We start from the raw sequence: 144,179 nt of genomic DNA on the forward strand, positions 1-144,179 counted from the left end.
TGTGCTACAAGCCTGAGTATAAAAATATTTAATCAGTTGAAGTACGTTTTCTAATTTTCTTTTCAAAAAGGGTACTCAATTGAATATTTCCTTAATTTCTCCGTCTGAAAAATACTATTCTAAAATCTTAAGTTTTAAAAATGTTTCAGGTTAATTTAAGTGAGATTTTGATATTTCTAAATATTTCTAGAAAATCAATGCAAAGAACTTCCATAATCTAATGGCATTTGGAAAAATTGTTCCAGGGGAAAAAGGAAAAAAAAGATGCCAAATTATAACTTTGGCCTATTAAAGATACTTTTATGATTAGTTAAAAAAAAAAAAAGAAAGAAAGAAAGATAGAAAATTATGAGTACAGCATGCTATTTATCCCAAATAATTGTTTTTTAGTAGGTTATCCCCAAAATTAAAATGTGCATATTTAATTTTTCAAAGACATATGTTAATAAAGAATATTACCCTTCTCGATATTACAAGAACCATTAGATATTTTAACCTCTTTTTTCTTACTGTAGTATATGTGTAATTGTCCTATTCATATTAATTTAGCTCTTGTTCCTCATATTGCTACATCACGTTTCAACTGCCGGCTCCTCAAAGTCTGCTTGAGGATTTTCTCTGGGCTCCTGCTGGGTAGTCAGTCCATAAGTGTTCAGGAATGGATGCACTCCAGGACCATCCCTCAAACATCAACTAATAGAAGCTGGAAATGTTCCCAGCTCATTTACCTCTCTGAAATTCTGAGACATGTGCTGCTTTCCAGACTTCCTCAACAGTTTTGAGCTGCAGATACCCAGAGTGATAACTTGATCACACAACTTCATTGGTTCCCACATCTTCCCTCACTCCTCTACTCCCCTACCATTGTTTTCTGACCTCGCCTTCCAAATAAACTACTTATATTCAACTATTCAACTCAAAGACTGTTTCTTGGGGAACACAAATGAAAAGAGCTGGTACCAGAAGTAGTCCTAGTAAATAGACTCCTCAGGATGGAATTTTAGAATTAATTTACTTAAATGCCAGAGGGCAACATGGGCCCTATTACTAGGAGTGAATAAAAATGGTAACGATATCTAACTGCACAACAATCTTAGGTGAATTGGGGTAGGGATTAGTGAAAAAAATGGATTGACTTATACAACAAATCAATCACGTGAAAAACATGTGTAAACTGAAAAATATATAAGAATTATGGAATTAGCTTACCGTTTGTTGTTAACTGCCACTGAAACCATTACAGAAGAAAAAGGCAAGCTCGTATTAGTCAATTATTAACTCAAGGAATGGTGTAAAAGCCAGAGGCCTATATGTCAGTACCTAAAAGGCATTTCATTTTCAGCAGTAAGGAATAGATAATGCTGAAAACAGAGTTCAGGGAAGGACTGTAAGTGAAAATTCCAAAGAAAGCCAAATTGGTAGATTTAACAAGGCTCCAATGATAAAGTAAGGGTAATAAAAAATGCCCTAAATCTTCTGGGCCAGCAAAAATGGCCCCATCCCCTTTCCTAGAGGAATGGCTTCCTTAGAGACCACAAAAATAGCTCACCTTAGGCTGATGGTCTTGATGCTTGTCTTCCTCCTGGTCCTGATGCATCTTCCCTCATTGTTTCTAACTGAGGAGTAAGACCAAGATTCAGGAATGGCCTGACTGGAAAGTGCTTCTCCTGCTGTAGAAGGACAAAGATCATTCACCAAAGATCTGCAGGTCTCAGTTAATATACACAAGTGGGAGAACAACAAGAGTATGGATCTTGAGTGTTTGTTATCTTTAGTGCAATGGAAAAGGATTATTATAGTGGGAATACTATTTATATAGTTAGTGCAGGACGTCAATAACATAAATTATGTACAGAATTGATAAGTTCCCAGCCATGGTTTCACATTCCTCAATTAGCATACTGCAATCTAAAATAATATTTCTACTTCTCTTTCAGGCTCTCCAAAACCAGCAAGGTTTTGTTTTTGTTTTTTGTTTGTTTGATTGTTTGCTTGTTTTCTCATTCTATTCTGCATTACTTTATTGTGTCCAATATTTAGAAATTGGTTAATCTCTATGGGAGATTATATATTATCTGGGTCATAAAATAATTAATTCAATTTTATAGCTAATTTTAGTTTAATTTTGGTCACCAAACTCTAACTCAGTGCAATCACCTTTACTCTGCCCCAAGAAATTTAATGTTTTCTACTCTTAACTGATTTCCAACTTTTCAGTAGTTAACGATAAACTTGATTGAAAATTTCTTTGGTTAATTTGAGTAACACTGGGGGATTTTCCAATTAGTGTGATTTTTCTAATAGATATACTGTGAGGGGGGAAATCCTTATTCCTTTTAAATTGATTTCAACATGAGAAGAAAAATGACATGTAGTATTTTCATATTTGCTAATTGAAATTAAATGATCACTCATCAGTACACTTCCTAAACATTAAAACAACTATACTAAAATTTCAAAAGACATATTTAGTTCAATACTACTTTTGTTTCAGTTCCAATATTACCTAGAATAAATAAGGGGGGGAAATCACATTTAAAATATTGTTTTGTTTTGATAATCACATTAAATGTTCTGGCAACACACCTCGATCAACATGTAAATGTTCCAGAAAAGTGAACTGTGTGACATAATCAACAGATCAAATCTCAGAATGCAATCCCTCTCAAAATCCCAATGGAATTTTTCTCAGAAATAGAACTAACAATTCTAATTTGTTTGGAACCAAAAAAGTCCTTGAATAACTAATGTAGTCTTGAGAAAAAAGAACAAAACTAGAGGCATCACACTTCCTAATATGAAACCATATAACAAAGCTATTGTAACTGAAACAGTATGTTATTGGCATAAAAACAAACACATAGATCAGTGGTACAGAATAGACAGCCCAGAAAAAAATCCTCACATATATGAGTACAGTCAATTAATATATGACAAAGAAGACAAGGATATACAATGGGGAAAGGACAGTGCCTTTAACAAATGGTGTTGGGAAAACTGGACAGCTACATGCAAAAGAATGAAATGGGACCACTATCTTATATCATAAACAAATCATTAACTCGAAATGGATTAAAATCCTGATACCATAAAACCAGAAGAAAATATCAGTGGCCAGCTCCTTGACATTGGTCATGGCAATAATTTTTTGAATCTGACACCAAAAGCCATGGCAACAGAAGAAAAAATAAAAAAGTGAGGCTACATTAAACTAAAAAGCTTCTGAACAGCAAAGGAAACCAACAAAATAAAAAGGCAACCTACTGAATGGAAGAAAATATTTGCAAATTATATATCTGATAAGGGGTTAATATCTAAAATAGATTAAGGACTCATACAACTCAAAAAAAAATCCAATTACAAAATGGGAAAATCTGAATAGACATTTTTCAAAAAAAGACATACAGATGTCCAATAGTTTGGTCAACATCACTAATTATCAATAAAATGCAAGTCAAAATCACAATGAGATATCTAATACCTGCTAGCATAGCTATTATCAAAAAGACAAGAAATAAAAAGTGTTGGCAAGGATATGGGAATAAAAAGGAACCCTTATGCACAGTTGGTGGGAATGAAAATTTGTATGGTCATTATGGAAAACGGTATAGAGCAGGGGTGTCCAAACTTTTTTCAACGTTTTTACCAAGGGCCATATGCGGTAAAATACACAAACAGCCGGGCCACTCACTCGAGATGAAGTACGTATTGCCTCACCTGGTTTAGTTAAGTAAACTAAATATATTTTTGGAATTTGCTGCAGGCCAATTAACAATGGACTGTGGACTGCAGTTGTCCTGCGGGCCGCAGTTTTGACACCCCTGGATAGAAGTTCCTCAAAAAATTCAAAACAGAACTACTGTAGGATCCAGTAATTCCGTTTCTGGGTATTTACCCTGTCACAAATTTCAGTTGATTCAATCTCCTATTGGCTTTTCATTATTTTGATCACAAGATCAGAAATTTTCCTTAAGTAGGGTTTGGTGTCTGAGCATTGGTGTTATTCGAATACACCATTTACTCTTTACAGCCAAGCCCCAGTTTTAGGAATCACAAGATATTTTGGCTACACAGACACTCTTCCAGCTTTTTGAGTAAAAGGGAGTTCTCTATTTTCTAGTCCTGTTCTTGACCTTCTCTTGGCTCTGGCCTTTTGCCCTGCTTCAAGTTTTGAAATACAGATGCTTTACACTTTGTGAAGGCTGAGAATAGTTCGGAGAAATTTCTCTCAGATTCCCTGCCTATAATTTTCCTGAATTAAAAGCAAAGCATGTCTTAGAAAATTTCTCTCAGTTCTTCTGTATTAATCCCCACCTTCAGTTGCTGAAACTCCTGGGAGGATTTATCATGCCTTGACCTCAGTCTTTTGTTAAATACCCCCATGCAAGAAGTGAGAGAAATAATTGGTAGCTAGGCACAGACTCACACGATGACGGTGACTCCTCAGCATCCTAATCTATAATAGTCCAAGTGAAGCCATAAATACTCATTATTAAGTTATGATAGGTTTTCTTTTACCTTTTCTATGGTGGGTCTCATCACCTCATCTCTTACCACTACTCCACCAGAGATGAGGTGATGAGACCCACCACAACTCTCTTATTTCCTATAAAGTGCATGTCATTATCTGAAATTTAGTTGATTAACTTCAGGTCTCAATGTAAAGCAAACAAACAAAAACACCAACAATTATTTTGTAGATTATTTGCCTAGTTCTGGATGTTAGGGTATGAGTGATGTCCTTTTATGACTTTTACATTATTTATGGAAGCAAATGTGCAATTGATATTAAGTCACATTTCTAAGATTTTTTTAAAAAGAGGACTTTTAATTTTAAAAAGGACTGGAAAATCATTAGGAATAAGCAATCATATGTGATCTATGTTATTTATATCTGTGTTCTATGTGCTAACAATCTAAATATTCTCCACTTAATAAAAAAAAATCTGGGGCATACTATTTTTCTATATTCCAACTTTTTTTCTGATAATCTTAGAAAAACATTTTCCACAAAACATTTTTATATGAAGAAGGCAATATTTTTAATTATTTTCCCCTATGCAGGGGATGAAGAATTACAATCTAGTAGACAGCTTGCTAGATGCCATTCCATTGTGGGATAACATCTATTTGCTGAACAGAATACACAACATGTCTATTCTCATGAGATTACTTGTAAGAATTTTGCCCATGTGTATCCAGTCTGGGGTCATTAAATATTAAGTCATTGCCTACTGAAGTTACTTACACAGATGAGTTTCTGTTTTGTTTTGTTTTGTTTTTTTTGTTTGTTTATTTTACCACTGAGGAAATATTAAGAAAAAGACAACAAAATCAAAGATAGTTTCAGAATTGAATTGCTTCGATGTGGCAATGTGCAAAATACTTCAATCTGAAAATGTGCAAAAATGATGACATGTAGTGTTTAGCAATATTTGAACTTGTGAATTATTTGAAATATCCAGTTTCTAATAGGAGTTGAATATTTCACAAAAAGCATGAGTAAGTATACATATCAATGTATATTTATATTTATCTATATGGTATTTTTTTTTCATTTTACAGTAAAATAATGCTGTCATTTTATTTTATGCTTTAAATGTGAAATTTTCTACAGAATGAAGAGAGCTGAGAAAAGCAGTCTTTCGACTCAGCAAATTTCTGTTCCCAAGAATCTTATTTAATTATAAGAATTTTGCTGCAATCGTCCTTTTTAGTGTTGCAAAGGCTGCAAAATAGTTTTTTACTCTCCCTACCAATCAGAAAACAAACTCATTTTTGTTAAGGCTGAAACAAAAATTTGTTTACTTCAAGTCTGTTTAATTTTACAGGTAATTTTTGGTTTATTAGATTTTTTTTTTTTTTTTTCCAGTTTGCAACTCAGAGAATGAAGGCTGAGAATATAAGTCTTTAAAATTTTCCTGCATGAGACTAGGATCTCCAACTAATCTGTAGGTAATGAAACTTTTGTTTTATATTTAGTTATGCAAACCTCATCAAAATGTTTAATAGAAAGTGTGTAGACATCTTAACTACATATTTTGTGTTAACAGTACAACAGCATGCCTTTGAATAACAATTGGTGAAATTTTCATGAAAGGTTTGCTATCTGTAACAGCATGCTGACGATAGGCAGAAAAACTGAGGTGAGGAGGGAGTTGAGGGGAAGTGAGGTGGGAACTTCTAAAGGGCCTGGTATGTGATGCCATGAAACACTCTGAGGAACATAGCTCTGGTGCTTCAGGTAAGAGTCATGGTGAAATTGGTTATTCAGAACTTCTAGGCTTAGTTGAAACTGGATAATTAATGTCTTAGCCAAGGTACAGGGCATTTCCACTTCAGAATATTCTGATGAATGATTCCTCTGAAACTCAGCAAATTCACTCTGAATTATATTACAGAGTGATCTATAATTGTAATTTAAATAGCAATTAAGGCTAGAAACCTAGATAGCTTCACCAAGTTTCTGAGTAAAACAGAGATGAAAATAAAAATAAATATGCATTATAGAGCTGATGAGAATATTGTTGTGATGTCCTACTCGTATAGAAAAGAAAATAATGCTGGATTTAAATCCTTATATGCCTCTTACTACTTCTGTGATTTACACATATCATATAAACTGAGCTCATCTCTTCTATCTGGCTCGTGTTCATTCAAGATTAGAGGCACAATACATAAAATACTATAATGCCTGGCACATAGTAGAAACGAAGGAGTAGAGATTAGTATATCTTTCCCTGGCTAACAGAGGCCTGACATTTTGGATAAGGATCCTGAACTAAGAGGGCATTATTAAAAAGTCTAATTGATCCATAATTGTATATTGTCAATGGGATTAAATGTACAATATCAAGGAATTAGATTTTGTTAATATAATTGCTTTCTTCATTAAACTAATATATGTTAATTACTACTCTAGATGTTTAAACATAATTACACCATAGCCTCATTGTCTCTACATTTTAACTTAATTCTATGCTTTGTCTCTTTTTCAGACAGGTACTATAAAATCAAAATCATATAATTCACTTTTAAATCATTAAAAGTAGATTAGAGAATACATATCTACAAATTTAGCTCTGACATTTAAAGTTGCTTATTAAAAGTCATTTTGTAAAATATTTTATACAACGTAATAAAAGCAAATGACTTGTGAAGAAATAAATGAATTCAAACATTTTTTACAAGCACTAAAATGTTGATAATTTCTAAACATAATAAGACTTTTTCTATCAGTTGGAGATTATAGAACAGAAGGCAAATAAACATTTAAAGTTATAATGAAATGAAGAATTTTCTACATTTAATAAGAATGACTGCATTTTAGAACTATACTGTAAGGTAAAAGATGAAATGACATATGTCTGATCTAATGCCAAATAATTATTTAATATTTAACAGTTTTCTGGTTCCTAACATTTACCAGATATTACATAACATTATATATACATATATAATGTATATATAGCCAATAAATTCTCACATCAAACATATGAAATAGTATCTCTATTTTACAGATGTGAGGTTCAACACTTCTAGAATTCTATAGATTTAGACTTGGGTCAATTTATTTTTTTATTGTAGTAAAATGTACATAAAATTGTATTTACCATTTTAACCATTTTTTAAGTTTATAATTCAGTGGCATTAAGCACATCCACATTGTTGTATAACCATCACCACTATCCATCCCCAGAATTTTTCAAACTTTTGTAGCTCTGTACTCTGTAAATGATAGCTTCTCATTCTCCCTTTCCATGAGCCTTTGATAACCACTATTCTACTTTCTGTTTTAAAGAATTTGACTGTTCTAGGTACTTCGTATAAGTAGAATAATACAATGTTTGTCTTTTTCTATATGGATTATTTCACTGAGTGTAATTTTCTCAAGGTTTATCCAAGTTATAATGTATTAATTTCTGTATGACTTCTACTCTGCCTGATTACTTGAGGGATTCTTTATCTAGCATATCAATAATAAACCAGATGTGTCTTAATGTCAAATTTTACTATAGTGTCCTGTGTATATTGTTCCTCCAGGACAATTTATTTTCTCATTCTGTAGAGAAAGTTGTTTAATTTGAAGAGTTTTTGTCTCACTAATATGTGTGACAATATTTTTGTTCCATTTGTTAGATTCTTGACTTTAAGGATAAAAATTTAATTTTTATGGCAAATACATTCTTTCTGCCCTCCATATCTAACAGTTCCTCTATAATTATTTAATTATACGTCTTCAGCTTCCATATATCTCAAGCATTTTCATCATGCTTATAGTTCACTTTTCAGTGATGACAAATCTATGCCATTTCATTCTAAGTTATTCATTTGATCAATAATGATGTGAATTGTGGTCTATGTGTTCCTTAGCAAAAAAATTTCCTTCCCATAATTATCTCTGGTTTATAAGGTTACTTATCAATTCCTGTTTACATGAATTTGTATGTTTATGAAGGCCTTCTCTAATATGAAGTTCTTATGAGGGAATGGTAGTCTTTTGTTATAGAGTTACAATCTTCTGAACTAGCCACATTGTATTTTATGTGTTCTCCTTGCCCCCATCATTTTTGGTATTATTTATTATTATTTTACTCATGGTAGCAGCTCTAACAAGATCTATTATTTTCTCTATTGTTTCCTTCTGGAACTTCTATAAAAAATGCATTGGAGTATATATATTCAAACCTATTACTTCTTAAATATCTTTCACATTCACCATCTCTTTATCTTCCATTATGCTATATCAAGGAACATCTACTACCTAGTTTGTTTTTTTCTTAACCTAATACCAGCCTGCTATTTAGGTCATCTTAATAATTTAAGAACTTAATATTTTTTATATTCCTAAATTTTAAATATTTTCTCATTAATTTCTACTCTTGGTTGCACTAAAACATGTCCTCTTTATATAATGGAAGTGATTCACCTGACCTTCACTAGGGTATTAAATATCCCTGCTTCGATGTCCACTGTTATCTGTTTTTTCAGTGAGGGTCTTTCCTGGTTTTTCTGAGTCTATTTATAGGCTCTGGTGATGCTGGCCTTTACCAGATAGCTTGTAATTCTTGGTTGTGAATTGAAGAGAAAGTTCTCCTGTGTGTTTTAGGGTTATGAAAGCCCCTTGGCTGGCAACCTTGCTGTCCCATTCACTCCAATCTTAGGGTGAGCTCCTTTGCAGCAATCAATGATTAGAACTTTGTCTTCTCATCTACTGCTTCTTCTAAGAGTCACTATTCTTTAATTTTATTTTTGCAGGTTATCTTTTTGCTCTTTTCTTTTATATTTCTATTTAGCTTTTCTTGTTTAGCTTTTTTTTTTGGTCTTATTTTTTATGTAAACTTCAATTTCTTGAGTAGTTTGTTTTTATTGTATCAAGTACTTTTGGTATACATACACACACACACACACACACACACACACAAGCATATATACATGAAAGAAGGAAGAATATTAATTAACTCATTTCTCTCATTTAACTACTTCTCAAAATACATTAATAGAATCTAGAAACTGCAGAACTATTTATTTATTTATTTATTTTTCAATCACAGGAGGACTATTTTTAAAATCATATTTATCTGTTTAAATATCAATTGTTAACGTTTGCATTTAACTTTTGCAACTAGATTAACAATAATAGTACAAATATCTACATTATGATTACTTGATTTGGGTACTTATAGTCAGATATTACATACATATTTTTGTATTCTTGCATTCTTAATTACATTAAATTTTTTCAGTTTGCTAGTCGTGAAATTTAAATACTTTTAAAAGAAAACTAATGCATATTTTCAAGTCCCTGTATGAATACATATATCTCTCTATTGTCTTACCCAAGAAAGACAGCTTGGATTAGTAGAAAATTATTTTTTTATCATTTATTATTTTTAAAAACTTTTCAATTATAGTTAACATACAAAATTAGTCTTAGGCGTAGAACATAGTGATTAGATATTTATATAACTTATGAAGTAATCATCCTGATAAGTCTAGTATACCAGTTGACACCATAGAAAGTTATTACAATTTTGTTGAGTATATTCCTTATGTTATACTTTACATCCTGTGACTATTTTATAACTACCAATTTGTATTTCTTGATCCCTTCACATTACCCATCCCATTCAATCCCCCTTCCATCTGGCAACCATAAATTAGTTCTCTGTATCCACATATGAGTTTGTTTTTGCTTCGTTTGTTCATTTATTTTAGATTTGTTTGTTCAGTTTGTTTAGATTTCACACATATGTAAAATTATATGGTATTCTTCTTTCTTTGTCCGATTTATTTCACTTAGTATAATACCCTCTAGGTTCAACCATGTGGTCTCAAATGGCAGGATTTCATTATTTTTATGGCCAAGTAATATTCCATTGTATATATGTATCACATCTTCTTTATCCAATGGACACTTAGGATGCTTTCATATCTTGGCTATTGTAAATAATGCTGCAATGAACATAGGGACACATATGTCTTTCAAATTAGTGTTCTGAATTTCTTCAGATAAATACCCAGTAATTTCTGAGTCATATGGGTAGTTCTAGGGTTTTTTTTTGGGGGGGGGACGGGAATGGGAGGAATTCCCGCCAGTTCTAATGAATTTTTTTCGCTTTCCTGTTCCCAAATCCTGAGAAAAGTTGGTTGGGAAATTGGGGAAAATCAGCTCTTTGAACCCAGGTGGTTGGTAGTATTGGCCATCACTTTGCAGAAACGATTCATCTTGGAGAACAGAAAACAGTTCATATCTCGGGATTTGGGAATGGGAAAGCAAAAAATTTCCTGAGAACAGGCAGGAATTCCAGCCCAGAAACCCTAGGTAGTTCTATTTTTTAATTTTTTGAGGAACAGAATTCTTTACAACGTGTTTCTTTTAAAACTTTGCACATATTTCTCCATTGCCTTCTAACATTTAGAATTGCTGAGAAGTCTGTAGCCAGCTTAATTTTGTCTCGTTTGTAAATAAGTCCTTTTATCTTCTTGCCTGGATACTTATAGATTATTTATTTGCCCTTCTTTCTAGTATTCTTTTGCCTAAGTAAAGTTCTATAGTTTTTCCTGCTTGACTATTGTTTCTGTTACATTTTCTCTGTATTCTTCATCACAATTATATTGAATCTCAATTTTCTATCATAATTATTTAAAATTAACTTCTTAAATCTGTATTTTTCATGTTGCACCATTGAAAAATTTATCAAAACTCATTTCCATAATTATCAACTCAGTTGTCTAAAACACCAGTTAAGCTCTTTTTTGGAAACAAATATTAAATAATAGAATTAGAATTTCTAAATACAATTTAACTGGAAGATCATATTTACGCAAAAAGTTCTAGCGGTCTGCTCAAATGAAAGAACGGTGAAATATAGTGATTACTGCCAGATTGGAATACTAAATAAGGTTTTGTTTTTTTAATAAAAAATAAAAATTAAAAATAGCAAAGTAAAATTTAAATTCTGGAATATGTATTTTCATTTGAATACCAATTCAGAAAGACGTATCATTTTTAAAAGTAAGCAATAGAATAACTTATAGAAGAATGAAGAGCATGTGGAATGCGTATAGTCAGTCATCCTATCATCTCATAACTGTGGTATTTACAAATTAAATCTTCTTGGAATAAATGTTAAATATCGTTCTTCACCTTCTGGGAATGAAATTGTGAACTTGAAAGAAGTCTTCAGGAGAAGAATGGGATGTATAACAAAAAGAAAAGGAGAGACTAGAAGGGAGGAAAGAAGGAAATGTATAATAAGGAAGACCCAATGAAATAAAAAATAATTACTTTTATAAATCTTTTAGAACACTGGAGTTAAAGTAAATATTAAAAATTTAGTCAATTAACTGATCTGTCAATGTGGGAGTGGATAGGAGGAGATACATCATCATATGGACTTCTAATTGAAGATTCTGGAGTTCAGTAACACTTCATCTGATTTGGCTTATGTAGGTTGGGAGCTAACAGGGGCCATCAATGTGAGTAGTGTAAATGCAGAGCTTAAATGTGGACTGAAATAATCTTATAAAAGATCTTGAATCCAAGATGACATTTTACTTAATTTTGTTTGCTCTGAGGTGCATAAAGTTTTTAAAGCAGGGATATGATTCAAACACAGCTGCATGTCTGGAAAATTAAACTGTTTTGATTTTGAGTAGGAAATGTAAGGAAACCAGATAGAAATCTATGTCAATAGCCCAAACAGGTATTTCTAACTTGATTGGGGGGAAAAAATGTGTAATATTTCAGGAACTGTTATAAAACTAATTTAACTGAAACTAATAGGAAAAGATCAATACTAAGCAGGCATCATATATTTGCCGTATGTAGCTGTGATTGACCAGATTTACTCTGTTTTTAGAGACAACATGACAGAGAAAATGATAGGCGACAAAAGGGTTACATTTTTGTACTCTCTTGAAAACTCTTCATTGAAGGTTGTTGATTCCTAAGTTAAAAGATATCTATGTTCACTAAAAATCACTTCACTTGTCATTAGAAAACAAGTTGTCTTTTTCCAGTCTCTTATTTTAGCACAATTCAGAATGATTCTGCTGACAAAACTGAAAGTTTACTATTTCTCTCTTCAATTTTTAAAAGGCGTTATGTACACTCTAGGTGGAAACCTCAACAGATAAAATAAATTTGGACTTTGTGAGCCCAAGATGTTGTCGTGCTTATGGAAAATTTGAAGACAGTGTTAGGAATAGGGGAACAGCTCCAAGATGTGTCTATCATATTTTCTCTAGCTATAGCAAAGACAAATGTGAAGTACTTGTTAACATAAGGTTATTCTCAAGACAACATGTAGGTTCCCATGGAAATAAGACTACATACATGTCCTCATTCTCACACACACACACACAAACACACAGTTTTTCACATTAAAAAATAGATTGCGATGACAGTATCATTTGTAGAATTTAGTAATTTTGACTAGGAATACCCGCATGTCACAGTCTCTAATTCAAATTACAACAGAGGTGAAGCAATGTTCAGTTACATGGTGTTTCAAGAAGATTAATAAGGGAAGTGAAAGCAAAAATATAAGCTTAAATTTTTTTATTGTTATGCAATGACTAAAACTTCAATTTTTTTTCATAGATTGTGTGGATCCATATTACTGGTGCACAGTTAGCAAAAGCATGGTTAAAGGCACGTCTCAAAATTATTATGAATTTTTCCTTCTAGTGCACACTGTGATGTGCTCCTCAGATTCCCCAGCAAAGAAGAATTTGTTGCCCCATTTGTTGGGCAGGCTGTGGGCATATAGCTTTCAACTGTCAGCTCCTTCAGGGATCACCTCAGCTGGGAAGGCTATCTCCCCAAGGCTGCGTCTTTTCTCCTGATGGCTCCCATCCAATGACTAATCTCTGAGAATTTATTATGTCTTGGCCAGCTCAGCACACCTAGGGACATCACTGTTTTACCACAAAAACTTTCCTTAGGATTAACCAAGACTGTCTTGGGTCTGCATCACAAGTTCAGCTGCTTCCTCTGCCCAATCCTGACTTCTCTCCCATCTTTTTTGAGTGCTGATCCCAATGGAATTCCTTAATAAACATACTGTATGGTAAATGCTATCGTAGAATCTGCTTCCCTTTTATGGGAAACTCAGAAGACATTGATTAAAAAATAAATCTTCCTTATTCATTGCTCAATAAAAGCTGTGTGCTAAGTTCACTGCAGTGTAAAGGTCAATTTTCTATTTTGAAATTCCCACTATGGAAGTGCCCTGCTTAGTGATCCTGTGCTAGTGCTTAAAAACCACATCTGAGCAACTGCTAATAGAGATTAGTACTATGCTTCACTGGCAAAGAAAGGACAAAGATCATTTTCACAAGCAACTGAACATTTGGTACGTCAAACTTGCTATTCTTTTTCCTTGGAATCTCCACAGTCATCCAAAACTATAGCTGGAATAACATGGTAGACACCCAAAGTGACAGGAAAACATTATTTTGTGAAAGTATTTGAACCACAATATAATGTGGAAAACAGAAATTTATGTTAAGTAAAATTCTTAGGCAAATGTAACTTATTTGCCTTCCTTTAAAAAGGGATTTACATAAAACAACTATTATAATTTAATTCTATTAAGTCATTATAATTCTATTTTGCTTCAAAACTTATGTATATAACAAAGCTAAGTATAATAAATACTTTTAGCTATGACCAAAGGGAATTCCAATGATTCACAAAAAGCACAAATGTTATATCAATGAAACTTGATAATACTTTTTCTTACCAAAAGGTAAAATACATAGGCCTTTGGGAATTTTCAAAAAATAAATAAATAAATTAATTAAAAAAAAAAAAAAAAAAAAAAAAAATATATATATATATATATATATATATATATATATATATATATATATATATTTATATTTATTTATAACCTGGTTTTGTATAAATGGTATTTCTCATAAAAAAGATATGTTGAAGTCTTCCTTCTCGGTAACTCAGATTATGATCTTATTTGGGAATAACATGTTTACAAAGACAATGAAGTTAAAATTAGGGCATTAGAGTGGATCCTAATGCAGTATGACTACTGTTCTTGTAAGAAGCAGAAATTTGAATACAGAGACAGACATGAATGGAGGGAAGACTATGAGTATGTGAAGAGACATACGGAGAATGCCATGTGAAGGCTAGAGTTATGCTGCCACAGCCAAGGACCAGCAGGGGCTGGCAATGGCTGGAAGACATAAGGAAGGATCCTTCCCTTACAGGTTTCAGAGGGGACATAGCCCCACGGACAACTTGATTTCAGACTGCTGGCTTCCAGAACTGTGAGAATACATTTCTCTTGTCCTATGCCACTCTGTGGTAGCTTGTTATGATAGCTACAGCAAACTAATACATAACTCCACAATTTTTAAATTGATTTGGACAATATTTTCTCATTTTTGATATTTTCTTGACCAGGTGTTGTATGACTTGATACTATATTATATATATGAAAGTCTGTTTTGTATGTTTATATGGAATTGGTTTCAAAAGCCACAGTTTCCACATTATTACTATTTTATAATATTTGACATGTCTATTTTTACAAAAAGTGTTATGCTAAGTGGAAGTATCCAACTTTACATAAAAACATGCCCTTCAAGGAGGTTTGGTCACTTTAAACAACCGAAAATTTCAACCAGTGGCTAAGGAGCGTAAGTCCAATGGGGTATTTGTTCCAGTTCTTAGCAACAACTTCCTTGCAGTTACTACAGTTGGGTAATGTAGTTATAAATGTTATAAAATGCATGTATTTTGCTCAAATCCTGCTCTTATTTTTAGTTATATTGATGTCATAACTTTCTAACTAGACATGCTAATAGCCCTTGTGATTACGTTAACGGATTCTGAGTGAAGAAATTAGAGTGACTTAATTTTAAAAGAATCAAGTTGAGGAAATGTGTTCACAATTTTTAATAACAATGAATAACTTTTAAAAGACACTTCTCAGGCATTGTTTAGATCCTCAGTAATGTACTGGGATGTCACACAGTGTAAGTTATTTCACGTTTATCCTGACGACATAACATCCTGCCTTTGCCATCACATCATAATCTAAAAAAGAAAATGACTCCCAAAGGTCATAATATCAAGCTAGTAAGTAAGAAGCAAAGAAGTTATCAGTGAAGAGATACTGAGGTGTTTGTGAGCATATTTCTGATAATAAATGTTTCTGGCTGGAATTTGCTTAGTACATTAGGAACTGATTATACCTCTGCACAAAAAAAGGGCTATCACTTGTCAGTAAGAATAACCAGTCATTATAAACAACCAAAACAATGTCCTTCACAGGAAATGGTCCTGGAATAGCCTGGGAGATGGACCTACTTCATCAGATTTTTATTTTTTTCAGATTGCTCTGGATATGATCATTCACTGTTTGGATTCCACACTGACACCCAGACATGGTTTGATGTCCTAAAGATCTCAGGGTATGCACCCAACTAACCGTGTGTCAGGAAAATACAGTTCTTCAAGGATGATGTGTCACCTTCTAACTAAGTCACAAGAATGTTACTCTGGCACAAATACTTTCATTTTTATTTTAATTACCATTGTGTTATTTTATGTATTATTATAACTTAACCTGTTTAAAATTTCTTGTGTGCAATTGATCTTAGAGCCAGGGTTGCTGCGGGTGCTCACTGCTGGCCATCATTGGACCCCAATGACTCCATTTCAATTGTGATTTAAGTGACTTCCCAGTACTCTTAGGACATCTATAATCTAATTACATTTATTGGTTTATACTTCCAACCTTGACATTTTACTAATAGCTAGAGTGAGCTGCAATGGCAATGTGTTACTTAGTATGGGTTACGGGGGAAGAATATACTGAGGACAAATTTAATCTTTAACAATTTGCTTAGGAAATTATTAGTGGCCTCTGAGTGAAGGAGAAGTATAGAGAGATGAAGAGGGAGAAACAGAGAGAAAGAAAGGGGGTGGGGAGAAGTGACCATTAGAATTAGCACATTGAAAGTGAAGAAGAAAGAGTGAAGTGATATGTAAAGTGGGAAATTCTTCGTAGAGTCAGAACAATGAGCAAGTTCAGATATCAAATCTAACTGTCTGGACATTCATTGTTTCTACATTCATTTTGATGCCTGCAAACTCCTAGAAATGATTAAGGGTGTTCAACATGCTTTCATTAAGCAATACTTTGCTATTTCCATTCTGGTTGTAAATTGTATATTATCAGTCATCCTGTACTTACCAGTTCATAAAGAAGCTGCTGCTATCAAATATGCTCCCAGTTATAGACAAACCTAAAAATAAACAACTTTTTTATGTTCTCTATAGATCAGCAAAAAGATGATGCATTAGACTATGCCTAGAATAGTCAGAGAAACATTCTGATGGGTAATGACCCCCTGATCTGAGTCTTAAATGAACTGGCATTTTCCTCATGGACAGAACAGGCAAATAAGGGAGGCAGTAAAATTGAGAAGTTACATAGGTTCTTGTTAAAAGCACGCACTGTCTTAGGTAAGAATTCCAATCCATGATTTCCTATGTACCCTGTGTATTATCAAGGAAAGCAATCTAATCTTTCTTAAGCTGAATTTCCTCATATATTAAATAAGGACTATAAAAAAACTGACCTTATTAGGTTATTGAAACACATAAATGGCATAATTAATGTAGTAATAAAGCATGGAGGGCCTAACATAAGCAAACATTCAATAAATGTTATCTATTATTTTTATTAATATCATCCTCATATAAAGGGTCTTCTGATGTATGCATTCAGTTCACTGTAGATTTCTTTTATTTTTCAAGTGAAATTTGAACAACAGGAATAATAGACATTAAAATAGTAGAGTTCTGAGTTGATATAATAAAATGTGGCACATTTTTGAAATACTTATTCTTAGGTAACAATTACTTACATTAAGTAATCATATGCTACATAAATCAATCAATAATGTCAGTTAATTATTTAAATTATTTTCAGTTCTTGTGTATAAAATTTTACCAGACATTAATCCCTCATCATTGTCAGGGCTTTTAGATAAATTCAACTTCCTCAACTCAGAGGTTTTTATTTTTATTTTTGTTCTCCTTGCTACTGTGTTTCCCCGAAAATAAGACCTAGCCAGACAATCAGCTCTAATGTGTCTTTTGGAGCAAAAATTAATACAAGACCTGGTCTTATTTTACTGTAAGACCTTTTTGATAGTCCCGGTCTTATTTTACTATAAGACCTTATACTATAAAACCTATTTTACTATCTTATATTACAGTTGATTGTCCGGCTAGGTCTTATTTTTGGGGAAACACGGTATTTCAACTTAGACTTTTATATTGATTATGTTTGTAGCATGATAAAATAAAATCTATTTCTCAAAGTTAAATTTATAGTTACATACTAAAGTATAATAGCAATGTCTAAATCAGCTTTTCTAATTTTTCTCCTGTTATAGTAATGATCTAGATTTTTTTCACTTATTTATTCTATACCAGGCCAGTTTGGACTTGTCACCTTGTTGAGTTGGCTTTATTCTTGCTACATTGATAGAGGAGTTAGAAACAGAGCATGACAAACGAGCCTTAATTGCTTTTTTCTATCTGCTTTCAGTGATAACTCAATTATTCTTGATAAACAGCTCTTGAAGACCTACTATGCATAAATTTTCCAGATGACTCAATTATTCTTGACAAACAGCTCTTAAAGACCTACAATATAGAAAATTTCCATAGGTTCACAAAAGAACAATGCAGCCTTAGCTGCATTCTGTTTCGACCAATTTCCAGAACTGATTTTCTTTTTTTCAGTAATAGGATTCAAATTCTCCCAGTATTACTACATAGATATGAAAAATTTTGTTAGATTTTCTTAAGGTCAACACAGATAGTTATAACCCTCATTTTGTGCAGAGGGAAAACAAGCTTATTCAAATGATCTGTGCAGTTGTAACTGAAATGATTCCAGTAAATTATAAATTCCTTGATATAGTAATTATTTCATTTATTATGCATTTATATACCATCTATCTCTGTACTGGAGCATGGTGTCTGCTAAGTAAACAATTATTGAATTAAACAAAAATATATCCTTGATTATTCTTATTTAGAAAAAAATATGAGGCAATGAGAAAATACAAAGAATTGGTCTGCTAAACCAGACTCACAGATATAAGAGATTTTACACAGTATCACACCTTACTACTAATTTCAAGGACACAAGTAACCATGAGGAAGAGATGAAATAAATAGTACTGGGTTGCCAATACAGTTTTCAAGGCGCTGTTTTGTGCTCTATCAGGACATAGCCTAGCTAAATCTCATTTAGTAAATGAGTTCTCTTAAGGACTGTCTACACTTACGCAAAATAAGATATTTTTGATGTATGAAATATTATATTCAGTTCTATGGATTCTGTAACAAATCACCACAAACTTAGAGGCTTACAGTGGCACAACGTTATGATCTTACATAAAGGTAAGAAGTCCAATATGGGTCTCACTGAGCTAAAATTAAGGTGTCGGCAGGACTGCATCCCTTTCTGGAGTCTCTAAGGAAAAATCCACATCCTTGCTTTTTCCAGGTTCTGGAGGTCTGCAGCATTCCTTGGTTTGTGACTTTCCTCCTCCAGCTTCAAACCCAGGAAAAGTGGGTTGAGTCCTTCTCACACTGTATCACTTTCACCTCCTCTTCCACTTTTAAGGATTTTTGTGATTACACTAGGTACATATAGATAATCCAGGATAATTTATCCATTTTAAGGTCAGATGATTAGGAACTATAATGCCATCTGGAACCTTTATTCCTCATTGCCATGTGAGGTAACATATTCACAGGTTCCAGAAATTAGTACATGGATGTCTTCTTTTTTATTTGGGGGGGGGGCATTATTTAGCCTATGTCCACCTTCTCCATTTTATGCTCTGATACTAATAAAATAGATACTATATTCAATAAATCCATAGATCCCAAGCTTGTTTACCGTAATCAAATCAACACAGACCAAATACGCTCTACTAAAATCATTTCAGAGTTAGTGACTCTTCCATTAGCAAATACCACTAGCATGTTGCCAGGCAACTTGAACAGGTTGAATTTTCCTTTTTCTTTCCTGAGATAATCTCAGGGAGAGAATGGATTGTAGACCTTTTGCTAAACCTTACTATCGAAGATGACATAACATGTGATTTAAAGTCTTGGTTTAAGTGACTCTATATCAAATCAGATATACATTAACTTTTGTAATATCTAATACACTACAGCTATATCAATCAACAGTTGAATAATGAAAGCATGAACTTCATATGCAATTAAATTTTACTCTTCATATACAAGAAAAAGTCAGCAGCTGACCCTTTTAACTATAGAAATTATATATATATATATATATATATATATATATATATATATATATATAGAGAGAGAGAGAGAGAGAGAGAGAGAGAGAATATAATTTTTTAGAGTTGTGACCACATGATTCTGAATCTGAGTAAAGAATGTAATGACTCTGAGCTCTATTTCTTTTGAAGATTATGGAGTTGGTTCCTATCTAAGGGCTTATACCTTAAGGGAATCTATTGTCAAATAGTCATATGAGAGTGCATCATCATTTATAACTCCGATTCTATCCCAGGACAGGATTTAAACAATTTTAAACATGTAAATATTTCTTAACCTTAAATTTTACTATCTCAATTTATTTTTTGAAATTAGAAAAAGAAAATGAAAATTTGAGGCCAGTTTTATTTAACTTAATTCAATAAATAATGTGACACTCTGTCTTTTAACTGCATAGACTGAAATTGTATTTTCAAAGATAATGAGTAAGTAAGAGTCACAAAGGTGGTTATCGTCAATTTCAATTGGCAAAAAAAATCAGTGGTCAAAAAGAAGCTGAACTCATTTACAATGATGAATAAACTCATCACAATGATCATTTCTGAATTTCCACATTCTATTATACGATATTTGAGAAATAATAGTAATGACTGCCATATGCTTATTGTGACAGGCTTTTATAGGTATTACTTCTTATGCTTAGAGACCACTAAAATTATTCTGAACTAAGGAAATCGAAACAGAACAAAGTTAACTAACCTACTCAAATTCATGTAGATTGTAAGTGCTGATGGGAGGATCTGAATTAATATGTAATGCCAGAGCTTAAATTCTTTTTATTTTTTTTATTGAAGTATAGTTGGCATACAACATTATATTAGTTTCAGGTGTATAATACAGTGATTCAACGTTTGTATTCCTTATAATGTGATCACCATGGTAAGTCTAGTAACCATCTGTCACCATGCAAAGTTACTACAATATCATTGACTATATTTCCTGTGCTGCATATTATATTCCTGTGGCTTATTTATTTTTAAGTGCTAGTTTCCATATCTTATTTCCCTTCACCTGTGTACATATCCCCCCACCCGCTTCCCTCTGGAAACCATCATTTTATTCTCTGTATCTATGAGTCCGTTTCTGTTTTTTGTTTTTTTTTCTAGATTCTATATATAACTGAAATTATATGGTATTTATCTTTCTCTAACTGACTTATTTCACTTAACACACTCATAATACTCTCTAGACCCATCATGTTGGGCAAATCTCACAAATGACATTATTTCATTCTTTTTTATTGCTGAATAATATTATATATATCTTCTTTATCTATCCATCTATTGATGAACACTTACATTGCTTCTGTATTTCGGCTATTGTAAGTGTGGCTGCAATGAGCATAAAAGTGCCAATATCTTTTTGAATGAGTGTTTTCATTTTCTTTGAATAAATACCCCAAAGTGGAATTTCTGGATTGTATGGTAGTTCTAGTTAAAATTTTTTGAGGGAACTCCTTACTGTTTTCCACAGTGGATGCACCAATTTGCAATCTCACTACCAGTGCACAAGGGTACTTTTCTCCAATATCTTCGCCAATAGTTGTTGTTTGTTGATTTATTGATGGCAGCCTTTCTGACAGATGTGAAGTGACATATCAGTGTGATATTCATTTGCATTTCCCTGAAAATTAGTGACGTAGAGTATTTTTATTATTTGTCTGTTATCTATGGAGAAATGTCTTTTCAAGTCCTCTGCTAATTTTTTAATTGGATTGTTTGGTTTTTTTGTGATTGAGTTATATGAGTTCCATATATATTTTGGATATTAACCCCTTATCGGCTGTATCATTTGCAAACATCTTCTCTTATTCATTTTGTTGATGGTTTTCTTCACTGTGCAGAAGCTTTTTAATTTGAGGTAGTCCCATTTGTTTATTTTTCCTTTTGTTGCCCTTGCCTAAGGAAATATATCCAAAAGGGTGTTGCTTAGACTGATGTCAAAGAGTTTACTGCCTACGTCGTCTTCCAGGAGTTTTATGGTTTCAGGCCTTAAAGTTTTTAATCAATTTTTACTTTATTTTTCTATATGGTATAAGAAAATGAACTAGTTTCTTTTTTTTTTTTTTTTTTTGCATATATCTGTCCAGTTTTCCCAACATCACATATTGAAGAGACTGTCATTTTCCCAGTGTATAGTCTTGCTTCCTTTATCCTAGATTAATTGACAATATAAGCATGGACTTATTTTGGGGTTCTCTATTCTGTTCCATTGATCTATGTTTCTATTTTTTTTATGCCAGTACCATACTGTTTCATTATTATAGCTTTGTTGTACAGTTTGAAATCAGAGAATGTGAGGCTTCCAACTTTGTTTTTCTTTCTCAAGATTGCTATGGATGTTCAGGATCTTTTGTGAGTCCATATAAACTTAAGGATTATTTTTTCTAGTTCTGAGAAAATGCCATTGGTATTTTGGTAGGGATTGCATTGAATCCGTAGATTGCTTTGGGTAGTATGGGCATTTTAGTGATATCAATCCTGCCAATCCATGAGTACAGTATATTCTTCCACTTATTCATGTCCTTTTCAATTTCTTTCTTCAATGTCTTATAGTTTTTAACATGCAGAGCTTTCACCTTGGTTAAATTTATTTCACATAATTTTTTAAGCAATTGTAAATGGGATTGTTTTCTTAATTACTTCTTCTGATAGTTTATTAGTGTATAGGAAAACAGCAGATTTCTATATATTAATTTTATATCCTGCAGCTTTACTAAATTTATTTGTTTGAGTTCTATGATATTCTTCATGGATTCTAGGGTTTTCTATATGTGTATATAGCATCATGCCAGTTTGACTTCCTTCTTTCTAATAGAGCTTATATTCTTAACCACTATAGCATACTGGCTCCCATAGCTAGGAATGGAATTTTCTTATAACTAAATGTATTTTATAAGGGTCCGTAAAACTTTGGTGAGAGTCAGAGTTATGTGCTTTGGACACATTCCCACATAAGTCCCATCAGTCTCTAAAGCTCATCTGACCAACCTTCCTTCTTTTTTTTCTCACTTAACGAAAGAAAAGTAAAACATAATGGCAATAGATAACTGGTTGGATTAGAAAGGTCCAAAACTAAAGTAAACCAAACATATAAACCACCTGTTCCAATGGTAAAGGTTGAAAACATAATTAATACCACATATGAACCAGTCATTTAAATCCTATGACAGTAATATGTGGCTTAAAGTTATCCACTCAAATCACAGTGGATAATTAACCTACGGGCAAACTATGTGCCAATGTTATCTTGAACACTAGGTCTTCTTGGAAGTATAAGTGTGGTGTCTGAGTAGGGCTGAACTAACACTTCACCCTTCTAATTAGTCCATTGAATATCGGGTAATAATTTGTATTAGTTGATGAAAACCTCTGTAAAATTAGGTGGGTTCTATGTTGTATTACAGCTCCAGTTCTTATAACTTGGCAAGTTAGATTTTTAAATATTAAAAAAAATCACAATTGTTGATATTAAAAATGTAGACTACAAAAATTAGCATCTTTTTATTATATATCATGGTATAAAATTTAAATGATTAAACAATCAGATACTGAAGTACAAGTAAATAAATAGTAAATGAGCTGTGAAATCCAAAGCTGTGTGTATTTGCTTATAAAATTGAATATGTAGGTAAGTGTGTGTGTGTGTGTGTGTGTGTGTGTGTGTGTGTGAATCCTAAGGCTGTAATACTATCATTGCATATTTTTCTAATTAAATATCCAGCTATTGCCTTTTTATTTATCTTTGTTGAGATTCCTGGGCATGAAACTACAACAATATTAAATTAGATCAATACATCTTAGCAAGATTCTCTTAGCAACAGGCTTAGAAAGGAATTGTGTTTTAGTTATTGATTTCATAATTCTTCTAAGTTCTTAGTTGAAACAAACACATATTTGACAATAGCTGGGGATATATCTATATTATTTCTTAAAACAATGCAACCAAATAAAAGTATGCTTGCTATAAAATCCTCCAATTTCATTTTAATGAAAATGTGCCAGACTTTAAAGAAAAAGCAAACTTAATATATCAAGATTATGTGTACAAGGAATTTAAATGATGCAAATTTTTTTCTAATTATGAAAGTAAATCATATTTTGACAGCATTTGAAAACATAAAAATTTCAAATAAGGTTATAAAAATATTTTTTAAAAAATTTATATAGCTACGATATTTTGCACTAGAAAAGGAAAATTTGACTTACATAAATTTATTTCAATGGATTGGACCTCAGTTAAAAATGGCTTAAAAGGAGCCAGCATTGATGTTAATGACAAATCAACTAACATTATTTAAGCTGTATCAAATATTTTTATAACATTGTATAAATACAAAATAAAAATATTTTAAAAATTAAAAATAACTCATAATAAGAATAAGCATGTACATTAAAGATGACTTACATAGCTAGATACCTGCTGAAAACTCTAGTCAGTTAAGGAGCTAAGTAAACACTTATACATTTTTGAATAAAAAGTTATTTCTAGAATGTATGGGTAAATGACTATGTTTCCAAATAATTTAAAAGTTGAATGCAATCTTTAAATTTCAGAGTAAAAGTGATTCTTGATTATATAATTTGCTAAAATTAAAATCAGAGTTATGTTTAGACCAGGTGTCAGTAAGCAAAAGAGGGCGACTTTATCTTTAGTAACTGTAGATTCCTCATCACTTTCCACTTTGATCTTCTTTCCTTAGTTCTTCAGTGCTTATCGACAACATTCACCAGCATACCTTGGTGTGGCCAAGGGTAGTTTAGTGCCAGTATCCATTCAAACTGATCAAAAACCATGGCAAACTACTTGTTAAATATTTTCAATATCACTGTTTCCATTGTTCCAAGCTTCTGTGATACCCATTTACAAAAGCTGTTCACATAAAATATCATCCTGACATCTAAATGAAAGCTAAGGTTTAATCTATTATGTCTCCCCTGATGTTTCAGTTTAAATATAGGCCATGCAGCATTTAAATCAAAGGGAGCCTCAATCTCTTTGTTTCATGTTTCCAAAAGAGACTCCCAAGTGACTTCGGCCTGCTCTTGGTTTCACTCCACCCTGGACAAAGAGAACTTACTCCTTTAATTGGTGATTTAGGACAAGGAATCAGATATGCTCACTTCAGCCTTTCCTCTTCTCTATTTTATGAACCTACTATTCTGTTTGGCTCAATGGTGTTAACCTCTGTACTAGAAATTTGCCTGGATTATAGAATGGGCTCAATACACATATTTGTTAAACGAACAACAAAGACTCTGTTGTGTAAACTTCATTCCATGAGTCAAATATTAGAATGCCCATTTGGTCAAAGGTCTAAATCCACATTCTGTACAGTTTGTAATATTCAAGTAAATAATTTTATACCTATCATTTCAACTCTAATAGGCTTAGAATTAAGACAGGGATGATGATGATTATTTGCTTGGTACCCTGAAACCCATAACATAGAATTGAGAGAAAAATACAATGAGACAGAGTTCATGTCAACAGAATAGAATGTTTTTGTTGTTGTTGTTGTTTGTTTCTCTGCTTGTTTGTTTGTTTGTTTTAATAAAGGTGCTTCCGAAATAAGGTGTGTTGCCTTGCATGTATCCAACCTCAATGGGAAAATTTTAACAGAGAATAGGTACTTAAATGAGAGGATGTAGTGGAGATGATCCCAGCACCAGATGCAGAATTGGTGTAGATATATCACTCAGTGTTAAGTCAAAAAAACAGGAACCACTTCAGTTATTTCAAGTAGAGAAGGATTTAATGCCTAGAAAATTGTTGGATAGTCAAAAGAAGCAAAGCAAAGAAGGGGGAAATATTAGAAAAGTGAAAAGAAGAAAGGAATGTTACTTGGAAATCAGGGTTCTCTTTTTAACCATGGGCTGAACACAGGAACTTGTCCATCAGCTGATGCTATAGTTGGTTTGACTACTGCTGCCCAAAAATTCCAGGAAGATGAATTCCACTGACATTGCTGAAACTCCAATTGATATGTTGGTGACCCTGTCATTTCATTCTTCATTGTAATTTATAAGCAATGATTAGTCTAAAATATGTTGAGAAGTATGTTTTGGGGAATCTTCTATGTCTTGCTTGAGATGTCATTCTGAGTGTTATTTACAGAAACATTCAATGGCCTTGATTTTTTTTCTGGTTTCCTTTTCACTATATACATATTGTCCTTTTCCCAATTCCATTCCACTAGGTAACTGATAAATACTTGTATAATAGTAATATCAACTGAAGTAACATAGACCACTCTTGGAGTCTATACAGGGGAATGGATATTGAAGCCAAAACTGTGTAAGTTCAAAACACAACTCCACACTTACTACTTGTATGACCTTGCATACGTTATTTAAAATTATTTTTGCTTCCTCTGTAAAACAGAGTGATTTAGAATTTACCTTTCTAGATTGCTGTCAGGATTAAATTAGTTGGCAATATGTTAGGTACTTAAAACATTCAGTATGCAGAATTCTTTGTGTTAACTTTATTTTCTCCATTATCCCCAATATATAATTTCTAATCAGTGGGTAAGTACTTCATTTTGATACAGGTACTATTATTTTGTATGGCAGTTCGTTTCATTTTAGATAACTGAACTTGAAAAATATTTTCTGTATACTTATTCACATTGGCTACCCTGTGATATCTAGCCACCATTCCTATTTCCACCCTTGAAGCTATCTAGAATTAGTGTGCCACATTCACTTTCCTAGATTGGGAGTGAACAAGCTTCCTTCCTCCAAATGCTTCTATTTTTTGCATTGTTAATATCACAGTTATTGAATAATTCTTGTATCGTGTATTTTTTACATGAGACTAATAATTCTTGTATCATATATTTTTTACATAAGACTAATTACCTGTCTTTAGATCTATTTCCATTTGCCAATAACCGTTCTAACATTCACACAACATCTGCATTTTTATCTCCAAAGAAGTATATACTGGGGAACTCTAAAATAGTTGGGCCAATAAAATCAGACAGAGGGGCCTTCCACCACTCATTAGGCATCTGCTTAAGCAATATGTTTGTGTATGAAACTGAACCCGTCACCAGCAAAGTATTTCTTTAGAGGCAATTCTTAAAAAGATCTCCCTTACTTTGAGTAGTAAAGTGAATGGAGATAATCCCAGAAGAAAGGGAGAAAGCTATCATATCAGCTTTCGCCATTATTACCCATTGCCACTTCTTAATTCATGTTCAGCAAATTTTAAGCTATAAAATTTAAAAACTTATTCTGCTGTGAAAGAAACAATATTCTCAGAGATTAAGCACTGCATAGTAACTTCACATTAAAAATTACAATAATATGTATTAATTTAGCATAATGCCTTGACAAGGTCAGATATTTTTAATGTTCTTTACATAGTCTCTCTCTCTCTCTCTCTCTCTCTCTCTCTCTCTCTCTCTCTCTCTCTCAGAATGGTAACCTGTAATTTAATAAAACTTTGTTAAAACTTAAAATACATCAACTCTTTTCTTCTAGGCCCTTGTATTTTACAGTAGTAAGCTTTAAAAAAAAATGACTTGTAAGTCAACATTCCCAAAGACTGAAATTATATGTTCTGAAGTAAATATCACAAAAAATTAAATTACAAAATTTCTGAAAGGTAAACCTTTTCTAATAGTTGAATTATTTCACTATATTTTATAAAATTATATATTACCTAAAGAGCATTTAGAGAAAATATTAATAGTAAAACCAGTCTTCACTATGAAGAAGTCATTAGCTAATTACGTATTATTCTAAGAAAAAAGACAGTGGTAGGTACAGTCAACTTTGTATGAGAGATTTTCTTCACTTGTGATTCTTGGAGAGCTCATCCTTTCAGGCCACAAGGTAAGCTGTTATATGCACTACAAGCCAAGACTCAGGTTTAACTTAAACCTGCAGGGTCCACATAACAATGTATCCCCTTGACCAATCTTTTCTGCTGATTAAACAATGGAATTTTATGGCCCATCTCTTGAATAATATATTTGAGCTTGTTTTATTCATACCTGTCTTAAGTTCTGAACCAATAAAACTGAAAGCTGACTATATTTTCTTGTCAAATTTTTGGAGTATGCATTTTACTAATGGGATTTGTTGATTTATTGCTAACAGAGATATAACTTTGTACTTCAGCCACTTTGGGTTTTAAAATTGCTACAACCTAAAAGTAAATTATATGAGCTTGAAAAAAGTGCTTGAAGTACATTTCACCACAACATTAACTTCATAGAAATGAAACAAGCAATAGAAAAATGACAAATATTGTCCTTTTCTTAAACTCTACAATAAAATTATTCAAAGTACAGCTGTTTGAGCAGAAAACAGATCGTAGACCCTAGCAATAATTTCTAAATTTTCTCAGAGTATAGAGTCAGTTTTACAATTAATTTTCTATTAGAATATTATAATTAGTGGTAATCAATTTATCAACATTATATGAATCGTGAAGTGTAACTACAGTTTTTATATAATTAATAGTCTATAACTAATTTCCAAACAGGAAATTTAAAAAACCCTAAAGCCTACAGAAAATAATTATAAAACTCAAACTCTCATAACAGACAATTGGAAATGCTTCACTTTTTGAATCTTTATAAGGAGGAGAAGACATTTTCACAATTTTCTCCCAAAATTTTATTCTATAATTCCTAGCTAGACTGGAAAACAAAGATGGTTGACTGATTTCCCATTTTAGGCTTCTATCATGCAGTGGGCATTTTGTATACATTATTACCTTATTTAATAAAATGTTTGTTGTTTTGTTGGAACTTTTCTACTTACTAGTTTGACACACTCCTTTGAGAATGTAAATCTATTTTATCAAAAGTAAATAAAAACAAGACATTTTCATGTTTGAAAACCTCAAGTGTGTCTGTTTTAGAAAACACTTGTGATACTGTCATACCAAACTTAGCACTGTACCTGGCGAAAAGAATGGTTGTTCCCAAAAACCAATTAAACTTTCCTGTCCAGTTGATGAAAAAACCCTATAACCAGTGTTCAGTCAGAGAGAGAAACCACACTTTGAAGTTATGTAAACTAACACTATCTCTTTCACTAAAAATCATTTTAAAATTTAGTTTTTCTCTAGAACTAACATGAATTCACAGTTACACCTCCTGAATGAATTATTGAATTTCTTCCATACAAACCATGCAAAGCAACATTATTTCATTGTTGGAATGTTAGAAATAAGTATAGAGAAATAAGCATAATGTTTGTTTGTTGCTGCTATAGTAAATAGAGCAGCAAACAAACAAACATTAAGAAAAAAAAGAAAACAAAACAATGAAACAATGGAGAAAGCAGCTTGGTCAAGGCAGCATAACAGGAAACAGATTCTATGTTCCTGCCTTGACCTGTGTTTGTCTAGGAACCCATGTTGTGCACCATATTGAGATCAGATTCTATTAGCATCAAAAGAGCCAAGGAAGTTATATAAAGAATGGAGAAGTTTATTATGAAGTGCTAGTATTTACAGCTTCCAGAAGTCTTTTATTAGAGAAGACATCACTCAATAGGTACCCTAATTTCTTCACTTGAAAGGTCAAGTTCCAAAGAAAGTGGAGAATAACTTTTCAAACTTGTGGTATTCAAAGTACATCTTGAGCTCTTGTTTTCCAATTCTAATCAATATCCACAGGGAATCATTATTGTTTGGAGGAAAATAAATTGATACAGAGGGTACTTTGGCAGGGCATGAGGGGTAGAGGAAGGAAAAAAGAAACAGACAGAGAGCTACCAAGTTTCACATCTGTCTTTTCAAGCCACACTGATCCTAAATGAATTTCAGGACCAACATGTTTGGTTTAAAGAGGGAACAGATAACCTGGAGAATGCTTGTGTTGCTGAATAAGGAGATGGGTGCTTTTTTGTAAAGCCACAGGCACACACAATACTGAAGTCATTTCAGGAATAAAGAAAATCCACCTCCTGGAATTCTATACATTGTAGTTGGCATTAAAGCTTGTGATATGGTCCAAAATTTATTTTATGTAGGGATGTGAAAGTAAGATACTTAGCCCTCCTTTGCAAAAAACAACATAAATGGTTGTCCAATATAAACATCTCTGCCAGAAAGCTGACCAATGTTGCCTTTGCTTCATTTTCACAAATTTGGAATAGAATAGGATGAATTTGTCCTCAAATTACAAACCTCTTTGTTTTGGCACTATAAATGAATTGGTGAGAAGTAGAGATGCAATTGCAAAAACAACAAAGAAAGCAAAGGTTAAAACAAATGCTGATTGCAAGCAGAGAAATAAAATATGTAAACCAACCAACATTATAATTTATTATTCACATAAAAAAAATCCAAAGATAGGAAAAGTAAAAAGTAAGTCCTAAATATTGGATATATACCATGCAAGGAGTTTTGAAAACTGCATATAAAATAGTCTTCCAAAATGGTCCCCTTCTCCCTTGTCACTGCTTTACACTCAGCATGATTTCCTTTTATATTTTAGGAAAATTATTAAGTTTCAAATGTCTAGTTCTCTTGGGAATAACCACTTAACCCTTAGTCTTCTGCATTTGGCTAGGTCTTTGTGGCAGCTGTCAATTAAAGTGACCAACATGCTTCTAAGTTTTCAATTCTCTAAATTTGTAAGACTAGGAAAATTGATTATCTAATATGCTCATCAAAGTTTTTGTCCAGGTTATTTCTGATACATGGAAAAACCCTACTCTCTATAATCAAGGCCAGTGTTTGTCCTGAAAGTTTACCTGACTAACCCAGCCTTTTCTTCTATTCACAAACTTCCTCGTAACCAAACACAATTTTTAGATGATTATATATATTTCTGATCATTAACTTTTACTTTATTTCATTTACATTAATTATCTATTAGCAAAGGGGAAACGGTTTGATTTTCCTACTTGGCTCTTTCATTTTAGTACCTCCTTTCACATATCCAACGCCAGCCCAGTCGGTAGCACTCAGTTTTTGCCCTCTCGGCTCTCTATGCAAAGTTTATAGCAGAAGACTGAGCCCTGTGTGTGCAAATTAATTATTACATTGATGATACACCCGCTATATGTGCTGCTCACTTGCCAGTTTCTTTTAAAATGAGGTTGTTCATGACCATTCCAATGATGTTTGGGGAACGCTCTTTAGAAAGTGGGGCCATGCTCTTCAGAATGATTTAGTAACTTGTTTCCCCTTTGTCCTTGTTATTACTAATGGCTCATAGTCTTACTGTTTATTTTTCAGTTTCATTTGTTGCAGTTCTCATTAACTTGTTCAAATAAATATTTTTGGAGAACTTATTATGTGGCAGGCCTACAATTGTCAAAAGGGATATGTTTAGCAAAACAGTTCTAATCCCTATGGCATATTTAACCTAGTAGGGGAGACAGAGATTAGTTAGATTATTACGGATGAATACATGGTAATAGCTGTAGTGGGTAATATTAAAGGAAAAGTACAGGTGTTGAGAGAGTAGGGAGATCAGAGTTAATTGGGTGGACAGACAATGCTTTAAGTTGTTCTCTGAAGCACAGCCAGGTAGGGGTGGTGGTGCAGAGAAATAGAGGACTACAAGAAGAGGAAAATGCAAATAGAAGGGTTCTGAGTTAGAAAAAATTATCATGAAGGAACTGAAAGAACACAGGTGTGGCTCAGTGTATGGAGCAAAGGGGAAGTTAGTAGGGCTTGAAGCGGGGGGTCCCTAGTGGAGCAGATCCACACATCATGTTAGAGCTGATCTTAAAAATCACCGTCTTCTCAGAGTAGTGGGAGGGCATCGAAGGGAAATTACTCTGCCTTGATCTGTATCTTCAACATATCACTTGGCTTCAATGAAGAGAGAATACTGGAAGGGAGTAAAAGTAAAGTTGGGGGAATTACTTTGGGTGATACTTCTTTTGTCCAAGTGAGAGGTGATAGTAGTTTGGAGTAGAATGTTATAAGTGATAGGCAAAGTGGATGCATTTGAGAGATACTTAGAATGAAATTTATCGTACTTAAAAATAGTTTGTATATTGGGGAGTGAGAGAGAAGTGAAATGGCTGGTGGTAAGAGTGGTGGTTAAAAGAGTTGTCCCAGGTCTGATTGCTAATGACATAGCTATAATGTAGGTGCCCAGTGGTCTGCACTTGACCACCAGATCTTAGATTCAGAGACAGCACTTTAATTCTTATTCCTCTTTTGGGGGTTGGAAGAACCCCCAAAGTAGATATACTTTCTACTTGATTCTATTTACTGAATTCAGGCATCCCATGTACTTTCATGAACCAGGTATCGTGCACAGTTCTTGGTTGTAGCTCAGTGGCCAATCCAGAAAGAGGACAGTTAATGAGTCTGTAATTGCAGTACAGTGGGTAAGTGCTATGAGTGGTGCATGGAGAGAGATATTGACTCAGTCTGGAAGGTCCAATAAGGCTTCCTGAAGAAGCTGGCAGCAAAGCTGAATGTGCAGGATAATCAGTAGGAATCTGCCAGGAAAAAAGTGGAAAGAAAAGGCCACAAGTTGGAAAAGCACATGCAGGAAAGCCAGATACTAGATTCTGACTGAGCCTTCCAAAGCAAAGCTTCTGTGGGCTCAGAGGTGAAAAGCTGGGGCAAAAGAAGTAAGAAGTTCTCCCACATTTGTTGGATCCCACATTGTGGGATTTGCTTCTCCCACATTTGTTGGAAAGAAATTGTCCAACTGGCACAAACTGAACAGCTGATGTCACACTTTGGAGCAGTTAAATGCTGCCTTGTACTGCTTGGTACATATTTGTGTAAATTGTTTCTCCAAGCACATTCTAAGCATGTTAAGGAGAGATTCATAATGCATAAATTTGTGTGACAGAGCCTAGACTGGCTCTGAGATCATCATAAATTCTCCATAATAGTTATTAATTGGAAGGTAGAAGTAAACTTTCTTGGGAAAAAAATACCTCAGGTCATTCAAAGCAAGTATGACTCGAAATGTGATGACTTTTTTTTTGGACTAACTATAAACTTTGGATATAATACTTCTTATATTGATTATTACTGATGATCAAAATTCTTTAAATTTTCAAATGGAAGATGAAAGAAAAATTTAAATTTATAATTGTGCATATGATAGCTGTTATGTGCACTTTTGAGGAAGCATACTAGACTTCATAGGAATCAATGAATATTCACGTGTCTTATATTTCATTGGCAAGAAAGTACCTCTTTTGAAACACATCAAAGGAAATTTCAAATTTAGTTTCATATTCCATTTTCTTCTCTTTAGTTTCTAACTGCTCTGTTTAGTGACAAACTTATTCTTAGGTTATTTTTTTTTAAATTAGAGAATGTGCCTAACTTTTAAGATATTTTATAGTATAGGTATTTTGGACCTTATAAAATGGTTTGAGAACTGACTGAATTGACAGATATAAAAACTTGAATTGTGTCCCAGTGTTCAAGGAGCTAACAGTTAGCAACAAAGTCTGCCTAGAGCAGTTTGAATGTGTTTTCATTGTTAAGATTTGTCAAACTAATACATATGGGTGACATGAGGGTATTATAACTTAAAAAACTAGAGGTAGACGCAAGACTTCAAATTCAAATTTTTAAACATTGATCTAGACTTCCTTGAAGTGAATATTGGCTGGACCGCTGACTTACTGATGACTTACATTTCCTGCTATGACCTTATATAATCTATGCATTTTTGTTTCCTGTTTGCATCTGGTAATCATCTGTAATCACCTTACTTCCCAGTAGGGGAGGATTTACTTCTGTTGCTGTTTTTGCTGTTTTGCAACTTACATTGCTGTGCCTTTACGTTACTTGTAATTCTTCTATTCCTTAACCTCAAAAGCATTGCTTAACATACAGCAACAGTGGTTTTGAAAATCAAACTACATGTGAAGGTCAAAAAGGTACTGTTTAAAAGCCATCAAAAGCTGTTCTGAAATTTTGTGTATGTGTTGTGTATATCTTTATATATAGCAATGCATCCATTACAATAAATAAAAGCTGACTTCTCTATTAACAAAAAAACCACTGAATGTCTAATGTTTGAAAATAGCCTTCAAGAAATATTCCCCTTAGAACTGATGAGGAAACAGCAATCCAAGCAACAACACTAACTAAAGGAAGCACCAGGAGGTCCAGCACCATGCTGGAAAGCCAAACTGATGGCTCTCAGCAAACGATCCACAGTATGTCCTGCAATTTGTACTTCATATGTGGGCAGGGACTACGTTAGGCATGTTTACCTTTCGTATCCTGAATGCCTGACACAGAGTAAGATCTTATATTTATTTTTAAAGCTTCCACATATGTTGAATTAACTAGCAGGCAACTCCATAGTGATTTTTGATTTACTTAAATAGTGCATTTATGATCTTTATTTATAAGAAATGATGCCCTTGGTAATTCCTATTATTCATTTTTGAGGATATTGGTGAATTATTGTTTGATAATAATTTCATATGATTGGTTGGTGATAAATACTATAAAGAATTAGCAGTATATCATTTTCTAGACCTAGTAATTTTCTGTTGCAGATTACAAATTCCTGAAGAAACAAATGTCTGTCAGGCACAAGATATTTTCATGCCCTTCCTTGTTTATTTTGGGGGTAAAAAACACACAAAAAAAATAACAGTGTTTCTTCATGACTTGTAACAAAATTATAAGCCCAAATAACAGGGATCATGAGACTGAGGCCAGTTTCTCATCCAATATATTTAATACCTAATATATATATATATATATATATATATATATATATATATATATACACACACATATATATACACACATATACACACACATACACATACATACATATATATATATATATATATATACATATATATATATATATATTTTTTTTTAATGTCAAATCTACATTCAACTATAGAGGGCAATGAAGTAGGTATCCTTATGAGTAATACGTAACATGACATAAACATGATCAAATCAATGCTGGATAAAAGGAATTAATTGTAAAATTAAACAAATTTTTACTTTAAATTTGTAAGATGAAAGACAAAATCTCAAATTGTAATTTTTTTTTTCAGCAGAATTCTTTAATGATAAATATACATGCAATATCTTATATGAGAATCTGTCAGCTTCTGGCTTTCACAGAAATAAACTAATATAGGGAACTCGTAAGCAATATTTCCTTCAGTTTCTCTTTTAAGAGGAATACTGAGAACTCAAAGAGGAACCAGAAGAGTGTTAAAGGTGAAGGAAGGGCTATGAATTATGTTAAATCCCTGAATTATTTAAAGTAGAAAAGAGTGTCATGTCCAAGTAAATTAGATATCCTATTTGAGTCCATCTATTTTCATTTTAGAACAATAAGTGAACAAATAATAGAAAGGAAAATTACAACTGTTCTTGTATGTGATATTTACATATCACATTACAAAGCATTCCCAAACAGAAAATACTTGCACTACCCTGTGATGGTTAATTTATGTGTCAATTTGACTGGGCCATGGGGTGTCCAGATATTTGGTCACATATTATTCTGGGTGTGGCTGTCAGGGTGTTTTTGAGTAAGATTCACATTTAAATCAGTATTCTGAGTGAAGCAGATTGACCTCCATAATGTGGGTGAGACCCATCTTGTCAGTGAAGATTTGAACAGAACAAAAGGCTAAACCCCTTTCCCCACCAGTAGGAGAGAATTCTCGTGCCTGACACATTGCCTTCCAACTAGGATGTCAGCTCTTTCTGAATTTGGAATGGCCAGCCAAAATCTCTTAAGCCAGTTCCTTTGAATAAATTTCTGTTTCTCTGTCTCTTTCTGCCTTTCTCTTTCTGTCTCTTTCTCCATAGATTGATATAGATTAGATATAGATGATACATAGTAGATAGAGATAGAGATAATATAGAGAAATAAATGATATAGATATAGATGATATAGAGATAGAGATAGAGATAGAGGTAGAGGTAGAGGTAGAGGTAGAGGTAGAGGTAGAGGTAGAGGTAGAGATAGAGATAGAGATAGAGATAGATGTATAGATATCTGTTTCTCTGGGACACCCTGTCTAACACACATCCTAAAACTATTCTTCAATACCAACGTGCCACGCTACAGTCTGATAATACTTTGTGTCTTCCCAGTCTAGTCAGTAACTTCAACCATTTTTCATAACATTTTTCAGAAGAGGTAGGGAAAACTTAAGTATTGCCGCAGTTTTTTGCAGCAATACTTAAGTCTTCTCCTCTACCTCTTCTCTTCACTATCAGCAGCCTCCCATCACATAGAGAAAGCAAATGTCATGCAGTAAGAAATCACTCAACTTTTTAATCTTTGCATTCCTCTACGATTTCCTCATTTGCTTCTGTTATAACATAAAAAAAAAAACCTACATGCTTTCCGCCCAAAGGTGATCTGCGCACTAGTGTTCTGATGCAATTCCTTCTCCTGCATTTACCTGGTTGCTGTATTTGCTGTATTTCTCTCCTCTTTGTTTTTAATTTCTTCTTAAGTCTCACAACCTTTTAAAAATCTAAATGTGTTCAATTCTCTCCTATCACAAAAATAAAACAAATGAATAAACAAATTAAAAAACCTATCCGCTTTGCAGCTCCTTCTGCTCTGCCCAGTATGGCACCCCTCCCAACAGCCATATTTTCTGTGATCATTGTTTGCACTTGCTCTCTGGTCCTTTTCACTCTCAGCACAGAACCACATGCTTAAGGTATTCAAAGCAAGGACTCAAAGAAATCACAAAAATAAAAGATAAAAGCTCAGCTTCACTTAATTTAGCCACTATTTTACCATCAGAAAATCTAAAAAGAAGCTATTTAAATTTTAGCATTTACTTTCTGTGTTTTGAAGGTAACATTTTGCATTCACTTTTATATGCAAGTCGCGGTGGCAACTTTTATTGTTTTGAGGCGTGGGCCATCAAAATTTCCCAAAAAGGCTTACCTATGTCCCAATAGAATTCTGGGTTCTGTCCCCCAAGTTCTACTAAAATTGCTTTTACAAATAGGTACTCTTCTGTCAGTATGAAACTTAATTTCTTGTTACCATCCCCCTTGAAATATTCTCTTCCACTGGCTACTCTGAGGTGTCAATGTCCCATCTTTAGAGTTCCATTTTCAGAGTTTAGGTCTCAGGAGTTTCTCCTCTTATTGTACTCATAACCTCAGTGAACGTGATCTAATCCTATCTACTACCACAGCTTTAAGTCCTTTCATGCTGACGTTTCCCAAATTAAAAACTTTTTTTTTAACTTATTGGGGTGACAATTGTTAGTGAAATTCCATAGATTTCAGGTGTACAATTCTGTATTACATCATCTGTAAATCCCATTGTGTGTTCACCACCCAGAGTCAGTTCTCCTTTCATCACCGTATATTTGATCCCCCTTACCCTCATCTCTCACCCCCACCCCCCTTACCCTCTTGCAACCACTAAACTATTGTCTGTGTCTATGAGTTTTTGTTTCTCATTTGTTTGTCTTGTTCTTTTGTTGTTTTTGGTTTATATACCACATATCAGTGAAATCATATGGTTCTCTGCTTTTTCTGTCTGACTTATTTCGCTTAGCATTATACTCTCAAGATCCATCCACGTTGTCACAAATGTTCCTATATCATCTTTTCTTACCGCTGAATAGTATTCCATTGAGTATATATACCACAACTTCTTTATCCATTCATCTGTCGAAGGACATTTTGGCTGTTTCCATGTCTCGGCCACCGTAAACAAAGCTGTAATGAACATTGGAGCACACAAGTCTTTATGTATAAATGTTTTCAGAACTTTTGGGTATATACCCAGGAGAGGGATTGCTGGGTCATATGGTAATTCTATTTGTAATTTTTTGAGGAACCTCCACACTGCCTTCCATAACGGCTGCACCAGTCTGCATTCCCACCAACAGTGGATGAGGGTTCCTTTTTCTCCACAGCCTCTCCAACACTTGTTACTATTTGTCTTGTTGATGATAGCCATTCTGACTGGGGTGAGGTGATATCTCATTGTGGTTTTGATTTGCATTTCTCTGATGATTAGTGATGTTGAGCATTTTTTCATATGTCTATTTGCCATTTGTATGTCCTCTTTGGAGAAATGTCTCTTCAGGTCCTCTGCCCATTTTTCAATTGGGTTGTTTGTTTTTTGTTGTTGAGTTGCATGAGTTCCTTGTATATTTTGGATATTAGCCCTTATCGGAGGCACTGTTTGCAAAAATCTTCTCCCATTCAGTTGGTTGCCTCTTTATTTTGTCGATGGTTTCTTTTGCTGTGCAGAAGCTTTTAAGTTTCATCTAGTCCCATTTGTTTATTTTAACTTTTACTTCCATTGCCTTTGGAGTCAAATTCATAAAATGCTCTTTGAACCCAAGGGCCATAAGTTTAGTACCTACGTTTTCTTCTATGCAGTTTATTGTGTCAGGTCTTACGCTTAAGTCTTTGATCCATTTTGAATTAATTTTGGTACATGGTGACAGATAGCAGTCCAGTTTCATTCTTTTGCACATGGCTATCCAATTCTCCCAGCACCGTTCATTGAAGAGGCTGTCTTTCCTCCATTGTACGTTTTTAGCTTCTCTGTCAAAAAATATCTGTCCATATTTATGTGGTTTTATTTCTGGGTTCTCAATTCTTTTCCATTGGTCTATGCGTCTGTTTTTCTGCCAGTACCATGCTGTTTTGATTATTGTAGCCCTGTAGTACAAGCTAAAGTCAGGGAATGTGATACCTATAGTATTGTTTTGGCTATTCGGGGTCTTTTGTGGTTCCAAACAAATCTGATGAATTTTTGTTCCATTTCTTTAAAAAATGCCATTGGGATTTTGATGGGGATTGCATTAAATCTGTATATTGCTTTGGGTAATATGGCCATTTTAACTATGTTGAATCTTCCAATCCATGAGCACGGAATGTCCTTCCATTTCTCTGTGTCTTCTTCAATTTCTTTCAATAACGTCTTATAGTTTTCAGCATATAGGTCCTTCACATCCTTGGTTAAGTTTATTCCTAGGTATTTTATTCTTTTTGCTGCAATTGCAAAAGGAATTGTTTTTTGTATTTCTTTTTCTGAGATTTCTTTGTTAGTATATAGGAATGCAATGGACTTTTGAATGTTGATTCTGTAGCCAGCAACTTTACTGTATTCGTTGATTGTTTCTAATAGCTTTTTGGTGGAGTCTTTAAGGTTTTCTGTATATAGCATCATGTCATCTGCAAAGAGTGATAATTTAACTTCTTCATTCCCAATTTGGATGCCTTTTATTTCTTTCTCTTGCCTGATTGCTCTGGCAAGGACTTCCAACACTATGTTGAAAAGCAGAGGTGATGGGGACAGCCCTGTCATGTTCCTGAACGTAGAGCAAAGGGCTTCAGTTTTTCACCATTAATTATGAGATTAGCTGAGGGCTTGTCATATATGGCCTTTATTATGTTAAGGTATTTTCCTTCTATACCTATTTTATTAAGTGTTTTAATAATAAATGCATGTTGTATCTTGTCACATGCTTTTTCTGCATCAATTGATATAATCATATGTTTTTTGTCCTTTATTTTGTTTATGTGATATATCACATTGATGGATTTGCAGATGTTGAACCATCCTTGTGCCCCGGGGATGAACCCCACTTGGTTGTGATGAATAATCTTTTTAATGCATTGTTGCATTCGATTTGCTACAATTTTATTTAGGATTGTTGCATCGGTATTCATTAGAGATATTGGTCTGTAGTTTTCTTTTTTTGTGTTGTCCTTACCAGGTTTTGGTATCAGGGTAATGTTGGCCTCATAAAATGAGTTAGGGAGTACTGTCTCTTCTTAAATTTTTTGGAAGTTTGAGCAGGATTGGTATTAGATCGTCTTTGAAGGTTTGGTAGAATTCACTAGTGAAGCCATGTGGTCCCGGACTTTTGCTTTTGGGAAGGTTTTGGATGACTGATTGAATTTCGTTACTGGTGATCGGTCTGTTTAGATTTTCCAGTTCTTCATGGTTCAGCCTTGGAAGGCTATATGTTTCTAAGAACTTGTCTATTTCTTCTAGGTTATTGAATTTGGTGGCATATAGTCCTTCATAGTATTCTTGGATGATCCTTTGTATTTCTGTGGTGTCCGTGATAACCTCCGCTTTTTCATTTCTGATTTTGTTAATTAGTGTCTTCTCTCTTTTTATCTTAGTGAGTCTAGCCAAGGGTTTGTCAATTTTGTTAATCTTTTCAAAGAACCAGCTCTTTGTCACATTAATTTTTTCTATTGTCTTTTTGTTCTCTATTTCATTTAGTTCTGCTCTGATTTTTGTTATTTCCTTTCTTCTGCTGACCTTGGGTTTCACTTGTTCTTCTTTTTCTAGTTCTTTAAGGTGTAACATGAGGTTATTTATTTGGGATTTTTCTTGTTTCTTGAGATAAGCCTGTAATGATATAAATTGCCCTCTTAAAACTGCTTTCGCTGCATTCCCAAAATTTTGGTAGGATGTATTTTCATTGTCATTTGTTTCTATGTATCTTTTGATCTCTCCTTGAATTTCTTCTTTGACCCAGTCGTTCTTTAAAAGTATGTTGTTTAATCTCCATGTATTTGTGTTTTTCCGACCTTTATACATGCAGTTGATATCCAATTGCAAAGCCTTGTGATCAGAGAATATGCTTGGTATGATTTCAATCTTCTTAAATTTGCTGAGGCTGATTTTATGTCCCAATATATGGTCTATCCTTGAAAATGTTCAATGTACACTAGAAAAGAATGTATAGTCTGATATTTTAGGATGAAGTGCTCTATATATGTCAATTATGTCCATTTCATCTAATGTGTCATTTAGGGCTGCTTTTTCGTTATTTATTTTCTGTTTGGATGATCTATCCATAGCTGTTGATGTATTTAAGTCCCCTAGTATAATTGTGTTTTGGTCAATTTCTCCCTTTAGTTCTGTTAGTAGTTGCTTGGTATATTTCAGTGCTCCCTGATTGGGGGCATAAATATTGATGACTGTTATGTTTTCTTGTTGTATAGTCCCCTTTACCATTATGAAATGTCCATCATTGTCTCTTGTTGTCTTTTTCACCCTGAAGTCTGTTTCATCTGATATCATTACAGCTACACCTGATTTTCTCTGGGTACCATTTGCTTGGAGTGTCAATTTCCACCCTTTCACTTTGAGTCTATGCTTGTCCTTGTAGCTGAGATGTGTCTCTTGGAGACAGCATATGGTTTGGTTTAGTTTTTTGATCCAATCTGTTACTCTGTGCCTTTTTACTGGTGAGTTCAGTCCATTTACATTTAGGGTGATTATTGATATGTGAGGATTTCCTGTCATTCTATCTTTAGTTTTCTGGTAAGGCTGTGTCTCCATTGTTTCTTTGCCTTTTTGTTGTTGTCTATTATTTCTGTGTGGTGGTATTCTATGATGTTTCCCTCTGTTTCTTCTTTTATTACAGTATATATTTCAGTCCTGGATTTTTTCTTTTTTTTTGAGTGGTTACCCGAAAGTTTGATATTTAGAGTATTCCATTTTCTTCAGCACGCTTACTTTCTCCATTCCCATATTCCGATTCAGGCCTTTACTCTCCCCCTTTTTATGTTTTGGTTGCCACAAATTTTCCCTGTTGATGGTGTTCCAATAGCCTCCTTTAGTATTTCTTGTAGTGCAGGTCGTGTATTAGAAAATTCCTTCAGCTTCTGTATGTCTGGAAAGGTCTTTATTCCTCCTTCATATCTAAAGGATATCTTTGCTGGATATATTATGCTTGGCTCATAATTTCTCTCTTTCAATAGTTTGAATATTTGGTTCCACTCCCTCCTGGCTTGTAGAGTTTCTGCTGAAAAATCTGATGATAATCTAATGGGCTTTCCTTTGTAGGTTACCGTCTTCTTTTCCCTGGCTGCCTTGAGGATTCTTTCTTTGTTGTTGATTTTAGACAGCTTCAATACAATGTGCCTTGGAGAAGGCCTGTTGGGATTGAGGTAATTAGGTGTTCTATTTGCTTCTTGGATTCGAGGATCCAGTTCTGTCCACAAGTTTGGGAAGTTCTCATCAACAATTTGTTTGAATATATTCTCTGTTCCCTTCTCTTTCTTCTCCTTCTGGTATGCCCATTATTCTTATATTGTTCTTTCTGATGGAGTCAGAAAGTTCTTGTAGAGTTCTTTCATTTCTTTTAAGTCTCAAGTCTCTTTCTTCTTCCATCTGTGTAATTTCCAGGTTTCTATCTTCGATGTCACTGATTCTTTCCTCCATCTGGTCAACTCTCCTACCTAAGCTGGTTATTTCATTTTTAATTTTTTCTATTGAGTTCTTAATCTCCAGAATTCTATTTGGTTCTTTTTTAAATTTCAATCTTTTCCGTAAAATGCTCATGTTGTTCTTTGATTGTGTTTCTGAGTTCATTAAACTGCCTTTCTGTGTTTTCTTGCATCTCATTGAGTTTTTTCAGAACTGCAATCTTGAATTCTCTGTCATTTAAGTCACATATTTCCACATCTTTAAGTTCCTTGTCTGGAGACTTTTCACTTTCTTTCTGAGCTATCTTGTTGCCTTGGTTATTCATGGCAATTACTGATTTATTATTTCTCTTCCTAGACATCTACAGGGGTTGCTTCTGCAACAGGTTGAGAGGAAGAGGTCTTTCTTTTGTTTTCCAGTACTTGTTGGTAGAATGTTTTATTTTCTGCCCGACTGCAACCTTTTTTTTCTTTCTCACACGGTAGTGCTATGTTTTCTCTGCACTATTCCAGCTTCTCACACATTGGGGGCATTCTCTGGGAGATGGACTTTTCCTCTGTTAATAGTTCACCTGGGTCACAGGGCGCAGTGTCCGTGTGGGTATGTGGAGAGCTTTTGAAGTTCCAAAGCTCTTCCTGCACCAGATTCAGAGTCTGTATGTTTCAGCAGTTCTGTTTACTCCTGCAGGAATCCACCCGGATAGGTGGTGCCAGGGGCGGGGTGAGTTGTGAGAGGTGGCCCAGAGCAATGGCGGCGACCACCACCACAGCTGGTCCTGCTTCCACAGCTCCCTCCCCTTTGCCGGAACTAGTTGGGCTGCAAATCTGTGCCTGCAGTCCACAGTTCTCAGAACAGCAAATATTCTGTTCTTTTGATCTGATACTGCTACTGTTCAGCTTCTAGCACCAGGCAGGCGGGGGTGGGGCGAGCTCAGGGAGGGTAGGGATCGGGCAGCAAGTCTCATTGCCTAAGGCTTCCATTCTCTGCTCTGCAGTGAGGGCTTAAACCACCATTTTCAGCCTTCTTCCTTCAGTCTTTTCTCCGAGGTCTCTGCCATGAGTGTTGGGTTCAGCCGTTGTATATGCTGTCCCCTCAGCCCTGTGTGTCATAAATGGAGCCCTAGCAGTCTGAGTTCTTCCCTCTCCCGCAGCTGCGGTAGTTCTGGGATGCAGCGTGCTCGAAGCCCTGAGCTAGGTCTGCGTCCTGTGCCCACGCGGCTCCGGCTCCGCATTTCTCCCTTCCCTCCTCCCCCACTTGTGCGATTTGCCCACCTTTAGGTGAATTCAGTAGTGGGCCTCTTCGTCTTGCCTGTCTGTTGTGCAGGGAGTCCTTTGTGGAGTTATTGTTGTTCGATTAGTTGTAAATTCCAGGGGAGCTTTACAAAGGCTCACCTCACTCTGCCATTTTGATGACGTCTCCAATTGAAAACTTTAACCTATCTCTTTCTTCTGAACTATAGAGTCATATATTCAAATACTATATTTCTCCACTGGAATATGTCAAAGAAGGTTCAAACTCATCTTGTAGAAAAATGGCTTTCTTATCTTTACCCCGACCCCTGCTCCTGATCCCACGTTCTCTAGCTCAGTAAACGGCATTGCCATTTGCACTACAGTTCAGGATTGAATCCTTGGCATATCTATTTCCCCATGTACAATCAATACTCCAACAGTTCCTATAGATTCACAACCTATAAGACTTCTAGAATCCTACCAATTTAATCTGCCTCCATAATTTCTTTGGTCTACTTTATACCAGTGATCTCTCACCTAGGATATTAAAATAACCTTTTAAATGAGTTTCTTGTCTTCTTTTTCACTCCTTTCTAATCCATTCTTTATAATGCAAACAGAAAGATAAACTAAACGTAAATTACAGCAGCTTTTTGTTTAGCATAAACATTTCAATGGCTCTTCATGGTGTTCAGGATAATACTGTATCTTCTTAACATGGATTAGAATACCCTGTGTGAACTGAATTATTCTTGCCTCTCTGGTATCTCTTCTTACCTCTTCTACAACGCCTATATTCTGTCCTAGAACCATATCAGATTACTTTCTATTCTTCAAAAGTGCAATTTTTCTTGCATCTTTGGGCTTTTGTACATAGTTTTATTTTGTTTATTTTTCTCATTCAGCTAACTCCTGTTTCAAATCTCAACTTAGATTTTCACCTCCTACAAAAAATTTTCCCTGAACCTCTAAATGGGGTTAGGTAGCCATAAACATGCTACTTTAGACAATTATTTGACGTAAGCCACATTATATTTTTCATTTGTAAAATAAATGGTATTATTTTATCTACTTTACAGGGTTGTAAAAATTAAGAGAGATAATGCATGTAAAGTACTAGCGGATTGTATGGCTCATAATAAATAAGTTTCCAATAAATATTAGTTACTATGATTAGTTTTATATTTATCATGGTGATCATTAAGATAAACCATTTTATAGAATCTTTCCTACTATTAACAAAAAAACTCTTACATTCCTTTGAATAATTAGAATGAAAGTTTTTAAGCTGGCTCTATGATTTTTTTTTCCTCTTAGAACTGCTTGGAACTTTAGTTCCTAAAAAAAGGAAATCACAAAATGGATCCAGATAAGTTCTTGAATTCCATTGCTATCAAGTCAAATGTCTTTTCTAAACAGAATTAACATGGGCCCATGATATTTTTGTCAAAGGAGTGAGCAGATAAACTCTACTATCTAAAAGAGTACAGATCTCCTGCTGGTCTTTCAGAAGGATATTTAATACTATATCAAATCTTCTTATCTGTCACTTACATTCCATCCCTAAACGCCCACATTCATTTTCATTTAATCCCAACATACCATATTGCCTCACTGGGAGAAGCTTCTAGGTAGGGGACAAGAATAGCTAGAAGCAATGTATGAGATAGTTATTACAAATTTTCATGAGACATGGTTCTGTAAACAGTATCTTTAAGATTAGAAGATTTATTCCTCAATAGTAGCTTAGACTAGAGTATAGCTCCTAACCCTTTTCTGCAATTCCAAAATTCAAAGGCCCCTGAAAACAAGTTTTTCCCTAGGTTTGATATCAAAACACATTTAGAACTAGAACTGACTGAACTGACATCAGGACATTTATAACTATCTTTAATCCCATTTAATGTGAATAGTCATTCATATCACTGTAGAAATCTTAATGAGTTTGCCTCCAGAGTGCTGTCCTGACATCTCTGGAATTTTACATGACATATCTAAATTCTGAACCATATCTGGCCCCAAAGATTTAGATTTAAATACTGCCATAAGGAAGATGTATAACTGGTGATATTGTCAGGTTTCAAGTTATAGAGAAACAGCTCAGATTAATTTAAGTTAAAAAAAGGAGTCTTAGAAGGATACTTCAACTGCGTGAGGAAATAAAGATAGATATGCAAAATTATGTAGTTTTCAGTTTAATTTAATTTCAATCAGGGAATTTAGGCAGTCAAAGCATATTGTTGGCCATGCTCTCTTCTCATGCTTTTCTGCACGAAGGGAGACACTTTATTTCCTTTTTTATTTTTTTTTCAGGAAATGATATTCAAGTAACTTTAAGAAAAGAGAAAAAATTATGCAGAGCCAGATCAAAAACTTTCTTTTCAATTATGTAAGGAGCTATAAGTTCTGATACTCAGAGAAGAAAGAAGCCTGTCTTTGCCAGCTCCATATAGAAATATACTGGATAAAATATTGAATTACTTTGTTCTTTTCACATATTAATTCTTAGTCATGAAATGAGGACCTGGCCTTTATCATGTGCCCGACTCTCGGTAGTATGGCAGGGTATGTCAGCTGCTAACTCTAACATAACCTCATGATTGCACTGGAGGAGGAACAGGACCCCACGGAAGTTTTGTTTTTAATTAATAGGAAAAAAGACAGATGTCCACTGTAAGATGAATGACAAAAAAAAAAAAAACAAACAAACAGAAAAAACAGACATAATATTTATCAATCACCCTGGCAAAACTGGAAAACAGAAAAAGTTATTTTTTTTCACATTGCAAGATTTAATATTCTTAAAACTAATTAAACATATAATGCCATTACATTTTAGGCGAAACCAAACCGCTTTATCCTACTTTCTCCTTTTTACCATTTCAAATTAGAATTGTTAGGTATTTTATGGTAAAATAGATCCATACTTTACTTACTTTTCTTGTGATATTTCTCCACATAAACTGATAAATTAATAAATGTATCATTTACTATGCTAAAGATTCTATTTGAAAAACAAATCAGTACCTGCTATGACACTAATTTGGTATTTCATCAATTAATAGTTTCAATGGCTTTGAGATATTTCAAGGATATGCATAACTAATGGGTTTAATAAAACTAAATTTGGATATCAGTGCTTTAATGTGATGATGAATACATTTTCATTGAAAGAAAAATGAAAGGAAGTAGTCCAAAAAACAAATTACATTTTCATCATAATTATTTCTGCTCATTTTAAACTAAAGAAAATCTAGCACAAGCATTTCATTTGTTAATAAGTAATTCCATATCAACAGGCTGCAGAAATACTTAGAGCAGTCATTTAGGAAAGACGAAACAGTGATAATTAGGAAAGAAAATAAAATGACATAAAACTCTAGGAAGATTCTAAGATTCCTTTACTTCAGGAAGTTTTCTTTAACTTCCATATTCATCTCCCAGTTATTTATACTTTTTTGACACCTGCTGTCCACATATTCAATTTGGCCTTCATTATGTATAATTTGACATTATCACTTAATCTAATACAGAATGCATATTACGTCTTCTGTTTAACTTGTAAACTTATTAAGGTAAACACATTATACTTCATTAATATTTCCTCTTCACGGCTTATTAAGTGCACTCACTAGGCATTGCACAATACTTGAGAACTGAATTGTTAAATTTTGTAAGAGTTAACAGGGAATCATTGGCTAATTAATTTTAGATCTGGGGTTAACTTATTCAACAATTTATATATAAGAGTTTTGCAACTATACTGAACTATCAAATTTCTAAAATTGTTCATTAGTTTATATTTCAGTGATGATCCTGTTAGAGCAAGTAGAGAAAGTATTAACCTAAACACATATAAATGTATTTTCCAAGGCTAAATTGATCACCTTTCAAACATCATAGCAAGTTTATAGCATTATTATTAACTCATACATGTATTGGAAGTGCACTGTAATATTCTATTCTTTATCTTTAATATGAACTTGAGCAACACTTTCTGAATTTTTTTTTTCCCTCCACTATATTCCTTAGCTGCCATCAGGGCTGTAGATCTGAAACACATCTGTGCTTTTGATACTTTCTAACATAAACCTTTCAGAAGGGCCAACACAAACTGAAAAACTCACACTTCTTTGCAGGAAAGTCCCTTTTCATACTTGCCTATTACCTTCTCATCATGCTCGCTCAACTGTTATGTAACTTGTGGTAGTAATGTCATTGTACTATTTTCCCCAAATATTCTAATCATTTTTCCATTATGGTGTACTCCTCTTTAAATATTTTACCCCTTCATGTATCAATCTAAGTTCAAATACTGAATTCAAGAATTTGCATTTGAAAGTTTCCTCTAACTCTCCAATAGTAGAAGAAAAAAAATTTTAATTATCCAAAAGTCCAACTTTTAGAAATAACCGTTTTTAAGCAAAAAATGACCATCAGCCTATATACCTTTTCTGTGCAGATGTACCAGCCACTTGCATGTGTATTTTCACATCTAGTCCCTGGTCTTCCTCAGCATAGTTCAGCTACCCTTGATCACTGGCTTCTGTCTAAAGTTTTGCTATTATGAGGAATTGACATGATCCCAAAACCTGGAAAGAAGAAGCAGAGATAGTTCTACTTCTTTTTGTCTGCTTTTCTGGCACTAGTTGTATGTCTCCATAGCCCCAGTTCACCCGGGACAATCCCTTCATGGGTTGTTCTATTTACTGCCATTCGCCTTCACTTACATTCAGCAACCCTCCTCCAATCAGGCAACTGTAACTTTAGGGCTGAGGTACCTAACTGCTTGTATCTCCAGCCACATGGTGACACTGGTTTCTAGGTGTTGCTAATCTATGGATTCCCTTAATGGCCTCTCCTTGCCTCAGCTCTTCAAACACCTTTGTAGTTAGTCCCCAATATTCAAGTCCTTCCATTGTGCTACTCCAAATGACCTCTGTTTTTTAAACTAGATCCAGACTCAGACAAATACATGCAAGCAGAACTGATCAATCAGGAATAAGGCAGTTTGTAAATGTGATCACACAGTTTATGTTATTTTAATAACGACATTAATTGGATTTTTTTTAATTTAGTAAAAAAAAACTTTACTGGAAACCTCAGGAAAATACTGTTAAATATCAAATATGAATTTCTTTTTCATAGGAGATATTATTCTCTTAAAAGATCCCTCTGAGGCTAGGAATATGTAATTCTTACTTCTACTCTGACCACTCCTTATTTTTGTACACAAAGTATATAATATTTATATCTTTTCTGCCACCAGTTTCACACATTTTCTTATAGGAATTATGGATTAAAGCAGAGACACTGATAATCACCAGTGGATAAAAATTTCTGCCATTTCTGAGTTCTCTATAACAATGCATTACATAATATGTTGAATTATTTTATCAACTAAACTTCAATACACATTTTGTTTTTTTCTTAACGGAACTCAGCATATGATGCATTACATAAATTCTTTCATATTTGAGAAGGCCTAACTGTTACTTCTATCCATAAAAGAATATTTGGTTAGGTATAGTACATTCCAGTAATATTTTCTTTCCTATAAAACGTTGTAGAATTGTATCTATTGTCTTTTGGCATTGGATGTTGCTATAAAAAGACTAATAATAGTCTAAAGCTTTTATTTCACAGTTTAGATTCTCTCTGAATGAATCTCTGCATGGATATATGTCTATATTATACATATGGCCATACATGAGCGTGCACATGCATACACACACACGGTTTACTATTTTCTTCTACAGATTTCATATTTCAGAGAAAATTTTTTGAACTACATCTATGACTAAATTTTTTATTGACTGAATTCTTTGAATCAGACACCACTGATTCTTATACTGATTAGAAATATCTAATTCTTTATTGTCTTTTCACTGATTATTTCAAACCCTTTCTCTACGCCAAAAATTCAGGGTTTTTTTGTTCTATCTGTTCTGCTCTTTGTTTGTAATTTATTGATTAGTCTTGAAAAGATGCTTTAGCTATTTCCTGAGATTTGTAATATATTTTTATTTCATTTTTTAACTTTATTATTTGTATATGAGCTGTTGTGTCATTATATTCAAGTTCTTTTAAGTTGTACAGTTCAGAATGTTTGTGGGCATTCCCTTTAGTTTCCTGCAGTCTTCCATGCTGAATTATTTATTTATCATTTTTATTCTAAGTTCTTTTTCTTTTAGGAGGCATATTTTATGTTTTACATTTGGAGGTATTCCTGCAATTATTGTAATTTTTGAGATTCTGTAGTTTAGCTCCTGGGGGTATGAACAGAGTTCAACTCTTGTCATCCCAGTCCAAAATACTCTGTGGTTCTTGCCAAGCATGTCAAGCATGCTAAGCTAAGGTTCTTGTGTGTATGTGTGCGTATGTGTGTGTGTGTGTGTGTGTGTTACTGTTATTATTTTACGTTATTGTAATCATTTGCATGCTATTATTATTGTTTGTTGTCAGGTTTTAGATATTGGAATGAAACTTCTGTGTGGCAGCTTTACACTACTATCTCAACTTGGTATTCTCACTTCTAGACTTTTTAATATGGATTTTTTGTTTTTCATTTTACTACTAGCTTATCAAAACTTAAACAATTTATAATTGATTATCATAGATCCTTAATTTCTGGCATTTAATGAATTATCAATACATGCTTAATGCACTAAAATAAATGAATGAGTGAATGAATGAATGAATGAATGAGTACGTAAATATAATATATAGCCTCTATAAAATTAGGGGGTTTTCAGTTCAACCAAACAATCTTTATGGCTAAATGACACAAGCAGTCAATCTAAAACTTGAAATATCTTTCCACATAGTTGGATGAAATGAGTACCCTCTTGCTCTTTAACAGAGAAATAAAAAGAAATTTTGTACATCTCTCACATTTTTTATTGTTTTTATAATGGCTACAATGCAACAATTAAATATTAAGATTTCCCTTTTAAAATAAAATTTAAGTTCCCTTGAGAGAAATAAAATATTAGCTTAACTTTGAGTAAGATCATAACATTAATTTCTAAAATTCAGTTTTAATGATAAAACAAGGTAAAACCTGAGCAACTAAATATGTGATATGAGAAAACTAGCTACTATACCATGGAAAGATTACAATGTAAAAAGATACTTCTTTTGCTTTATAAGATGACTATTATTGTCACCATTAATATTACCCATTCCTAGACTCTACCCATTTCTCATTAGTCATTCTTATTGCAGTCTACTCATATATGAAGTTTCCAGAACACCCTCTATATAGTGAATTAATGTTTTCTATTTATTTCTCTATATTCCCAAAACTTACTTCACAATTTATTGTGAGGATTAAAAACAATCTATATAGTTTACAGCACGGATCATAATAAATGGTAATAATCCAATAAATTGTATATATTTATATAGCCAGCCTTATTATCACAATAAAATTCTCTCCATTATTCTGAGGATAAAATAAAAAATTTTCAGCTTTCTTTGAATGCCTTTCAAAATTTTATGCAGCCCTACATCTCAAGGCCCACTCAGATAACATCCTCCACCAAGTCCAGTCCTGGTGAGTTACTTTCAATTCTCTAATCGTTATATCATTTCTGGCCTCCTGAATATGTCATTATTTCACCTTGAATATATATATTTTTTCTGCTTCACTCAAAAGGAAGACAAAATAGTAGAAAAATGTTTCCCCAAATAGGAAATTTTCTTGACCCTCCAAAGCAGAGATCTTCGTGTGAAATGAGAATAAGAATAAATATTAACATGGATGAGAAAGAATTTTCATTTCTGAAAGTATGATAGACTAAATACGTTGCCAGACTATTCCACTGAAAATAATCTAACAATGCCATATAAAATATAGAAAAAGAGTAATTTAAAATGAAACTCTTTAAAGGTGGAAACTTGATGAAGTAAGCATGCATTTACAATTTAATTGTGAATATAGAAGGTGATAAACACCCTTACACAAGTGAGTTGTACCAAACATTTAAGGGACAATTTTAATTTAAAGAAATACTCATAGGTATTCTAAGAGAGAAATACTCCCCACGTCATTTTACAAGACTAGTAAATTTGACTTATATTCACAGCTCACAAAGACAGTACAGAAACAGAAAATGCATGTCAACCTCACTCATAAACAGATGCAAACACACTAAATTAAATATCAGCAAATAGACTCAGCTGTTCATAAAATATTAATAAATCTACTCCAGAAATGAGAGGTTGATTTTAACTTTAGAAAGGAGTTCACCCTTTCATCTAAGACGAAGGAAAGCACCAATTCTTAAAACAAAATCTTAACAAGCTTTGAACTGAATTAAACTTCTATACATTGACAAATCTACAACAGAGTACTTAGCAGAGAAAAGAAGATGACATTTGCTCTAATATCAGGGACACAACAAGGACACCTGTTGTAACCAATTTGATACTGTACAATCTGTTCTAGTCAGCTCTATAAAGCAAGACAAAGCAGTACAGGTTTGCAACAATTGGAAAGGAAGGAATATAGTTTTCATTATTTTTATCTCATGATCATCTATGGCAAAAGAAACAAAATGAAATCCTCCAACAAATTTTTATAATATCAAGTTTCTGGATACCAAATCAATATATAAAAATAAATTTCATTTTATTCAATAGCAATAAAATTATATAAATACTTTACAGGAAAAAAGCATTGAAACTTTGGTCATTCCCAGCTAATTAAAATTGTTATATTATCCTAAAGTTTGAAGAACTACTTTTTAAAAATTACCATAAGAGTGACATTCAATTGCATTTCTGACATCTACCTCTTCGCTTCAATCTGTTATTTATGAATGACGCAGCGATTAAAATTTACTTCTGGTGCTACCTCTGCAGAATCCCTTTTTTAAATTCTATCCAAAACAGCTATTCTGATAGTGGTTTTTGCATTCACACGTTTTCTGCCTAAAATAGTTTATTTTCATCTATTCACAAGTTATTTACTCTTGAGATCAATTTTTCTTCAAAACACCTTTACGTTAGGGGCTTGGGAAAAAAAGGATTTTTTTAGTGTATTTCATTATTGAAACAGAATCTACCAAATCATCATTAATTTAAACTTCTTAGCATGGCTGAAGTTTTGTTAAGTTGTATAGCAAACAACTTAAACTATGTGATTTGTTTTAGTACTAATTTCTTCAAATCTTTAATAATATATTTGGTGATATTAATAAAATGTTAGTTTGTCGTGATATAATCTTCTATTATTATTTTCACAGGGAGAACGTGTTTCCCAAAGTGCTGTTTTGCTTCTTTGCTCTTAAGGAAGAAACTTCAAAAGAATAGTTTACTATTTATCACTAAATTTAGTGGAATTGTGTAAAGTACTGAGTATTAAATGACTTTAAATATCAATTAAAGATTACAGAAGTTTTTTTTCTTTATATTCTGAATGCTGAGCTAATTATCATTTTAATGAAGATGATTTCATACTTTGTTAACACCTCAATGTATATTACAACTTAAGTTGATGTTCATTGTTACTTATGTTGTAAGTAAATATTTTGAATAGTCTTCATTTCAAATTTTGTAAGTTCCTCAATATTTTCAAGTTTTTTTTGTTGTTGTTTTTTTTTTTTTTGACTGACTTCTTGACAGATCAGTATTATTTTTATCTCATGTTTTGGTTGATGCAGAGCTCGAACTCCATGGATGTAAAATGAAAACTCTGCCATTTTATTTTCATCTTTATTTGTTTTTAAAAGATTAGTATTTTCTTTAATCTGTTCATTGTTTGAGCCAATATAATCTTCCATGGGAAAAGAAGTTGGAATTATGACTGAATTTCTAAAAAGAATGTTTCAAACTTAATTTCTTGCTGTTTAAAATGTGGGTTATATTCCATAATTTGATATTTCAGAATAATTAGTTCTATTTCCTTGTTTGGACGAGATGTCAAAAAAAATGTATGTTCTTTATCAATTCTTGTTTCTTTAGAATAAGTATTAACATGTAATGTACCTTCTTAATTAGGACAACTTTGAGAGTAAAAGGGAGCACTATTAGTTGTCAAGATGGATTAAAAAACGTAAACTGGAACTGTTCAGAGTAATCTGGCCTGTAATAATCCTCTTTACCAGTAACTCATATACCTATCTATACAGTGCGCTTTGTTTCTAAAATAATTGAACAGGATCGATTGGTTCTAATTTTATCCCTAACATGTCTAGCAGGAAAGTTGTTTTAACTCAGTGAAGTGCCAATGGTTTGATGAGTACCACTTATCTTTTTTATAAAATAGATCTAATTTTCCCACATCTAGAGCTGTATTTCTTCATATTTGGTGTGTATTTTTATACCTTCCTTGGGAAGTTCAACAACAAAAAATGTGACTGACAAAACTTTTAAGAAGTATTAAAACTAGTGAAATATATTTCTTCTGATGCTTCCTTTAATATCTCAAAATTATTAATTTATAATAAATGTATAATAATAATTTTAAAATATCAGTGTAGACATAGTTAAATACAGTAGCAACACCTTATTTTATTATATTAATAAATCCTCAGCAAGTTTTGAATGTATCAGACACTAAAAGCCAGAATAAACATACAGCAAATATAAAAAATAAAGATATTTCATCAAGTGAATTCAACCATTTACATGTACAAAAAGAAATTGTGATTGATGTAATCTATGATACATTACTATACCACAATGTTCTGGTTTTCCTTCTACCTATTCTTACCACTTTGCAGTCAGTCTCCTTCACTATTTTCACTTCCCTAATCTTTAAGCATTATAAGGTTTCAAAAAATCTTTTTTCTTTAATCCCCACAATAAGCCTCTGCATAATCTAATTCATTTCCATGGCTTTAAGTACCACCTAAAGACAATTAATTCCTAAACTCTAGACTCATCTATCCACCTACCTGTATAACATGTCCATTAGGAATTGACATCTTGAAATTATTAGATTCCGATGTTTTGGGTAGATACTCAGGAGAGGGATTGCTGGGTCATATGGTAATTATATTAGTTTTTTGAGGAACCTCCACACTGCCTTCCATAGTGGCTGCACCAATCTGCGTTAGTGGCTGCACCAATCTGCGTTCCCACCAACAGTGTATGAGGGTTCCTTTTTCTCTACGGCCTCTCCAACTCTTTCCTCACCTCTTAACTTTGACCTTGACTTCTGATATTTCCTCGTTTTTCCTCTAATGCAGCCAGAGGATTGACTATCTTTCTGCTCCTTAAAATGTGAGACAAACAATCATCTCAGGGCCTTGGCACTTGCCATCTCCTCTGCCTGGAATACTTTTCTCCCAGATATATTGTTCCTTCCAGAGTTTCTACCACAAGTAACCTGTTCAGTGAGACTTGCCCCGGCCACCTAATGAACACCTGCAACTCATTCCCTTTTACCATCACCACCACTTCCCTACTTCATTTCAAATCCTAGTATTTATCATTGTGTCATATATTGTCACACATTTACCTGATTGTGTGTCAGTGCTCCCCTATAATAAAACTCCAGGAAAGCACCGACATTTATCTGTTTTGGTGTCTTATGTAAACAGTCATGATTGAAAAATAAGTGGCTTTTGGAATATACTGTGATGTGGACAGAAGTATTTAAGGAGACCAGGCTGACTAATCATTAAATTTAGCAAAAATTTCTCACCCTTATATGAAAACCATAAGGCTTTTACTTTTAAGTAAGTTTTAACTCCTGGTTTTGAAAATTCTGCTCTAAATCATATCAAAACATAACCTAATGTCATTCATATCTACAGTTAATTCATTCTGTGCTTGAAATCCTGCTGCTATAGCAGTGCCAGCAGAAAGAGCTGACTGTAGTCGATTTGGTTCTAGTTCATTTCAATTTCTAACTAAATTTATTTTATTGGACTGAGTTGTAAAGCTAAAAAGAATAAGGTAAGAACAATAACATGGCCAAAACAGATTAAAAATTAGTCTTAAGAAGATCATACAAAACATAAACTGTACAGACCCTTAATATATGCATTAAGATTAGCATTAGATCAAAAACTGCTGTTGCAAGATTTTTTAAAAATTGAGGATTGATTTCATACAACTCTGAGTCGGACTATGGTGGAGATTTGTATAGGAAAACTAATTTTACTTAAGAATATAATTTGACCTAAGGTAAACAGCATGTGTTCTGGACCTTGTGAATTGGAAGACAGGGTTTTGAATCTCAGATAAGAAATGACTCACATTTTCAGCTTTTTAAACTATTACACACATTTTATAAAGGACTGGTCATAGAAATCCAAATCATGTAAGCATGACAGATGGCTGTGTCTTTGTTCACTATAAATTTTACTTAAAATGTGCAAAGAACACTACTCTGAATACCATAAACAGTGCACAGTCATCTCATATGACTTTGGGACCAAGAGACTGACTGATTAGAATGCACAAATGATCCAAAATCTCATTTGTACCATATTTGTAAACTACTATTTCATGAAACCCTATGTTGGACTAGCCAGTATAAAAAATCTGATATACTGCCTTACCTTGGGAGGTATGGTACTCATAAAAAGCTTAAAGAAAGAGAAACTGTGAGCCCAGATCATGTACAAACAACATAATTGAGAGCCCAGGCTGGCGGTATGCTTTGTCTGAGGGTGCTTGTTTTTGATTCCCTCAGCCGCATTTCAGTGACCACACTTCGGCAGTGGGAAAATAAATGTGCCACAGTATTCCCAATAAAGCTACTTATTAGCCTTCAGAGCAGCATGACAAGTACAATAGATTGTGTTTTTCAATGCAACCATAGCTAAAGGGTTATGACTTTAAAAAATGTATTGCACATATTCTCCAGTCAATATATTAAAAGCTGTAGATATAATTATGCATTCCACATTAGTTTATACTCATATAAATATAATTTTCTTTTCTCAGCAATTTAGTAGTGCCTTATAAAATTGGTAGTATAGCATGTTCCCTGTGAGGATTTGACACTCTGTTACATAATCCATATTCTGTATTTTTTCTTAAGACTTAAATATTTACTTACAGTTAAGGGACAGAAGCAGAAAAGGCAGAAAGGCAGATATAAAAATGTAGGTCTTTCTGTATCAGTGATTTGAGTCGTTTACCATTTGCAAATGAAGCAAAGCTAGAAAAACAAATCCATTCTTTCAGTCTTTTATTTATTTATTTATTTTCTTTTTCTCTTTTTCTTAGGGGCCAATACTCTCAATGTTTTGTTTAACGAAATCTCTCTCCTCCCACTTGCTCCACTTGAGGCTTCATTCTTGTCACCGTTCAAAAGCTAAACAAAGTTGGCTATCAAAATGTGAATGCAACATGCTCAAAGACTAAGGAAGTTATAAAAAACGTTTTTGGTTGCAGAGTTCCTGTGGTTGGAGTAGCTTTGACAAATGTTTAAGGCAACTGACATTGTATTCAGCACAGCAACACTCTGCTCAAAATTTACATATTTTGCCAACTTTATGGTAAAACTTAAAGTGCCCCACTGAGAAGAAAGCCTTGTTTGGGATTCCTGTAGCACATGGATGGCAAATAGGGATCATCTCTTTTATCAACTATAATCCACTGATAAGTAATGGCATGCCAATTCCTGAGATTTTTTTGAAGTTCAATGTGAACTCGGGAAGAGAAAGTGTCTTGTTCCATTGGTCACGTCTGCCAGGAACAGAGCATAGGAATAACCTTCCAGTTCTAATATGGGAAGTTTAGTAAAGACCATGGTTAACCACACTTGTGCATACTGTCCCCTATAGAAAGGGCCACAGATCAAGAAAATGAGTGTGTTTCATTTTCTTCCAATTTCTTCTACTAGGGAATGAATGAGCTGATTTCAAAGACAGATCTTGGATAGAAGGAAGTGAGATAAAAACACATTCAAACATTGTTTTAGAATAGTCATTATAATTAGTGATTTTGTTCAATCCAATTGTAACTGAATTCACTTAGAGTTCAAGCCTATGATATCATACTGCAGATATCAAGGTCATATTTTTTAGTTCATACTCCTACATGTCAATCATGATTTTAGTGAAATTTCTTATCTCCATGCAGACATTATGGGCAAAAATAAATTTTAATCAAAACTTGTTCAAACTTTCCAGTTTATTTTCTCCCTTCATTTATCTAACAGGGCTAACTTTTGAGACAAGGACAAATTGAGTTCTCCATGAGAATGTAAGTCTGTTGGACAGAGATAGTGTCTGCTTTTCTTCTCCAAACAGAGTATAATTCTTAGTGCTCAATAAATGTTAAATTATGAAAAATAATAACTGGACATAAAGCTCAAGAGAAAAAATGTTGCTGAATGCAGGTTTATTTATTGATTCAATTTTCACAGTACTTTCTTGTTAATGCTTTATAAACCTGACCTCAGATTATACCAGCAAGATAAATAAAATGATAGAAAAGTTAAAGGATTATACAAACAAAAGGAAAGACAGCCATGAAAGTCAAAAATAGAAAACTGCTTTTCATAAAATGTTATGTGTCCTAAAACTGCACAGTGAATTTGTTAGAAATTTAAAAAGGACCCCTAGAGTAAGTTTAAACTCACTTATTATAGAACAGTGATGTAAAATGCCAGGCTCAATTTGACAGAAGACTTTTGAACAAAACAAATGAAATGATTAAGACTAAGACCCTGAAGAGGATATATCAACGTAATCAGGAGAAAGTTCTCAGGAGACTTTTATGGTAGACGAAACACATGTAATGGCCATGGAAATGACAGAATCAACCAAGAACCTGTTGGGATTCAGAACCTCATGGAGGAGGAGTCACGTTGCCACACTGTGGCTAGAACAACTACCTTAAAGAGGACAGCAATTTATCGCATCATTGTTTTATATAATATAGAGCATTAGTTAAGTAATTAAGTATACCTTAATCTATAAGAAGGGTTTGGACAATCAAGTGTGTCCCTTAACACAAACAATAAAAATATCCTTCGCCCTAAGAAATGTGGTTTGAGGCATGAAGAAAAACTGATAGAGATGATGTCTGTTTATTTTCCCCCATATTTCCAAATGTTGCCTCTCAAGTGAGTATCTGGGAAAAAAAATAAAAACCACAATGACCATAAATATGTAGTCTATATTTTTCTGTTAGCATACAGCTATGGGTCTGGTCATTTGAAAATTTATTTTAATTAAAAATAATTATATAGAAAATCACTAAATTGTCCACTTAAATAGGTTAATTTATGGTATATAAATGACACCTCAAGAAAATTATTTAAATAATGAATTGCAATTACAAAAAAGTGCATAAAACCTGTACTCCAGCAATTCTACTCCTGTGAATTTATCCTGCCTAAGTTTCAACCAAAAAAAATTATGGAGTACTATGTGCTGGTCACTATTTTACATGCTTCATTAACAACTCATTTATCTTTATTTCTTTATTGAGAATATAAAAAGTCCATTAACTTATTCTTAACAAACACTTACTACAAGCCTACTACTATGCACCAAGCAGTATGTTAACTCATTATAATGCACTGTCCTTGTAGAGACATTCAATAAAATAGTCAACATACAAAGAACTTAAAATTCCAAATACTGAAAGGAAAAATTGATCAGGATAGAGGCTAACAAAAGGAAACCTAATGTAGATTAGGAGCTAAACAGGAAAGCTATATTTGAGGAAACACCATTTAATCTGAGAACTAACAAAATAGGACAAATAAGGTTTAGTCAGCCCAAAAATTAGTTGTGGGGAGGATGTTTGATTCTTTTAAATATAATGGCAGTTTTCATGCATATAAGTTATCATAAATTGCAAGGTTATTGTCTTCAGTGAAAGAACAGAGTAAACAAAAGTGGAATTAGGTTGTTAAGGATAGGGAAAGGAGATGAGACTGAGATATCATTTAAGTGACCTTGTAATAATGAAAATATTCTCAAAACAACTGTTTATTTTATTTGAAAACTGTGTCTGTATTTTACTATGGAACATTTAGAATAATTTCATCTGAATAAACAAAATAACTAATACATGCTGTACAAAAATAGTCCACAAACCAGAAAACAGTGCATTTTTGGTTCAGATTTCAGTAGCATAATCTTTTCTACTGTAGTATACACTCAGTACATTGAATTATAAACAAAGGCAACGAATCCACCTTTCACTTGTAATCTTAATGACTCAGATTTCTGCAGTTTGTTGTAGTGTATTCTGCAAAAATGAAAGCATCAGAATAGCTCTTGTTCTCCCAATAAGTCTATAATAATTTCTCAAAAAATTCAGAATGAATTACAAAAGGAATACATTAATGCCAGTATATCTAACCTAAAGCATAGTACTGATAAATTTATAGTCTATGCAAATAATATGTTCATATATCCTATTTCTATTACGTATTTGCCTACAAAATATATAATAAAGAATTGAAGTGAGAGTCTCAAGTTATTAATTTTGAAGTACATAATATGCTATCATAAATGTTTTCTTGGGTTTCCCTACAGTTTAGACTAAATTATACATATAAATTTAAAGTGTAAACACCACAATAACTTATTTAAATTTTATGTGATAAATACTACTTTATATCTGATGTTTTGTTTTTGCTTTAACTTTCTTCATATTATTTGCTTTCTTTATATTCGCTTTAACTTTCTTCATGTAACCATTAATATTGAGATTTAAAAACCCTCCGCATAACTAGATGTAAGATTATACACATAAAGCTGTGGAATTTATTCATGATGATCCTGTCTAAATTATCATTTTCAGAGCTATGTTAGGTTACCATAAAATAACCATTAAAAATAATAAGTGAAGTGAATAAAGTATTGTTCAAGGTATTCAAAAGTCCCTGATGTATTTTGAACAACTTCTGCTTATTTCATATAATTCAATACTAGATATGAAAATCGATCATTAAGGCATACTACTGTGTCAGAAATTTGATGCCACTACATCCTTCCAATCCCTACAGTCTTCCTCTTTATAAATTTGGACCATTAATTGATTTATTTTTCTTTCAAGGAATCTTTTGTAAGTGCCCGTCGTGTACAGCAGATACAATGCTGGCTACTGAACCTACTGAACCATTTGATCACAACTTCTGACTCAGCCTAAATTTCTTTCTAGGGCAAATTTTCAAACATGTCAATAAAGATGTAAGGTGTTTACACCCAAGACAATGCAGCTATGCATCAGACCAAAAAATTTATGAAATAATTTATCTGTTATCTCATTGTACCCCAATTCTACTTCTCAAAGTCTAACTCATTTTTGAGATCCAATCTATACCTTCTGTACAGTTTTAATAAATAAATCATTTAGCCTTCCCCAAGATTTCACTTTGGAAACTTTCCTACGATTTAATTGTTTTTAAGACTAAACATGACTACTTCTGCCAGTACCATTCTGGAACTTTCTATCAGAGCCAATGGTATATATCATGATTGAGGTATTGTAATTTGACACAATTCTCTATTTTGCCTATCTAGACATGTGACTGGCTCTACAATATTGACTTTGTTCCTCCTCCGTTGACATATGCTATTAACCTCTTGAGACCTTTAATTACCTCATGTTTCATCTCCATTATAATATTTAAATATCAAATATCCTCATTTTTATTTATATTAGTCTTCATATACTATCTCTTGCACTACGATTTGACAATATTCATTGCAGGTAATCCTTTTATTTCTATGTTCTTTCTCTGCTAATCTTTATCGAGAAAAATTTATCCTCAGTTCTAAAAAGAAATATGCTTATATCTTAACTACCAGTTAATAACAGAGCTCCTCCTTTGTGCATAATTTTTCTCTGAGACACATATCAAATCTTATGAGATGTAGTCATAACAATACTTAGATGAGAATTTATAGCATTAATTAATAGAAACAAAGAGATCAACAATAAGAAAATAAGCTCTTATTAGGGGTTGACTCTCCCCCAATAAGAGATGTTGAAATCCTAACCCCCAGCACCCTAGAATACGACTTTATTTAGAAATAGGATTATTGCAGATATTATTACCGTGTTTTGCTGAAAATAAGACCTAGCCAGACAATCAACTCTAATGCATCTTTTGGAGCAAAAATTAATATAAGACACAGTATTCTATTATATTATACTATATTATATAGGGTTTTATGTTATAGTAAAATAAGACTGGGCCTTATATTAATTTTTGTTCCAAATGATGCATTAGAGCTGATTGTTCGGCTAGGTCTTATTTTCGGGGAAACATGGTAGTTAAGATGGGATCACATTGGAGTAAGGTGGGCCTCTGATCCAATATGACTGATGTCTTATAAGAAGTGACTGTGTGAAGATGCAGAGACATGCAGGAAGAATACCATATGATAACAAAGGCCAAGATTGGAGTTATGTAGCTCCAAACTAATGAATACTAAACATTACCAGTAAAGCACCAGAAGTCAGGAATAGAAAAGGAAGAATTCCCCTACATATTTCAGAGGGAGCAGGACTTTGCAGACAACTTGATTTCAGACGTTCAGACTTCTAGCCTCTAGAACTATGAAACATTCAATTCCTGTTGTTCTAAGCCGCCCAATTTGCAATATTTTGTTATGGCAGCCTTAGGAAATTAATGTACTCCTGTTTCAACCATGTAAATTATTTTTTAAAAAATCTAAAGAAAGTAGAAATAAAAGTAAGGAAAAAATTAAGGGTAATTAACATTAAAATAAAAATAAATGCAAAACAACAAAGAGCAGAGATAATAAAAAATAAATACCAAAAAGTAGGTTGTCACAAGGCCAATGTAGATGGACACACTGTTAGAAGTCTAATAAAAAGGAAAAGAAAGGACAAAAAAGTAGAAAAACAAAACACAAATATCTATCATTTAAAAGAGTGAAATACTATGTATAGCTTGATAATTAATTATATGAAAAAGTCTATATGTAATATTGAATATCCATTCCAGAGTTTCAAAATTCCAATATGTGAGATTTCTAAAATTTAAGACAAGGTACTTAGGAGAAACATTTAAAGAAGAACAAATGAAACCCAAGGTCAGCAGAAGAAAGGAAACAATCAAAATCAGAGCAGAACTAAATGAAATAGAGAACAAAAAGACAATAGCAAAAATTAAGGTGACAAAGAGCTGGTTATTTGAAAAGATTAACATATTGACAAACCCTTGGCTAGACTCACTAAGATAAAAAGAGAGAAGACACTAATAAAATTAGAAATGAAAAAGGGGAAGTTATAACAAATGCCACAGAAATACAAAGGCTCATCCAAGAATACTATGAAGGACTATATGCTACCAAATTCAATAACCTAGAAGAAATGGACAAGTTCTTAGAAACATATAGCCTTCCTAGGCTGAAAGACGAAGAATTGGAAAATCTCAACAGACCAATCACCAGTAATGAAATTCAATCAGTCATCCAAAACCTTCCCAAAAGCAAAAGTCTGGGACCAGATGGCTTCACTAGTGAATTCTACCAAACCTTCAAAGACGATCTAATACCAATCCTGCTCAAACTCTTCCAAAAAATTGAAGAAGAGACAGTACTCCCTAACTCATTTTATGAGGCCAACATTACCGTGATACCAAAACCTGGTAAAGACAACATAAAAAAAGAAAACTACAGACCAATATCTTTGATGAATACAGATGCAAAAATCCTAAACAAAATTCTAGCAAATCGAATACAACAATGCGTTAAAAAGATTATTCATCACGACCAAGTGGGGTTCATCCCCAGGGCACAAGGATGGTTCAACATCCGCAAATCCATCAATGTGATACATCACATAAACAAAATAAAGCACAAAAATCATATGATTATATCAACTGATGCAGAAAAAGCATTTGACAAGATACAACATCCATTTATGAGTGAAACACTTAATAAAATAGGTATAGAAGGAAAATACCTTAACATAATAAAGGCCATATATGGCAAACCCTCAGCTAATCTCATAATTTACGGTGAAAATCTGAAGCCCTATGTTCAAGAACACGACAGGGCTGTCCCCTCTAACCTCTGCTTTTCAAGGTAGTGTTGGAAGTCCTCGCCAGAGCAATCAGGCAAGAGAAAGAAATAAAAGGCATCCAAATTGGGAATGAAGAAGTTAAATTGTCACTCTTTGCAGATGACATGATGCTATACACAGAAAATCCTAAAGATTCCACCAAAAAGCTATTGGAAACAATCAACGAATACAGTCAAGTTGCTGGCTACAAAATTAAAGTACAAAAGTCCATTGCATTCCTATACACTAACAATGAAATATCAGAAAAAGAAATAAGAAAACAATTCCTTTTGCAATTGCAGCAAAATAATAAAATACCTACGAATAAACTTAAGGATGTGAAAGAACTATATGCTGAAAACTATCAGTAATTCTTAAAAGAAATTGAAGAAGACACAAAGAAATGGAAAGACATTGCATGCTCATGGATTGGAAGAATCAACATAATTAAAATGACCATATTACCCAAAGCAATATACAGATTTAATGTAATCCCCATCAAAATCCCGATGGCATTTTTTAAAGAAATGGAACAAAAATTCATCAGATTTGTTTGGAACCACAAAAGACCCCGAATAGCCAAAGCAATTTTAAGAAAAAAGAACAATGCTGGAGGTATCACACTCCTTGTCTTTAGCTTGTACTGCAGGGCAAAAATAATCAAAACAACATGGTATTGGCAAAAAAACAGACACAAAGACTTATGGAATAGAACTGAGAATTCAGAAATAAAACCACATAAATATGGACAGACAATTTTTGACAAACAAGCAAAATCATACAATGGAGAAAAGACAGCTTCTTCAATAAATGGTTCTGACAGAATTGGAAAGCCACGTGCAAAATAGTAAAACTAGACTACTATCTGTCACCATGTACCAAAATTAACTCAAAATGGATCAAAGACTTAAGTATAAGACCTGATACAATAAACAGCATAGAAGAAAACATAGGTACTAAACTTATGGACCTTAGGTTCAAAGAGCATTTCATGAATTTGACTCCAAAGGCAAGGGAAGCAAAAGTTAAAACAAATGAATGGGACTATATCAAATATAAAAGCTTCTGCACAGCAAAAGAAACCATCGACAATATAAAGATGCAACCAACTGAAGATTTTTTCAAACAGTGCCTCGGATAAGGGGCTAATATCCAAAATATACAAGGAACTCACTCAACTCAACAACAAAAGAACAAACAACCCAATTGAAAAATGGGCAGAGGACCTGAAGAGACATTTCTCCAAAGAGGACATGCAAATGGCGAATAGACATATGAAAAAAAAGCTCAACATCACTAATCATCAGAAAAATACAAATAAAAACCACAGTGAGGTATCACCTCACCCCAGTCAGAATGGCTATCATCAACAAGACAAATAGTAACAAGTGTTGGAGAGTCTGTGGAGAAAAAGGAACCCTTATACACTGTTGGGAATGCAGACTGGTGCAGCATCACCTCACCCCAGTCAGAATGGCTGTCATCAACAAAACAAACAGTAACAAGTGTTGGAGAGGCTGTGGAGAAAAAGGAACCCTTATACACTGTTAGTGGGAATGCAGACTGGTGCAACATTACCACACTATGCAAGGCAGTGTGGAGGTTCTTTAAAAAATAAGAATATAATTACCATATGACCCAGCAATCCCTCTCCTGGGTATATACCCAAAAAATCTGAAAACATTTATACATAAAGACAAATGTGCTCCAGGGTTCACTGCAGCTTTATTTATGGTGACCAAGACATGGAAACAACCAAAATGTCCTTCCATAGATGAATGGATAAAGAAGTTGTGGTATATATACACAATGGAATACTATTTGGCGGTAAGAAAAGATGAAATATGACCATTTGTGACAACATCGATGGATCTTGAGATTATAATGCTAAGCAAAATAAGTTACACGGAAAAAGCAGAGAACCATATGATTTCAATAATATGTGGTATATAAACCAAAAACAACAAAAGAATAAGACAAACAAATGAAAAACAAAAACTCATAGACACAGACAATAGTTTAGTGGTTACCAGAGGGTAAGGGGGTGGGGGGTGGGAGATGAGGGTAAGAGGGATCAAATATATGGTGATGGAAGGAGAACTGACTCTGGGTGGTGAACACACAATGGGATTTATAGATGATGTAATACAGAATTGTACACCTGAAATCTATGTAACTTTACTAACAACTGTCACTCCAATAAATTTTAATTAAAAAAAAACTTTACTTCATGTTGAACAGTAAGAGTTCCCTTTAAGTCAACAATACAACTGATACAAAAGAAATGAGGAAGACATTTGGTAAGGAAAAGATAAAACTGTTTTAATTTGCAGAAATTATGATATTCTGCTTAAAAATCAAGACAAATAACTGTAAACTAAATAGCACTATGAAGAGAGTTTAGCAAGATTACTCAATTATCGATAACAAAATTAATGCATTACTAGACACTATTTATAACCAATTTAAAAGGTAATGAAACAGAAAATGTCCCATTTACAAAGCAATACAATGTTTGGAAAGTACAAATCAATAATCAAAATTATACTTACATGAGATATTTTATGGCTAATAATGTACTAAATATAGTTGAAAATCATAAATACATTAATACTTAATCTATCAAGATTATGGACAGAGAGATGTCCTATTTTAAAAGTGTTATTTTTTTTCCTCATAAATGTATAAATTCAGTGCTATCTTAACAAGATATTTTTTATGGAATTTGACAACTGATTTTTTTTTAAGTTATGAAGAAAGAGAAAATAAATGTTAATGGGAAGTTGTCTAATAGGAGACAAAGCAGAATATATAAAACTAGAGTCACTTAAAATGTTGTTAATGTAACATAAAAGAAAACAGAACTATAGAATTGAATGGTCAGAAACAGACCTGTGTAAATATTGATTGATCATTATTATAGAGAAATACTTCAAGTTATTGGTGAAAATATAGACTATTCAATAAATTGTGATGAGGCAATTGAATGTCTAATAGAACTGTATATCTATTTGAAAACTATCCCATACTAAAACTAAAAGTAGCTGGGTCCCAACTCCCCTTTATGGCATGAGTATTTTCCTCTATTATTAATCAAAGGTTTCCATGATTTAAAGTTTAATGTAACCTTGCAAATAATAATAAAATATGATCAATTCACATTATTTAGAAGCTCATTATCCTTCAAAATAGTTCAGTAGGAAAAAATAAAAAACTTATGGATTATTTATATATCCTTCAGCTCATCTCCCAAAAGCCAAAACTTGGGAAAGCAATTTAATATGTGCTTCTGTTATTCTTTGTTTCTCAGTCTCCATTTGGGATCATTGATATTAATCCAATTTAAACCTCGACAACTGGTTGTGGGATGGTAAACAAGTATTTTACCTCATTAAGCCTCAGTTTCTTAGTAAAATTAGACTAATAACTTTATTGCCAAGGGTAAATGATATAATTTAGGTGAAGTGCTTGGCTTAAGGATCGGCAAGAAGCAAATGATCAAGAAATATTAAATATGTTTGTATTGTGTCATTATTACTAACAATTCTGCAAACAACTCTGGAATTTGGCCTAGAATGCATAAATTTGGTTTTGCCATGGCCCTCTTTTTCTTTCTTAACCATCAAATGAAGAAATTCAGTTGAATATTGAAGAACTAAGTAATTTTAAACTAAATTGTTAAGCATTAGATTTTACAGGCCGAAAAAAAAGGAAAAAGACAAAACAAAACAAAAACTGAAAATAAATGTGTAATGGATCAAAGAAGTAAATAAGAAAAAAATAAGTAAATTTTTTTTTTTAATGTGTCTATTGCTTTACATTAAGGAACACTTCCATAACAACACCAAAAATAAAAATGTTATAAAGGTCAAGATTCATATATTTGAATACACACAAATACAAAACATATTCATGACAAAAGAAGGCTGAAGCAAACATAAAAACTAACATATCACTAAGAAAATATAATTTAATATGTGGAAAAAAAGTCTCCAAAATCTGTAAAGATATCCTGCATATTTATAAGAAAAAATCATAACTTTATCCAAAATGGTCAAAGAATATGAATATGAAAAAATAATAACCTACCAATAAGCATATTAAAAGATGTGCAGCTTCACCAATCCTGAAGGAAAATTAAGATAAATTAAAGCAAAAGAAAAATTCACAAAATGTTTCTGTCTCATTGGTAAAATAATTTTATATGAATTGGAATTCTCAAACACATGGAAAAATTGCTATGCTCATTCACTGTTGGTGAAGGTCTGAATGTATAGTCTTTGGAGAGGAAATTTGAAAACATCCACTAGAATGTAAATATGTATTCCACAGGAACCAACAGTTTACTTTTCTTTATCAGATTCTGATAAAGAAATAAACTTAAAAGAGGAATGTGCAAGGCAGGTCATCACAATATTATAGTGAAAACTTGGTGAAATATTTACCAACAGGATCTGGTTAAATAAACCTCTACATAAATAAATGTTCTTTTAACAGGTAAAACACATGTAGAACTATAAGCACTGATGTGAAAAGTTCTCTAACACATTGTTAAGAGAAGGCACAATAATAAATACATTTTATATCAATTCAGTTTTACGTGAGGATGTTTTTGTGTACACACTTCTTATATGTAAGTCTACTAATAAAAGATTGGAAAGATGAATGCCGAATTATTCACAAAATCCCTCTGTCTTTTAGAGAGTAAATGTGAGTGGAGGGGGAAGAGTTGAAAAGGAATTTTCATTTTTGCCTCTGAATTTTAATTTAAAAACTTATTTTATTAGATTATAAGACAACTTTAAAGAAAGTGGTAATATGGGTAAGTGATTTAAAATTATATTTCTAACATGATGTTTGCTTAGTACTTTAATTCACATACTTGGGCTTTTTGTCAGCTTAGAGATTTTTAACCCGACATGAGAATTAATATACAAATAATTAAGAAGAAATTGTTTGATTAGAGTATGAACCCCTCCCATTCTTTACTATAATGTGAATGTGCACAGACTATCAGAGAACCTAACCAAGTCCACTTGTTTATTTAATGCCAATTCCCAGCCCTGAACATGCATAAGCAGAGATGTAAAGTAATAGAAAATAAACCCCATGTAAAAGGCATTAGAAATTACAGTTTTAGGGTGTTTTTTTAACACAGCATTTTATATCCCAGATATCTGGTGGCTTTTCAGTTTCAGCTTCTCTGTATTTCTAAAAACTGAAATGCATTTAGCTTACCTGGATTTCAGTTCAATCACTTATATATGCCTAGCGTCCTTTATTCTCCCCATTGCAGAAAGTCGCTGCTCACTAATGAGCAACAGCTATGCACATGAAATTAAAGAAGTCATTCATTAGAGTTAGATAAGTAACGCAACCAATGAAACTAATGAAAAAAAAAAGATTTTTTTTAATCTGCCGGTAAATTATTTGATATGCCAAACTCAATTATAAAGCTTAGTGAAAGTGAATTTGAAGAGCTGATCAAAGTCAATCTGTGATTGTGTAGCATATAAATAACTCAAAGGAGAATGTTCCCTTTCAGAACATTTCTTAAAATTCATTGGAAATTGCTAAGAATTAGTCTTCTAGGAGTAACTCAGAGCTTCTTCAGTTACAGGCAAAGGGGATTCCTATAGGCTGAGAATAAGGCTTGTTTTTTCAAGTCTCCTTTGTGCTATTAAATGGGTTTAAAAAAGAACTCTAATCACCCACCCCTCTCTGTCCCTCATTTCTCAGTCTGGCTAGCTCAATCTACCTTAAGCCCAAAATACCTCATTTTATTCCCTTCCTGTTTCTTTATGTCATTGAATGATTTGAATGGTGACTCCTAAAAAAGGATATGTTGAAATCCTAATCCCCAGTACCTCAGAATGTGACTTTCTTTGGAAATAGGGTCTTTACATTGATATTCAAGTTAAAATAAGGTCATTAGTGTGGGCCCTAACCCAATACGACTGTCTCTACACACCAATATAGGTGTCTCTATAAAAAGGAAAAATGTGGACACAGAGACTCACGCGGAGGAAAGAAGACATGAAGCCAGAGGGAGAAGATGGCCATATAATCAGAGTATACCTAGAAGCCAAAGAAGGCCAAGGATTGCCAACATACACCAGAAGGGCCAAGAAAGGATTCTCCGCTGGAGCCTGTCCTTGGTGAGACTTTGATTTCACATTTATAGCCTCCAGAATTGCGAGTCAGAATATTTTGTTTTAAGCCACCCAGTTTTTGGTACTTTTCAGTAGTCCTAGGAAACTAATACAGAAATAATCAGGGAAGCTACAGACTTCTAAGTCACACCTTAGCTAATAAGGCTCTAATCACCAGAAGACTCTCTAAATTCACAATTTTACTCCATTATTCACTCCTCTTTAAGTGCTGGAATCTTCCACTGTGTATTCCGTAATTAACGGTCCATTAGTAGCAAAATCTCTTGTACCCTAAATCTCTTCCCCAAGAGACTGTACTCAATTTTTTGATCTAACAGAAATCTGGCTCTTCTGAGGACACTGCTTCCACTGCTCCCACATCCCTTGTATGTATGTTTGAGTGTTTAGGGGAGTGATGCCCTCGTGTTCCTCCTTGCCAGGCTCAGGTCATTCTCCCTTCTGCCGACCCAAAACCTCCATTACAACTCTTTTGTCAACAGTCTCTGTTATTCACTACTTTTCATTTCTGCTGCTATGTACTCATTCTTGGGTCACTCATTCATTTTTCTGTGATCTGGCTCCTGAGTCCCTGCTTTCTGTCTGAACTCCTTCATTTTAGTATGTATCCAAGTGATCCTTCAACTAACATGGGCACCTAATTCCTTGAACTTCTCTATTCCAGTGATTTTTATCTTTGCCTGAACCCAGCAACTCCTCTCCATAATCATCCTCTAGATCTAGTTATCACCAGCATCTGGGACTTCCCTGTTAATTGCAGGCATCTCACTTACTGATCACTGCCTCCTACCTTTTCAGTTTACCTGGTCCAGTATGCCAACTCCTACACTCTTCAGTTCTACACCAGGACCACATGCCTCCCCCCATCTTTACACTTTCTGTCACCCACATGTTTCCCTCTCTGCTGCTCATATTCAGCACAAAATGCTATAGGGACAAACTCATATTTACTCCCTTATACACAATCTCAATTCTCTTGCATATCCCTTGCAGGCATAGTTACTTGGAGAAAAACACAATCTTGGTAAAATCGAATCCTTTGCCTATCTAGACTTGTACCTTGTACCTTTTCAACGAAATGTGGCTGGAGAAAAACACAAAACTGTATCACTGGTTTTACTCTGAATTCATGACTATTAATTTCAGGTAGGCCCATAAGGATTACTTCATTGCAAGCATTGTATATTTCCCTAATTCGATCACTGTTCTCTTTATTTTCTAGATGATTTTCTCATTACTCTTAGCTCTTCAATCCGTGATCATCTCTCCCTGACATATTCCTTGTAAGCTATAAACCTTGTTTCTGCTTCATTGGAAAAAACCTGAACAATCAGAAGTAAAATTCCATAGCAGGATGCCACCACATATGCCCACCTACCTGCATCTCTATATGTATTCTCTGCCTTCCTGTTTCTAGTAATTAACTATTTGTCTTCTGCCTAAAGACAGCCCCTTCAAAAAACACTAGATCCTATTTTTTTAATGCTCTACTTATGGTAACATTTTTTCCCTCCCTTCTTAATCAGTCCTACCTGTGTATTAATTTGAATTGTGTTTTTATCTTAAAAACAAAACAAAATAACAACAAAAACATATTCTTAAGTCCACTTCCCCCTACCGGTTACTGCACTATTTCTCTCTCTCCCTTCCTTCTTTCTTTCCTTTCTTCCTTTTTTCCTTCCTTCCTTCCTCTTTCTACTATGCCACTTTTCTGCTCTCCTTTACACTGGTCTATACTTACTTCATTAATTTCCTTTCTTTTCATTTTCTCTTCATCCCCCTCCAATTGTTATAAGTTGATTTGTACCCTTCTCCAAATTCATTTGTTGAAGTCTTAACTATCAGTACTTTAGAATGTGACCTTATTTGGAAAAAAGGTTGTGATAAACATAATTAGTTAAGATGAGATTGTAGAATGAACCCCTAATCTAGTATTACAAGTATCCTTATAAAAAGAAGAAGTTGGGCCCAGACACACACACACACACACACACACACACACACACACACACAGAATGCCATGTGAAGATGATGGCAGAGATCTGGTGCTGCTTTGATAACTCAGAGAACACCAAAGATTGCTATAGAAGCTAAGGGAGAGGCATATAGCCCTCAGAAGGAACCAACTCTGCCAACAACTTGATCTTGGACTTCTGGCCTCCAAAATTATAAGACAATACATTTCGATTCTTTAAGTTACTCAGTTTGTGGTACTTTGTTATGGCAACCCATACAAACTAATACATCGGTCAAGTATTTGACTTTACCACTTCAGTGCAATTGCTCTTGCTAGGTCCCTAATGACCTCCACCTTGCCAAGGCCAAACTAAATTACCAGTCCATATTTTTGCTTGACTAGTCAGCAGCATTTTGACTACCTTTGAATAATGTCTTAGGCACCACACTTGTCAAATTTTCTTTCTACCTTTTGGAGAGCTCGTTCTCTGGTCCCTTTACCTGGCTCTCTTTTTCTCCACTTCTTAAAATAGGAAACTTTCAGGGCTGAATCTGTGGTTCTCTTCCTTATTGACATGTACACCCATGGTGATCTCCTCCAATGGTATTTTAAATACCATCTACTTGTGGATGACTCTCAAATTCACATCTCCATCCTAGAACTCCTCCCTGAAATTTACACTCTCATACCTAAACTCTGATTACACTTCTACACTTGGATATTAATAGTTATCATAACCCTAATATGTCCAAATTTTAACCCTTATCTTCTCCCATGGTCCTGTGCTTACAGGTTTTGGTTTTGGTTTGTTTTCCCCTTCAGTTGATGATACTCTATCCTTTCTGTCACTTGGTCCAGGACCCTTTGAGACATGTTCAACTTCTCTGCTTTTTTTTTTTTTTTTTTTTTCCCTCACACACCCTAGAATCCTTCAGGTAATCCAACTGTATCTACTTAAAAAAATATATCTAGAATCAGACAACTTTTCATAGCCTTCCCCATTACCACCGTCATTAGAGCCATCATTACTTCCCCTGGGTTACTGCTGCAATCTCTTACACCATCTCCGTGTACATGATTACCCTATGCGGTCTAATCACAGAAGTGAGGCCAGAGTGTCCTTTGGAAATATAGATCACGGCCCTCTGCTCAAAACCCTTCAGTGACCCCTCATTCTCGCATAGGAAAAGCTAACATCCCCACAATACACTTTAGAGGACTCATCTCACCTATATTCTTCAAGCACATGTCTTGCCACCTTCTCCTTCCCTCCCTGTCCTCCAACCACACAGGCATCTTTGCTGCTCCTCAAATAAGTCAGGCACTCAGTGACCTCAGGACCTTTGCACTGACTATTTCCTTTCCTTACAGTGCCCTTTCCCTTGAAATATAATTGGCTATCTCCCTTATCATTTTTACATGCCTTTGCCCAATTGTCCTTTTTTAAGGGTTACTCAGAACATCATATTTAAAATGGAAAGTTCTACTTCATCCCAGCATATTTGAATCTTTTGATTTTGCTTTAATTTTTCCATACTAGTTATCACCTTCTAACACATTATATAATTTACTTTTTTTTTATGTTTACTATTTCTTATCTCCCACATGCCCTGCTAGGATGTAAGCTCCAACAGGGCAAGGATATTTAGGTATGCCAAGCACACTAGATGGTGTTGACTAGATAGTGTAAAACCCAGCCTACCTACTAAAGTTTCTTAAAACTCAAATAATTTATTTCAAATTTTCTTTGATTTTTAACATAAGACGCATGTCACCTGTGAATAATGGAAATTTGGTGTGTGTTTTTTTTTTCTCTTTTCAATTCTTATGTACTTAATCAATAGTACTTTTCTTTATGCACTAAGAGCAACAGAATGTGACACCACAAATCAATGAAAAATACTAGTGTAGATGCATATTTTTATATGTGAAAAAAATCCTCAAGATATATAATTTAATGAAAAAGCTTGTTACCAAGTAGTGTATAAAGTATGACTACTAAACGGTTTTTGAAAAAAAAAATTATCTGTATATATACACACACTCACATGTGTGTACATATACCCACACATACCCCTTACTGAGCATAATACTCTTAAAATCACTGTGAAGCATTTATTGTCAGATATACTTCATAGATAACAAATCTAAGTTCCAAAGTTAAATAGCTAATATGTGGAAAATGAGAATTAAAATCCTACTTTTACCCCTCCCAAGCCCCCTAAATCCTATTGCTTCAAATGTTGGAATTTGAAATTGGCTATGAAAAATTTCAGTTTCCCAGTACAAGATAGAAAATGATTTCAATGTTTTGGTTTTCATTAACATAAAGTTCACTGGAATAACTCAGTGAATTAAGGCACATGCTTCTTATTATGTTTGAGTGAATACTCATTAATACAAATCACAAGCTCTTTCTTGGAGTTAAATCTTAAGGAAACCTAGCAACTGGAAATGTAGACTATTGACTATTTCATAACTCTCCTCAGTGATAGTCCATTGATGAATTTATGAAAGATACTCAAAAGAATAAGGATGATTGTTCATTGAAACAACTTGATGGAAATGTATTATTTTTTGCAGAGTTGTCCACCAAAATCTGCTTTTCTCTCCTTGTCTAGTTAGAAAATTTAGATGAGTACAGCCTTCCTGAATAAGATTGTATTTTCCAGCTTTCGTTATGATTCTGTGTAACCATATCACTAATCTCTGGCTAATGGAATAGAATCTAAAGTGGGCTCTGCAACTTCTGCGGTGGGTCTTTAAAGGGAATGGATATAACTTCTCTGTGCTTTTCCTCTTTCCTGTTTGATAGAGTCTGAATACATGTATACTTGTTGTTCCTAGAGAAATCCTCTCGAACAAGGTAAAAATTCTGGCTCTCTGATCCTGGATCACTTATTTATAGCCTCTTAGTGTTTGAGTTTCCTATTTATAAAAGTAAGTAATAGAATTTTTCTTCTGGGACTACTGTGAGAATTGAATATAACATAGGAAAAACATGAGCAAGGTAGCTGGTCCTCAAAAACATCGTCACTTTTATAGTGAGGAAAAGGTGGTAGAGGCAAATGAGCTTTCCTAGTTTTTATCTCCTAAAACTAAAATTTTATAATCTCATGATATAGGTACTTAAGATGGAAGAAGGAGGAGCTGGACTTCTCTACCATCACAGTACTAGTTACAGACATTTAGACACATGACCCCTGGGCAGATTCCTGAAAAACCAGGCCAACACAGCACTTTCCCTAATCTCTAATGTACATTTTTATGGAGGGTTACCAACTCTATCCAAATTCTCCCCATTGGCAGAAATTTCCTCTAAGTCCAGACCCTCAACAAGCATAACAAGTAAATTTACAGCTTGTATTCAGTTCAACTGAAATGAGGTTTCGTTTTGTTTTGTTTTGTTTTACATTTTGGAAGGTTTTTAAGTTCCTACAATGCTGAGAAACATCATATACATAAATACATGCATACATACACACACATACATACATACAAATATATGAATGAATTATGAAATATACACATATATACACACATATTTATGAATTATTGATGGCATCCAACTATTCCTTGGGTCATGAATAATCTTACCAAGCAGTAACCAATCTCCTACAATGCATACATCAGTTATTTAATTCCTTGAATATAAATATTTCCAAACAGAAGCTATGTCAAATGCATAGTTTTGAGATTTCTTTAAAAAAGAAAAAGAAAAATCCATATGTCAAATGATCAATGCTGTATATATTTATTACATTAAAAATACGTCCTTTGCACTACTATGTTTGCTATGTGCTACATATTTTCCATTTCAAATATGCAGTGAGAAATATTTCCCAGTGGGAAGACATTTAGGCAGTGTTATATCAATTATACATAATTTGATTTATTCCTGAGTATGATATACTTTATTTCATTTTAAAAGTAATTGTTATATACTCAGGACCATTTAAACGTTCTTGTTAAATAACAGGAAGTAGTTTACTCACAACTTAATAAGTTAAAGAATGTCTGTACTTTTGAAAAAGTCCTAAAGAACTTAGTCATCACAAGGTCACGGGTCAGTTAAAATTATAGTTGATAAAATTATTAGATAACATGTTTTTCCTGTTAACAGATTTAATTATCTGCTGTTTGAGCTGCAAATTTTACTCTGAATTCTCTTTGTACTATGAAGTAGGAAAGTGCACTGTACACCAACTGTCCCCCATATCCCCAAATAACTGCCCAGCACAGCCTTTCACGGACATTTACAGTGAACCAAAGAAAAGAGTATTTGTGTAGATATACTTGGAATCCCTTAAATACTTGAATGTACCAAGTGAAAGTTATATCACATAATACTCCAAAGAGTATAGCAACTTTTTAAGAAAAAGAAATAGTGACCCCAAAATATTAGGTTGGTTCACAAGTAATTGTGGTTTTTGCAATTATTTTTAACCTTAAGTCACAATCACTTTTGTACCAATCTACTACTTGCTTTAAAGTTTCTCAATATAATTTTACAAACCACAACAAAAGTGACAGAATAACCAATAACAATAATAGTAATTGTATATTACTATATGCCGGCCTTAGTAATAAAACATTTATATTAACTAAGTCATGTAATCACAATAACTTTAAGAAGTTTCTATTTAATGTTCTCATAACTGAGAAGCGGCAAAGTAGAGAACCTCTTCTAACGCTGAAATATTTATTTTAGCTAGCAATTGCATTCCCAGGAAGTTTCACATTTGTAACCTAGGAAAGAAAGCTGGTAATTGGTTTCAGTTAATTTTATTTATATTCCTTTTGGAGGCATAGGGTTTATTGTATTTTGGTTTAGATACACAAGAGGGTTGAAAATTATTTTTTGAGAATTGGGCATTGGGAAAGGGGATAAAGATAGCTATAGATCACCTAATTTTCTCTCTTTAAAATCCTTTTTAGTTCCTTTTCTAAACAAAGTAAGATAAGTACCAAAAGATTAATCTTAAACACACAGTGATTATGTGAGAATTATTTGAAAATGGTATGATTTCAAAAGTGTAAAATTTTAAGTTAAATTATGAAATTCCATCTAACATAATATAGGATACAAGTAAAAATTTTAAATATTTAAATTCTGAATATCTAACAATCTAAGATCATTAAATTATCATCCCTTATATAATTAGCTGATTTAAAATAAGAATAATTATTGTCTTCTAAAGTTGTTTATATTTTTCTTAAGTAAATAAGATTCATTTTGATTAAATGTGTTGGCTAAACACCAAAATATTTCCATGGTATTCACATTACATACAAAATTCAAGGGGAAAAATAAAGTCATATTACAGAATAAGAGATAGATGCTGAAATAGAGGACTCTTAAGGAAGTAATAAACATCTGCTTAAGGTGCTTTCCAATTCTTTACTGAAATATAGCACACAAATACAAAGTTATTAAAAATAAGATATAAATGACTCTCAATGAGAATACCAATTTACCATATCATTATACGTAGGCTAGTTGATAAATAAGCCTGTGACAACCTCAGAATTATTTCTAGAAAATCAACAAACTGAAAGATATATTCTGAATGGTCAAAAACTTGGAAAACACCCAAGTTTATAATAGTTGACACTTTATAATACTTGACATTTTTCATTATTATTAAAAATAATATATGCTAATTCTAGGAATCGAGAAAATGTGACAAAATATAGTGAGTGATAAAATTATTAAACATACAAATTCCCTGACCAGATATATATTTTCAGCATTTTGGTGAAATGAAACATTACAAAATAGACTCCATATATATTTAGAAGTTGTTTATGCACTAAACATGCAATATTGAGCATTTCCTTAAGGAAATGGATTTACCTTAATATTTTTATTATTGGAAATTTAGTTTTCTCAATGTTCTTAATTAAAAATAGATGTCAAATCAAGCTCCAATTGCTTTCATTGATCTGTTTTGTGTCTATGTGTTTTATTAATTAATGTTACATGTGAATATATAAAGTTATTACCTTGACTTCATCCCCCAAATGAAAAACAATTATAACCATTATAAAATACCACATGTATAGTTATTCACATGATATGTTTCAACTTTATTTTTAGAGTAAATCTTCAGAATAGTTTTATAACTTCACACAATACATATATTTGGCAGAAATTTTATATACTAATACTATATATATATATATATATCACTTAAATATAATTTTATATTTTGTAATTCTATTTCCTAGTTCATCCTGCTTTTATGTTTAGAGTTACATTAAATTTTTTTCAATAATAATTTATAGGCTCACTTTAAATGACTTGGAAGATAACAATTTTTTTATCCTCTAATCCTTAAAAAAAAAAAACCCTATAAAGTGGTCCAATATAATAATAGAGATCATTCTTTCAAATGAAGAAAATATCATATACTTAAGGTTATATCAAGATAACAAAATAAATCATCTGAAAATATTCCCAATATAAATATCCTGAAATGACATAGTATAACACTATTTTAAATGCACAACTGAATTATCTGGAAAATAAGGGAAACCATCTGGCCCCCAAATCAAGAATAAGCTGAAAAACAAAGTAAGAAGTACATAGGCTGGGGCTCTGAGAAATTTGAGTCATAATTGAGATTATGGTATAAAGCCAGGACACTTGGAAAAGCTACCTCACCATTGAGAGGATGGTCTCAGAATAAAATTCCACCAGCCCAGGATGAGTTGAAGGAAGTTTGTTCACCTTCACAAGAGTCCTGGGTGAAAAAAATGAATGTCCTGAAATGAATGCCACTTCAACATTCTGAGAACGCTGAGTGAGAAATCAACACAAAAATCAGTTCCTTTCCACAGAAATAAAAGGTTATCTGTTATAGTGGAAAACATTCTCAAAGAGATCTTGCTGCATTCCCATATATAAACTCCCACTTATAAGGCTCAAAAAACAAACAAACAAAAAAAAAACCTCCGGCTCCTGAATAATATCTGCAAGGAAACAATGCACCAGATAAGGAAATCTGCAGAAGTAACACAAGATTAGGCATCTGAGAACTTCTGTTAATGGAATTCTAATTGACGTTTTAAAATGAAAATATAAAATAAGTCAAGGCATAAAAAGAGAAATTATATTATAAAAACCAGGTAGCTTTAGAAAGAAAAATATAATTTAAAATAAAATCGCTAATAAATTATCATAAAAGGATACTATAGACAGCTGGAGAAGGAATTTTTCTATTGAAACGTCAATCTGAGGATACTACAAAGAAGGAAGAAAAGGGAGATAAATAAATATGTAATTCCAAAATCAGTTAGAAGAGCATGAGAAAAAACATGAAAACCTTTAACTAATACTTGGTGTTCTGAAAGGAAAGAAAGAGAAGAACAGAGATGCAATATTCAAAGAATTGATGAGAAAGAATTTTCCAGATTTAATGAAATACATGAATCTTCATATGCAAAAACCAAATTGTTCCTGAACATGATAATTAAAAACACACCTCACCTTAATGCATTATGAAATTGCAGAATTTCAAAATCTAGGGGATCTATTTACAACAGAGAAAAACGTTACCAATCTAAAAATGATGGTGTCAGTAATCTTGTCAACAGCAAGAAAAAGAAGCCAAAAAGCATTAGAAAAACGTCTTCAAGTGTTGAGAGGAAACAACTTGACATCTGAATTTCTAGAGTCAGCAAATTACTATTTAAGAGAGAGAAAATATATAGATGTTTAGATGAAAATTCTGAAAGATATTACCACTAATAATTTGTCCATAAAAGGACTTTCTTCAGGAATAAAGTAATTGAACCCTAAAGCAATGACTGAGAACACAAGAAAGATGTGTTCTCACTTTACAAACTTTGCTTAAAACCAAATAAGCATTGATAATATGAAACAAAAAATATTGACTATATTTAGAATTTTAAAAGAATTTAGAACTATAACAATGGGCGAAAAATAGTAAGACTGGAGGAAAAGTGAATTGATTTTAAGCTACATAAGGTTTTGGGAAGTGGGAGTTAGAGATAGTTTCAGAAATAGTTTTTTTGAGTGTGGATATTATAATTTTAAGAATTCAAGTAATAAAGGGAAAATAATATAAACAGAGAAAAACTTCAAAATATTTCTCAGTAAAAGGAAAAATTTCATTAAATTATTTGGAATAAAATGGAAACAGTTCCCAATTTTTGATTCCCTAGATAATTTTTAAAAATTATATGTATTAACAATAAAAACTAAGACTTATATGGCTCTTAAATTTTGCCAAGCATTTCTCTAAGCACTGCATTCATACTGTCTCATTTAATAGTTAATAAGTAAAGACTATGTAAGTAATGTTAAAACATTAGAAAAAAATTAAAGCACTTTTTTTCCTAGAAAAATATAATTTACTAAAACTATCTCAAGAAAAAAAGGAAAATATGAAAAAAATCTATAAATATTAAATAAAGTAATTTTGGGGGAAGTTCCGAGTAGAAGAACAGAATTTCAGCATGGCTGAAGACTGTACTTAGAAAGAAATAAGATAAGTATGCTTCATACCCCTAAGGAATTCCTGTTCAATATATTGGGTACACACATGTCAAGCCTGACTAGAAACTACAAATCCAAATACAGGGTGATAACTAATTCATGGAAGAGAGGGATTAAGGATTGCCTTGGGCCCTGAAAGTTGTGCTCTGAATAATCCATGAGACATTAATGCATCCAGCCGTCAGTGTGAACGCTGCATGCGAGGGGTATGTAGTCTACAACTTGAAAATATTATACACAGAGACCTTGGGGAACAAAACTGCGATGCTTTATTCCAAAAGTATTTATATAGTGAAATAAATGGGGAGGAATTTTAACTTGAGTACACAGGTGTTCGGATCAAACTTCTGTTTTCTTATACATGCTTGATATACAAATTGTTAAATATAAAGAAACAACACAGAGTTGTACTGTTTGTGTGAGAGAAAGAAGTATCTACCATCAATGTTAAATATATACCTTTTCATTTCTAAAAGTTGCAACACTATAAATCAAGAACTTTTTAATGTAAATAACATTGTAATACTTCCATTAATTAAGCAAATAAAAGAATGATGATTAATTCTTAAACTTGCATTTAACCCATCAATTTTATTATTTTGCAGTCAACAGCTGGCCTCAGTGTGCCCTTATTTAAATTCAAGAGTCTTAACTAGTAATCTCTTATATTCTATTTGAATTAAACCTCCACAGTTTTATGATTTGCACTTCAAACTTATGCATTCACGTTCACTACACAAACACAGGATTCATTTGGTAAGTAAAAGTGTCTTAAATTACATTAACATTACATTTGACTAAGCAATTTAACTAGGTATATAAATTCCTTTTGTAACCGTCTTACAAATTTAAAAAATATATATTGCTTCTTAGTGAATTTGATACAAATTTTTGAAGAATATCTGAAGCAATGTTCTTGTCATATTCTGAAAATTCAATGTATCTTCAATTACAAATCTTGTAGTTCTGATATATTCAGTATTAGGTCATTTTTTTGTTTAACCTCAAACATTGTGAGTTCCTTTGTGCAGAGGGAATAAATGTAATTTTCTTTTAAAGTGAACTGAAACCTGATTTAAAAAAAATAGTTCTTTTGTCAAACTATAATCTATTGTTTCAGTTAGAGAGAAATCACACGCAGAAAAGAGTATAAAGGGACTCCATGAAATTATTATGACAAGAAGAAATGCCAAGACAATAGGATTAAAAAGTATTGTCTTCCTTCTTCAAGAATGATGTGAACTCCAAAATAACTTGACATTTTCGTGTCCAAGCTGTAAAGTATTTTAAATGCTATATAGTTGACTACCATGTACATTTATAGCAAAATTAAAATGTTTTCTTATTAAATAACCTGATGAACACTGAAGTTTTATCTATATTAATGAGCTTATTTGCTGACTCAATTGTTCATTCTTTCCAGTTTCTTCACAGAAGTACAATATTCTCATGTTTAGTAAAGGTCACTATAAATTATAGCATGAAGTGAATATAATAGAAAAAAGGTCACTTTATTTTCATCATAACCATGTTTCAGTGCAGCAAATGTTGTTGGAAGAGGAATGTTGGATGATTCTATCTTGTGCATTTTTCTAGTTGCTATAAGTGCACAATGAAATAAATACATGTAAATAATGTAGAAAATAAAATGAATGTAAAAGAATTGTGCTCTTATGCCACTAACCTCATTAACCTTAGGAGCACCCATAGGTGTGAGATGGAGAGAGAGAGAGAGAGAGAGAGAGAGAGAGAGAGAGAGAGAGAGAGACTGATTGTTGTGGACGACAACCCACAGCAAGTGTGGGACTAGCTGACACTTAATGTAGACTGCCAAGGATAAGCCTGACTGGGTTTTCTCACATGGTAGTATGGGGGAAGAAGGAACTTTCCTCTACCTTCAAGGTTCTTTTGGCTGGTCTAATAATCAAATAGACATGAGACAGATTAACAAGAGAAAACGACCAAATTTAATCACGTACATATAAATATATATGGGAACCCTTCATACATGAGAGAGTCAGAGACCCATCATACATGAGAGGTTCAGAGCCAGAAAGGGAAATTGAGGTATACAGGACATTCTCAGCTAGGGATGAGGTAAGGTACTCTGGGGTTTCAAAATTTCATTACAGGGAAAGCACATGTTCAGTAATTATTAGTTTGCCCTGCCATATAGATAGGTAAAAAGGCATTTCTGGTGGTAACTCTTACCATGGGCCAGGCTTCTAATTTAAATTATTTTAGATAGTTAAAGGGGGAGCAGAAGCTTCTCTTGAGCCCTCAGGGTCTTGGTTGCCTCGAGCTCAAAATAATCCACATACCAGTGATGCATATCTTGGGGTGGCTCTTTCTGAACCTCCACAGTAGGAAATATGAATATGATAGATACACATATATATGTAAAAATGTTATGAATTAAATTATCATTTAAAAATATTAAATAGAGCCTTCCTACAAAAGATCCTGAACTTTCCTTTTTATAGCTGAATTCCAGTAAGGGAGACAGTCGTTACAAATTAAGTCCCTCCCTCACTTGCCGAAAACAACTAACCCTACTGGATTATAAATGTATACTTTTTAGGAACATCAGAAATTTGCCAAGATAGTGAGGACCGGTCGAAACAATAGGGAAAGGTAGTCCCATACAAGCCCGCAAAGCCAGGAGCACCCAAGTTGATTTAGTACAAGAAGATTTACCACTCAGGTGAAGCTGGCTTCAGTTTTAGAGTCTTGTGCAATAAAACAGACATCTGAGGCCAAGATCTAATCAAGTCATGCACCCTAAGAAGTGACCTCCCACATTAAGTTGAGATGCCCTTAGTACAAGGCTGAAACAAAAGGAAACCAGCAATCTAATATGCCATGAAGCATCATAGCTACACTTGTTTACCAAACCCTGGGGATATATAAGAAAAAATTAGAATACATGACAAAAATAATAATTAAAAGGAGGAAGTCAACAGAGATAACATGTTATGGATTCTTATTGATGATGGGGAGAATTGTTAGGGTTTGCTTTACTTTAGACTTTGATTAATTTTGAACATATTCTGTAGTTTCTAAGTATGAATGGTTTTATTCACAATACTTTTGACATCAAATTTGTGGATTTTTTCCACCCAACCAATTCTCCAACAGCTGAACACCAACTGGGTGTGCTACAATTTAATTCAGTTCTGACACTAACTACTGTAGTTAAGGCAGACTCCAAAAGTTAGGGACTCAAACTCATAAAACTGCCCCCCCCCTTAGATGCCAATCACAAGCTCCAGCCTCTGATACTTTTGACTAATCAGCTATATTTCGGAGGTTTCCATGACACTCTTCCTATATTCAATAATTTGCTATAACAGCTCATAGAACACAGGAAGACTCTTTATTCACTATTACTGATTTACTGTAAAGGATACAAGTCAGGAACAACCAAATGGAAGAGAGATGCATAGGGCAAAATATGGATGAGGAGGCACAGAATTTCTATACCCTTTCCAAGGGTGCACCTCAATGTGTTCACCAACTTGGAAGTTCTCTAAATATCACTGTTTAGGAAGATCCATTATGCAGGCATGAGTAAATTAAATATTGGTGGTTAACTAAGTCTCCAGCCCTTCTCCCCTCCTCAGAGATCAGGGCTTGGTTGTTTCTTTAACAATCAGCCTCCATCCTGAGCTACTTAGGGGTCCACTGAGAATCATCTTATTAGTAAACACTCAGGTATGGTTGAAAGGCACTTATTATAAATAACAAAGACACTCTTATCACTCAGGAAATTCCAAGGTGTTATGAGCTCTTATATTAGAAACAAAGGACCAAGACCAAATATAGATTTCTTCTTATATCACAATATCACACTATGACAACAGCTAAATGAATTGAAAGAGTACACTAGAGATTTAAAAAAATAAATGAGTTAAAAAAATCAAGCAATCTCAAAGGCAACATAAAAGAGAAAACTTGAAATAGAATAGGTGTGACAAATAGAAAGCCAAAATTAAATCGGTGAATACACAACCAATATGACTAATGATATTACATAAATGGAATAAATACACTAATTAGAAGAGCAATATTGTGATATTGGATTTAAAAGTTCAACTGTAAGTTGTTTACAAAACAAACAAATAGACTGAAAGCAACTGGATGTATAAAGAGGTAGTATATTGATACTAAGCTAAAGAGAGCTGATGTAGGTATGCTATTATTGGATAATACAGGTTTTAAAGTAAAATAGCATTAATAGAAATTAACAGGATCATTTCATAATGATATTCTGGCTTGTTTTCGTGTCTCATTTTTCTGTCAAATACTAAATGAGGTATTTAGAAGATCTTGCACTATGTTTTTGAGATTTCTCTCTTCTTGTGGTTATGATTTCTTTTATTTCTAGGCTAAAACTGCAGTTTTAAATTATTAGTTCTCAGTAAATTAAAAACTTTTATCATTGTAAACTAATCCTCATTATTTTCTTTTTTTTTACCTTAAAATCTATTTTGTGCAATAATAACATCTTGTATGCTATGTCTTTATCCAATCATACGCTTTATGCATTTGTGTGCAAGTGGTATAATACTGGGGGTGCCAAAAAATGTATACAAGTGGACATTTTGGTCAACGTTGCTCAAGCAGTAGTTCACCATAATCAGAACTGTCTGGACGCTGATGGTAACCACTTTGAGCACCTCTTGAAATTGCAGAAGTCAAATGTGACTTGTATTCATCTTTTGTTATCGGTATATATTGAGTTTTACAATTTTAATACAGTTCTCTTTTCTTAAAATGTGTATACATTTTTTGGCACCCTCTGTATATATGTAATTGGAATCTAAATAAAAGATGGTGTAGAGAATAAAGAAAGAATCTTTAAAAGCATAGCAAACAAAAAATTCCCAAATGCAGTTTAAAAATCAAAATTAAAAGAATGTCCCAACTAAGATAATTGTTTTATGAATAATTTTTGAATACCAACCAGGACAATTACAAAGAAACCCTACTGGGTACATTATAATTAAAACCAAAGGTAAAGAGAAAAAAAAGTCTTAAAAAGAGACAGACAAAAGACACATTGCATGTAAGAGCACAGCGATATAAATTACTGTTGATTTCTCATTAGAAAAAAAAGGACATCAACGGATAATGGAAGTCGTCTATAAAATAATTCATTAAAAAAAATCCATCAACCAAGTTTTCTATATGCAGTGAAAATATATGTCAAAGACAAAAGTAAAACACAGAAATTTTCAAAAAACCTGCATTTGTACTTATTTTTGCTAACCAAAAGAAATCCAAAGAGATTTCTTGAAAAAAGTGAAGTGGTCTAACTTGAATTTTCAGAAAACAGGGGATACTCTGCTTTATAAGATTTAGCTTAGAAAAAGTTTCATAGAAAGCTCTACTGCAGATAGTGGGGGGAAAGCCGTGTACTATATAGAGCTGGCACTCCATATTCGCAGGTTACACACCTGTGGATTCTACCAACCCGGGATTAAAAATATTAGGAAAAATGGTGCATTGTTGCTGAAATGTGGTATATAGTTAGGCTTCTGATGGTTCCATCTCTACTGAAAATGTACTCACTTTTTCTTGTCATTATTCCCTAAATAACTTAGTATAACAATTTTTTACATAGTGTTTGCATTGTATTAGGTATTATACCATAAAGAAGATTTAAAATATATAAAAGGATGTGCATAGATTACATGCAAATACTATTAAATTTTACATAAGGGATTTGAGCACCCTATTTTGGTATCCAGGGGGTTCTAGAAGTAATCCTCAGTGGATACCAAGGGACAACAGTGTATACACATATATGTGTACCTCATTATATTGTGCTGTGCACATAATTGCATATTTTACAATTTCAAGGTTTCTGGCAACCCGGAGTTCAAAAATATTATGACTCACTGAAGGCTTAGATGATGGTTAGCTCTTTTTAGCAATAAAGTATTTTTAATTAAAGTACGTACATTGGTTTCTTTTTTAGACACGCTATTGCACACTTAATACCCAATAGTATAGTGTAAAAATAACTTAGATAGGCACTGGGAAACTAAATATTCATGTGACTTTTCTTATTGGGATATTTGCTATATTATGGTGGTCTGGGACCAAACCCACAAAATCTCCAAGTTATGCCTGTATTATTTTTTAAACAAAAAAGACTGAGATACAAATGGTAGACTAGTGCTCAATATATAGTATTTTCTGAGAACATAAAAGGCTGCACTTTTATCCGAAAAAACACATTGCCCAGTCCTTTTGCTGTTTCAAGACCATGTAACCAGTTATGATCAGTGGGCTGTGAGCATAAGAGATCATAAGTCAGTGTACTTGCTCTTGAATGATTCCCTCTCCTTCTCTTCTGTTCTGCGGTGGAGGGCAGAGCCTTGTATTCCAGATGGTATCAAAAAGAAAGACGAAGACTTTCAGCCCATGTCCCTAAGTGATTAATAGAGCAGCACTGGGGCACTCACGCTTCCTGGCTATCAACAATAGGTTAGATATAAAGTGCAATCAAGAAATAACTATATGGTTAAACCACTGATATTCCAGGGTTAATTTCTTAGTTCAGCTTAGTCTAGACCAAACTGCGGCCCGCGATCCATTTTTTATTGGCCCGCAGCAAATTTCAAAAACATATTTAGTTTACTTAAATAAACCAGGTGAGGCAATACATACTTCACCTCGAGTGAGTGGCCTGGCTGTTTGTGTATTTTACCGCATATGGCCCTTGGTGAAAAACGTTGAAAAAATTTGGACACCCCTGGTCTAGAGTATCTTAATATGGTCCAGAGCTGTGTAAGTAGAGCAATCATTAGTATAAAAGAGGAAGAAGTATATTTTTAAACATATATGTATGAAGTGACAACAATGCTAATAGGAAGGGGAAATGGAGAACTGGAGATCAGGAGACAGGAGGGCATGTATATAAATATGTACTGTATGAACTGTTTCTAACTATGTCAAATATATGTGATGCTATATAGGTATTGATAAGATATATTTATTCTCAAAGGAGAGAAAAAGTAGGTGAATCTGATAACCATGGATTCTAAAATACTAGTGTATTTCTATCTGGACTTGTATGTGGTTCACAGAAATGCAAATTGTGAAATTACTAAAAAGCACTACACTGTAACAGGCAAACTGAGGAGGAGTTTGATATTACACAGAAGTGTCATGGTCTCCAGGTTGACATCCAATGAGAGGATATATTCATCTGATACTGCAGTTGAAAATTTTTATCAAAATTAGTTTTCAAGCCTCTCTATGTCCAAAGAATGCATAACCTTGGTTCTTAGAAACAACAAAAGTAGACATAAATCTTTAATATTAAAGCAAAAATTATACAGAAGATGAACCAAAGTGTAAGTCTTTAAGTATTAAACAAACAGCCATTTATTATTTTATGGACCATATCAGGAATGTGAGGCATCCTTAATATAATTAAGAGTTAATACCACAAATGAATTGTGGACAAAAATGGAAAACTCAGTAAAGAATAATACAAAAAACAATCAATATGATGTAGAAAATGAGAATCTAGACTTTCACAGTACAGCCGCAAATCAGGAAAATCTGACACATATAGAAAGATAAACGTAGATCAAACCAGAAGAAAGACATGTTTTCTTCATAAAAATATCACTATCTGAAATGTTATTATGGAATTATTTGCTTGTATGTTTATTGTTTTTCTTTCCAATAAAATATAACCTCCAAGATTGCAGGACTACAGTTTATCATTTTCATAAATGAATTTTTATCTCTTAGAACAGTATCTGGCATATAAAGTCACTCAATAAAACATTCCAGTTTAAATTAAAGATCATTATCTTAATGTTTTTCTCTAGTTATCAAATAAAAAGGAATAAGAAATATATAAGAGACCCATGGGATCACTGAGCAATTAAACTCACTGATTGCCTATGAATGCCATAAATGCAAAATATTACAGATGATAATATAAATATCATAAAAAGTAAATTATATATGTAAATATATATACATATATGCATAGGTGTGATATAGTCACTTTAGTTTGGTGGTCTGGACCTGAACCTGCAATATCTCCCAGGTATGCCTGTATTATTTTTCCAAAAAAACAAAACTGAGATGCAACTGGAAGACTCATGCTCAATATATTTTATTTTCTGGACACATAAAAGGCTACATTTTTTTCAGGAGGAACATAATGCCATTTAAACTCTTCTAGCAATGCTATTTCTCTTAGCTGAAATAGTAGCAGGACAACCAAAATTAGTAGTAGTAGTAGTAATAGTAGTAGTAATAATAATAATTATTATTATTATAACAATAAATAAATAAATTCTTAGTATTCCTCTGAAACACCAATCTTGTTTCCACATGAATGCCTTTAAACTTAACTGTCTACCCTACTTGGAATGCTCATTCCCTGGATCTTTATATGGCTGGCTCCTTCTCAACCTTCAGATCTATGAATAAATATTTTCTTTCCTCAGAAGTCTCCCCTTATTATCCTATCAATCATATACCTGCACCTCCCACCCCAGTTAGCCTCTAACCCCAGACACTGCTTTATGTTTTTGACACACTAAGCACTTTCTCAAAACAAGTTATTTATTCATTTGGCCCCCTTTGGATTATTTGTCTTTTCCTGGTAGAACAGTGAACTAAGAGTAGGAAACTTCCTTGTCTGTAATGTTTACTTGGCACCTGAGTCCCTAGGAGCAATGCTTGAAAAACAGCATGCCCCTAGTCAATATTTTCAAATGTCATGAAATGAATAGAAGCACTTAGAGATAAAGTCAATATATGTTTATCATTTCATTCTTTGGTAGGAGTTAGGGGTTAAGAACTGGAGGGTCCTAAAATCACACTACTTGACGGATCCTCATCTGTCATCTTCCATTTCTGTGGCCCTCAGTTTGTTAATACCCAAAAAGGGAAAAAACAAACATTGCTGTATTGAATTACACTACGCTAGTTATTGTGAGTAGCAAAAAAGCTTAATATAAGTTATCTTTACTATATTAATAAACAAATCAAATGATTTTATAGATACATAATATATGCGGTATTTTCAAGATTATAAGAGAAATCAAAAGAATTGAGATTACTCCATGATTCTTTTATTCACTAAAGACATTAGAAATAACACATTCTAAATTAACTATAAAAGGCAGAGCACATGTACAAAAAGTAATCAATCTGTAATGCCCATGAATTTCAGAAAAGAAAAACAAAACACAACTGGGAATCCAGCCAATCATCTAAATATAGCATTTTTCATCTGCTGGTGAAATTATGCTGTAAAAGCTCAGTAAAGAAAGCAAGATTATGCATATTCATATAATGCTTCAGTGAAGATGATAAATGAAACACAGGCACAAAATCATTCATTGAATATGACATGATTACATTTATTTCCATACTTACCTGACAAAAGAGATTACTATGTAAAATTCTTACATATCTTTTAGGAGAAAAATGTCTAAATTTCTGAATAATAACAAAAACAGAACATGCATTTTAAAAGCTGTCAAATATTATACGATTTCAATGTGCTTTTCTTTTTTTTAATTAAGAAAACCAGAATAAACATAAAATCTTACAAGATGAGTAGGTATCTGATTCCCTGAAGATTTCAGGAACTTGGCTTTGGCAATGCTTAACAATGATAAGCAAATTATATTTTTTTATGTTTTAATGAGTTTTCCAAGTAAAAATTAGGTAGTCTTTAACAGTTTTCTGTCTAACTGATTGAGTGGTTTTTAAGCACAGAATAGCATTATTTTAAGAGATGCTCAAACTTCTTTTGTTCAGAAAACATGCTGTTAGTGTATTATATCAAAGTGAAGGGGCTTTGATGATACAGTATAATTATAATTCATCAAAGTAACAACACTTTGATTATGCTATATATTAAATACATCACTAAAATTCTCATCTCTCTGATAGCAATGTAAAACAACTCCTACCAAAAACTCTGTTTTGGTTAAATTAGTTCTCTTCAATACTAGACATTCATTTTTATATGCAAACACCTGTTTGAAACTGGCAAAGCAAATTCAGGTGAACAAATTCGGCAAAAGTAGATCAACATGAAAGTAAAAGTGTAGTTAAATAAATGCTTGCATATGTTTTTACACATAACAAAAATAACTCATGACAATTGTATAAAAAATCAAAAGTATAGAAAATCACAAAGAAAGTAATAGATGTCTATACCACCACCAGACATAAGCACCAAAACATTTGATGCATCCCTCAAATCTTTTTCTCTTAAATTATTTTCTATATATTCTTGTATAAATATACATTAAAAATTATATAGATCAAAAGTACACAAATAATTGGATCATAAATATATTATAGGAATGTTCCACAAAATATATAAACGTTATATAGTATAAATGCATGTAAATGTTAAAATAATCGGATTCATTTAAAAATACTGTTGTCTAATATTTTTCGCTTAAAGCTGGTAAGCTCCTTTTTAAATAAATAAATTTGCATACCTAAACATTGTTTTCTTAACTGCATTAATTTAAATTAATTAATCCTCAATTGTACCTCATTTAAACAATTATTTTTCACTTTTAACACAAACTAAAAACTTTCTTGCATATACAACATAAGTTCCTAAGGACATTTCACATTATATCCTTGGAATAAATTACAAGTTATAAAATTGTTTGGATGAACAGGATATATAAGAAAGTAAAACTCTTCAGAAATGATACTCAGATATACATTTGCATCATTGTCATACTTTTGTTTTTCTGGAAGCAGGTGCTAAAATTGAGTCTGGGGTACAGGATGTTTATTAGGAAATAATATCTGTGAGAAGACAGGGGGCAGCAGGATTGAATGGAGGAGGCTGATCAGCAGTGCAGATCCAACATTTATTTCTCTTTCCTTTTCTCATTGCTTATCCAAGTTCTTTGCTCTCTCTTTTCTCTTTTGGTATGCTCATCTTATTTATTTTTAGGAGCTTATCATGTATTAAAGATACTAAACTTTTTTCTCTTACTGTATTTTTCAAAAAAATATCTAGGGCCCTTTAATATTGTTAACAATATAATCTATCTTTATGGTACAGTAACATATCTTTTAACACTGCTTTTATATGCTATTATAGACAAAATTTGTTTATCTTAATTTCAAACTTGCTATTGTTTATAAATAGAATATTATTGATTTTTGCACATTTAATTTGCTATCTTGCTGTTCTTTCTTACTCTTTCAAATAGTTTCTGAATAGATTCCACTGGTTTCTAAGTATGCAGGCTTAGCATCTATAAATTTCAACTATTCTTAAACATCAATTAGTTGATAACATTCAAGTCCAACAAGTTTGATGCCATAATGGAATGAGACATTGGTGAGTTCTTGTGGGAAAGAATGAGTGTATTTTACTTCCCTGAAAGTTGTGAATTTTTGTTGCTAGATGGTGAGACTGTGGCCGACTGGTTTCCCAAAATGGCCAGAGCAATACTTATGGTCCCTCATGCTCCTCCAGGACTTTGTCACTCCTTCATCAAGAGATGAGGGCAATCTCCCCTCCCTTTGTATAGGAAAGAGATGCCATGACAGCCTTCAGAAATGTAATACTGGATAAGTGACCCTAACTTCTAAGGCCAAGTCATAAAAGGTGGTTTGGTTTATACCTGGCTCTCTCATTCAGGATGTTTGCCCTTGGAGCTCCTGATGAAAGCCAGTCCACATAGAAAGGCAACTCATAGGTGTTCTGGCCAATGCACTGGTTAAATGGACATATACAAGATAAAGATGTTCTATTTTAATATTTTTGGCCTTAAATTTTATTTCTTCTCATATTATTTATCTTCTTTATTTCAATTCAAATGATATATTTTATCATTAGAATTTTTTTTTTATTTCACATAGATATCTTTTATAAAGCATATATTAAATCTTAACTTTTGATACTATCTGAATATCTCCATCTTTAATAGGAGAGTTTAACTCACATGGGCTGCCATGATTGCTATGTTTGAGCTTTGTTCTCTTATATAAGTTTATAATATTTTAAAAATCATGTTTAATTAAATTTATTACTTTTGCTATGTGAATTATATTATTCTGTTACTATTGATTTTTAAATGGGATAATGAAGTTTCATTTTATTTTTTAATTCTCCTAGAAGTTATATTCAACTTGAATAAAACACATTTGGCCCTTAATTTCTTTAATTATCTGTGTCAATATCTAAATGATACTTATTGGCTCTCAAACCCATATAAAATGCAGTAATTAGCTATAACTTGTTGATTGTTAATCACAAGTGAGCCACACTGCTAAGTATTTTATAAACAGGTCTCTTGATCTTCATCAGAAGCTAATGATATATGTATTTATTATTTTTATTTATCTTCAGAGAGATGAAGTAACATGTAAGGTCACATAGATATTAAGTGATAAAACTGGAATTCAGATTAACTTTGTCAAACTCCTAACTACAAGTTCTGCACCACTACATATTATTGCTATAAATTTTACTTCTTCACCAACTCAACTTCCTTTGCTCACTTAGAAAATACCATATCACAACTCTAGACTAAGTTCAAACACCATACCACTCCCAACGTACATACACATACAATGTGAATTTTACTTTGATTTTCCAAACATAGTTAATTGCTCCTTTTTTGTGCTTCCACATTTCCTGTTGCATAAATCTTTGAATATTTGCCATGATGTTTTATAACTAGAGATTGTCCTGCCTGCTTCTCTATGCCAAGCTGCAGTTACTCTGCATTCTCAATGTCTGCCACGTTCATTTACCCATAATAGGTCATGGGTGAGTCTTATCAAATGAACAAATGAATGGTTTAATATATTGTCTTGTATAACTGGAACTACACATCCAAGAGAGGTCTTGAATATGCCTGTGTTATAAAGTAAATGTGTTTTAACAGTATTTAACATATTTAACTAAAGGAAATCCAGATTGAAGCAAATTTACATTACTATTTAATTCAGATAGTATAGAAATGTCATATTTTTTTTCTTTCCTTGGGCAGATTGTTTTTGGCTATGGAATTGTGAAAAACATATTAGAATATATTGAAGTAAAATGAAACATAGTACTAACACATGCTGATCGCTACGCTATCAGGATCTTAGTGAATAGGATTTTAGCAAAACCAATAAATATTAACATCAATAAGGAAAAAGAAATGAAGTATCTAATTCTAAAACCTCAATGGAATTTTTATTTTTATTTCAGTTTCACTCACCGTTAACCTCAGAAAAGTTGACACTTCCTGAAGATATGAAGTGTGAAGGTCCTTGAGATACATGGCGCAATTGGAGGGCCCAGGAGGAGGAGTAACAGCAGTTCTTCTATCAAAGTTCCACTGTCAAAGATCATTTCCAGTTAATACTATAGGCTTTGCTGTATTAAACCATAATGCTTTTAATTATATTTATAGAGCTTATAATTAGGTTAATAGTTTAGAGAACAAATGACTCAAAATCACTTTCTTTGAAATTATTATCTACTAAAGCAGATGGCCTTATTAAAGAAATTAAGCTTTGTATAGAGATACAAAGAGCAACTGAAAAATCGTTCATTACTCACTTCAACTTCAGATATTATCACATTCAAAAGCACTCTAGTTTTCATCCACTCTACACTCCTTAGTAATGAACTGGATTAGATGTGCTTAAGTTCTTTTGTAGATGATAAACTATGGAGAACAAGCATTCCATTGTCTTCTATTTCACTTTGTTGAAATTATTGTTCTATAGACATAAGGACAGTCGATCCTTAAATTTTCACAGTTTATAATAATTTAAAAAATTACATTTAGCATACTTTCAATAAATCAACTGAGTTTTATATTTTTGCCTTCTTTCCACAAATAATATTTTACATTATGCTATAAATATATATAACTCTACCATACACTTAACTGATTGGCAAATAAAAACTCAGTACTATTTTAAGAATTTTTAAAGTAATTAAGAATTAAACAATTAAGAAAATAGTGAAAACTAATAAACTGTAAGTAGAATTCTATCATATGTAATGATCGAATTTTATGAAAAGCTGCTACATTTTTGTCCATCATCACTACTTTTCCTTACAAAATGCAATAGTTTTTTAAAGTTTGGTAAGACTTAGAAGCTCAAGTGCTATTTCTTTAAGCTAAATAATAATGTGATGTAAAGCAGTTTTCACAAACCTTTTTAGTTTATTAATTTATAATCTGATAACATATTTTTCCAGTTTACTTTTCATAAAATTTTGATAAATAAATGATTATAGCAGAAAATCATAATGAATGAAAAGTAGTATCATTTGTAGTTTTTTTCCATAAGAATATCAAGAATATTAGTTTTAAAATAACCACATACTTTTAACCTTTAATTGCAGTTCCCAAAGTTCTCATTTTGATATACAATATGATTTTAGATTGACATTTATAACTTCAATTCTTAAACTTCTAAATATCATATTTAATTCTCCCAATTATTAACGTAATAAGTATTTATCTTGGGAAATACAGACAACATTAAAAAGCAAATTGAAATTTCCAATTGTTATCTAATATTTAAGGTTTTGACCTACAATTACTCTATAAGTTTTTTAATAGAAACAACTCTATTTCCATATTCCAAAAGACAAAGAAAATGATGCAGGACAAAATACTGAATAATTGAGACATTAAAATTAACATATGCAAACCCATAGATATCACACATATAAAGGTAAACCTTTGAACTGGGAAAAGCAATATTTAAATCTATCTGTATAGTGCTTCTATATTGAACCACTATGGTATGCCTTTAATACATTCCTGAGTATATTCAATTAGCATTCTGCTAAACTTTCAGGGGGGAGGGGAGTGAGATGGATCTTTCACTGTCAATGGCCTCATTACAGATAATATTGAGCTCCCTTATTCTACTATATATTTTTATAAACTGAAAAGATGCCAAGTGGTAACCTGAAATATCAACTTGTTTCAAAACAGATCAACAAGTGAACAAACACTATGTGTTCATTAAAGAGTGATACATACACACACACACACACACACACACACATACACACTCACAGACAAAGACTTTGCAACCTCCCTCAGTAATTCATGCTGAGACTTCATTCTTTCATAGTTAAGAATTTTATTTTTTCTTATGACAAGGCAAAAATGTGCACATTTCAATTCAGGAACTGTCCTTTTATTTATTTCCCAAGAATATAGATCTTTTATACATTCAGACATGGGTTAGATATAGATAAAACTACAAAGGAAGCAAATTTGTCTTTAATCTTATCCTTTCTCACCTCTGCTGCACTCTTTTTTTCTCCTCTCCAAGAGGTCCCTAAATCCTCATAGCCCTACCTGCTGACATGAATCACAAACCCCAGCATCCATGTTTTGAGGCCCTTTTAGCTCCAAGAAGCTATTGTAAGTGCTTTACACACATCTCAAGTGAGCCTCAAAACAACTCTTTGAACTATGTATTAGCTTCCAAATTAAAAAAAAAAAAATGAAGTTTAAAGGATTTTATGCACAAGCTCATGTAGATAATTAGTAAATAGTGAAGCTATTATTTGAACCCTGGTCTCTGATTCCATATCTGTGTTTATAATCACTCTACCATATTGATTTTCTTAAAGGATACTCCCTGATCTGCATATTTCCGCTCCCGACCCTCTTGTTTTCAAAGCATTCCTATCTGAGTTACATTTTCTTGTACTTTTTCTTTGTGAGGAAATTAATGAGTGGCCCTTTCTAATATAAAATTAGCAAATGCTGAAAACCAAGGAAATTTTGTTCCAAAGAGCAAAAAAAATTTGGGCACAATGACAATATATTTAGAAAGAAATAACCCTGAATACACTTGAAATCACAACAAAAGTCCATTGTTTGAGCCTGGTTTCATGTAGGTCCAAGTAACAATAATGCTTCCTTCAAAGATGTATTTCCTCAAATTACATTGTAAGTCAGATGCCTGAGCCAAAAAATTCAAGGTGTTGTCCAAGGCACCAAGAGAGAAGGGCAGAAGGCCAAATTCTAGCAGACCAGAAAGAGCCTGAGAAATACCTAAGTGGACTGAAATTCAGGAGCCCAGCAAGCCTATAAAGGATTTACTGCATGGAGGGACATGGAATATAATTTGGGAAAAGAAGCTTTAATGAATGCACCCACAGGTGTTCTCACTAAGAAACGAACGTCAAAGAAAAGTACTGTTTTTAATACCTTGTGTAGGCAGTTACCGAAAGCAAGTGAGATGTTAACCTAAGCAAACAAATCAGAATTGGAGACTGCAATCACAATGATGAGAGCAAAAGAATTAAGGGTTTGGAACTTTCTATTTGAGTTTAAGTCTTGAAGAATCAAAAATAACTAGAAGTCAAAGCACAAGGTCAGACAGATAGGCTTTCTAGCAGAAGATAAAATATTATGAAGTCGGACAATTAAGTTTGAGAACTCATCCTAGAAAAAGTGCTGCATACCACATTGCTGAATATCACACAGTCACCTTCGAAGTACTTCCCTTGGGAAGCTATGCACCCATGCCAGCGCCCAGTCCACCCTTCAAAGCAATTTTGGAACTCTTTTTCTGGAATGGCCATCAGAGCTGGCGTTGTATTACCCTTGATGTCTGTCATTAAAATGTCTTCCTTTCAATATTTCCTTTTCTTTGGGTAAAGAAAGAAGTCATTGGGGGCCAAATCAGGTGAGTAGGGAGGGTGTTCCATTACAGTTATTTGTTTACTGGCTAAAAACTCCCTCACAGGAAGTGCCTTGTGAGTTGGTACATTGTTGTGATGTAAGAGCAATGAATTGTTGGTGAAAAGTTCATGTCGTCTAAGTTTTTCATGAAGCCTTTTTAGCACTTCCAAATAGTAAACTTGGTTAACTGTCCAGTTGGTAAAAATTCATAATGAATAATTCCTCTGATATAAAAAAAAAGGTTGGTAACATCATTGCAACAAGTTCGTGAACTTAATTGTCATACCCTGTATGTCATTATAACAGTATTCTACTTCCCGTTGAACTATAAACCTACCTGCTGTTGATGCATAACACACCATACCAAAACATAGTGGCTTAAAATAACACAAATATATTATTTCTCATGTTCTTTGGATTCATCTAGAGATTATTTTGGTCTTGTCTGGCTGCCTGGGCTTCATAGACTAAGATGGCTTCACTCATTGGCTGGGATTGCTGGGACAGCAAGGGCCTCTTTTCAGGTTGTCTTTCATTCTCTTTGATAACATGAGAGAAGGGTTCCCAGAAACAAGAGGGTTAATGACCAGGGACCTCTGCTTGCATTTCATCTGCTAATGTCCCATTGGCTAAAGCAAGTCAGTTGGCCACACTCAGATTCAAATAGGACCAAGCAATAAAATCACATTGCAAAAGGCTGTACGTGTAAGGATGAAAAACATTTGTGGTAATTTTAGAATCCAACAAAACATTCTAGAACAAAAGGCACCATTCGCTTAGATTCAAAATATATTTCTAACCAGAGGATTAAGAAATAAGAAACTTAACATAAAGAACACATAATACATTTATTACCTCAGTTTTGTTGGGTTTTGCAAAAACCTTCTAACATCAGAACCAGAGTCACTACTTGAACATAAAGGCACAAGAAAACCATAATCATCCAGCTGAGAATTTATATAAATGTCCCCAGATGCTCTGCATTTTCAGAATGGCATCGGACATTAGTATTAAGATTGGAAATAATTTCAAATTTTTTACCCATACTGGTAACTCATAGGGTCAGTCATGAACAAGCACTTCCTCCAGAATTGGGCTCAATTTATAAGCAGTTTTCTGAATTATTTTCTAAAATATACATGCTAATATTTTTTAAAATCCAAAAGTAATCATATAATGCTGCTAAGAATACAGACCATTATGGAATATTATTTTCTTAGTATTCACTCAGTTATTTTACCATATAAAATGATGATAATGACTGTAGGCATCAAATATTCCCCTTTTTACTTTCATGTTAATTTGTTTGAATCTTGCGTCATTTGATGATTCAACAGCACCTTGCATCTAACCAATTACAATTCAGCTACCACATCATCTCCATTGGTTGGGTGGAGTAGATGTCACAGTTTTAGCACTTGTTTTAAATTTATATGTAAAATGTTCTGCACTAAAGACTTCTAGCATTCTACAAGAAAATTCAATTTGAATAACAGTAGCTTACAAATGCATTTTTTTCCTGCACCACTAAAAGGTAAATAACATAATTTGATTTCAATTAAATAGAGTGATATAAAAACCTTTGTAAGCAAAAAATATAACAATAGAAATATATTAGGAAGGAAATTTATAGGTACAACATAACTAATGCTATAAGATGCATTGTAATGAGTTTCAGCTGCTGCAACTGCATTTCTTAAAATGCAAAACAAATTTTATTCACCAATTTCATGACAGAAAGAAATCCTGAAAAATTACATTTCTTTACAATGTCTAACTCCAATATGCTTTCAATTAGATAACAGTTTGATTCAGATCAGGATTCAGACAATATACAATACCTGAAAACCAATACATGATAGACATAGGATACTATTATATGAGAATGAAGTGATTAGATCTCTAAACTACTACCATTGTTTAATTCAATTCAACATATTCTCTAAATACCACTGGCATTTTTAATAATTTTCCCTAGTTATTGCAAGAAACAGAAATTCAAGAAATAGTTATCATACTGAACTGGCCCAATCCTATTAATCTTCCCTCAGAATCTGTGTCCTTATTTTTAAATCCTATGCAGTTCCAGGCCAGGTGCCATATTGTCCTAGGGTCATCTACCCTGACAGGTTACGTCCTTCCTTTCATTATCATGAACTTGAGGACCTAGAAGCTATCTGAGTCCAAGTTTTTTGGAGGTTTTGATATCTCCTTTGAGATTCCCAGTGATCCCTCTTGCCCAAATGGATCTTGTAGCTATTTCTCCTCTGGAAATAGCCCTCTGGTTTCTCTACTGGAAACTAGGGACATGTTCCCCATACTTAGAGGCTCCAAAACTTCATTCTCACCATCTCCTTCACACTAGGCTGGGAAAACTTTCTAATTTTAGTGAAATCTTCCCCCCTTTATATTTGTGGTCAAGACACATTGTGTATGTCCCAATCTTCTCCTATCTCTGGGTTTTAGAAAGATTAATTGCAGCCTTCTGTATTCTATGTTGTCCCAAAACTAATTCAAAACAAATAAAAGTCTGACCATTTGCTTATATGGAATGAGTTGGGGGGTGGGAGTGGTATGGTGGAAAATACAGGGAGAAAAACACATCATAATACCTCAAAATAGTGTATCACACACACACACACACCTAGTTAGTAGGTTTTAATAAGATTTAGAAATAATGCATGCAAACTTTCTGGAATATTCTAGAGTTGTTAAAGCTGCTATAATAATTATTATTTTATTATTATTACTATTATTATTATTATTAAGATAGGAGCATGCAACATTATTCCTTAGACTTTTTTTTTATATTCCTGCACCAACTATTTGAAAAGAGTAGTAATTATCCTGAGATGCATGTGTGTGTGTGTTTGTGTGTGTATATATCAGGTAGAAGATGTTGAAATGCAAAAGACTTAATTCAGCACAGGTAAGCTGCTCAGACTTTGAAAATGCAACAAATATTTAAGTCCCAAAGACTACAAATCAAACCTAAATCTAAACAATGATCAAGGTGGCTGACCTATGTCTCCAATAAGCAATCTTCCCACATTTTGACTGATAGTTTCTTAAAAACCTTCAATTCTCTGGGTTGTTGACTTCTTGGGTGCATAATGACATACTATATATTCTTTAATCATTAATAAGATTGTGGTGTTGTTATTCTGATTGCAATATAAATTGGCTCCACCTACCTCTAGTTGCAATTTTTTGACTATTGAAGTTTATGTAATTTACAGGCTATGAGTCTAGAACACATGTCCAAATATGCTCACTTTCTAAGAGGAAAGCAAGAAAAGTCAAGATTTTATGGCATTGAGACAACTTGACAAGGTGTTTGAAAGGCATTAGGCACTATAAAACAGCTCCAAGGAATAGGTTCTCCAGTAAAGAGTTTTACATATTTTAAAAATAAGACCAAATAGCTCTGAGACTAAGGCCATTATCTGTTTTAACATTATTGGAGGTGAGATAGTGGTGTGCTCTACCACCTAAGTAATGAAGAAAGAGACTGAGTCACAGGATATGAACTCAATGGATTATGACAGCAACAGCCCCATAGGAGCCACAACTGGAGATGTGGCCATTTGCAGAATGTACTGCAGAAGAGGCCAACCCTGTGCAGTCAGCTTCAGTACCAACAGACCAGGTCATTAGCTGTTGGCATCACTGAGTCTTCACAATCCTATCCAGGTCAGCACAGGCTTAGAGAGAGAAAGTAGAAGAAAACCTTGGCCATCCTACCAATCTGAGTCAGGAGGCCAAAGAAAAAATGAATGAAGCCTTTTACTCACTTTAAATCATAGTAAACTATCAATAATGAGACCCAACATCTGTCACATTCTGATTCTAAACATATTGGGAATGACTTATTTAATGGAACAGGTAAGGAGTAAAAAATGGATGAAAGAGTTTATTCTAGCACTTTTCTTAATCCTCTTATACAAAGTAGATTGGAAACGAGTCATAGGGAGGGGATTAAAAGGTTTACCAATTAAATGTTGGTAATTGGGCAAAATAGGATAAATATGACCCACGATCTTTTGAAGGGTACAATCTTTTTGAAAGTGGTTACTCTGAAACTGATTAGGAGGTATTACTGTAAGAGAGGGAAGAGGGAGTATGAATTGAGTCAAGGTAGCAGCAACAAGGAAAGAAAGAAGTAGATGAATTCTAGATATATTTTGGGTAGATGAGCTTATGATTGATTGGCTAAGATCCTGTGTTAGATGACAGAAATAGAGGAGAAAAAGATAACCTCTAGTTTCAAGGATGAGTGGCTAGGTATACAGTGGAGTCATTTGCTCAGACAGGAAGCAATGGAAGACCAAGATTTTGCATAGAACTTTTGGAGTTTGATTAAAGATGTGCTTACGAGCTATTTCTACTTACATGTCCCAATGACAAAATTTCAAGTTCGACATACCTTTAATCACTATTAAGGACTGAATGTTTGTACCCCCTCAAAATTCCTATGCTGAACCCCTACCCCCTAATGTGATGGTACTAGGAGATGGGGACTTGGGGTGGTAATTAGGTTTAGATAAGGTCATGAAGGTGGAGCCCTTATGATGGGGTCATAGTCCTTATAGGAAAAGGAAGAAACACCAGAATTTCCTCTTCATCACATGAGGACACAGCAAGAAGGCAACTGTCTGCAGACCAGGAAAAGCTTTCGTCAGAACCCAACCACACTGGCACCTTAATCTTGTACTTTCCAGCCTCCAAAACTTTGAGAAATAAGTATCTGGTGTTTAAGTCACCTAGTTTATGGTATTTTGTTATAGCAGCCCAAGCTAAGATAATCACTTTCCACATACTGTCTAGCCGCTAACAGGACCCAACTGTGTATATCAAGCCTATACGTTCCTTCTGAGGTTTAGCTTTCTTCTTAGGCTTGAAATACACATTTGGGAACTGTTAGCAGATAGGCATTAATTAAATTCATATAAATGGATAAAATCACCTTTGGAGTGAAGAATGAAAAAGTAGAGGAAGAAATGTATTTGAGAAAGAACTTGAAACCTAAAAAACAGTACTAAAAAGATGTCAACAATATATAGCTGTATAGCTGACATGGATTTACTGCTTTCCTTTCCCCAGTTCTGTGCAAAGACAATTTTATACATTATTTCATTTAATCCCTAGCAGTGTTATCTGTAATAATGACATGTGGACGCAGAGTATACTACAATATTTAGTGGGAAATGATGTCTGAAACCAGCAAAAAAAAATTCAAGCAATTGCCTCTGTATTATTTCCCTTAGATTTGAACATAGATGCAAAAAAGAGACTGATAAATATATGCAGTTTCTAAAAGTCTTTTATACTTTCTAGAAGTCAGAAATTTCCACATCTATAAAACATCTGAAGGGCAGGCTAAGTAGACATTCAAGTTGATTATAGGGCTTTTCAGTTTTTAAATGTCAGTGCTTTTAAACTGCTCCCAATGACTCCTGAATCAAATAATTGAATCATAAATATTTGCAAGCTTTTTTCATGCATACCCTTACTTAAACCACACATTCAGTTCACAGAAATATATATATATATTTGATTTTTGATTAGAGAGGATATTATTGCCATTCTCCTTTCTTTTTGTTCTTTCATATTTTTATAAGGTGCTTAACATTTTGAATAAATTCTTTACATGTCTGTCTTTCCCATTAGACTATGAGCTCATTAATGATTGGGAACATATTTACTTATCTTGAATATCCAGAGCTTAGGAATGTAGATAAGATATATCACAAATTTAGTAAGTGATGTTTTAAATAATTTTTCATATTGATAAAAATAAATTTTAAATTATTTTTGTTAGGAATTCAAACATAATAATTGGCAGTAGGTATTTTCTTTGAGACCATGGTTTATGCTCAAAACAGCATGGGTTTTGAGGTAGATTCAAGTTCACATCCTCATTACGTATTTTCTTCATTTTCATTTTCCTAATTTTCCATCTCACATATATATGGTCTATTATATAACCACTTGTCTGCAAAGAACCTCAATTTCCCTACCCTTCCTTCAGTGCATGGCAGTTATCAGTTAAAACTCCAGCCCTAGATAAACCCAAGCAGCTCTCTCCATCATGCCTATATCCCTGAAACATGCCAGAGAAAAATCACCCAACCAAGTTCAGGTTTTAACTCTTAAGGACCAAAAACTTCAAATGTGCAGTCAAGATATGCACGAATTGTACTATATTTACCTAGTGAATGATATTCCATTCATTAATGTTATTTCATAACATCTTCTCTTTCCTCAACCTGAGAGAAATCATCAGATGCTAAATACTTGATCCTCATACCACCAAATCCACAATGAACCAGCACATAAAGAGCTCAATTTTAAATAACTTAACCATCTCTCCTCACAAATGGTCTTTAGAAGGATATAGTGGGAGAATTATTCAACTAGAAAATTTAGTCAGTTTCTCCACTTGCATTCCCTTAAAAATTCTAAGCCTCCTAATCGCTGCAGACTTTCTGTATGAAATCTTACTACAAATAAATAGGGTAAAGGAATTTAAGTTAGCAAATATTGAAATAGCAAGCCTTGGAAGCATTGCCTTACTGTGTTGCTGATACAATCTACCAACTTTATTTCCTATCTTGATTTATCTACATCATCCTTGGAGTACTTCAACAGGCTTGATTCATCCATTAGTAAAAAAAAGTTTACTGAGTGCCAAGTATTGCTATAGTAGATGGAGTAACAGAAGTATGAAGTCCCCATACTCATGAAGATTATATTCTATTGGGAGAGCTATACTGTATACAAACAAATATATGAATAGGTCATAGAGTGATAACTGCTAGGAAGAAAAATAAAGAAATTATGGGAATAAAAATGGTGATGTAGGTGGGACTCATCTCTTCACAAAGTTGGTGAAGAAGACCTCATTAATAAAATTATATTTGAGGAGAGTCCTAATGGAAGTGATAGTACAAGCCATGTGTACATAAGAATGTGTTTCATGAGGAGGGGAAAAACAATGATTCTGAACTGGTGTGTTAGAGAAACAAAAGGAGGCCAGTATGACTAGGAGCAGAGTGATGAAGAAGAAGAATACGAGGAGGTGAGGTCAGAGAGATAGTCAGAGAGATAGTCAAAGAAATAGTCAAGGTCCATTTAGATCTTTGTATCCACTATAAGGATTTTGTAGCATTTTTATTTTTTTTACAGAAGAGTATAATAATCTGATAATAAAATTATTTTTTAAATAGTAGGGATGCTATTTTAATATTATGGAAATCTACAGCAATAATGCAAACACAAGATGGTTGTGGCTGAGCTGGGATTGGTAAAGGTGAAGTCATAAAATGGATCCAATCCTGGATATGCTTTGCTTATGTGAGATATGACTGAAAGAGAACTTAAAGACAACTCCAAAGTTTTCGGCCATGATAACTGAGATAGGAGTTTTTGCAAGGAAAGTAGAGTTGTGAGAAAATCATGTGTATTTTTTTAGAAACATTGTGAGTGTTCTATTACAGTATCAAATGGAAATGTCCAATAGATCACTAGATGAAGGTGTCTAGAGTTGGGGGAAAGATTTGGATTGGAGACCGTAACTGGTATTTGAAGCCATCAACCTACATGAGATCACTTAAATAGTCAATTTAAACAAAGAGGGAAAGAGGTCCAAGGATGAACGTCTCAGACCTCCCAATACTTAGAGGTCAGGGAGATGAACAGCATGCATAAAAGGAGACTTAGAAGGAAAAGTGAGAGAGATATGGGATGGGAAAAACAGTCACATGTGATGTTCAAGAAGCCAGGAGAAGAAAATGCTTCAAGGAAGAAGAATCAGTTTGTCAAATGCTGGAGATTGGTCAATTAAGATGAGGACTAAGCCTTGCCTATCGGATTAAGCAAAGTGGAGGTCGCTGAAGTCCAACAAGGGCTGTTTAGTGATGCAATGAGCATAAAACCCTAATAAGACAGAATTTGAGGGAGAAGGAAAAGAAAGGGCTTGAATCAAAAGGGAGCCCTTGGAGTCAGAGTGAGTCTACCCTTTGCAAGCCAAGAGGCCTCCTTCATCAGAATTCAAGAGGAAATCCATGCACTATGGGAAGGGACACACCCTACAGGCCCTTCTGGCAGTGGTTAAGGGAGCGCCAAATCACTGAAAATGCCTGCCCCTCTGAAGGGCTTTACACCCATTAGCAGGAGTCAGGGTAAGCTGACAGTCCCTTAATGCCCACATCCCTTTCACTACTATGGGTCTTAGGATCATTAGGATTAATTTCCGTTCATGTCAATCACCACAAGAACCCCATGAGTCTCTAGTTGTCCTACATCTCCTGGGAGCCTCATCCACATGTACAGTTCTACATGCTATCTTTCTTTCTACCTTCCAATCCACTCCATTTCCTGAGACTCTGCCACTGTGCCTTCTGACATTCCAGATTAATCAACAGTAAAATCTACAGCTGAAAAATCAAATTTTTATAACAACAAAAAAAATTGTGTGTGTGTGTGTGTGTGTGTGTGTAAGCTCCCTTCATTTCCTTATCCAAAATAAAACCCAAATCTCCCCTAATGACCTGTTTCCCCTGCTGCTCACTTAGGGGGTGGTTATTTTCTCTCCCATGGTCCTCACACTACCTGGCTTAAAGGATGGGTATGTATCTTCATTGTTCCTCATATTTATTCCCAAATGATTCTCCCTCTCAGCTCCCAAAACAGCCACTTCTGATTGTCATGTTATCAGATCCTAACTGCACATTCTACTACATCCTGCTTGTTACACTCATCTACCACTTCACAGGTGATTCACTTCATGTACATCAGCTCCTGAACCACTGTCTCTTTCTCCAGTGCTACTCCTGTCATAATTTTTACTGACTATAGTAATTTAAATAGTTTGTTTAATCCCTGATCCCTTGGTCCCATGACCTCCAGTAGCACAAAGTGATGTAAACTAAAACACATTCTCTTTCTCTCATGGTACAAAATTTCCGATGAAATATGGACCATACTCCATGGTACCACTCTCAAAATTTTTATGTAGGCATAGCTATGTTACTAGTTATCACTAATGGAATATGACAAAAATAATGTGTGCCACTTCAGGGCCAAGGCTTTTAAGATATGAGTTGGCCTCTTCTATCTGTCTTCAATCTTGTGCTACTAAATGTGATGAAAATAAGGGTTTGGTGAATTGAAACGACAGAGTGAATCTGAGTCTCTGAAACATTTCTTGGAAGATAGTTGTCAAGAAACTAAAAACACATTTTTGAAAACTGAGCCATGATGCATTTTTTGGGGTGGGGGGGAGGGGGGTAATTATTGCTACAACCTAGCGTATCTTAACTAATAAATCATTTCTTATTCAATAATCTTGGTCTAGACCCTAACCCATTCCCCTCTTCCATGGTTACATTCAAGACCTAACCATTACCAATAACTGAGAGTTTTCTATAAACACAATTTCAAACATTTCCCTCTGACAACTACCATCATTTTTTAGCTCCCTCCCTTTAGTAATCATGTATTGAACATTCTTAAACCCTACCGAGACTTTTACTCCATTCATGCTGGTATCATTTTAGTCCCTCCTCCCCATAATGCCCTGAGTACTCTCCTTACAGGCGGTTAAATATAATGGAGAATCTCTTGGATATTACCCAATTCCCTGGCCTCATCACGTTGTCATGCTTCTTTGGTTAAACCACAACCCTAGTTAAATTTTGTTCCCAAATACTGTCTATCTGCTCTCCTGTAGCTGATCGTGCCTGGAGGGAAGAAAAGCACACAACCATAATAACTATTCTCTTTTTAAATCTCTTGTCACCAACTTCAGAGTTTCCCCATAATGGTTACCCAAAGTCATACTATATAGTTTTTTAATTCATCTATTCCTCCACTCCATTTTCTTTTCAGATAAACAACACTAAAACCCATTGTCTATATGAGCTGGTGTTATTTGTAATTTCCCTGAGAACTTTGAGACGTTAGAAGAAAACCTCCAAAAGATGTCACCATCACTTATAGTTTCAGCATCTATATACATATAATATTATACATATATTTTGCCTTTCATGTCTCTATAAATAAACTGCATGTTCCATTACCCAAAGCCAAGCTGTGTACTTGAACACTATATTCCATCCTCCTCATACCTATGCTCAGAAATATTCTTTTAGAAATTTCCCCATTTCCTATCTTAATTTTTCATTTCTAGTAATTCAGTCCCCAAATAAATATTGAATTATTTCTCTTACCTTAGCAATATTATACTTTGTTATTCCTCCCCCAGGTACTATTCAATTTTTCTTTTACAACAAAATGTATACTAATCATCAGTTTTATTTGTTATATTTGGTTTTTATTCATCAATTTTCTATTCATCCCAATCACAATTTTACCTCCTACTGCATGCAACTGCTCTTATCAAAACCCCCTCCCGCATCACTAAATCCAGTGTTTTTTCTCAGCCGTCTGCTCTCTCAACATACAGCAGCAGCATGACACAGTGGTCCTCATCTCCTGAAACCATTTTCTGCTTTAGGCGATCAGGATCCTACATTCCTCTGGTTCTTCTCCCATCTCTGTATTTTCTATATAAACATCCTTTGTTGGGTCCTCGTCCTTCCCCTCACCTCTGTTTAGAGTGTCCCAGTGCTTAGTTCTTGAATCTCTTCTATTTCTTATCTAGAATCATAGCAAAGTACCTCAATCATTTTTACAGCTTTGAAAACCATATATAGTCTGTCACCTATTACCATCTTCCCTGAATTCTAGACTCATGTTCAACTCTCTACTAGCTATCTTAATTTGGATGTCTAACAGCTATCTTAAGCTTTACATGCCCCAGGCTAACTAGTAATATCACTTACTGCCCCAAACAACACCACAACACAAAACAAAACAAAATAAAAAAAATGTTTTTCTCATTATCTTACCCATCTCAATAAAGGGCAAAAGAGTTTCTTCCAAGTTTCTTCTGCTTTTGACATATACCCAGAATCCAACTACTTCACATTTCTCACTCTGCTACCACTCTGTACCAGGCCACCATATTCTTCATTAGAGAATATGTCTAGTGATGAGCTTCAAGGATGACCTTTTAAAAATATGTGTGAGAATGTTAACGTTTTTGCTTAAAATTCAATAGCATTTTTAAATCTCAGTATAAAAGTCTTTTTGTTTGTTTTTTTTTGCTATGATCTATAATGACTATTTTATCTCCAAACTCTCCCGTTATTTCTATAGAACAACAAAAGACCCCAAATAACAACAGTAATCTTGAGAAAAAAGAACAAAGTGAGAGGTATCATGCACCTGATATCAAACTATACTACAAGGCCATAGTAATCAAAACAGTATGGTGTTGGCATCAAAAAGGCATATAGATCAACAGAACAGAATAGAACCCAGAAATAAACCCACACCACATGGTCATTTAATCTATGACAAAGGAAGCAAGAATATATAATGGAGTAAAGACAGTCTATTCAATAAATTGTGCTGGGAAAACGGGACAGATATATACAAAAGATGAAACTGGACTACCTTCTTATTGCATATACGAGTACAAGAATAAACTCAAAATAGATTAAAGACTTAAACGTAAGACCCGAAATCATAAAACTCCTAGAAGAAAACATAGGCATAAATTCTGACATTACCCTTAGTAATATTTTTACTGATATATCCTCTCAGGCAAGGGAAACAAAAGAAAAAATAAACAAACAGAACTACATCAAACTAAAAAGTCTTTGCACAGCAAAAGAAACCATCAACAAAATGAAAAGACATTCCATTGAATGGGAGGAGATATTTGCAAATGATACATTTGATAGGAGTTAATATCCAAAATTTATTAAAAAAACAAAACAAAAACCACACAACTAAACACACACACACACACACACACACACACACACACACACACACAAAAGCCAAACAATCCAATTAACAAATGGGCAGAGGAATGAAATAGACATTTCTCCAAAGAGGACATGCAGATTGCCAATAGACATATGAAAGGATGCTCAATGTCACTAATCATCAGATATGTGCAAATTGAAACCACAATGAGATATCACCTCACATCTGTCAGAATGGCCACCATCAATAAAGCAACAAACAAGTGTTGGTGAGGATGTGGAGAAAAGAGAACCCTACCCGCACTGCTAATGGGATTGCAAATTGGTGCAGCCACTCTGGGAAACAGTATGAAGTTTCCTCAATAATCTGGAAATAGAAATGACTTATGACCCAGCCATTCCAATTCTGGATGTTTATTTGAAGAAATTCAAAACATTAATTCAAAAAGACATATGCACCCCTATGTTCATTGCAGCACTATTCATAATAGCTAAGATATGGAAGCAACTGAAATGCCTATCAATAGACAATTGGATAAAGACAAAGTGTTACGCATATATAATGGAATATTACTCTGCCATAAAAAAGAATGAAATGTTACCATCTGTGACAATATGGATGGACCTAGAGGGTATTATGCTAAGTGAAATAAGTTAGACTCAGAAAGACAAACACCATGTGATCTCACCTATATGTGGAATCTAAAGAACAAAATAAACGAACAAACAGACATAGACTCATGGATTCAGAGAGCAAACTGATGATTGCCAGACGGGAGTGGTGTTGAGGGGCTGGGTGAGAAAGGTGAAGGGATTAAGTACAGATTGATAGTTACAAAACAATCATGGAAATGTAAAGTACAGTATCGGGAATACAGTCAATAATATTGTAATAACTATGTCAGGTGGGTACTAGAACTATCAGGGGAATCATTTCATAAACTCTATAAATGTCTAACCACTATGCTGTACACCTGAAACTAATATAAAATAAAAGTGAATGTCAACTATAATTGAAAAAAAAGTCACAGGGATGTAAAGTACCGTATAGGGAATACAGTCAAATATATTCAATAATATTGTAATAACTATGCACAGTGTCAGATGGGTAATAGACTTATTAGGGTTATTACTTTGTGAAGTATATAAATATCTAACCACCATGTTTTGCACACCTGAAACTAACATTAAAAAAAAGAAATGTTATTTTCTGTTTAAAATTCTATAGTTTTAAAATTTCACTAAGTTTTTTCCTTTTCTTATTTATTTTTTTATTTTGTTTTTTGCTACGACCTATAAAGACTATTTCACCTCCAAACTCTGCCATTGATTCTTGGAATTCCTCTCATACTAATCTTCTCATCTTGAGCTCTCTACTCCAGCCATAGTGTCCTGCCAGCTTTTCTTGGAACACTCTTGGCATGGTCCTACCCCAGAGTCTTTGAACAGGCTTTCCGCCTGCTTAGAATGTTCATCCCCTAGAGGTTGCTTTTGTGCTTCATTTAGATCATTACTCAAATGTGCGTGAGGCTTTCCTTAGGTATCCTGCGTGGTAGGCAGAATAACTGCCCTCCAAAGATGTCCATATTCTAATGCCCAGAACTTGTGAATGTGTTAGGTTACATAGCAAAGGGGAATTAAGGCTGAATATGAAATTAAGGTTGCTAAGGAAATTATATTAGATTATCCAGGTGGGCCCATTATAATCACAAAGGTACTTAAAAGTGAAAGAGTAAGACAAAAGAGGAGAGTGATAGGAGAAAGGCACAGAGAGATGCAACATCAGCTAATTTTGGAGATAGAGGAAGATCATGAGCCAGGAATGTAAATGGCCTGTAGAAGCCAGAAAAGGCAAGACAATGAATTATCCCTTAGAGCATTCAGACACTATGCAGCCCAACCAATAGCTTGATTTTAGCTCAGTGAGACCCATTCACTCAGGGTTTGTATGACTCCATATGACACTAAAAGAACTGATAATGAATTTCTATTGTAAGGTACTGAGCTATTAAATTTGCGGCAATATTTACAGCAGCAATTGAAAACTAATACACCTATGCAAAGTTTAACCCCATTCCTAACATTCCTTAACTTCCCCTCCATTTTATTTTCTCCATAGCATTAATTACTTGCCAATATGCATTATGTTTTGCACATTTATCTTGTTGTTGCTGTGTAGTCACTGAAACGCAAGTTCCAAGAGGACAGTAAGAAGAGATATTTTGGCCTTTCTTTGTTCCTTACTTTATCCCCAGCACCTAAGAGTGCCTGGGACACAAGAGCTATAAAAAAATAAATAAATATGCTGAATGAATACATAAATTAAATATATGTATGCATATGCAAATAATTTATATATTGATTCAACAATTTATTGTATATAGGTATGCATGTACACATATATATGTGTATATATACACATATATATTTACATGCATACACATATATATATATACTGATATATATATATATATACTGAGATATATGTATCAAAACTACACTGATGGTACCACTTTGAGCACCTCTTGTAATTGCAGAAGTCAAACGTGACTTGTATTCATCTTTCATTGTCAGTATATATTGAACATAACAATTTTAATACATTTTTCCTTTCTTAAAATGTGTATACATATTTTTGGCACCCTCTGTACATATATACATATATATATATATATATATATATATATATATATACATACATACAGTAAGCCCTCACTTAATGTCATTGATAAATTCTTGGAAGGGTAGCAAAACGATGTATAACAAAACCAAATTTACCACAATTTAATTGATGTAAACAAGAGTTAAATTCCTGTGGCATTTCATCAACATTATAACGACGACTGAACAAAATGACATTGAACGAAATTACGTTATTCGAGGAACTACTGTATACTGCTAGGTTATACTGAATTTAGATTCTCGCATTGCTTTACTTTGTACTTTTGAATGACTTTTCCTTTATGTTTACTTACCTAGTTGTTGAATAATTACTACTTCTACCCTCGAGTAAATAACCTTGCTGCTGCATCATCACTGTCTCACTTTCAATCCACCTGATCTTTATCACCTATAATTCCATACTATATTTGAAGTAAAAATTGCCTTCTTTAGAGCACTTTCTAAATATTTGCTAACTTAAAAAGTATTATTAGAAATCTAGGCATTTAGTTATTGTTGATATGCACTTATGAAACATCGTTAATTTGTAAGCACAGTGCTTATAATGGATTGCTAAACATTTCATAACAAATTTGATTTTATTTTTATCTGCTAAATAACAAAACATATTCATCTACTAATTACCAATAAATGATAAACATAAATTTACACATAAATACATGATTAATCCTATAGATACTACATATGGTGAGGAGAAAAGAAGGCCACATACAGATGTGTTTCCCACCTTTTCACTATAACTGTCCATCTTCTTTCTTACCTAGATTTATTTTTGCTTTTGATCATTTTTCATACTTTAATTTATGTTGCAATACTGTATATATATTCCATCTCCAATATTATACTTCTTTAAAACATGAACTTCTAAGAAAACTAAAATTGAATGTACCCTTGAAATCGTTTTTCATATATATAATGTGATATCTGTTTTATTCATATCATGTCAGATAGAAGGTGCTAGCTTTGAGTGGCTAATCGCGCTGTTCATGCTAATCCAAGCAATATCTGAAGACAAATGCAGTGCATGAACTGAGTTAAACTTTATCTGCTGAAATCTGCAGCTCATTTAGTAGATTATTAGAAGGAAAAAAAAATCAGACTGAATAGGAAGGCATTTGTATTTTATTTTTCCATTAAAGAGTCCTTACATATTCCGACTGTGATTACATGGAGGTAATTTTTCAAAATGTCAAATAGTTCCTTTTTAGAATGACACAAGACGCACTCTGACATGTGAGTCTGAAACTCAAAATAAGTCGCTAAACTAAAAAATGAGAGATTTGGAGCAGGTTAGGCCTTTTCCTGAATTCTGCCTTGTGGATAGGTGTCACAATATTTGAACTATCCAGAGCACAACATATAAAATACACATACAAGAACCAATTTCTCCATAATTCAGTTATTGTTTATTCAGTGATCTAACATCATATATGAAATAGTCCACCCAATGTTAAAAGGAAAACACTGTTTCAATATGAGTTCATCCCAGAGTGTAATTACAGCTGATTATTATGGCCATTTCTGTTCATAATAACATCTGTAACCATCCAGTTACATTCATCTCATACAAATAATAGTGTCTCACATAGAAATGAACAAAACTTGGAAAACTATGTTAGAGCAAATTGAAATTTTTATTTTACATAATTCAAATGGCTATCCAAAGAATTGAAAAATAAATGATCAAAATTTTTACAAGTATCTAAGATTTAAAATAATATTTGCTCTAATTTTGTAAATCATTTCAATCAGTTCTCAAATAGAATTCTAACTAAATAATGTATTTACTGTGGTTTTCCAAATACACCTGTGACACTAATTTGTCAATATCACTTTGCAGAGGCCACTTTCCAATTGATAGATTGTGTTTGGCCTGTGAGAATGCTGAGAAGTTTTCTATTTTAATAACCATCTTGTAAGCCATTGAACAAATGTTTTCTGTTTTGTTTTGTAATCTGAATAATAACAAAGTCATAATAGGGAGTTTAACAATCATCCTAAGAGTTTTGCTGTTGTTTTGTTTTTCTAAGATTTTTTTTTTTTTTTTTATTGGGGAAGGGGAATAGGACTTTATTGGGGAACAGTGTGTACTTCCAGGACTTTTTCCAAGTCAATTTGTTGTCCCTTCAATCTTGGTTGTGGAGGGCGCAGTTCAGCTCCAGGTCCAGTTGCTGTTGCCAGTTGCAGGGGGCGCAGCCCACCAGCCCTTGAGGGAGTCGAGGAGTCAAACCAGCAACCTTGTGGTGGAGAGCCTTGTGCTCCAAGCAACTGAGCCATCTGGCACTGGCCCATGGGGGAATCAAACCGGCAACCTTCGGTGTTAGGAGCATGGAACTCCAATGGCTGGAGCCACTGGGCAGGCCCCCATCCTAAGAGTTTTATAGTTTTTCATTTTACATTTAGGTCTATGATCCATTTTGAGTTAATTTTTGTGAAGGGTAGACAGTCTATGTAGAAACTCTTTTTTTTTTTTTTTTTTTTTGCATATGGATGTCCAGTTGTTCCAGCACTATTTATTGACTATCTTTGCTTCGTTGTCTTGCCTTTGCTCCTTTGTCAAAGATCAGTTGCCTGTATTTATGTGGCTCTATTTCTGGGCTCTCTCTTCTGTTCTATTGATCTATTTGTCAACTCTTTTGTCAATACCACACTACCTTGAGTACTCTAGCTTTGCATGAAATCTTAAAGTTTAATAGTTTTATTCTTCCAACTTTGTTCTTCCTCCTCAATATTGTATTGACTACTCTGGGACTTTTGCCTCTGCACGTGAACTTTAAAATCAGTTTATCAGTATCCATAAAACAACTTGCTGATATTTTTTTGGGATTGCACTGAATCTATATATCAAGTTGGAAACAACTGGCTCTTGACAATACTGAGTCTTTGTATCTATGAATATGGAAAATATCTCCATTTATTAAATTATTTTGTTATTCATCTGAACTTTGCACTTTTTTACATATAGCTCTTATACATATTTTGCTTGATGTACACTTAAAAGCTTTATTTTGGAGGATGCTAATGTAAATGGTATTGTGGGATTTTTTTTCTAGCTTTGTTGAGATATAATTGACATATATGACTGTATAAGTTTTATGTGTACAACATGTTGAGTTGATACATTTATATATTACAAAATGATTACCACCATAGCATCAGCTAACACTACCAGCACATCACATTATTATCATTTCTATTTTGTGATAAAAACATTTAAGATATACTTGCTTAGCAACATTCAAGTACATACCATGTTTCCCCGAAAATAAGACCTAACCAGAAAATAAGCCCTAGCATGATTTTTCAGGATGTCATCCCCTGAACATAAGCCCTACTGTGTCTTTTGGAGCAAAAATTAATATAAGACCCAGTCTTATTTTCAGGGAAACATGGTAACAGTGTTAACTATAATCACAGCACTCTGAGAGAAATCCCCAGAACTTATTCATCTTCTAATTGGATGTGTGTACTCTGTACTCTTTGACCAACATCTCCTCATTTCCCCTACCCCCCAGCCCCTGGTAACCACCATTCTACTCTCTGTTTCTACAAGTTTGGCTTTTAGAGCCCAGATATAAGTGATGTCATGCATTTGTTTTCTTCAGTCTGACTTTATTTATCATAATGCCCTTAAGATCCATCCATATTGTTGCAAAAACAATGGCAGGATTTCCTATTTTCTCATGGTTGAATAATAATTACATATTATATTTTATTATATCATATTATATATTATATTATTATATAATTTTATATATATATATACATATGTGTGTGTGTGTGTGTGTATATATATATATATATATATATATATATATATATATATATATATATATCGTATCTTCTTTATCCATTCATCTGCTGATGGACACTTAGGTTGTCTTCATATTTGGCTATTATGAATAATGCTGCAATTAACAGGGGAGTGCATATATCTTTTCAATATCATATTTTTATTTCCTTTGAAAATATTCTCAGAAGTGGGATTGCTGGATCATATGTAGTTCTATTTTTATTTTTTGAGAAATCTTCAAATTGTTTTTCATGGTGGCTACACTGATTTATATCCCCACTAACAGTGTATAATGGTTCCCTTTTCTCCACATCCTTGCCAGCACTTCTTATCTTTTGTCTTTTTGATGATACGCATTCTTAGGGCTGTGAGGTGATATCTCATTGTGATTTTGATTTGCATTTCTCTGATGATTAGTGAGGATGAGCATCTTTTCATGTACTTGTTGGAATGATACTGTGGTTTTAATTTCAATTCCCACTTGTTCATTGCCAGTATACAGAAAAGCTTTTGTTTTTATACATTAACTTTGTGTCCTGAAACCTTGTTTATGAGTTCCAGGAGTAGTTGTTGTTCTATCAATCCTTTCATGTTTTCTACTTGGATAGTCATGTTATCTATGAATAAAGAGAGTTTTAGTTCTTCCTTCCCCATCTATATATATATATTTTTTTTTTCCCTTGTCTTATTGCATTAGCTAGTACTTCCAGTACAATATTAAAAAGTAGTGAGAGGAGAGAGACATCCTTGTTTTGTTCCTGATCTTAGTGGGAAAACTTCCATTCTCTCATCATTAAATATGTTAGTTCTTCAGAGATATTCCTGATCAAGTTGAGGACATTTCCCTCTGTTCTTAGTTTACTGAGAGTTTTTATCATAAATGGGTGTTTGATTTTGTCAAATGCTTTTTCTAAATCTATTGAAATGATCATATGATTTTTCTTTCTTAGCCTGTTGATGTGATGGATTACATTAATTGATTTTTGAATGTTCAAATAACCTTACATACCTGGAATAAGTCCCACTTACTCAGTCATGGTGTACAATTCTTTTTATGTATTGTTGGATTCAGTTCACTAATATTTTGTTGAGGATTTTTGCATCTATGTTCATGAAAAATATTTGCCTATATTTTTTTTCTTTCCTTGTAATGTCTGCTTGGTTTTGGTATTAGTTTGGCCTCATGGGATGAATTAGGAAGTATTCCCTGCTTCCATAAGTAATTGTAGGTAAGTTGTATATTTATTTATTTTTTAAATATTTGGTAGAACTCACCAGTGAACCTTTTTGGGGCTCGTGTTTTCTGTTTTGAAAGATTATTAATATTGATTCACTAATAAATATTGGCCTAATAAGATTGTCTATTCCTCTTATGTGTGTTTTAGCAAATTGTATCTTTCAAACAATTGATCCTTTTACCTATTTTTGAGATCTTATCAGTGGTGATGGGTATAACAATACAGAATTAAGGGAGGAAAAAGATCAGTAAAAATGACAGAAGAGTCATCACACAGAAATAAAGAGTATAATAAACATGCACATGAATTAAAGTAATATTTGGAGGATATATATTATTTACAGAGAAATCCTGTCTCTATCTATTATGTTTATATATTATTAAAACATTGTGATTATCTACCCCTTTAAATTTTGACTGCCTACAGTTCTAAGTCATGGAAGAAGAAATGTAAGTTTTTCGTTTATTTTAAGTTTGCATGTGTTAATAAAATACCTCGGCTAAAATGTCCTAAATTCTACTGACTTCCAGTGATACCAATAATTGCATAATATAAATAATTATAGGCAAAAAAAATTATTTGGAAAAGGGATGTAGAGATATGTGTATGCATTAAACGCAATAACCTGTCACCTACCATGTGATTAAAAAAAAGTATACTTCATGATTTAAAAAGGAATGTATCTCACAATGGCTCCTTTCTATACATTTAAAAACATCATAGGTGATAACAGGATCTTAAGAAGCCATTTGTGTTTATTCTCTAGTCATTCTGAATACTGTTTGTACTTTATTAAGAGCAACTGACGATGAAATACCCTGAAAAAATTTAGCAACAGCCATGGTCATGAATTCTGTAAAATAATTATATCTAAACAAAGAAACCTAACAAGCAGTTCTTCACATTCAATATATGAGCTTACCCAACTACTGTATCCTCACTGGCTCACACATAGGGTACACAGAAATAACTTTTCAGAGAGTGATATATTTGTGGAGTAAAGATGATATATTTTGCCATGGCTCTCTGTGATAGACTGTTTAAATGTATACTCTACTTCAAACTTTGCTTCAACATGGGTATATGGATGCTAAGCTAGTCACCCTATTTTATATTAGGTCACAAAGAAAACTTAAAGCATGATTTTATTCCCATTCAAATAGTTCCTGAAAGTATAACTATCTTCTGAAACAAACCATAAATAAATAAATAAATAAATAAATAAATAAATAAATAAATAGTGGTAATTTTTAAAGAATAATGTTTTAAAATTAGTCACATTTCTTTGAAGTTGCTTTTTGTCTAAGTCAGTTTGAACTGCTCTTTAAATTGTGTCTGTTGTTTATTATCACTATAATCAAATGAATTCCTTTTGTAAGAGATGAAACTGAGGTCCAGAGAGAATTGTTTCTTTGCTTGCTCTCAAAAGCAATTTGATTTTGCTACAGAGGAAGTCAGTTTTATGGATTCATGCACTGATTTCTATATGGCAGCAATCTGAGTAATTGCCGTAAATAAAGACGTGACTAGAAATGCCACACTTGAAGATAACTGTAGTTTACAAAATCTGACTATCAATAACTCTTACAACTCTTAAAACATCAGGACCAATTTTCCATACTTGGGCACTGAGTCCTGTTTCAGGAAAGCATTCTTATATCAATATGAAAAATTGTGGCTAAAAAATTACTTTTTACCAAGACATAACTGGATGTTTTTTTCCTTATCTAACATTCTGGATTTCCTCATTAAAGACATTTTTCTTTCCACTAGGATTCACCTAGATCAGTTAAATCACTTATAGTTAAGGGCACTGCTAGAGATTTATAAGGTTTACGATTTCTTATGATGCAGACATTGTATTCAGTGGCTAAAATTCATTGTCTCAGTGACTCTTACTAAGTATTTTAAATCAGGAAAATCTTTTAAAGCATCCTGGTGTTTATGTTAGTTAACACATAAGAAGGAAGATTCTGAATATTTTGAAATAAAATACATATTTATATTGCTTATCCTGTAGGTGAATGTGTCCTGTCCGGTTTGGGGGCACAGCATGATATAATCCTGCACTGAGTATGAATGGCATTATAAACTCATGCCAAACTCATATGGAGAATGGTAGCAGTCAAGAAAAGATTCCCAACAACATTATATTCAAATGTGTATAATCTTCAGGATTAATTATAGGGCTAAGATATGCAAGACATATTTTTGACTGGGAATGCAGATGGAAATTTTATTTTACCTCACCCTATTTTTTTTCTTTAAAATTTACCTTTCTTATGGTAGATACTTTAACTTTTCAATAACCAAAAGTCAATAACAAACATGAAAACTGGAGAAATTGATGGCACTGGTCTCTATAGAACTCTCTTCACGTAGAGTCCAGCATAATGGGAAAAACGAGACAATGTTCCTTTTCCAAATAGCTATGTGAAAGAAGAATATTTACCAGTATTGATTGTATCTGGTGGCCACAAAACCACTGGTATTACTTATAGGTTTATCATTTTCAGTCTCAGCAATTTACTTTACATAGTGAACTGACTCCCTGTCCTATTAATCATAAAGTTTTTTTTTCAAAACGTTGAGCCTTTCCCTGTGTTGCAGATGGAGATTAATACAGTCTTTCCTAAATTCCCACAATATCTACAGTCTTAGGGTCACACAGACATAAACACAGAAAAACACACACACATACACATTCACAAAATACTTCACAAATTAAGATTAGTTAGTAACGTTCCTAACCTTCCTTTGGCCAGTGTCCAGAAGAAACTTCTCATATGTGGAAAATAAAAACAGTATTAGTAACAACACATATTTTTCAGAAGAGAGCAAATCTGTGAACCTCTAAGAAAGTAGAATTAGAAATTAATTGTTACTAAGAGAGATTAAAAATAATGAACATTGTCAAAATTATTTTTTGTATAGTGTTTCCCCGAAAATAAGACCTAGCCAGACCATCAGATCTAATGTGCTGTTCGGAGCAAAAAATAATATAAGACCCAGTATTATATTACATATTATATTATATTATATTAATTATATTATATTATATTAATTATATTATATTATATTATATTATATTATATTATATTATATTATATTATATTATATTATATTATATTATACCGGGTCTTATATTAAAATAAGTCTGGGTCTCACTTAAGACTGGGTCTGATATTATATTGAAATAAGACCAGGTCTTATATTAATTTTTGCTCCAAAAGACACATTAGAGCTGATGGTCTGGGTATGTCTTATTTTCAGAGAAACACAGTACTTATATTCAATGCCAATTAAAATTCTTAATGGAAAAAATTGGTAATGGAATCTATTTTTAATTAGAAAACTTAGGCCACAGTTTATTTATAAAAGTTCTTTGCAACCAGGGACTATTTAACTCCCCAGAGAACATTTCAATAAAAATGTCTGGAGATATGTTTTATTATCACAACCATGGGTGTTGCTACTGGCTTCTAGTTGGTAGAGGCCAAACATGCTGCTAACTGTCCTCTGATGAACAGGACAGCACCTACAACATGAAATTATCCAGCCTGAAATGTCAGCACCAAGGTTGAGAAATGCTGATTTAAAATATAAAGATGAGAGGAACGAAGCCAATTTTTAACAGAGAATAGTAAAATCAAGTACGCCTAATAATTCAAAAAATATTGTAATGCTCTAATAATCACGAACATGGTACGAGTGTAAGACTTGATAGAAAAATCATTGGAATAGTATTGATAAAACTAAAACAAAAATGTTGCAAACCAGGATAATTTGACACAATATTTCTAGTTTATTAATTGCCAGGACTTTTAAAATACAGGTATCATAAGGAAATTAGTAAAAGTGTAAATAATGATTTATGTACAACACTCTTAATAGCATTATTAAAAACATAAAAAGGGTGGAGGCTGCCCCTCAATATCTGTATGTAAATACAAGAAGAGGATAGATTTCAAAGTTTAAAAGGTAAATTAAATTTACTTTGCAACCGATGTACCTCCTTATTTCAGTAATCCCTGACCCTCTCCCTTTATTGTCCTAATGTCACATGCTAAATCTAATGGTGGACTGTGCTATGTCTGCCCAGGCTCTTCCTCAAAGAATTCCATCAATAATTAATAATTGACCGTCTCCACATCCTCCCTCTTCCTTTCTACCTCCAATCTATTAATAGTTGACCTTTTAAATGAACGAATGCTAATCCTTTATCCTCTATAACCTTCTGGAAAAGTTCTTTAAACCCAATGAAGCAACTCTATGAGAAATTCAAGCTCTGAACTATTCAAGACCCTCTGTTGCTTTTTGGTCTCAGAAATTTCCCCCAAAATCAGAGACTGAGACAGAGGAAGGAATGATAAAATAATTAAAACAAGACTGCCTGACTCAGTGTACCCACAAATTCTTTAACTAGAATCTGCAGGTAAAAATAAGGATGCCCATGTTTTCTTTGTCAAAGATCTTGATTTTAGTTTTCCAAAAGTAATTTTAGTTGCACATGACTATGATTTATTAAACAAAGTTATTAAGTACTAATCTATTTTTCTACTCTTAAAATTAATCAGATATTATACCAGATTGGTCAGCCTGAGAATATCAATAGGAAAAAAAGTGCAACAACTATAAATGATTATGATTCCAACTAGAAGCAAATATAGTAGAAGCTTATTTATCTGGTTCTTTCAATGTGATTAATGGGTTAATGGAAAAATTTTGTTACATGTGAAGTCATGAAAGATAATACATTATACACATTTATAGTATATATATAATACATCCATGACATCTGACAATTAAGTTCGCAAACTCATCCTAGAAAAAGTGCTACATACCTCATTGCTGAATATCACTACAGTCACCTTCGAAATACACCCTTTGGGAAGTTATGTTCCAATGCCAGCACCTAGTCCACCCTTCAAAGCAATTTTGGAACTCTTTTTCTGGAATGGCCATCAGAGCTATGGTCATATTACTCTTGATGTCCTGAATGTCATCAAAATGTCTTCCTTTCAATATTCCCTTTATCGTTAGGTAAAGAAAGTAGTCACTGGGGGCCAGACCAGGTGAGTAGGGAGGGTGTTCCAATACAGTTATTTGTTTACTGGCTAAAGATTCCCTCACAGATAGTGCCATGTGAGCTGGTGCATTGTCCTGATGCAAGAGCCATGAATTGTTGGCGAAAAGTTCAGGCCGTTTTTGTCTAACTTTTTCATGCAGCCTTTTCAGCACTTCCAAAGAGTAAACTTGGTTAACTGTTTGTCCAGCTGGTACAAATGCATAATGAATAATCCCTCTGATATCAAAAAAAGTTAGATGTTGGCAAAAAGTTTACGAACTTAATTGTCATACCTATACACACATGCATAACACACATATATTTTATTTTAGCCATAAATACATAAATTTGAACTTAGATAACATTTTATATGAAGAAGCATGGCCTTCCCTTTTGAGTTCTATGTTGTCTTTTTTGCATACACAATAGAAATTATAATCTATGACCTTAGTATTGGTTTAGAAGAAATTAAAGATATTCACAGAGCTATTTTGAGTGTAAAACCTTCTAGATTTTTATGCTTCCTCGAAAGCTTCATAGTTACGTTGCCTAAATCTGATTTTGAAATATTTTTTCAGTGAATAGCTTTTCTTTTCATAGTCATGTGTCAATGGTTTTCATAATATTGTATCAAACTGCAAAATTACACTAAAAAAAGTGCACTTAGAAGGAACACAATTGAGAACAAACAAAACTGGCTTTGGGGAAGAAAAGACTAATTTTGTTAGAGCAGAAGTATGTAGATGTACCAAAGAGTAATCAACTAACCTTAAGTTTTTAGGGTGAATTGGACATGAGTCAGTTTTAAAGAGAAAATAGAGCACATTTATGGTAAGTTATGCAAAGGTAGAATAAGAGAGCTTCTCCTGTAGAAATAACAGCTAACATCTACTGAGATCTTGTTGTCTCTCCACAAAACTCATATATATATATAAATCCCATCTATATTTATACAACACACACACACACACCTACACACACACACACTCCCCTACATACACCGGGGGTGACAAAGAAATGTATATAAGTGGACACTTTGGTCAACGCTGCTCAAACAGTAAGTAGTTTGCTGTAATCAGAAGTGTCTGGACACTGATGGTAACCCCTTTGAGCACCTCTTGTAATTGCAGAAATCAAATGTGACTTGTATTCATCTTTTGTTATCGGTATATATTGAGTATTACAATTTTAATAGTGTTTTTCTTTCTTAAAATGTGTATACATCTTTTTTGGCACCCTCCGTAAAAGCAAATACTATTATAATCCCCATTTTACAGATGAATAAATAGGGACATAGAGAGGCTAAAGGACTTACAAAAGTACAGAGTTTTGTTGTCCATGCCCTTGAGTTACTCCGACTACTGGTGACACAATGAAAGAGTGATGTCCACTATGCCCTGTCCTCAACAGCCCTGCTCACCTCCTGTGGACTCATGCCTAGGGCTTCTTACATCAAGTCAATCTGTTTCATATTTGGTCTTCCTCTTTTCTTGCTGCCTTCTGTTTTCCCAGCAGTATTGTCTTTTCTAAAAAACCCTATCTTCTTATGATATGCTTGAAGTAGGACAGCTTCAGTTTTGTCATTTTTGCCTCCAGTGATGTTTCAGACTTAATTTGGTGTTGGGCCCACTTGTTCATCTTAAGTGTAGAGCTGAGAAATTGAAAATGAGCTGGTCTCCCTCCGGAGGCTGTAGATTAATGAGGGGCATACTTCACAGAAAATTAGCCTATGAGGCTTTATTTATTGTTAATATGCAAAATATTTTTTAAAAATGTTTTGAGTGTTCTTTGTTTTCAAATTAGTTTTTTTCTGGTTTTTTAAAGTCATATTTTTTCATCAAAAAATAAGGGAACACAAAAAACTTCAAGGAAACAATAATTATCACCTGAAATGCTATAATCTACAGTATCAGCATGATCATGCTTTACAGATCAGTTTCACCACTTGGAAAAGACTGGCTTTCCAGATTCCGGTGGTAATTATAGGAAAAGGTTATAATTGGTCTATTTTCAGTCATATGCTAATACCCAAACAAGTCAACCTTAGTGGAAAGTAGAGGAAACTGTGATTGGCTCATTCCATAAGGTTCCAACTACTAGTCTAATCAACACTGATGAAGGTTTGTGAAATACAGAAAATCGTATTCAAATCACTGAAGGAGGTAGGCTATCGATTTACCAGAAGTGGATAAGATACTATTCTTTTTATGAAGAATAGTTTGTAGAAATTAAAAGAGTTTTCTTGGCAGAGGCAGTACTTGAGTTGAACCTAGAGTGGTTCGAGTTTCACAGAGACAAGGTTTTTTTGGGGAAAAGTATACAAGGTAGAACACACGTTTGCTAAGTCATGAAATGGGTTTGTTAAATGACTTGCAGTAGAATTTGGGGAGGAGGCAGTTGTGTATTTGTGATGTAGGGTAAAAGGAAAAATAATTGAAATAAGTGAATTAAAATAAGATCATTTTGAAGGATCCAGCATATATCAATATTCTCTCCCATCATTTAAAGCCTTAAGCTGAGAATTTGACTTTCAAACATTTTAAAACTTGTGAGCAAGACTGACATAACAGAATGTGCAAATAGTTTTGTGTTACTCAGAAATGTTATAACATCAATAGCTAAATCTGTCAGACAAAGAAATAATCTGCAAGTTGCTTTTGGATTGATTTTTTTGCCATATTTAAAGTAGTTTTATCAAATAGAATTGTTTTTTTCCTTATCAGTGTGACTGAATCAGTGGTCTGGAAAATAAAATTTCTGCTTTCCATTTTTACTGTGCACCAGCCAGGAATCTGAACAAGAAACTTTGTCTAACTCCTTTTATACATATACAAATTAAATTTTAAAATGTATAGCTTCCTCTAATTAGTGTTTCACTAACTGATCAAATCTACTGGTTAAACATAGAACTTTAATTCATGAAAAACTTGGCATTTTAACACTACTGTTTATTTTCATTTATTTAAAAAATTATAGAGACATGGTAGATGATGTATGATTTCAATGTTTTAGTTTACTGAGCAATACGCCATGGTCTCATGGAAGCCTTATAGAACACCTCTGAGTTCATCAAGGGTCTCTTCTAAGTGTTTTTAATAAGCTCAGTCTCCTACTGTCCAAACGATTGAAGGTCTTTTCCAAACTCCAAAACTCTGACTCTCCTACCAACCTGTTAACTCAGTTGATGACTTCATTTTCACTTTATATTAAAATGAGAACTTTCACCAGATGGCAATTCCCTTAACTCCCTATTCATCTAGCTGCATTCCACACATCCTCTGCCCTACTGTCCTCTGGGTCCTATCTGCCCCCAATTTCTCAGAGAAATCATTCACCATAGATGATTCTTTCTTGCCCTCTATCGTCAATCTATTTGTCTTCAGTGGCTATTTCTCATTATTGTTCATACCTATTCTTCCATCATGAAAAGTTTTTTAAATACTGTTTTTCACCCCACTGACCCATCAAACTCAAAGATACCTAAAGCATTGTCCTTATCCGTGCCTCTTTTATTTCATTCCACTTACTTCTGGAAGTCAAACTATTGAGAGGTAAAACGTTCCAAACACAATAGTAGCACGAGCCAAAGCATTGAAATCATCACATGGGTACACACCTTGATGGTAGAGTATTATCCTGTTATTTTTCACATCTGTTATTTTCACAATTATGAAATGCAAAATGAATCTGTATGAACAGCTTTCAGTATTTTCACTCCATTCTTTCTTCTCTTCATGTCAGAGAATAATATTCCTTAACACAAATCACCCTCCACAAATATAGGAGAAATGATAGAAAGAGAAACTGATTTGTAGGGAAGGAAAAAGGCAGTGCCCTGGATCCACAATCCCTGAACTCATTGTCTTTAATCACCTGCTCACTCCTATTTAAGAAAAACTACTGAGAATAACAACTCCTTACTGTAAAAATTATATATATACATGAATAAGTTATGAAAATGTCATTATATAATTATATTCTTATTATAGAAAGTGTTGTAGATAAACGACTTATATAGTTATAATATTATACAGCAAACATTGTTATTGAAATGTTAAATATAATGCTGCACTAGATACAAACTAAACTGTAATTGCATTTCAATCCTAAAGTGTTTATTAAGAATTATAGAAATGTAGATGACATAGTGCTTTAACATGCTATTTAAAATTGTAATAAATGATGGAATCAGTTATGAGCAGAATAATTAGAATTTTGTCAAGGAATGTTTAGATAAGTTGCAAGGTTGCTTCTTAAAAATTTTGCTGAATATACAATAACATTGTCCTCAGCACTTCCAATAATTTACTAGTGACGCAATTGTTCAGGTTTGTTTACTCATAATAAATTCAAGTATATATGCAACAAAATGCATTTATATGAAATCACATGGTAGAAGAAGATTAAGAATATGACAAACATTTGAAATTGCAATTCTAAACTAATACAACACATTATAAAATCTCTTCAATTTAAAAACACAGGTCATAGTCTTATGGCATGGGGAAAAATATGAGACATATTAGAATTTTTTTTCCTGTATTTCAGTTTTGGATACTTGAAATTTCCCAGATATCATTACCTCTGAGGGTACTATTCTTTTTGATATACAATCTCAAAATAATGGCAGTTGCTTCCTATCAGATTAGAATATTTAATTTCTTTTAATTTCATTTAATAAGTTCACTTTTGCTGACCTAAATCAGGTTTATTGAGGTATAATTTATATATAATAAAGTGAATTCTTTTGACAGTTCAGTGAGTTTTAACAATTGATCTATACATGAAACCAATGAGTCCATCAAGTTACAGAATGTTTTCTTCACACCCAAAAGCTTCCTCTTGCCTCTTTGTACTGCCACCACCCTGACCCACCCGAGACACAAAATCCACCAGCACCCTGATCTTGGACTTCCCAGCCTCCAGAATTGTGAGAAATAAATGTCTGTTGTTTAAGCTACCCAGTCTATAGTATTTTTGCTATAGCAGCCCCAACTGACTAAGACACTTTTTTATACCTATGTGTGTTTATCTGTCTGTATTATTAATTAATTTGTAAACTCTTGAGGACAGGGACAATGAATCAGTTTAATGTGCATAGGTTGACTATGGAGAGTTCCTTCTGATCATTCTTTTCAATTATATTTCTCCTTTTACTGTGACACTGCATTCCCTTCTATATTTTGTTTCTATTCTTGTTTTCTTTTAAAAGAAAAAAAAATTTGTGATTCTGTGTAACAACACTTACCCTCCCAATGAGCCTTCTTAGCAAGAGACATCAACTTGTATTTTCAATGTATGTAACTGAGAGCAATTTCGTATAGATATCCTGTGCCATCCATAACCCTTCACTGTCCTAAATGCCTGGGCCTATACATTAACCACAGATAACTCTGTATCTTTTCCTATCAGCGGCACAAATTGCCTAATTACTATTATGTGCCCAATTTTCTTATTATGGTCCAAGGCTGCCCTGAAAAATGTTTCCTTTACCTGCTTAGCAACCCCCCACCAGCTGATTGCTCTTCTTGCTATGTAGGGATTGTGATTCTTGGCTTCACATAGGCACTGAACCTGAAAATTTTCCATAATTTACCTTGCACAACAGTGTGTGCCTCCTCCCACTCTTCCTGTGTTACCTTTCAGAGAAGCAATATGCTCTGCACACATGCAGGGTTAAGTATTATAAGTATATACATTTTTATTAAGAATAATTGATGTGACATAAAAATATATTCTAGTTATTTTTAAAACTGGCACATTATATAAATGCCAAGTGCCTTCCAATTCAGCAATTAGGTTATAAAAATTAAATCATGAATCTTATCTTTTACATAAATTTCATTCTCAATAGGAAATATTGAAATTGACATTAAGGCAAACACAAAAGAGCACATGGGGGCAGCACAATGAGACAATTTATTAACAAGTACCATACATTACACACTCTTCTAATGTTAACTGAAACATTATTTACAAAGTCATATGATGCAAGAGATCTTATAGAATTAGTTGAGGAAAAATTATGGGATACATATACATGTATATATACATATATGTGTGTGGCTAGATAGATAATAGGTAGGTAGCTGGATGGGTAGATGGATAGATGGATGGATAGATGATGATAGATAGATAGATAGATAGATAGATAGATAGATAGATAGATAGATAGATAGATATAATAAAATAGAAAAGATGCACATCTGCCCCTGTCCTCCAAAATGGTTTGAAAATGAATGCATTAAGTTTTATAAATCTAAAGTAAAGGATGTACCTAACGAATACTTGAGATTTGTTCTTGAACTATGTTCCTGCAGGTAAAACTTCTCCATCTACCTTGTTAAACCTTCCAGGTCAGGCAGAGCTTCCATGTATAGCATGACAATGAACAATAGAAGGAGTGTAGACAGAGAAAGGACAAACACTGTCTGCTCAGATCTCCATATCCGAAGGAAATTCCTGTACCCCAGATGAGTCAAATGCAGGCTTAGTTGGCTTTGTTGGGGAGCCTGGAGTCCATTATGTTTCTAAAGTAAAATGGGTTCATTTCTGCATGAGAGATAGGACTAGCCCAGGGATTCTCAATAGTAAGACTAAAAAAAATTCTCTGGCAATATCCATGTAACAGTGAATACAACCCATTTCTTTATTTTCAAAAAAATGTTTTTAAATAGGTAGTAGTCTAGATCCAATATAGTCAATGTAAATATATGAGTATATAATTGGAGGAGATCATATATCTACTCATATTAAATATTTCCATATTGAGATTTTATAAGGATGAGAGTCATAATAAATTTTTCGCACATTTGCTTAATTCTAAATTACAGTATATTCTATAATTTTTAAATTTAATTAGCAAATCTAAATAAAGTTGTAGATACCAGCAGTCTCAAATTTACAGATTTTTTTTTAATTAAAGTTTATTGGGGTGACAATTGTTAGTAAAGTTACATAGGTTTCAAGCGTACAATTCAGTAATACATCATCTATATATTATGTGTATTCACCACCCAGAATCAGTTCTCCTTCAAGTTTCAGGAACAACGGTGAAAATTATCTAGGATTTTTCAACTTACTCATTTTTTCATCATTTAAGATACAATGTGTATGAATTATTTAAAATACACTTTTATAATTTGTTATATTTTTCACAATGTGGCATTTCCTTATTGGTGTGAATAACTAAATAGTATTTTCTACATTTGTTACTGCATTTCTTTGCTCAAGACATAATTTCTTATTCTAATCATTTGTTCTGAGAGTAGTTATTATAAATGAGTTTCATTATAATGCCATAAAGTAAATAAGAAACTTTTAATTTTATATATGTGAGTCTTACTGCATTTATAAATATATATATACCAGAATTATGCATTGTGCAGTATATGTATAATTTAATTCTAAACAATAAACATGGAAATCACATTAGAAGGAAAACAAAATTCATGAAACTTTCTAAGGGACAAGGTAAAATGTAGATTCAATGCATAGTTAATGTATTTTGAAAGTATGAAAACTATAGCTACATAGTATATTAAGAAAAATTTCCCATTTAGTTTTTACTGTGTCAATAAAAAGCAAATTTTTTATACTTAATTACTTTTCTGGCATTCTAATTCAACAGATGATTTTAAAGCATGGGAAATAAATAGTATTAATTACAGAATAATAATGTATTTTTATGTTTTTTGTGCATAGTAAGCTTCAAAATCCTAATTCTTTTTTTGCTTAGAATATTTAACTATACTACTACCTAAAGATAGGATTATCTATGTAAGATAATGCTGTGAAACCACAAAATCTTACTAATTAAGAATTTTGATTGTTTCAGAAATAATAATTTAAAAAATCTAAGAAAATGAAACTAAATGTTTTCTTCTCCCAACCTGAATTAGCCCACTCTCTCATAGCCTTCTTTGGAAATTCTATTAATACATGTTTTTCAAGATTCAGTCCACATATCACCACTTTCCTGAAGCCTTCTCTATTCTTCCTCCATTGCCCCCGATTTTAGCAGATCCTTCCTCTACATGCTTATATGGATTTTGATTTACCATTTTGATTTATTCTTTGAAATATGGTTTATACTCATAAATCTCTTTACCATTAGATTATAAATTTTAAAATATCAGGTCCAACTCTTTTCTGAGCTCTCCCACACTTATCACACTGTTATACATATTTCATACAATAAAGATCTTCAGGATTCCGACTGTTTTCTTTCTTTTCCCATCCACAGTGATGAGGATAATATAAATTGTTCAAATAACTCTGCCCAACAAAGCTCCTATTTGAAAAGTTTATGTTTTGGGGAGAGGACAAAGATAGGGAAAAGAGTTGAGTATTGTGATGCTAATTACGTTACCTGAAAAGGTCAGCATGCCAAACTCTATCAATGTTATGATTAAAACTACAAAAACTTATATGTATTTTAAAGGTTTATAATATAAAATTGAAAAGAAACGAGGCACTGGGTTAGTTGTTGACTTTTTCTTGACTGTTCAAATGTGTTTATATCACAATTACATGGTATAGTCACACAGTTTATTTAATAAGTGTCCAGAGCAATCTAAGCACCCATAGAAGCCTATCCCCAAAGAGTATTATTTCTGGACTTAATATTTGAGAATCAAAGATTCATTTTTTAAAAATTATACCAAGACAACATTGTTTTTTCCCTAGCATTCTTGGGACCTCACATTTTTCTGATTTCAAAACTGTCTCTAATATAGCCAAACTCTTGTAAAACACAGCCAGCATATGATAGATGGAAAATAATTGGGCCATAACCCCTATCAGTGAGATCAGAAATTTATCTCTTACCCGTGGGTAGATATACTAAATACAAATTATCTTGCTTCTAATATAAAATATATGGTATGTGACCAAGGCTCTGTCTGGACATCGTGTTACTACATAATTGTACTTCCAATAAAATAATATCAAAATCATAATCTGATTTCTTACCATAAAATATTAAACCCAATCTATCCATTTGTATACCAAGATAATAACAAAAATATAAATCTTGAAAAACACATATCTCCTATGAGCAAATAGTTACTAATATTAGAAATGTCTAAAAGAAAAACAAAGCGAATAGGAAAAGTAAATCGGGGATGCAAAACACAACTAAAATGCTCTGAGCAAGAATTGTGTAAAAGGCCCATCACGTATAACAAATGAGATTAACACCACTTGCAGATATCAAAATTAATTAAAGTTAGATGTTCTGAATCTTAATCTACAGTACAGATTTCTTAATTGAGCAAAGAAGTGCAGCAGAGAGGATCAAAACCGAATTGGTAATCAAAAACATTTTCTGCCTATATGGTAATAATTTAACACTGCTGTGTTTTAGCATATGGTTGTCTCCAAATGACTTGGTGTTTTGTTTTTCCAAAATTGCTATCACCAAATACTGATGCACCAAGACACACTGGGCAGCAGTGATAGATATACTGCTGTTTACTTCACTACCAGAGTAAAGGTCAAATAATTTAGTGAAACTGATTTAGGGCTCTGTCTGAGTCAAGTAACCTCAGTGACTAGTTAATTCACAGGTAAAAGGGGAGCAATAAAACACAAATTTCATGGGGGATATAGTGTCAATAAAGTTGTCACATGGCTGACTGGGTAACATTCTTTAAAAAAAAAAAAAAGCACAAAGACAGTTTCAAAACATGCATCTAATTCCAAGATAACGTGTTAGTTAAAAAGTGATTTTCTTCACCTATAAAGTGGGAGTTATAAGGCTTATCACATAGTGGAACCAAAAAGAATAATGAGCCATCAGTATCTATAAGATTACTTCATGGTGTTTTGTTGTTGCTGTTCAAAATAGGTAATGCGAAAACCAATATGAACTCTTTGAAAACACATTTATCTTGGTAAAAGGGTCACAAGGCTGGCTTTAAGCAAAGTCAGACAGAGATCTTTCCATTCAAGACAGAACATTGTATTCAAGACGCAACGTTTTTGTTATTTGAGGCTTTTGAACTGAAGTTCTAATTCTGAGGCTAGCATCTGTTTCCTTGTAAGCTTTTATACTCCTGCTTAATAGCAAAAGATTTAACCTCCTCATTTTCCCATTAGGGATCCTACTGTTAATCTTTCTCTTTCTCTGCCATGCCAGGGTTCTTATCAATTAAAGCATTCAGAGATTTTTTCAATCCACAAATATTTATTCGTTGTCACTTTGTACCAGCCACAGGTAAACGAAGCCAACTCATGAAGCTTGAGATAATTTAAACAAATAATTTAAAACTATGTGATGAGTGTAATCAAATAGCAGTAATGGGTACCATATATTAGGATTCCCTACATTGCTGCCTTAACTTTGGAGAATTCCCTGGGCACCCATTAAGCTTTACTCAACCTTGCAACATGAGTATAGTCTAGAAGTGGTCATCAACAGAAACATTACTGTGCCCAAGGTGAGTTTAGAAATGTGTGGGACAACTTTTGGTTGTCACTATGATTGGGATCTATTTAGTTTATCATTTGGTGGGAAAATCCAGGAATAAAATTGCATTGTAACATGCAGAATTTAAAAAGATGTGAAGCAACTGGGATGTTTATCCTTATTAAAGGGAGTAAATATTTGCTAAACCACTTTAGAAAACTATTTTCCAATAACTACTAATCTAAATACACATAGCCAATGAATCAGCAATTTCCCTCCTACGCACATACCTGAATAAAATGCAAACATAAGCCACCAAAGGATATGTACAAGAATTTTATGGCAGTGCTGTTTATCACTGGCAAAAACTGGAAACAACCCAAATATCTTTAAAGAATAGAACGAATAAATTGCTTTACTATGAAATAGTCTGAAAATGAAAAAAAGGCTATTGCAAAGACATGGATAAATTTCACAAACAAGACATAGAGTGAAAGAAGCAAGACAAATAGTTTCATCCCATTTGTGAAAAGCTCAAAAACAGGCATAGGTAATCTATAGTGATGGAAATTTGAATATGGTTATGTTTAGGATTAATAACTGCGGGACATGAAGGACTGTTGTTAATGTTCTATGTCTTGATTTTGATGATGGTTACATGGATGAGTTCACATTGTAAAAAAAATTCATTAAACTGAACAATTGTAGCTTCTGCATTTACCTGTACATGTGATAAACTTAAGGGGATTTTTGTTTGTTTACTTAGAAAAATTCCAAAGCAGAGGTACCAAAATATCAACTCAAATCCTGCCTAGTAATAGTGAGGAAGGATGTACTTTTACAAAGCAGAGATTAGGCAGGCACTTAACCAAGCATTCAAACAGCATCACTAGTTATGGAAAAATAGGAAATACACAATGTCAGCTATTAACTATTCTTGCCAAGATGATTAAAAATGTAAAAAGCCAAGCCTTTAGACAGAATTTATAATTACAATAAATATTATGAATAATAAAATGTTAAAAGACAATTCTAGACTATGAGACACTCTGCAAGATTAATGTCCTGGACTCTCTGAAAATTAATGTTTGAAGAGGAAAAAGGTGGGGAAGCTATTTAGATTAAAAGAAATTTAAGATATGTAACAATGAATTGCAGTGCAGAAGCCTGGATGGGATTCTAAACCGGAAAAACCCTAAAACATTTTTAGTGGAATTGAAAACAATTTAAATATGAAAAATCCCAACTGGACCAGAAAGGAGCAGCTTATATTGGATTAACCAATGCACTAAAGTATAAGAGCTTGGGAAAATGTTTTAGAAACACACTCCCCACCACCAAAAAAAAAAAAAAAAAGTCAAAGTCATTGGAGATAAATCAACCCAAGTAGAATTTGAGGAACATTATCCTTTAGAGAAGGAAAGCATAGAAAGTCATTAACACATTTGCCTGTTTTTTTTGTTTGTTTGTTTGTTTTTTGTTTTTCCCTGAGAGAATTTTCCAACTTGCAGCTTAAGGGTGACACCTACCAAAGTGTCAGTCTTACTGGGCTGTGGTGACAAGGGCCAAAAATCAATCAGGGTTGCCAAGACGCTGAGACTTGAGGGACAGAAACCTCTTAAAATTGTTGGTTGATTTGTAAGCTGAACATACACAGGGTGAAACTCTTAAGAAACCCAGTGGAACATAGCACCTGGGAGGCTGAAGTAGCTGAAAAGGAAGAAGTTGGAGTTCAAGCCTTATGAAGATAGACATAACTTTGCCAATCTACTGAGTTTTTAATGTGAGTCACCAAGAGACAAAGTCACCAAGACGTGAGTCATACTGGAGGTGAAGCCATGTCCTAATATAATGACACACAACTTAAAGTAAGGACAAAATTATAATGGAACAACTCTAACAACATCTAAAATCAAGCTTTGACAGGATCATGGGTACATACTAATACTCTATCTGCCCGCTATAAAAAATTGTCACATTCTCAAGTAAGAATATAATGCCATGCAGAGACTTTAAAATTTCTAATTGGCAATGCCTATGAACAAAATAAAATGTGTAAATAATATAAATGTATAAATAAATAAAAAATGAGTGAGTCATGCTAACAATCAAAATGACTGAAAACCAAGAGGAGAACAGCAGATATTTTTGAAAGGCCCACAAGTTTTCATATTAGAATTAACAGACGATAATTTTTTATTAAATATGTTCAACATATTCAAGATAATAGATAAAAAATGTACAACATAGGTGGAATATCAACAAAGAATTGGAATCTACAAAAAATAATCAAATTGGCATTCTATAACCAAAAATATAAAACAGGTGAAATAAACGCTCATTGGACATGTTAAAAACACAGTAGAAGAGTAGTAAACCAAAAATGATCAGTGGATAATAATCAAATTTAGGTACAGAGATAAAAAAATATAATGGAAGAATAAAGGAAACAGAACAACAGAGTGAAAGATATTAAGTGCTGTCAAAAGTTTTATCAAAAGTGTAATTGAATCTAAGGAGAGAAGTAAATGGAACAGAAACAATATTTAAAGAAATAATGGCTCAAAATTTTCAAAATATGATAAAATACATCAAGTTACTTCTAGAAGCTTAGCACACTTCCAGAAAGAAAATTTAAAGGAATAAGTAAACAACTACACCTATGTGCATTGTTGTTCAACAACTGAATTTAAGACTCAAAAACAATCTTAAAAGCAGTCAGAGATAATAGACATGTTTTCTTCAAAGGAGAAACAATAAAACTGATGACTGACATTTCATCAGAAAAAGTAAAAAACAAACAAACAAAGAAACAACAAAGGAGGGCCGGCCCGGTGGCTCAGGCGGTTAGAGCTCCGTGCTCCTAACTCCAAAGGCTGCCGGTTCGATTCCCGCATGGGCCAGTGGGCTCTCAACCACAAGGTTGCCAGTTCAATTCCTCGAGTCCCGCAAGGGATGGTGGGCTCTGCCCCCTGCAACTAAGATTGAACACGGCACCTTGAGCTGAGCTGCCTCCCAGATGGCTCAGTTGGTTGGAGCGCGGGCTCTCAACCACAAGGTTGCCAGTTCAATTCCTCGACTCCCGCAAGGGATGGTGGGCAGCGCCCCCTGCAACTAAAATTGAACATGGCACGTTGAGCTGAGCTGCCGCTGAGCTCCGGATGGCTCAGTTGGTTGGAGCCTGTCCTCGCAACCACAAGGTTGCCGGTTCGACTCCCTCAAGGGATGGTGGGCTGTGCCCCCTGCAACTAGCAATGGCAACTGGACCTGGAGCTGAGCTGTGCCCTCCACAACTAGGACTGAAAGAACAACAACTTGAAGCCGAACAGAACCCCCCACAACTAAGATTGAAAGGACAACAATTTGACCATTGTTCCCCAATGAAGTCCTGTTCCCCTTCCCCAATAAAATCTTAAAAAAAAAAAAAAAAAAAGGAATAATATTTTAAATGATAAAAGAAAAGCAATCTATATTTGAATCATCTACTCACAGAAAATTTTCAAAAACAAGAAAAGTTGTGCTAAGGTGTGGCTAGCAGACCTGCTACAAGAAAGACGAAAGCAAGCTCTTTAGACTGAAGGTAAGTAGTACGTAATCCCAGGTGGAAGTATGAAAGTACAGCAAGGAATGAAGCTTCAATGGCTACCAGGAGTTTTTAATACAGTAAAATTATTCACAGTTTGTCAAAGAGAGTCATTGAAACCCTGAAAATGTCTCCTATGCTTCCATATGAAAACAGAAAGCACTGCCTTAATCTTTATTCCTTGAGGTATCCTTTTTTTTTTTTTTTTTCCCTAGCAGCAGTTATTACTTTGTTATACTTTGGAGCCCAAATAAATGCATATTTTTGTTTCAAAACAGGTATAAATTCCTAAGCAATTTTCTAGTATCAAAATAATAATTCAGTTAGCCAAAACGTATTGAACCAGGCACTTCGTAATAGGTGCCCTTCTAGATCCAAAGACAAGACAAAAACTGAAAGTGATCATTCTAGAAAAGGAGACTGATGAGCCCAAACCTAACTAACCTAAGTACCAAGCAAAGCAAGCAAAATACATGCAATTATTTCAAGTGTTAATAAACGCTATGACTAAAATTCTAAACCCAAACACCGAGAGAGAGTTCTTTCTAATCTGAATAATACAACAACTAAAAAAGAATTAAAATGACCTGATAAGGAGTTTGGGGAAGAGAGATTTCTGCAGCAATTTATATATACTAAAATTGCTAGAGGGGCTATATTGTTTGAGGTGTGTGTGTGTGGGGTGTGTGTGTGTGTGTGTGTGTGTGTGTAGAAACCATTTATTATAAAAACCATCAACCGTATTCCCATTATTTTGTTTATGAATCTGCGGAAAACAGCTAAAAACCACTTAGTGGTTGTTCCTACCCTTTCTGTGGCTTGAGCAGTAAGAGCTGTCTGCCAGTCTGCAGGAGGGAATTGCTGGACGGGCACAGAGGGCACCTGCATGTCTTCAGACCTGGCTGCAACCTCAAATTGAGTAGCTGTCAACTTGGGAACTGGCTAGTCCATCCACCAACAAATTCCTCCTTGGTCACAGCCATTTCAGCAGCGGCCTGCTCTTTCTTTTCAATCTCTTTAGGGTCTTGGAAGTAGAGATCAGACGTGATTTCCCGTGGGTGTTCACGCGAGATGGTGCCGCACAGGTGTAGCTCGTCTGGGCAAGCGTTCACCATACCAGACACGCTTAGTGAGCTCCCTTGTTGCTGCGCAGGATGGCAGTGTCCACTTGGTGCAGAGGAGTCTTTGTTACACAGAACAGTAGTGGGCAGGTTAACCACCAGCCTCTGTAAGAGGCTGGTGGTCAGCCCTAGGATCCCTAACCACCAAAATCTCTGCTCACAAAACGCTGCCTGGAGCTGGTTAGTGAAGTTTCCGGGGTGAGGCGGCCTGCAAGAGGAGTAGCCCCGGTGGCAGTAGCAAACTTCAGAAGCACAGTTCACTGCCCAGTATCCCTGAAAGATATCACCCTGACATCAGCCAGGTTTTCAATGGCAACAAGAGGCGAGGTGCCATCAGAATCTCTCACTTTCTCTTTAGATGCACAATGTAGATGCCATCACCTTTTCTTTTGTAGATGTACTATTCCATTGGGAATTCAAGGGTGGTGCCACCTAAGTGGATTCCTGTTGCAAGGAACTTGAGGACATCCTCATTTATTTGCAGGACATCAAGGGCTCCAACATTGTGAAAGTTTCCATTTAAGTTACCAAGGGAACCCAGGACAATGCGATGTGGACGGGACCCTTCTCTGGATAGTGTGGAAATGAGGTTGTGTTTTTTTGTTGTTGTTTTTTCTTTAAGCACCTAAGTGTTAGCAGCAGCATGGGAACCAGTGAAATAAGAACAGGGGAAAAAAATCACTTTAATTTGAAATAACATTCTTTCTTTCCCTCCCTCTCACCCTCCCTCCCCAGCTCTCTCTCTCTCTCTCTCTCTCTCTCTCTCTCTCTCTCTCTCTCTCACAGAGACACACATGCAAACATATCACTCATCAAACAAGCAAACACAAGCAAATGTAAAGGAATGTGAAAAATCTCATCCTACAATAAAACTACAAGTTTCATTGAATGAAAGTAATAAGAATATCCAAGAAGATGTATGGGAAATACAATATTTTAAACCATGATTATCTCCTCCTAGTATCCTGTTTCCCTGAAAATGAGACCTACCAGGACAATCAGCTCTAATGCGTCTTTTGGAGCAAATATTAATATAAGACCTGGTCTTATTTTACTATAATACCCTGTCTTATGTAATGTAATATAAGACTAGGTATAATATAATACCTGGTCTTATATTAATTTTTGCTCCAAAAGACACAGTAGAGCTAATTGTCTGGCTAGGTCTTATTTTGGGGGAAACACGGTAGTAGAACTGTCTCTTAATTGACCTTCTTTTCAAAATTGCCTATTCAGCTCAGCCTCCACTTCGCAGCAATTCTGACCATTCTAAACTTCAGATGCGATGAGGTACTTCTTGATTTAAAATGTTTACATGGATTATCCCCTCTTTCCCACTGCACTCAAGAAATACAAAAACTTTTAGCAGCTTAGAATTCCCTGAATCTGCTTCTGCTTAATTCTCCTACTTGATCTCTTTTGATTCACTGTATGTCCTCTGAGGCTTTATTCTCACCATTTCTCCAAGGGAAAAACTTCCTCCAACTGCAAGGCCTCTGAGTGTATTGTAGCCTCTACCTAATACACACAGAGGTAAGCACCACCTTTTTAACCGAACAAATCAGACATATTCCCTGTTTCTAGATTGTTTCAGCCAAGATATGGGTTTGGTGTTTGTCTCATATGCTATCAGAAGACCCTGTTGATTTCCTCCACTTTGTTGTGTTAAATTATTATTTCTACAGCTACTTATTGAGTAACTTTTATGTGCCAGTCTTTGCTCTAAAGGAAAAAAACAGTAAATAAAGCAGACAAAACACTCAACCAATTGGAGTTCACATTCTAGTGAAGCAAAATAGATAATAAACAAATGGAATTTAGAAAATATCAGATGGTAATAAGTTCTACATAGACTGCTTAGGGAAAGAGTGTGGGGACATTCTAGCTTAGATCACGTGATCAGAGAAGGGCTCAGTGAAACAACATTTGAACAGAGATGGGAGGAAGCAAAGGAGTAAATTTCTAAGAGGCAAATTCTCCAGGCTAAGGAGAAAGAAAGTAAAAATGCTGTGAGATCTTCACATTCCTGTGTTTCTAAAGGTTAACAAGAATGCCAGTGTTGGAGTTGAGAGAGAGAAGAAAACATTTGGAAATGAGACTCTACATCTAGTTTTTTAAAATGCTTATACTTTAGACTAAATATTTGTAAAGGAATAGCTCAGAGACTACCTTAGACATCGTAAGATATTTACCGACATCCCTGGTTTCTGCGCACTAAATGATATCACATTCCTCCACCATCCTGAGCAGTGACCACCATAATTGCCAAACATCCCAGGGGTGCGAGATCACCTCCAGCTGAAAACTGCTGTGCTAGAGGTAACAAGACAAAGATTGTTTATTGCAGGCCACAATAAAAATCATGACTTTTACCTTGAGTAAAATGTCAGCCATGACAAAACACTGAACGCAGAATTAGCATTAACTAACTTCATTTTAGAAAACTATTCCTGATTTTATGTTCAGAATAGACTGCAGGACAACAGAGAAGAAGTAAAGAGCACAACAATCCAAGTGGAAAATGACGGTTTTTCAGATCAAGACGATAGGAGTGGAGGTGATGAGAAGTGGTTAGATTCTGGAGAATCATCAAACTTGATGGCATTGTAATGAGTGTAGGGAAAACCCCAAATTCAAGGATGACTACAATGTATTTGGCACCCAAAATGAAAAGATTGGGTTGCTATCAACTGAGATGGAGAAGGCTACAAGTGGAACAGGCTTTCAGAGAATGCTCAGGAATCCCATTTTGGCAATATTAAGTGTGAGATCCCTTCTAGACATCAAGGTGAAGATGCCAGTTGGATATGTAAGTCTGACACTCAAGAGAAGAATCTTGGTTAGAGACATGAATTTGAGTCAGCAGCACAGAATTGATATGTACAACCATGAGATTACATAAAATCACCAAGGGAATGCATGTAGATAGAAAAACAAGAGGAGGGCAGGGGATGGGAAGCATGAAAAGGGGAGGGGAGTAGAGGTGAAGGGCAGAGAAGAAGAAAAGAGGAAGAAAGGGAGGACAGGAGACTCAGAACTGAGACCTGGGGCACTTCCACTTGACCTGATGAGGAGAAAGAAGGAAACTAACAACTGAGACTATGAAGGTGTGTGATAGAAAAGGAAAACAAATTGAGTGTAGTGTCCAGGGAGACAAATTATGAAAGAGTATTGGGGAGTAGAGGTTAACCAACGCTACCAAATATTTATGATAAGTAAAGAGTACGAATGGAGGTAACATTAGATTTAACAACATGATGTCACAAATGTCAGTGCTAAGAGCAGTTTTTGATTGAGTGATGGGAGCAAAAGCCTAACTGGAATGAATTAAGAGAGAATAAAATAGAGGAGCTATTTTTGACTAATTACCTGACTGAAACCTCAGCAAACTCTTTGAATCTTTCAAGTCAAAGATATTCATTGTCATTACTTCTTTGTAATTTTAAACTATTTGATAATGCTTGGAAGAGAGTAGGTGCTCTGTAATTAATTGTGCCACTTAGAGATATCCTATAATTATTATAGTCTGTAAAAAGCTATGCCATATAGACAGCTATAGAAAACTTCACAGTTGTATATCAAATCATCAGTGTTTTATAATTTTAATATTCTGGCAGCAAGGCCAAGTGCAAATTATATCAATATTATTTAATTGATATCATATTGTCTTAAAGAGCCTAAAAGAAATAGAGAAATTACTTTCTAATTAACAATAATCTGGTGATGTATTTTGTAATTAATTATTATTCAAAACAATGGGAAGAAGCTTAGGAAATCCCAAGAAACACTGGTGAGGATGGATAGAAACTAGTTTCTTCAAGAGTTGAAGAAAAAAAAAGAAATCAACCATGGGGTAAATATAAACCAGTTATTAGGAGCAAGTAATGGTGAAATCGGAATAACTAAAGCAATAGATAAAATTGAGGCAAGTAGTGTGCCAGCAGAAATATATCCAGTAATCAAGAATACAGTGAAATGAGGCAACAGTTGCCTTGGCAGAAAGACTCACCTTAAAGGATGTGGCCATCTCAAAATCATGTGTTTGGACTGCTGAAGAGGAGGACCTAGTATCCTGGGGGGGGAAACTGTGAATTAAATCATATCTCCTATATTCCAGAATGATATCTATTTAAAACTGGGCATAACATATTTTCTTTAAACAATTTGAGAAAAAATAATAAAAGAATTCTATTATGTATATGAAAAACACAATGTAGTAACAACTGCATGTAGTGTATTGGTTTCTTAGGGAATTTAGACAAGTACAAATAAATGCTTGGATTATAAATTTGCAAACATGCTGATCATTATCTCATTGAATTTTACTAATATGTTTTTATTAAACCAAAAGCAAATCTAAGTATGTTATTTATGATTCCACATCCTTGAAAGAGAATCTAAAGGCCCATTGATATACAGTCATGTGGAACTGAAATAAAGTTCATATTTACTTTCCATACATTATATAGAAGACACTTGTCTACAAAGTTAAACCAAATCTCAATTTGGGCACACATTTACAATTTTGTTCCATATGTATTAACATTTGTGGGGGGGAAAAAGTTACTTAATTAAAAACATTTGTTCTTTGTATAAAACATATGTCCTTATGTTAAAAAAAGAAGAAAGGAAGGAATGAAGGAAGGAAGGAAGGAAGAAAAGAAAAGAACTCATTTCCTGATGTCTGAAAATAGGGAAATGTTAAGAAGTCTAAGAAAGTGATATCTTTAGGCAGAAAACATTTTTTGATTAAAATAAAACAATAAAATTTTAAATTATGCAGTGTCTCCAATTAATATCCTAAATGAACTCATCATTGTTTCTGACCTGTACAGAGACAAATAAGGAAGTTTGTAAAATATAAGTAAATGCTTCCATCAATACTCTTCAGGAAAAATTATATGCTACATGGCATTGAGGATATGTCTAAGAAATTTTCAAGAACCACCGTACCAACTCTTTTCAAACAAGGATTAATTGTTGAGTTTATAAAATGTGCCTATATACTCAGTTGAGATCATTTAGGACCTCCTATTTTCAGAACAATGGTTTATATGCTAAAAAGGACTGTGTGGAATTGTTTCTGAGACTCTTGTGTTTTCTTTAATGCTTTCCTGCCCAAAATTTGAGGACAAAATTCAGGTATGTGATTTGCTGACTGCTTTGAAAATTACATTTTGATGGCTCAAGTGTGAGATGCAATTCCATTTTTCTAGAGTATTTCCACAACAAGATGTTCTAGTGTTTCATCAACTCTCATAGGTGTCATTTCCATCACTACATTTTGATTCTAAGATCTGAGCTATGGAAGTAGTGTTTACCTTACTTCTTCCGCATGGCATCCTATCTAATATGAATGATAACTGAAGTAGCTATGTCTACAATATCTCTTTTTTTTTCCTCTCCCAAAAGAATAGCTTTGAGTTTTTCAAAATGTTGTTTTCTGAATCCAAATTCAATGCTGCCTGGGTAACAACTTAAATCACAGTAAATCAAAAGAATTCCTCCCCGCAATTTTGCTTGCCTTTCTTTAAAATAGCGTAGTGTTTTGTATTATTACTTTTTTTCAATTTATGAAAGAATAAGAAATCATTAAAAGTTGAGTGAATTAAAATCTTCATGAGCCATACATTTAAATCATTTATGGTTTAGAAAAATATTGTTTAATAGTTTTATCTGCTAATCTGAAGAAAGCAAACAAAAATTACGTTTATTTTTTAATCTATTCTGTGGCAGTGATCTAGGTGCTTTATGTGCAGTACCTTTTAACCCTTTCAATAAAGCATTACTTTCTTCATTTTGCTAAAGGTGACAAAGCTAAGTAGCTAGTATACAGAAAATCTTAAATTCAAGTGGCATTTGAATTAATGTCTCCCCAGCTCCAAAACCTGTAATTTTTTTAGAATGCTATACTGGTTTCCATACAATCATTTTACTTTTATTATAAGGAAATTCAGCCTGCAGTACATATGTGAACTTACCCATTTAAACACATTGTCACATGACTTCTTAGATACGGGTTCGCAGCCCGTATGGTATTGAGGACGAAAATTTGAAAATCACCTCTCTGAAGGTGTTCTTATAGCCAGGATAGTTAAAACTTGAAAAGAAGATTTTAGCAATAAACACATTCTTGGTGTAAGTATGCTAAACACATTTAAGAAGGCTGATGGGTTCCCCAGGACTTCTTTCCACTGTTTCCTATTGCAACCCCGCAACTGTAAGCTCCAGTAACTACAATGTTATCACCGTAGCTCAGTGATGCATGGACAGCAGATCCTTTCAGCAAATCTGCCTCCTTCAAAGCAATAATTATCACTGGGATGCAGGCATGTGAGAGTAAAGGTATTTAAAAATGGAAAAGAAAAACAAACAAACAAACAAATAAATAAAAATGGAAAAGAAGGTGAAAACACTTGCAGCATGCTAGCATAATTTACTCCAGAATTATTCATTTACAAGGAATGCTTGAGTGAGAATATCACTAATAATACTAATACTATTAGCACAAATGCTTGTATCATTTTAGTGTATTTTATACTACTAATAATAACATTAATGTTTTAATACTAATATGCAAATATTAATTGTATAACAAGTGATTTAATTAATTACAAAACAGAATCTCAAATGGTCTTGAACTCTAGCTACAGAGGTAATATGAAAAATTTGGATCATTATCACATTGGCATTGGGGACTTCACTATGAAGCAACTTTGTTTTTAAAACTTTTCATTGTTGTTGTTAATTCTGTAGCTTACTAAGGAAGATTTGCCATGAAGCTATCTTAAGTTTCACTTGGACAGTCTTATTTCAAGTCTCTAGACAGGTCCTAGCAGTGTTTTCACATGGTCATAATTGTTTGTACATTTCCCCAAACTGAGATATATTAAATTCAATTAAGACCACTGTCCCTTTCTGTTCCATCCCACCCCTACCCTGACCCCACACAAATCCCTATATTCACACCGTAACGTAGAGACTTGGGGCATGTTTGGTCCCTGGCTAAGGCAAAGCTGTATTGGTGATATATTGGTTTGGGCTTAGTGAACCGGCTAGGACCAGCATATAGAATCCTGGTGCATAGGACAATCATCTTTTTTTTTTTTTTAACTTTTTTCTCACCTTCTAAGCGTGTTTGATAAATTTAATAAAAATCACAATGATAGACCAAGAAGGAAGTGGTAATCAGACAACGTATACTTAAATTTTCTAATAGTTCCCTCAAGTTAAAGCTTCGCATTCTCTATGTATTATGGGAAGTCAAAGCAGGAAGTTTTTTCAATGGGGAATGAGATAAGCAGTTTTCATCTGTATTTTGAAAGATAAGGTCAGAATAGGCAAAAAGACTAGATCAGTAGTAGCTTTTTGGAAAGCAAACAAAATCTGAGGAAAATATAGAAATATGAATTCAGCTGAGATGTCATAAGAACGGTATGTTGTTAGTAGTAAAGATATGATAGTTTATAAGAAAAGTATTGATTGTCTTGTAAAATAAATGAGCTTAAACTATCATTTAGTTTATTATTGGAGTGATCATTTCATGACACTAGTTTAACTTTCATGTTCTATTGAAATTCATAAAAGCTTTTATTTTTTTCTAGACTATTTTAAGGGAGTAAAACAGACTCTCATTTTCTCTCTAAAAGGATATTAGCAACACTTATTTTCTTTGAAAATGAATAGCCAAAAATATATGCAACTAATATATCCTTTAAGCAAAGTATTGACAAGTGTATTTTTTATTAAAAATCTTATTACTTTGATGATTGTACTGAGCAATTCATTTTTGAAAAAGTCATATATTTGGGAACTCTATCTATTCTTACCACAATGCAATACTTCTTTCAACTTATCTCCAAAACAAAACAAAAATTTAGGTCTTAT

General features: G+C 33.5%; 1 long non-coding RNA gene and 1 pseudogene across 3 annotated transcripts; one reads left to right on the plus strand and one right to left on the minus strand.

Moving 5' to 3' along the window:
- The first annotated feature begins 5,736 nt into the window (after positions 1-5,736).
- Positions 5,737-93,780, plus strand: LOC141571304 (uncharacterized). 3 transcript variants are annotated; one of them, XR_012496066.1, is made up of 4 exons: positions 5,737-5,955; positions 15,870-15,948; positions 69,188-69,366; positions 93,094-93,780. It is a non-coding gene; the product is annotated as an uncharacterized LOC141571304 (long non-coding RNA). The 3 variants fall into 3 exon arrangements; XR_012496065.1 differs by lacking the exon at positions 15,870-15,948; XR_012496067.1 differs by lacking the exons at positions 5,737-5,955; positions 15,870-15,948 and adding an exon at positions 6,178-6,244.
- Positions 93,781-130,803: 37,023 nt separating this feature from the next.
- On the minus strand, positions 130,804-138,490 carry LOC109450541 (small ribosomal subunit protein uS2; annotated as a pseudogene).
- Between the last annotated feature and the right edge of the window lie 5,689 nt (positions 138,491-144,179).

Source organism: Rhinolophus sinicus, linkage group LG04, assembly GCF_036562045.2.
Source record: "Rhinolophus sinicus isolate RSC01 linkage group LG04, ASM3656204v1, whole genome shotgun sequence".
In the NCBI taxonomy this organism is placed as follows: Eukaryota; Metazoa; Chordata; class Mammalia; order Chiroptera; family Rhinolophidae; genus Rhinolophus; species Rhinolophus sinicus.